The 144,179-nt window shown below is 37.4% G+C and overlaps 5 protein-coding genes, 1 long non-coding RNA gene and 2 pseudogenes across 19 annotated transcripts; 3 read left to right on the top strand and 5 right to left on the bottom strand.

The window, feature by feature from the left end:
- Positions 1-12,866: 12,866 nt before the first annotated feature.
- LOC142616220 (uncharacterized) lies at positions 12,867-16,809 on the bottom strand. Its single transcript, XM_075789105.1, has 6 exons — positions 16,641-16,809; positions 16,551-16,555; positions 16,269-16,337; positions 14,234-15,578; positions 13,464-13,810; positions 12,867-13,346 (listed from the first exon to the last, which is right to left on the bottom strand). Exons 1-6 carry the CDS (start codon positions 16,807-16,809, stop codon positions 12,867-12,869), a joined length of 2,415 nt encoding a protein of 804 aa, XP_075645220.1.
- A 10,352-nt stretch (positions 16,810-27,161) lies between these two features.
- Positions 27,162-112,857, bottom strand: LOC142614908 (putative disease resistance protein At4g11170; annotated as a pseudogene).
- On the bottom strand, positions 29,913-38,757 carry LOC142616221 (TMV resistance protein N-like). The gene is made up of 9 exons (XM_075789106.1): positions 38,004-38,757; positions 36,517-37,657; positions 36,030-36,302; positions 35,108-35,938; positions 34,798-34,991; positions 34,308-34,641; positions 33,738-33,812; positions 32,477-32,742; positions 29,913-30,042 (listed from the first exon to the last, which is right to left on the bottom strand). The coding sequence occupies exons 1-9, from the start codon at positions 38,507-38,509 to the stop codon at positions 29,913-29,915; spliced, it is 3,750 nt and encodes a 1,249-aa protein (XP_075645221.1). The 5' UTR covers positions 38,510-38,757.
- On the top strand, positions 73,637-74,109 carry LOC142616223 (putative pre-mRNA-splicing factor ATP-dependent RNA helicase DEAH3). Its single transcript, XM_075789107.1, has 2 exons — positions 73,637-74,044; positions 74,101-74,109. The coding sequence occupies exons 1-2, from the start codon at positions 73,637-73,639 to the stop codon at positions 74,107-74,109; spliced, it is 417 nt and encodes a 138-aa protein (XP_075645222.1).
- LOC142614906 (putative pre-mRNA-splicing factor ATP-dependent RNA helicase DEAH3) lies at positions 79,329-80,069 on the top strand. The gene has a single exon (XM_075787543.1). The coding sequence runs from the start codon at positions 79,329-79,331 to the stop codon at positions 80,067-80,069; it is 741 nt and encodes a 246-aa protein (XP_075643658.1).
- On the bottom strand, positions 101,775-105,451 carry LOC142616224 (helicase sen1-like). Its single transcript, XM_075789108.1, has 7 exons — positions 104,931-105,451; positions 104,148-104,571; positions 103,377-103,844; positions 103,005-103,284; positions 102,602-102,860; positions 102,293-102,509; positions 101,775-102,107 (listed from the first exon to the last, which is right to left on the bottom strand). Exons 1-7 carry the CDS (start codon positions 105,449-105,451, stop codon positions 102,000-102,002), a joined length of 2,277 nt encoding a protein of 758 aa, XP_075645223.1. The 3' UTR covers positions 101,775-101,999.
- Positions 112,858-118,178: 5,321 nt separating the features above from the next.
- Positions 118,179-120,987, top strand: LOC142616225 (ABC transporter B family member 4-like; annotated as a pseudogene).
- A 5,150-nt stretch (positions 120,988-126,137) lies between these two features.
- Positions 126,138-140,232, bottom strand: LOC142614909 (uncharacterized). Of its 14 annotated transcripts, none has more exons than XR_012840596.1 (12): positions 140,008-140,232; positions 138,883-139,074; positions 137,787-137,913; positions 136,349-136,430; positions 136,096-136,232; positions 135,967-135,979; positions 135,673-135,783; positions 130,027-130,126; positions 129,811-129,897; positions 129,408-129,571; positions 128,665-128,831; positions 126,138-126,735 (listed from the first exon to the last, which is right to left on the bottom strand). It is a non-coding gene; the product is annotated as an uncharacterized LOC142614909 (long non-coding RNA). The 14 variants fall into 14 exon arrangements; XR_012840603.1 differs by lacking the exon at positions 126,138-126,735 and adding an exon at positions 136,910-137,013 and having other exon boundaries at positions 128,434-128,831; positions 136,096-136,227; XR_012840598.1 differs by lacking the exon at positions 126,138-126,735 and adding an exon at positions 136,910-137,013 and having other exon boundaries at positions 128,434-128,831.
- Positions 140,233-144,179: the final 3,947 nt, after the last annotated feature.

The following is a 144,179-nucleotide window of genomic DNA, read 5'->3' on the forward strand; positions in this document are numbered from 1 at the left end:
GAAATTGAGTAGTCTTGTCATATCTTGGTCTTCTTGAGACTCAAGGTATTGAGTAAGACTCACTCTTCCTCTTCTAACTCTTCTTTTCCTCCACCCTTAGGACCTCCCTTAAGAGTTTCCTCATCCACCATATGGATCTTGCATGAAGGTATAATCTCTTTCCCTAATTGTTTTTTTTTTGTGTTGCCATGATGAGAGTTTAAGATTAAAACATGATAATAATCATTTAAATTCCTTTGAATATGTTTGAATGTTCTTAATTGTTCTTATTTGTTCTTCACATGTTTTTGATTGTTCATCACATGTTCATGTATAAAACTAGTTTCAATCTTAAATCCACATAAAAAATATGGAAAATATGTTTGTTTAATAATTCTTTTAAATTCTTGAATTTAGGATATCACCATCCACACACATTCACTAGAATTTATTTTTCAATCTAAATGAAATGCTTAATAAATTGAATTAGGGTTTATCACATGCACACACTTTAAATTCAACATGCAAATTGATTGATAACATATTGGATGATGTGATATGAATGTTGGCCACCATAGTCTAGAAGATTGGTTTTACCAGGCAAGGTGGGTTCCTAACACCTTCCCACCTTGTAACGTAGCCTCCGAACTTAGATCAAGGGTTAGTAGATCAAATGGTTATCCATGTAATTTTCAAATTTTAGATTGTAACTAGGATACAAAACCATGTACTTTATCTTAGATCGTATCTAAGACCAAAGCCATGTAATTTTCCTATGATCAATGTAAATTCAATTAAAAATTAATAAAATGAGGAATTTTTCAATTTTGGTTTTCTTATTTTTCCAATAATTAAATAAGTGGCGACTCCATTGTAAAACCCTTTATTTAAAAGGGGAAAATATAACTAGTCGAATCTCCATTTTGAGAGGCAATAACATGACTCCATCCATTCACGTGGGTTTGGCCCAACACTCTATAAAAAACGGGCCGGGGGCGCGGTCTTTCACAACTACCTCAACCGATAAGGTGATTGTGGAGAGTGCTAGTGGCAGTGATGATTCTTCTGATGATGAAGTATCCAAGAAGTTGACCCTTCAGGAAGCCTATGATAAGCTATGCACTGAATTCATAAAATCTGAAAAGACTTCTTATCTTTGGAGGAAAGAGCTTAATGAGGTAAAAACTGAAAAAGCTGAACTATTAGTCAAACTAGATAAGACTACAAGGTTAGTTGAGACTCTCATTGTGGAAAACACCTCATTAGAAGAGAAGGTTAAGAATCTTGAGGTTAAGCTTAGTCAAGCTAGAACTCAAATAGAGAGGATATCTAGTGCAAAGCTTGATGAGGTCTTGAGTGCTCAAAAACCTAATCTGATAAGACTGGCTTAGGATATGCTGTCTCCTCCAGCCCCTCCTCTTCCACGGCTTATGGATTAAGGACTGTCATTGTTCCTCAATCCAAGAAAGGTAATAAAGGTATGAAATCCAAAACTGTTTTAGCTCATTCTAAATCCTTTGTTAGACCTCATGTTTGTCACCATTGTGGTGTTCCTGGACACATTCGTCCTAATTGCTTTAAGTTGTATCCTCAAAATTAAGTGTCTAAACGGTCACAGGTTTCCTCTCAAGGACCTATACCTTTGTTTGGAGAGTTATTAAAAGCCTTGAGCTTTTTAGCTCAACTTTAGGAGAATTTTAATTCTTCTATGTCCTTTAGTAGACATACTAGGATACGTGCCTTTTCATCTTCACGGCCAAAGACTCATGCTGTGTGGGTGAGAAAGGATCCTAAGACTTAATTGTCTTTTCTGTTTGTCTTTTGCTTTAATTCTTTCTATCTAAAGTAGGACTCTCTTTTCTTGATTTCTTTTCTGTCTTTGGAATCATGCTTTCATGCATCTGCACCTTTCTATCATGTCTTCATGCATTTGCATCTTTCTTTTATGCTTTCATGATTGTTTGTCTGTTTTTGTTTAGTTTTTATTTTATTTTATTTTCAAAATAAAAAAAAATGAAAAATTAGAAAAATACAAAAACAGTATGTGTTTGTGTACATTGGTTCTTGTGAACCTTAAAATGGCCATTGAAATAGAATTTTCTAAACTTTGTATCGCTTGTAGCTTAGATGAACATCTCTATGCACAACTAAGCAAGTGAGCTTTGTGGCTCTTTGTTTGTGATGAGTAAGATTAATTGATTTCTTGTACTTAACACTCATATCACTCTTTTTGACGGGAAGGACTAGAAAATCCTCAGAGAAAGGCATAAAATAACCATCTCACCACTGTTACCCGCCAATCATGAAATGACATCTGTATGCTTCGGCATAGCAAAAGTGCAATGTCAATGACATCTGTATGCTTCAGCATAGCAAAAGTGCAATGTCAAAAAGCTTAACATAATTTGGTGCTTCTTTTCTCTCCTTTATATACTCATGCATGGTTTGCTTAATACAAGAAAATATGCAAAGAAATAAAAGCAAAAAGAACAAAATGCTTTAAAAACATGATTGAAAGCATGTTTTCTAGGAGATGTGGGAGTTATAGGATGTACTTCGAAGGTGATAGTCCTCATCAAACAGTTATGATTGTGTGAGAGTTAAAGTGGTTTTCTCATATCTCAAATCATTATAACATAGAGACACTTATGCAATCTTGCTATGTTTTCACACACAACACGCAATATTCTTTGCTACTTTTGATACATGTGCAGGTACAATGTGATTTGGCCATCATAAGGTTTACATGTGTTGATGTATACTCACTAAACTGTCTTGACTTGTTTTTGAAATATAAAATCGATTAGACTTTTTTAGTGTGTGTGTGTGTGTGTGTGCTTTGGGATCCATGTGCTTAAAATTGTTGTTGAGAGATGATTTTGAGAGTCTAATATGTTGATTGGATCATTGGTTGAGTTACATGCGTGATTGCATTCATGTCTGTATTTTTCCCTTCTCGAAAAACTGTTTTTAAAAGCTGGCTCGACACCTCCTCGATACCTAACTGTCTATTGAGTTTCTTAGCTTTTTCTTATCACAATCTTGACATCTTCTCGACACTTGGTGGATCGATCGAGAAAACTTCTGTCCTCTCGATAGCTTCTTGACACTTGGTGGATCGATCAAGTTTCTGTTCTCATGTCTTTGATTTGTTCCTTGACACCTTCTCGATAGCTCTATCTATTGACGTTGCTTTTCTCGACACATTCCTCGACAGATGACTTGACACCTCTCGATCCATCGAGATCCTCTGCATGCATTGTTTTTCACATGTTTCTCTTATCTTGCCACCCATAGCATCTTGTTTCATTACATTCATGCATTTTTATGGATTCTTTGTGCCCTCTTGATCATTTTTGATAATCTTTATGTTTCTCGAGTGAAGCTTTCTAGTTTCTTGTATCCATTGTCAATCGTGATAAAAAGGGGGAGAAATTGGAGTATTTGTGGTTTCTTTCTTTAAGATTCTACAAGTTAGAGGGAGAAATACATGCCCTTGTAAGGGGGATATGTGTTTCATCTTGTTAGGAGGAGTGTTTACCTCCTTGTTGTTGTAGGAGCTACTTTTAGCTTCTTCTTTTTGTACCTTAGGTCTTGTGACCATTTTTACATACATTGTGCCTATCTTTGATATATATGTGATAATGTATGTTTTCTTCACCTATCTCTACATGTGTTGTTTCTTTTCTCTCTTTATACACATGATTCTTCTACTTGTATGCAATCTATTATTTCTGTTTCACACTAAGATGCCTTGATGAGTTTTGTTTAAAGTGTTTCAGAAATACAGGTTGTCAAAGTCTACTTGCCATAAACTCTCTTCTTGCAAAATTTTTCAAGAGTTCATGTTAGGATAGATTTTATTGTATCCAACAAGTGAATATGAGTTGAGTGATTTATGACTTCTCTCATATGTTCATTTGTTTGTTGTGGTTTTGTCACGAATTGCCAAAGGGGGAGATTGTTAAGACATATGTGTTTCACTTGTTTAGAACATATGTCATTTTTTTTTATGTAATTGGCTAATCCTTTGACAAAACATACTTTACTTGTATTTGGGTAGATCTAGGATGTGCTTAATACTTCAAAGAAAATGTTGTTCAACTCTAGTATTAAAGCCATGAAGATTGGACCAAGAAACAAATGAAGAAAAGTGTTCACTAAAGCTGGACACTTGTGGACAGATGCTCAACACCTTCTCGACACCTTTATCTATCGAGGTTTAATGAAACTCGATAGCTTCTCGATTGATTGAGGTATCTATCGAGGTTACGGGAATTCAGATTTTCATATCTGATTTTTGGGCCAGGTTTTTGTATTTGTGTAAGGTTTCTTTTCTCACAACCCTAGACATATATAAGACTTATTTTAGAGGCCGTCACATGAGAGAATACAAGGAGAACATATGCAAAAGGTGACCGAAGCCATATTCTCTCAAAAAGAAGCTACTACATCTTTGTGCCTTGGGTTTTGTAACCAAGTGCTTCTTGATCTTCATTGTTGATGAAGTGAAGAACTTTGCAACCAACATTCTTCTTTCTTAAGTTGGTGAGTGAGTCAAGTACTAGGATTCGTGCAAAGGAGTTAGTCACGTACTGGGATTCATGCATTAAAGGGTGGCGTTCATATATTGAAGAGTTCAGAGGTTCTGAAGCGATAGAAGGTTTCTGCTGTGAGTTCATCTTCGAGGATTGTAGAGTCTAGGGACAAAGGTTTTGTACTAGATCTGAAACTTCTCTTTACTATAGTGAATTGCTTTTCGGGAAGGTTTCCCCCTAGGTTTTTTATGGTGAAACTAGTTAGTTTCATTGGTTTTTCTGGGTCATCATATCTTGTCTTATTTATTTTTCCGCTACATATTATTTGTGACATAATATTGATGTTTGTTTGTTTTAACAAGTTTATTCATAATAAATCTAATTAACAACTTGGATTTAAAACTTGTTAATTCTATCAACCGGGGTCTAAATTTCCCAACAGGCCTCACCCCAAAAGCACTCAAGAAGAAAGACAGAAATGAGAAGGGTGCGGACAACATCAAGAATGTGACGATGTTTTCATTCTGCACGACCATTTTGTTAACAGGTGTAAGGACAAGATCGCTGAGGAAGGGTACCATGGCTGTCTAAAAAGGATAGGAAAAATTTATCATTATATTCTTAAGCATTATCTAATCGAAAGACTTTGACAGTGCGATTGAACTGTGTTTCAATCATTTTATCAAATGTTTGGTAAATAGACACAAGTTTAGACCTATGGTGAAGCAGATAAATCCAAGTATACTGAGAAAAATCATCCACAAATATGACAAAATATTTTGATCCCCCTTCAGTTGGAAAAGGTGCAGGACCCCAAATATCAGAATGTATAAGATTAAAAGGTGCAGAAGAAAAGGAGTCACTATTATTAAAAGGCAATTTTGTTTGTTTGCCAAAATGACAAGAAGTACAATCAAATTTTTGAAACTGAACTGAACCTAAATGACCTTGAGAAGCTAACAACTAAAGACGAGATAAGGATGGATGACCAAGATGAGCATGCCATAGATCTGGTGAGGGGGTGGCAGTGGTAGCAGCTGCAGAAACAACTTGTGAAGGAATCTTCAAGTCATGAACCTCAAACATGCGACCAACCTTAAGGCCTGTCCCAAGAACTTGACCCATCCTGGGATTCTGTACATCCACACCATGATTAGTAAATAGAAGATATATGCCTAAGTCACAAAGTTGACCAACAGAAAGTAAATTGAGGGATAACTTTGGGATATGAAAAGTGTCACTAAGGGATAAACAAGGAGAAGAGATTGTTCATTTATGACTAATAGGCATATGAGTTCCATCAGCAGTGTAAATGGTGATTGGATGCGTTAAGGGTGCCTTATCAGAAAATTGGGATTCATCAGGAGTCATATACTTACAACATGCAGTATCAAAAAACCAAGGTCGTTTACCTGAGGTGACAGAAAGATCAGTGGAAGTGCGGGACAAAACCTGTTGAACAACTGCCTCAATATCAGCCGTAGTAAGTGAGGAAGCTAAAAATGGACATGTAGGAACTAATGGATCTGAAGGACATATAGCAACCGCCTGAGGAAGAGAAGATTTATTCTACTCTTGCACAAATTTTTTTAGTGAGCTCCTTGACTGCAGCATTAAGAGAAGGAGTAGGAGACCGACTAAACAGAGAAGCCCTAATAGGCTCAAAATCCTCATGTAAACCCATCATGAAGTGCATAAATTTACGGCGATCCCAATATTTGACAAAGAGCTCAATGTCCTTAGAACACACTAGTGGAGAATCTGCAGCAGAAAGTTGTTCCCACATAGTAAAAGTCTAAGAATAATAATCAGAAATAGATTGACCTGTCTCTTGGCACATTTGATAAGGCTTTGATTCAATGTGGAACTCCAAGCTTGAATCATTAGTACAATTATAGCGATCGGCCAGAAATTTCCAAGCAGCCTCAGTAGTCTCAAGACAAGGAAGAAGATTATGAATGGAGGGAATAGAGGTATTGATAAACCAAGATAAGCTCTTACTCTGAATACTCTCTCATTCCTCTAGGCGTTCTTCATAATCATCCGTTGTAACAGCAGTCTTGGAGGCATCTTCATCAGCTGTGGCTTTGGACTTAGGGTTTGGTATTGACTTAGGAATTGAACCAGTCACATATCTCCACAGTTTACGACCCTTGAGGAAGATAGTCATATTCTTAGACCATGCATGATAGCTAGTGGGACCATCCAACATAATGGTGATAGGACGTATGATATATCGATCATTTTGTTGAGCCATAATGAGGAAAATGACCAAAAAATGGGATTTAGAGACCTCAAATGCAAAAACAGAGCCCAAAATCGGAATCTACGTGAAAAATTGAGCAAGACAGGTTCTGTTGAAAATTTTTGACTTTGGTCAAAGTCAACGGTCTGGTCAAAGTCAATGGCTTGTGTGATGACGTGGCAGTGTGACGTCACCCTAGGGCTAACGTGGTAGTTCTTGAAACGGAGCAGGCGCGTGGCTCATGTGAGTGGCTGACGGCGTGTGGCGGCGCGTGGAGCGCATGCTCATGAGGCAGAAACTTCAGCTGGCGCGTGTGGGCGCGTGAGAGGTGGTTTCTGGCTACGCTTTGTTGGGTTTTGCTCAAGATTGGAAGATCTATCAATCTATGCCTTGATTTTGGCAATTTGATCAACAAACTAACGAAATTCGAGTGTTCTAGGGGCTGTGGGCGTGACGGCGGTGACTTGCTTCTGACAGTGACTACTGGATGAAGGTGAAGGCAACCGAAGAGCGCCTGAGATGTCCACAGGAATCAGAAAGTCAGAGGAATGGCTTTGATACCATGTTAACAATATAAGGTGAGAGAGAAAGACTAAATAGTCTGTATATAGATATGTGTATAACAATGTGCAATAGAGAGCCTTATATAGGCTAGGTATGTGTGCAGTACAAGTAATATGAGTGAACTACAAGTACAGTATACTAGGCTAAGCGCAATGGGCTACACTACTCTACGCTATACACTAACACATTTTAACGTTGAGTGGGGAAAAAACTGTTACAGGGATCCACCCAGATGAGAGTTCTTACAGCTTAAGTAGCATAAGTGATGCTATAAAAGGAGCAACTGGGTATGCTCCTGGGATAGAATACAATGTTGATGCATCAGGAAATAGCTAACTTTACTAGATTTATCTTTATGTGGACACTTTACGGTTAAACCTCATCAAATGTCTTGTACTACCAAAAGGGGGACGTGCCTCCAACATTGATTTCCCTACCTTCTAAGTATAATAGTGGAAAAAAGTGGATTGTCTCTCTTAAACATCATTTGTTGACAGTGTATTGGATATTTCGACTGTAGTCCTGCCTAATTACCAATCATTTGTATTCTCCGGTGGCATAATCTAATCTAATGGAAAAATAATCATATCTATTATGTACACCTTTAAATTGAAGAAAAATAAAATTTTCATTATAAAAATGAAGTCTCTGAATCCTGATTCATGTTCTGTGGGTTGATATCAATGATTTTATATTGAGTGAGGTGCCTCACGTTTTTTTTTAAATTTTCTAAGAATCTTTTTTATATAGAAAATCCTAAATGGCCAAGCTTTATTATATCTATGATTATTATCTTCTTTAGAAAGGGCAGAAATTGTAAGATCTTACAATAGCAACAAACTGTGAGTAGTGTGTGCAACACATGTTGATATAATAAAAAGAGTGTCTCTTCCAACCCTTTTTTAGACAATAAGGAGCTTTCTCAATGAAAGTTACACATGGATGAAAAGAAGCCACACGTGGTTCAAAGGAAGATATTTCCAACCTCAATTTTTGGTCTAATGGTTTTTAATGCTTCACAAAATCCATGAAGTTGTGAATTCAAAACTCTTAATTAGCATCTTAAAGTCATTTTTAAGGGATATTTCTCTATAATTTGCTCAACTGGTAAAGTTTCTGATGGTTGAATAAGAGAACTGGAGTTCAATCTGTGCCTATACCAGAAACCGATTGATGTTTTAGTCTAACTCGACAAAAATGGGCAATTAACCATAATCCCTCAACAATATAGTTAGTAGGTACTGTTTGGAAAGTATATATTTTACTAACATCTCGACTCTTAGAGAGTCAATTTTGGGCTTATAAATCGAGTCTCAAAGACTCGGTTTCCATGATCTGATCTGGTCTGATGTGGTGCTTTTCCATGTGGCGTCCACCTAGAAATCGAGTCTTAGAGACTCGATTTATATATCGACCCTTAAATACTCGATTTGTATGTGACGTGTACGACACGTGGAAGCTAGCTGATCTGATCTGTGGGAGCCACCTGGAAACCGAGTCTCTGAGACTCGATTTCTAATAGGGTTTTCTCAAAAATAAACCATCTCTAACGCCTTTCTCACTCTCACACAGACCTCTCATGCCTCTCTCCACACTCTGTCACTCACCCTCTCACTCTCCCTCTCACGCCTCTCTCACACCCTTTCCACCTTCTCACGCTCGCGCCTCTCCACCCTCACACACCCTCTCACACTCGCGCCTCTCTCACTCTCACGCCTCTCTCACTCGCCCTATCCACTCTCAGTCTCCACTCTCAAGCACCCTCTCCACTCTCACTCAGTTCTCTTAAGTATGATTTTCTTAATTGTGTGATTTTTTCATGTGGGTTTGTGGTTTTTGTTCCAAAATTATGATTGATTTAATTGTTTCGTGTGGTACTTTGTTTGGTTCCCAAGAAAATGCGAGAATTTTTTTTTTATTTGTTAATTTAACATGAGGAATTTTCTATTTGTTAATTTTCCATTTGGTACTCTAATTGATTTGATTGTGCTGAGATTGTCGTGTTTGAGAAAATTTAACATGAGAAAACTAAGAGGCCTGAGGAATGAGGAAACTTTGCCACTCATTGAATCCAAATCAGTCTGAGGTATCCAAGTCTGTAATAAGTTAATAACAGTAACAAATAAAAAGAGAAATAAATTTGCCTGTTGATTGGATTAGATCTTATTTTAAAACAAATTTGAACATGCAAATTGTATCACATATCAGTGTGAGATTTTAGCAGTCTCTACTCATATGGTTGGATTTGTAGACAGTTATGTGTGCGTTTGATTATCTGGGTTGTGGACCTATCTGATTTAAGTATTTATGAATATTGAACGGAAAACAAATTATATTGCCTATGCACATGCTTAGTAAGAAATCAGAACACACAAAGGTTTACACTTTTTTTTTTTTTTGAGCTTATTCAAGATCAAATATTTGTTTGAGTAAATTGATGCATTTTAAAATGTGTTACATGCACAAAAACTGCATGAAGTTCATTGTGTCTGCGTGTGTGGATTTGCAATGGCAAGAATGAAGCAATTTGAAAATAGGTAGTAATTACAAATGAATTCCACCAAAAACTAATTTCCAGAAAAAACAAAAGCAATTTCCTGAATAGTCTTAATCACTGAATTCCCTTTCAGCTATTATCCCTCAGTTGCCATTAAGGTCAATGAATCACACAGCTTTAGGAACTTCCAATCACAAAAATCATCAATTTTACCATTAAAAAAAACCAATTAAACTTTTAATTTCAGTTAACCTCCCTAAAGTAGAGACACATAAAAGGACACAAATACATAGACAACCAGACAATAGAGATAAAACACAAATTGACTCATTAATGCAGTAAACAAATAAAATTCAAAAGTAAATTTGTATATTTGTATAAGAATACTAATTAAATTATATAAAAAAGACAGTTTTAGCCCACAACTGTCTTAAGTTCATCTTTTCTAGACGGTGAATGCAAGTGGTTTCACATAGAATAATAAAAGACATGCATAATTGATTCACCAATTCAACAGACCAATGCAATTGAAAGACAATTTGAAAGCAATACCTTCAAATTTCATAGGTACAACAAGTTCAATTTCATAGTTTTGTTAGTTTCAAATACAGTTCCGAACAAAAAAAAAATAAAAAAAAAAAAAAATAAAAACCAGTGTAACTCGAGTATTAAACACTCGATTTCCACTATGGAAAAAAATCCAATAGAACTCGAGTATTAGACACTCGATTTATATTCAGTACTCGAGTTCACTAGTAGCGAGTACGCCAGACAGAGAGTTCAAAAATATTTACAGCCAACTGCCACTGGAAAAATTCCCAGTGGAAATCAAGTCTCTGAAACTCGATTTTCATTTCAACAACTTTTTGGTAAATAAGTCCTGCATAAATCGAGCCTTTGAAACTCTATTTGTACTAGCAGTATTTACGATTATGCCATCCGAATGGAAATCAAGTTTTAGAGACTCGATTTCCACTGGGTTTTTTTTTTTTTTTCTTTTTGTTACCCCCTTCCCCTGCAGCAGTAAACCAGAATTTTTTTTTCTTCCCCTGCAGCTGTAAACCAGATCTAGAACACATCACTATACATCCAATGCAAGAAACTGGATTAAAACAATTACTGTTCATAGGCACTATAGTTGCCCTCTTAGCTACAGACCATACAGATTTAACCACAGTACATCCGGCAGACAATCTGATTACTAGCTATCATTGCTTCAAACAAGTAGCTATGGTTGAACTTGCCAAAGTACTAGCTACTAATGCCAAAGTACTACGGTTGCTGGCATTATAGGCAAAAGCTGCATAACGCAACTAATGTAACGAGTACAATGGATAGCTACTAGTTCAATTACAACAACATTCAGCAAACAAAAAAAAACAACTGAGTCGATACAACATAGTCTACATAGTCACCTAACACTTGTCCATACTGATACAACATGGTCAACATAGTCGCCTAGCACTTGTCCATACCGAAGATAACCACAACTCCCACGTATAATGCCATTCCAAAATCGAGTCTCCGCTCGCTTGGAAAACATTAAAATACGATTGTTAGTTCCTGTTAACAATATAAAGTGAGAGAGAGACTGAATAGTCTGTATATTAATGTGTATATAACAATGTACAATAGAGAGCCTTATATAGGCTAGGTATGTGTGCAGTACAAGTAATATGAGTGAAGTACAAGTAATATGAGTGAACTACAAGTACAGTATACTGGGCTAAGCCCAATGGGCTAAACTAGTCTAAGCTATACACTAACATCCCCCCTCAAACTTGAGGTGGCAAGGAGGAAGCCAACCGGAGTTTGGATATAAGATCTCGAAGACGACTCGGCGGGTGAGTTTTGGTGAAGATATCAGCAGGCTGGTCAGCAGAGGAGATGGAGAACAACTTGAGATTTCCTTTCTTAAGATGCTGGCGAGTGATGTGGCAGTCGATCTCAACGTGCTTGGTGCATTCATGGAAGACATCATTATGAGCAACGTAGATAGCACTACGATTGTCACTATGAAGACATCATTATGAGGAGTGGTAGTGGGCTGTGGAGCACCCATGTCAGCTAAGAGCCAGGAAAACTAGACAAGCTCGCAGGTGGTGTCAGCAAGAGCATGGTACTCAGCCTCAGTACTGGAACGGGAAACCACATCCTGCTTCTTGCTACGCCACGAGACAAGAGAAGTACCCAACAAGAAATAGAAACTTGTGATAGAGCATCGATCAGTTGAATCACCTGCCTAGTCTGCATCTGAATAAGCATGAAGCTCAAGAGAAGATCGAGAGGAGTATTGAAGACCATGATAAAGTGTGCCTTTGACATATCAGAGAATCTGAAGAACGACAGCATAGTGGACAGAACGAGGGGCATCCATGAACTTACTAATTTTATCCACGGTGTGCGAAATATCCGGACGAGTAATAGTGAGATAGATCAGACTACCAACCAACTGACGATAGCGAGTAGCATCTGATATAGGTTCACCATTCAAGGGTGTGAGCTTTGCATTGTATTCCAAGGGAGTGGAAACAGTCTTGTTGTCGGTGATACCGGCTTTAGAGAGAAGATCAGAAGCATATTTTGCTTAGGAAAGATAGTATCCATCAGAGGAGGAGGTAACCTCAAGCCCAAGAAAATAGCTGAGAGTGCCCAAGTCTTTCTTCTTAAAATGATGACTAAGGAAGTGCTGAAGAAAGCGGATACCTGCAGAATCATCTCCAGTAATAATCATATCATCAACATAAAGAAGAATAAGAGTGATACTAGCAGAGGATCTTCAGACAAAGAGAGTAGTGTCATGAGGACTTGAAGTGAAACCCTGCTGTGCAACAACTGAGCTAAACTTTTCAAACCAAGCTCAAGGAGCCTGCTTGAGGCCATAAAGAGCACGACGAAGGCGGCAAACTTAACGGCCTGAGTGTGGATAGCCAGGGGGTGGCTGCATGTACACTTCTTCTTAGAGGTCTCCATTAAGGAAAGCATTCTTCACATCCATTTGATAAAGAGGCCAGCGGTGAACAGCAACCATAGCAATGAGATATCAGACAGATGTAAGGTGAGCAACTGGAGCAAATGTTTCCTCATAGTCAATGCCATACTCCTGAGTAAAGCCCTTGGAAACGAGGCGAGCCTTGTACCATTCAACAAATCCATCAGCCTTGGTCTTGATCTTGTAAGCCCACCTACAACCCACTACAGACTGACCAGGAGGCAAATCAACCATATCCCAAGTGTGATTCTTATGAAGGGCATCTAGTTCTTTGTTCATAGCTTGCTGCCAAAGAGGGTCAATATGGGCCTCACGATAGGTGTGAGGTTTATAGAGGGTGGCAAGAGCAAAAGAGCAGTGATAATCAGTGAGATAAAGGGGAGGAATGCTTACCCGAGTGGAACAACGAAGTTCAAGACCAACAAGAGACTCAAGAGAGGGTGGTGACACAGGATCCAAGACAGGTAGGTCATATGCCGGGGACAGAACCGGAGATGAGTCGTCTGGAGAGGTAGCAGATGTTGAAGAATCCTTCACAGGATCAGTATAGAGAGGAAGGAAAAGATTAGTTAAAATGGGAGACTCTGAAGAAGAGGACGCAGGAAACTACTGAAGACTCGTGAAAGGACGATGTTCCCAAAACTCAACATGACGGGAGACACAAAAGTGATGAGAAATAGGATCATAGTATCGAAACCCCTTTTGAGATACACCATAACCAAGGAAACAACAGAGACGAGCACGAGGCTGGAGCTTTGTTCGTTCAGGAAGAGGAAGAGAGATAAAGCAAGCATAACCAAAAACCTGAAGAGAGGAGTAGTCAAGAGTTTGACCATAGAGAAGCTCGAATGGTGATTTGTTGTGTGTAGTTGGTGAAGGAATACGATTAATGGTGTACACAGCAATGAGTGCGGCCTCACCCCAAAAGCGCTCAGGAAGAGAGGCAGAAATGAGAAGGATGCAGACAACATCAAGAATGTGACAATGTTTTCGTTCTGCACGAACATTTTGTTGAGATGTGTAAGGACAAGATCACTGAGGAAGGGTACCATGACTGTCTAAAAAGGATAGGAAAGATTTATCTTTATATTCTTGAGCATTATCTGATTAAAAGACTTTGACGATGCGATTGAACTGTGTTTCAATCATTTTATGAAATGTTTGGTAAATAGACACAAGTTCAGACCTAGGTGAAGCAAATAAAATCAAGTATATCGAGAAAAATCATCCACAAAATATGACAAAATATTTTGATCCCTCCTTAGTGGGAATAGGTGAAGGACCCCAAATATCAGAATGTAGAAGATCAAAAGGTGCAGAAGAAAAGGAGTCACTATTATTAAAGGGCAATTTTGTTTATTTGCCAAAATGACAAGAAGTACAATCAAATTTTTGAAACTGAACTGAACCTAAATGACCTTGAAAAGCTAACAACTGAAGACGAGACAAGGATGGATGACCAAGACGAGCATGCCATAGATCAGGTGAGGGGGTGGCAGTGGTAGCAGCTACAGAAACAACTTGTGAAGGAATCTTCAAGTTATGAACCTCCAACATGCGACCAACTTTACAGCTTGTCCCAAGCACTTGACTCGTCCGGGGATCTTGCACATCCACACCATGATTAGTTAATAGAAGATTTACGCCTAATTCACAAAGTTGACCAACATAAAGTAAATTGAGGGATGACTTTGGGATATAAAAAGTGTCACTAAGGGATAAACAAGGAGAAACGATTGTTCCTTTATGACTAACAGGCATAGGAGTTCCATCAGTAGTGTAAATGGTGATTGGATGTGCTAAGGGTGCCTTATCAGAAAATTGGGATTCATCAGGAGTCATATGGTTACAACATGCAGTATCAAAAAACCAAGGTTGTTTACCTGAGGTGACAGAAAGAGCAGTGGAAGTGTGGGATAAAACCTGTTGAACAACTGCCTCAATATCAGCCGTAGTAAGTGAGGAAGCTAAAGATGGACCTGTAGGAACTGATGAATCTAAAGGACATACAACAGCTGCCCAAGGAAGAAAAGCTTTATTCTTCTCTTGCACAAATTTCTGCAGTTTGCGATAAACTGAGATGTCATAGCTTTTGGTATGGTAAAACTCACAGTGAGTACCTTTGGAAGACTGAGAGGTGGGACGCCCAGAGTTTATTCGTGGAGGAGCAGTGAATGCAGCAATGGGAGGTTGTGGAGATGGTGTAGCCAATACATGATCAGATGATGACATGTGATGAGTAGGCCGATGGTTCTCCTCAAAAATAAGCTCCTTGACTGTAGCATCAAGAGAAGGAGTAGGAGACCGGCTAAACAGAGAAGCCCTAATAGGCTCAAAATCCTCACATAGACCCATCATGAAGTGCATAAATTTACAGCGATCCCGATATTTGACAAAGAGCTCAATGTCCTTAGAACACACTAGTGGAGGATCTGCAGCAGAAAGTTGTTCCCACATAGTAGAAGTCTGAGAATAATAATCAGAAATAGACTGACCTATCTCTTGGCGCATTTGATAAAGCTTTGATTCAATGTGGAACTCCAAGCTTGAATCATTAGTACAATTATAGCGATCGGTCAAAAATTTCCAAGCAACCTTAGCAGTCTCAAAACGAGGAAGAAGATTATGAATGTAGGGAATAGAGGTATTGATAAACCAATACAAGATCTTACTCTGAATACTCTCCAATTCCTCTAGGCATTCTTCATAATCATTCGTTGTAACAGCAGTCTTAGAGGCATCTTCAGCAGCTGTGGCTTTGGACTAAGGGTTTGGTACTGGCTTAGGAATTGAACCAGTTACATATCTCCACAGTTTACGACCCTTAAGGAAGACAGTCATATTCTAAGACCATGCATGATATCTAGTGGGACCATCCAACATAATGGTGATAAGACGCATGATATCTCGATTATTTTGTTGAGCCATAATGAGAAAAATGACAAAAAAATGGGATTTAGAGACCTCAAATGCAAAAATGGAGCCCAAAATCGGAATCTACGCGAAAAACTGAGCAAGACAGGTCCTGTTGAAAATTTTTTAATTTGGTCAAAGTCAACGGTCAACGGTTAACGATCTGGGCAAAGTCAACGGCTCGTGTGCTGACGTGGCAGTGTGACGTCACCCTAGGGCTGACGTGGCAGTTCGTGAAATGAAGCAGGGGCATGGGGCATATGAAGGCGCGTGACGGCACTGTCATGGCGCGTGAGGCACGTGAGAGTGGTTGACGGCGCATGGAACACGTGACGGCGCGTGGAACGCGTGCTCGTGAGGCAGAAACTTCAGCCGGCGCATATGGGCACGTGGGAGGTGGGAGGTGGTTTCTGGCAACACTTTGTTGGGTTTTTCTCAAGATCAGTAGATCTGTCAATCTATGCCTTGACTTTGGCAGTTTGATCAACAAAGCCGACGAAATCCGAGTGTTCTAGGGGCTGTGGGCGTGACGACAGTGACTTTCTTCTGACAATGACTACTGGATGAAGGTGAGGGCAGCGGAAGAATGCCGGAGATGTCCACAGGAACCTGAAAGTCAGAGGAATGACTCTGATACCATGTTAACAATATAAAGTGAAAGAGAGATTGAATAGTCTGTATATTAATGTGTATATAACAATGTACAATAAAGAGCCTTATATAGGCTAGGTATGTGTGCAGTACAAGTAATATGAGTGAACTACAAGTACAGTATACTGGGCAAAGCCCAATGAGCTAAACTAGTCTAAGCTATACACTAACAGTTCCTAAATGTGAAAAACAAAAACCAAATAAAATTATGAGCATATTATATCAAAACAGCAAAGGCACTTGCCTAGTTTGTAGCACTACTGCCTGTCGAAGCCCCACAAGAACTGCTTGTCAAAGCCCCACGGGAATTGGGACATCTTCTGCGGCTATGCCCCTCTTCATGACACACTCCGCATCGCTGCCTCAGTTGAATCTCCCTCAAGTCCAAATCTGGGTTCCGGCTTCCCCGTTTTCGCCGTACCCCATCCATTTCATTCCTTATTCTTGACTTCACAGGACGACCTTTGGCCCGCAACAGACTTGGATCAGGCACCCACCGTGGTCCACGAACATCCCTCCACAATGACTCTGACTTTGGCACCACAAATTGATGTGAATATGTGTGAATGGCGTTATCCAAACTCTAACATGGGTAAATATAGCTGGTCGCATTGAGATGCAATTGCTACAAAACTTTAATTGCATGTGAACAAGGGATCTTAATTTTTTGCCACTTTCCACAACCACATGTTCTAGCAAATACGCGCACTTCATGACTGTGGTTTCCCCCTCCACCTCTATGGTCGTTGTACTGGGTAACCACTTGATATACACCAGTTTCATGATTAAATTCCCTCACAGTGTGTCTTGAAGTTTTCTACAGATTTTTGGTATAGATCCCCATTGCATAATCACTCCACACCTTACCTTGAGAGCGATCAGAAGTAATTTATTTATGTCAATCATGGAAATATGCAACAAATTTGCACCAAGTGAACTCAACCATTGCAGCAATGGGCAAACCGTGGGCTCCTTTAAGTACCCCATTAAAGCACTTAGAGATATTGGTTGTCCTTGCCCTGTAACGTCTTCCACCTTCCACCATCATGTGATTGGGTCCATTTGTCCACATCCTCACTCATTAGATATGTGTATGGCATATAGCATTCAAGATGGGGATCATCAGGGTCTACACTCCTCAGTGCATTAATCTCGACATCCTTAATGGTTTGCATTATGGACTCAAATTTAGCTTCATAAGTCGCATATCCTGCTTTCAAGGCCAATGCCTTTAGAGTCGGGTCATCAAAGTGTGTGTTGAAGTTGCTAGCAACATGTTGAAGGCAATATCGGTGAAATACTCGTAACCTTCCGTCATCACCTATAGGACTCTCTGCAATGGCGCATTTGTGTCGGTCAGAAATAATGCAAATGCCCTCGTTAGGTATCACATACCCTATCAAACTCCTGAGACACTCTAAAAACCACCCCCAACTAGCCCCTTACTCCTTGTCCACAACAGCAAAGGCGAGAGGCAAAACCTTTTGGTTAGCATCGGTTGTCATTGCAATCATCAACACCCATCGATATTTACCATACAAATGAGTCCCATCAACACTGATCACTAGCCTGCAATATCTGAATGCAGCAATGCATGGAGCGAATGCGCAAAATACATAGCTCAGTAACGTAGTACCATCTATGGGCCTAGGTATGGTCCAATAGGTGTACTGGGTACTCGAATCCTAATCCAAGTATGCCAACAACAACTTTCGCAACCTTTGGTAAGACTCCTCCCAATCCCCAAATATCTTAGCAATTGCCTTTTGTTTTGCGTCTCATACCTTATAGTAAGAAAGCTCATGATTATACTTAGTATGTATGATCCCCCAGAGCTCATCAATACAAGCAGTGTGATTTTGTCGCAATTTTTCCATGATTTCTGATGCAACAGAATTAGAATCCATCATTTTACCATCTTTTCGCAGGCCAAATGGTATACAACTGTGTGGACCCACATAAGACGTGATCATCCACAGACCATTAAGTTTATCCTTCATGAATGCCCCAATGTACCACTTGCAGTTGGTGTCAATGCATGCGGTGCACAATTTAGTTTTGGTCGACCTCCGGATTATAAAATTTCTATTATCCTTTGCTGAGTATATTATCAATGCACGCTTCACCGCCTCTTTATTTGCAAAAGTTAACCCTTTATTAAAATGCATCCCATCTTCCCAAGTAGAAACAAATGGTATCTGAAGACGTGAAGGATCAACTATATTTTCCCAAGTATTTGCGTAGAATGACTCGGCAGGAGGTGTGTAGGCAGTAATCGTATTTGTAACATGCTGGACGCCAATATCATCGTCCACATCACCTTCATCATGGAACTCTATATTTTCCTCTTCAAAAGTGGGAGCAAGTTCATGGTCATCCACATCCCTATCAAAGTCGCCTCACTCAATCCTCTCTTCGTACTCATCTGTATCATCAAGATTTTCATCATTATTCGCAAATTGATCTTTGTCCTCCACCCCTAAATATGTCTCTTGAGGTTGGAGTGTTTCACCAGTATTGGCAGCATAATCTTGAGATGGGAGTGTGTAACCTCCCATTGTAGTGCATCCATCATCAAAGGCTATAAATTGTAAAGATGTAGTTTTTTTGTTGCAACTCCTCAACATCAACTTCTGCAAGCAGCTCGGAACTTACGTACAACTTAGCAGCATTTACTTGGGGCATTTTATGGATCCTATTAAACATGATCTTTACATGTTTATCTTCTTTGATCGCCATATACTTGTAATTTATCCGTTCATGAAGAACTTCTTGTGAGTAACGATAAATAATATTTATGTCATAACAAGTAGGGTTCAAACTCAGTTCTTCCATTATTTTCATCTTCAAATCATTCAATGTCTTCAACTTACGACGTATCATCATGTAATAGCATTCGATACCCAGCCCTTGAAATGGGAATCCGTCAATCTGTTCAGGATTGACAAGGGGTCCACCATAGTATACATTTATGTCAATATTCTTCAGAATTGTGAACCTATTAGAGTCAAGTGTAATATGTTAGTGACATATTTTAACATCAATTACAAAACATTTTTATGTACTCAAAGTACAAAAATTACAACTTCTTACATCAAACACACCCCACATTTGCATATACTCACTCCACATCACATACAAACACACTTAATCATTATCATTTCATACTCAAACAAATAAAAAAACTAAAGACAAAAATCACCCCCACTACAAAATTTCAAATCATTCTAACAAAAAAATAATGAAAAATATTAAACCAAACAACAACAAAAATAGCCATGATAAAAGCTTAACAATACAAATATATCTTAAATATTTTTTACTTTTTATAAAAAAGCCTAGCAAATATATACACTAACTTGTTACATCATATTCATATACAAACCCCACATTTGCATATATACTCAATCATTATCATTTGTTTCTAAAAAAAAAAAACTCATTAATCATACTCAAATAAAAAAATAAAAAAAAAACTAAACACACAAACCTTCAAATCATTCTATCAAAAATATAAAGAAAAATAACAAACCAAACAAAAAAACTCATGATACATACCCATAAAAAAACCTAACATTACATATATGTAACTAACAACTACCCATAAAAAACCCTAACATTACATATATGTAACTAACAACTATTTAGCAAAAAAAAAAAAAAACTAACAACTAGAGAGAGTGTATGCTATAAAAACCTTACCTGACATGAGGATGTGTAAATGGGGGGTGAGTTTGATTTGAAGTTTTGTATGAGAGTGAGAGAGAGAGAGAGAGAGAGAGAGGAAGAGAGAGAGAGAGAGAGGAAGAGAGAGTTGCTGGATTTTTTGGTGTGGGAAACGGCAAACCCCAGAAAAATAGGTAATGTGGACTAAAGAGCAGCTGCCCTAACCACGTGGATTTAACTGGACCACACCTTGCAAATCGAGTCTCAGAGACTCGATTTCACTTTTTAAAAACCAAGTCTCTAAGACTCGATATCTAGCTGGAGTCCACGTGGATGCAAGTGACAACATAAATCGAGTATTTAATTGTTCACATATAAATCGAGTTTCTAAAACTCGATTTCCAGGTGGCTGCCACGTGGAAAAGCGCCACATCAGATCTGGTCAGAACATGGAAATCAAATCTCAAAGACTCGATTTATAGGTTCATAATCGACTCTCTAAGAGTCGAGATGTTAGTAAAATATATACTTTCGCAACAATGCCTACTAGCTATATAGTTGAGGAATTATGGTTAATTGCCCATTTTCGCCGTCTAACTCCAACCAGGAAATCTAACTATAATAGGTGGTTAGCTGAATTTGTGGCTATCCCCAACGTCAAAGGTTCAAAGATTGTAGAATAGAAAAGAAAAAAAAAAGTTTTGACTTCAGAAATCACATCTCCCACAATCATGGAAAAAAATTATTAAAAGCTGGTTGATAAGCATGAATACAGACAAATGCATACTTGGTGAGACTTTTGGATATTCTTTTCCAGTGTAATTCTCAAATAAGACATCAAGACAATTTGTTAGTCTTGGCATTTTAGATAACGGCAAAATGTCCCAAACCTTCAAAATCTGAATGTAATATGAATTCTCCTCGACTATGTCAACCGTCCAAATAAGATTTAGCAACCCATTGACCTTGTATTGCTCTAATAATTGGGAAGAAGTTCCATGATGGTGGAAGAGTTTTTTCATTCTAAGAGGTTGACGCCAACCATTTGCAAGATTTTCAAATAAAGTAAGCACTTCTTTACAAGTCTCAGCATTTTCCACTTTCAACATGAATTTTTTAAAAAAAATCATTGCTGAAAGAGACCTATATTAGTATTAAAAAAAAATTAGTGAGGGTCAATTAATTAATGTTTAAACCTAATGAATTGAGGAATATGGAATTCAAATTCCAAAAGCCTCAGCGTCCTATATTGAATATTATCCATGCTTTGGTTCCTAGCATAAAATTGTAATTAAGAAATAAATGGAAATTAATGAAAATGAACTCACTTGGATATGTAAAATCAATTGTAATATGTTGTTCACCTGATAATATCTATTCAAGGGGAAGAACAAAACTGAGACACAATGATTAAATCTTTTTCCCTTCATTTTTTGAGCAGTTTTATTATATTAAGAACAAAACCATACTAACTTTATGGACAAAATAGAAACTGAGGTAAAAAAATTCTTCATATTGTCTAAAAGAAATTACCATATATGAAATAAAAGAATTTTCCAGCTCATAGTTTTTGATAATAGAAGCATAGAAACTGGAAACAATAGGTGATGTATCATTAAAAATAGTAAAAGGAAAAAAAAATTAATTAGCATACCTTCCATCTGGCTTTTTTGAACAGAAAAGAATCCATGTTGAGTAAAATGTGTATTTGGTTATGTTCAGCCAAGGCAACTGTTATAGCCTGAGCCAAGCTTTTGTCTTTTTGTTTTTTATTTTTTGATAAGTAAGAAAGATGTATATTCAAAAAACTACTTTATACAAAGAAGCACAAAGCATATCAAAGATTACAAAAAAGAGAGAAAAGCAAAAACGGATAAAAGAAACTAATTACAAAGAAAAAGAGAGACAAGGAACAAAGGGAGAGATTCACTAGAGGTGAGTGCCCAAGCCCTAGACCAATCAAATAGGGAACCAGTAAAGGAAGCAAGCAACTGGTCATCAGATCTATCCAAGTCCTCAAAAGTCCGCCGGTTACGTTCCTTCCAAATACACCACATCAAACACAACGAAACTAAATTCCAAATGTTAAATGAGTGCTTCCCCAACTAATTCCACCAGCCAAAAAGGAAGTCTACAACCGATCTTGAGAGAACCCACGGAATCTCAAAAGTTCTAAAGACAAAACTCTACAAAAGATGAGCCTTCCCACAATGTAGCAACAAATGATCTATTGTCTCTCCACAACAACGACACACGATGAGTCAACAAATTCTAAACCCCGACTTCGCAAATTATCACCCGTGAGAATCCTATCCCAGGCAACTGTCCAAACAAAAAAAGAGACACGCCTAGGTGCCTTGACCTTCCAAATACCTTTCCAGAGAAAAGCAACAGAAAAGGAACCATGTAACTTATGATAGAATGAGCGGATATTAAAATCCCCATTGTTCATCAACTTCTATCTCAGACGATCACTTTCATCTACTGAAGGTAAATTGGCAGCCAAGAACCTAAGGAAATCATCCAACATCTCTTTCTCCCAATCATTAGGAACCCGAATAAAACGAACATCCCAACTTCTCTTGCCCCCCACTTCTTGCCTTATTAGCAAAGAATTAATATAGGCAACTCTGTTAGTAGCAAGATTGTATAAGACCAAATAAGCCAAATGAAGAGGAAGATCCCCACTCCACCGATTTGTCCAAAATTTCATTCTATTCCCCACCCCAACCTGAAACTGGATGTGTTTGCTAAAAGCATCCCTTCCCATCCGGATACTTCTCCACAATCCACACCCATGAACACCCCTTCCCAGCTTGGATTTCCAACCCCCCCCCCCCCCCCCCCCCCAAAATTCTTCCCCAAATTTAGAAGTTACAACCCTCCTCCAAAGCCAAGTCTCCTCAATCCCGAAACACCAAAGCCATTTTCCTAATAATGCTTTTACTGAAGGTGGTTAATTTCTTAATTCCTAAGCCACCATTGGCAATAGGCATACACACCTTATCCCATCCTAACAAATGAGTCTTGGAATCACCCATAAGAAATATCTCTGCAACTTCTCAATTTTGTTGGCCACATGAGTAGGGAGCTTTTGCCTTCATCAGAATTGTAGAAACACCCCCGCTTCTTGGCATTGATGACTAAATCCTTCCAAATAGTGCACCTTTTAATTTAAGTTGCCTCATTTCCCAATATCCAAAGACAATGTATTACCTTGCACGGGTTAGTGCCACATTTGCTCTTTGATGATTCTTAAGAAAACCAACTACTCCATTTATATTACATCTGACAGTAGAGACAATTATCACATCTTCCTCACCACCCTGGAACCCATCAACAGAGCGAACACTAATTGAGAAGTCATCATTAGAATCAGCACTGTAGTTTTTCACCTTCTCTCTAATTGCATAGACTTGTGCCTTGAATGGTGAGATGATACCAACTTTAACTTTCTTCTTTGTGCAAACAGATTCTTTAGCAGTGGCAAGAGAAACAAATAAAAAAGAGAGTCATTGTACTCATAAAATGATCTATCATCAAGCTGACCATAATTTAAAAGTCCTAGTCTAACATTTCAGCAAAATTGAGATTAGGATTAGTTCCAAATTTAGACATACCTTTGAAAAGGCTTGCAACTATCTCAGACGCCACAGCAACCTCAACCATATTTTTGAGACTGTGGCTGTTATTGAATTCCTCTTTTCCATGTGCTACATCGAGTAGGAGCCGAACATATTTCCCTGAAGGAAACTCCTTTCATGCCTTCTTTCTTTGACATTGGGGCCATCACAAAATCTGATTTTATGGATGGATGCTTCCTGTGCTGGACATTAAGAAGTTCTTTCTTTGTCCTAGCAATACCAGCCTCTGGAACAAACTTCTTCCAAATTCAGCTTTCTCAGAAACCAAATAATAGCAAATTTTAAGGATACATAAAATCTATTAATAATTCATAAAGACAGAAAGACAGATAAAACTTTAAACCTTGCTTTTAACCATCGCAGGAAGTTGCTGCTCATCCCCAATGAGAATAGTGAGGGGGTGGCCAGGAAGTTGTAAAGGAATGGTGGATTCATATTCCCTAAGCTGAGCAGCTTCATCTATAACCAGTACTTCCTATTGAGTCTTTACTTCATGCAATTTGGCAAAGCTTGATACAGTGCAGAAATATAGACATGAATTTTCTAGGTAGATTTAAATAATAATAATAATAAATAAATAAAACTACAACGAAATTTTGATATTACAACTGAAATTTTTGACACAGAATTTAGCATAAAGGAGTGCCAATGGAATTCTCTGTCATATGCATTGTTGGAACGATTCATATCTTAGTTTTCTGGTACCTATATGACATGGATTACCTACTATTAGTCATTATGATTTTTGTTGCTGTTTTTCCTCGAGAATTATGATCTTCCACTGGGGGGTTTCTTCTAAGATGTTAACAGTGATTCCCCAATGTTTCAAGTAAAAATTATGAAAAACTTGTTATATTTGCCATCAGAATTTTGAGTATTTACTTGTTTCAAAGTTAAATTTAATTTCCTCTCTGATGAAGGATGAAATTTGTTCGATCTCAATGTTCAGAGAGTGAGAGAATGCCTTTGTTGCTGCTGCATAAATGGGAACATCTCTTCACCTAGCATGGGATTATTTAATTTGCTTTCCATTATTTGATGGAATTGGTTATACATTTTTCTCATTTATGATAGTTCAGGATTATATAAAGGAGTTGCAGCTATTTCAGAATATGTCCCTTGTGCATCAATATGGTAATGGTGAATTATGAATTATCTGTAGGAGTTAGAACTATCTCAAGAGATGTCCCTTTTGCATCAATATTACAAACAGACCGTGGCCAAAGCAATGTGGCTCGTTCTTAAAGAATAAAAGAGTCGGATTTTAATGAACTTGAATAAAATCTAACTTTAATTCATTTGTCCAGTTAAGCATTAAAAGTAATTTTATTTTCATATTTACATGGGCCTTTGATAGTTTTGTTCTCTAGTTGTAAAATTCAAGTAATTCAGGTTCAACCTGAAGAAAAAATGGCAGGGGACAGTGATACTACCTAGTTGAAATACTTTCTAATGCTTACGATATTTAAAATATAGAATTACACATAAGGAGATGTCATTGCACACAATTTTGGCCAGTATTATATCAGCCTCATAACTTGTTAGGATTATGCAGAAGATAATCTTGAAAGCTGTTCCAGAATTTGCATTTCTTGTGTCCCATTTCATAGAGTTTTTCATTACTTTGGAAAAATAACTACAATAAGAAATAAGAACAAATGTGCAAAGACTAATTAAGATGTGGATGACATGTATAACTTGTAAGAAGCATTTCGGGTTGGTGATGGTCATAACCTTCCCCTGAGGCATCACTGCCACAAAAAGCCTGCATCCAAATAGAACAAGAAGTGAGAATTATAGATGTCTCCAAGAAAGCTAGAATCTAAGATATTAAAAGTTAACGATTGAAGGCTCTCAACATTTTTAAACTTCATTTTAAATTCCAATATTGATGGAATGATTGATTAGTAAATATCTGTTTAAAGTTAAAGATAGAAGGCTTTTAACATTTTCAAACTACTTTTTTAACTCCAATATAGACAGAATGATTGATTAGTAAATATATGTTAAAAATAAAGAATCGATATTCTATTCCCATGAAGAATGTAAACCTAACTCATTACTCATTAGGCAACTTTCTTAGCCATTTCCTAACAACACTTCTCCCCATAGTGGAGTTATTTTTGAATATCATTGATAGGAGAAATCGTTAGTCCTTCAAACTAGCCTTCAATTAAACATGCATGTCTTGTCTTCATAGGAAGGAAAGTAACAATAAAAATGACACATAAAGTTCTGATTATGCACATTGAAACCTCAAAATATCATTTGCAAAATAAGGTTATAAAGGGAAAAAATTATAATGTTGCACACCAAAGTAGGTTAGTAGTAGTAATAATAATAATCACCGATGATATTTAGATTTGTCACAAATTTGGAATTATAATGATAATGACAAAGCTATTATGAAAAGTATTTAGTGAATCTAATACAGTATAACCTAGGGAATTTCCACTTGGCCAAGTTCCACAAAATAAGTTAAAGGATGTATTTAAACATATGTAAGTCCTCTATAGGGATATCTTCAAACACCAGCATATATATAGTACTGGGAGATTATGGGACAAAAAATAAATCTACAAGCAATTGTTGGTCACAATATTTTCAGTATCAAGATTTTGGCAAGTAGCAGAGCTAGTTGACCTAAAGAAAAACAAAACTTTCTGACTATGTTTCTAATTGACACCTTACTCCAACAGCATGGTGACACCCATTTGATAATCTAATGCATAATCTTTGTTTAAATTTCTTTAAGCTATTCTTAAGAAAAAATGACTAATAAATAATAGTTGAAAATTTGAAATTGTTACTTACATATAAGTTGTAGATGATGATTTTGAATCATCCATCAAACTAAGTGAATCCAATGGTTTTGATAGTGACAGTAGAGGATCAGCTTCAGGACAACTACGTGAGTAAATTAACCATCTCATTGGAACAACTAAACTCCTATAGCAAATAAAATGTTGGGTTACGGTTCCACGATGAACATATTAATATTTAGATACTTCTTTTTTTCCTAGTTTGACGAAGTCCACATAAAAGTTTTCATTTTCCTCTTTCCCACACCCTTCAGGCCCAAGGCACATATTTTGTAACAATGCCTTTGGTTAGATAGTAATTATAAAAATCTCTCAATCTGTCTCTCGTTATATTTGTATGTGCCTATACATATATAAATAGATGAAGACTCTTGAACTGACTTTTAAAAGTATAATTGATAGATTCCTTTAGTTAGGGCAAACTTGATTATACCATGTCGCCTCCAACCAGAAAATCTAACTAGAATAGCATATAAGTGAATGCTTCCACTTTTTACAAATTCTCAATGTCACCTTGGTGGTGAGTTGGATGTGTTGCTTTCCCAAATGTCAAAGATCCAATGGATTATAGATAAGGTGCGAAAAAGTTCACCATTTAGATTCAGAAACAACATTTAATATAAAATAAAATAAAGTTAACTAAAGGCTAATTGACAAATTATGAATTCAGATAAATTCATACCCATTGAGAGATTTGTATTTATATTGATTAATCTTACCCACTGTCTAATTCTCAAATAAGACATCAAGATGATTTGCTACTCTTGGTATTTCAGATAATGGTAGAATATCCCAGACCTTCAAAATTTGAATGTAATATGAATTTTCCTTGAGGACATCTACAGTCCAAACAAGATTCGGCAACCCATTGACCTTGTACTGTTCTAATAATTAGGAAGAAGTTCCCCGTTAAAAAAAGAGGTTTTTTTCTTCCTGTGTGATTGACGCCAACAATTTGCTAGATTTTCCAATAAAGCACTTGTTTACAAGTCTCAGCATTTTTCACTCTCGACATGGATTTCAAAAAATCATTGCTGAAAGAGACCTACAAAAAACAAAAACAAAAATGAAGTATGTGTCACTTGATTAATGTTTGAACCTAATCACAACACTAACATTAATAATCTAGGAATATGAATTCAAATCCTAATATTCAAGAAGTAGATAATAACAAAGACAATGGTTGATGTATCATTAGAAATATGAGGAGAAAACTTTGAATCAGCATACCTTCCATTTGGCCTCTCTGAACAAAAGAAATCCATGTAAAGTAAAATATGTATTTGGTTATGTTCAACCAAGGCAACCGTAATAGCCTAAGCCAAGCTCTTGTCTACATCAGCATTGTAGAAACACCCCCTTTTCTTGGCATCAATGACTAATTCCTTCCAAATAGTGCAACTTTTAGTTAAAGTTGCTTCATTTCCCAATACCCAAAGCCAATGCCTGCAGAGTAAAACCATGCCTATTAATTGCAAAAACTATCAAATCCCCAAAATAAGTTTGAGCTGCCCATAGTCAAGTCTATAATGTGTTACCTTGCACGGGTTAGTGCCACATTTGCTCTTTGACAATTTTCAAGAAAACCAACTGCTTCATTCATATTACATATGATAGTTGAGATAATTATCACATCCTCCTCACCACCCTAGAAACCATCAACAGAGCAAACACTAATTGAGAAGTCATCATTAGAATCAGCACTGTAGTTTTTCACCTTCTCTCCAATTGCATAGACTTGTGCCTTGTATGGTGAGATGATACCAACTTTAAGTTTCTTCTTTATGCAAACGGATTCTTTAGCAGTGGCAAGAGAAACAAATAAAAAAGATAGTTGTTGAACTCATTAAATTATCTATCACCAAGCTAACCATATTTAACATTCCTAGCATAACATTTCAGCAAAATTGAGACTTCGATAAATAGCAAAATTGAGACTTCGATAACTTGTAAATTTAGACATACCTTTCAAAAGGCTTGCAACTATCTCAGACACTACAGCAACCTAAACCATATTTTTGAGACTATGGCTGTAACCAAACAAATTTCTAAGAAGGAAACGCCTTTTATACCTTCTTTCTTTGACATTGGGGCCATCCAAAATCTGATTTTCATAGAACACCCTATTTGGAAATAAGCTTATGGATGGATGCTTCCTATGCTGGACATTAAGAAGGTTTTTATATTTTCCTAGCAATACCAGCCTTTGGAACAAACTTCTTCCAAATTCAGCTTCCTCAGAAACTTATAATAGCAAATTTTAAAGATACATAAACTCGTAATAAATTTGTAAAGACAGAAGAACATCCAGAGAGTGATAATAATAAAACTCAAACCTTGCTTTTAACCATCACAGGAAGTTGCCGCTCATCCCCAATGAGAATAGCAAGGCGGTGGCCAGGAAGTTGTAAAGGAATGGTGGATTCACATTCCTTAATCTGAGCAGCTTCATCTATAACCAGTACTTCCCATTGAGTCTTTACTTCATGCAATTTAGCAGAGCTTGATACAGTACAGAAATATAAACATGAATTTTCTAGGCAAAATTTTTTAATCTCCCACTCATATCTAAAATCTGGAACAGGGAATCCTCTCAGAAAACTAGATTTCATCAAGTGACCAAATCTTTGATCATTTCTTCAAAGACTTGCTCTATTCCTTTGTCAGCAAAAGTAACATTACTCAACAATATTTTTAGAGATGTGAGCAAATCAAGAGCTAACTTCATCTTCTTTACCACTTCTAAAGAAATAAAAGAAGTTGGTAAGTGTGTACACAATTTTACATTACAATACTTCAAACGCTGTAAAATGCAATTGAAACTCCTTTGAACAAATTACTCAAAAGATAAATGACTATCATATTTGTCAACCACCTGTCCTTCACTTTTCTTGTTTTTGTTTTCATTTAAGGCTTTAACAAGAACATTCCTCACATTTTTCTTGCTCTTCTTGTCTTCAATTTTCTCCTACTCATTGTCTATCATGCTTCTGTCATTCAAGTACAAACTTTATTGCCGTCTAGGGTCCTCCAGCAAACATATCATTAATGTTAAACTACCTTTCCAACCAGATGATGAAACGAGGCATTCATGTAGTATGCTAACTCGATTATCAAGGAATATATTGAGGAGGTTATGGTGATCAAGAATCTTCATTCGCTTCCCATTTCCAAATAAAACCACATCTCCAAGCCCATAAGTATCATATTCAAGTGACTCTGTCACATTCTTTAGAAGCCTCTGTGTCACTTCCAAAACAGCAGTATTAGTTGGGGCACATGTAAGTATTTTGCATTTCATTCTAAGCAGAGAGAATAAGAGTAGACCAACTATCTGGGTTTTCCCGATTCCTGGAAGGCCCATATTAGTTTGACTGTATTCTGATGATTGCATTCGCTAGTTACCAAGCAGCTAAGAACTGCATCTTTTTGGGAGGCATATAAATCAGAAGAGCACATTCTGGAACTAATAGCTGCAAAGGCAGCGCTGCAATTTTCTTCAATAAGGAAGGTAGTACAATTTGTAGCATCCTACATAATGTAATTAAAGGGAGCTCAAAAAAAATTTATTGCCAATAAAAATAGCAAGGCCAAAATAACTGTTGTCCCAAAACTTTAATTCATGACCAATTTTAGTCCCTAAAGTTTGAAGTGATCGCTTTTAATCCCAAATAAATTTGAAGTGGTCATTTTTAGTCCTTAACAAACTTAAAGTGACCACTTTTAGTCATAATGGATTGATTCCGTGTTAGTTTTTAATTTGGACACATCATCTAAAGGACTAAAAGTGATCACTTTAAACTTTAGAAATTAAAATTACTCATATGCTAAAGTTTAGGGACCAACAACAACGAATTTAAGCCTAATATTAATATACCATATGAAATAACAAATTACCGAAAATTTTGCCATAGAACTAGATTGCAGCACACTCTGAATGATGTTTAAGTTCCTACCTTCGAACTTAGAGTTCAAGGCCCTCCATATAAGAATATTTGCGGTCATGTTTATTAAGGGAACTACATAAAGAGTCTGTCTCTTCTTGTTCTTGCCATGTTCAAACAAGATAGGCTTTGAGGATAATATTGTTAGAAATCTTTTGTATCTCACGATCAGAACAAAAGCAACAAGATAGGACCTGTTTGGTCATTCTCACACCTGTTATGGCAATGATGTCTCTAACTTCAGGTTCATATCTCACACCACGATTCTCAAAAATTTTCACACTTTCAAGTGTAACATGGTAAAAGAGGTCTTTGGGTGGTTTACATTTCACAGTTTGCCAGACAGAAAATATTCCATGCGTAGGTGCTTGGGATACTGTTGGCATGCTTGACAACAAGTCAGCATGAGTTTCTTCTCAGAAGAAACTCATGCTGACTTGTTGAGGAGAATGAGATCAAGTACTCTGTGGTCGAGTAGAATGTCTTTGGAATCTTTCTCACCTAAGTGAATAATTTTAATCAGAGGAAAGATAAGCACATGTATTAGTGTGATAAACATTACATGATATGAAAATAATTGCAGCACTATATCTCTTTATGAAAATTTACATACAGAATGAATAGGCAACCACATCCAAGAGTTTCAATCAATTTTGTATCATATTAGTAAAACCAAATCATAATAATTCAACTATTTGGTATGGCTAACAGCTAGATGTCATACTATTTTGTCATAGCACGCTCTCCTTCCCTATCATGATTTACTTGACAAGATATAAGGAACTAAATACAAACTTTGAATAAAAATGACCTATCTCACTCTTAGACTTTAGTCCTTCAGCTCCTCAACACCCCCCCCCACCAGACACAAAAAAAAAGAAGAGAAATAAAAAACTTTCAACACTTACATTTCATCTACTAAATCAATTCTTAATATATTATGATTAAATATGATCTGAATACAATATCAAGCGCGTCCTAAACCCACATTGTTTATCTGCATGATTGTGAAACTTCCTATTTCTCTAGAATGGGATTTGGGGAAGGGGGTTGGTATTGGAGTATTTATGTTAGAATACCACACATTTTATGAATCTTGAAAAAAATTTCTATTGCTGAGACAATCAATCTTTCTTTTTTTTCCCAACTTAATTGGAGTATTGGGATGGGTAATAGCAGTTTTCTTATAATCAATCTTTGTTTCTCAATGTTGTGAAGAGTGTTTATGGCCATGTATTTTGTGGCTTGAGAAGTTAAGTGACATATAGTGCCAACCTGAATCACAGCTAAAATTCATTACAAAAACTTGGCTATAGGTAAATTGGAACTTTTGCATTGGATTACAGAAAGTGTACATCGTTTTCTCATCAAATATGCTGTTTATGCAAAAATTTGAATTGAGGCAACTTCTTAAAATGTCTATGGATATTTTTTACCTAAGGACAAGCATGCCAAGAGACAGTTCGTTGAGTACTTGAAAGGTTTGTCATTTCCTCCAACTTGAAGGAGACACGGTGTCCCATCCTGTATTGCTCCACTTAAGAGCTATTTGTAATGCAGGTTAAGCCGAGTCTGGGTCTAAGTGACTTCATCAATGTGCAGAGAAGGAGCTTCAAGTTTTCCTCAGTGTAAGAGCCTTGTAACTAACACTTCCTACTGTTTTCAACAAAGACGGGTCAAATCCCCCCTCCCCCATTTTAGCTATTGAATTATCAAACAATGTACATGGTATAAAATATCCATATGGTGATTCACATCCAATAGTTGGGAATTGTTAAAAATTGAGGCACATATAATTTACTTCATGTATATATGTAACATAAACATAACTACCTATCAAAAAGATGAAAAATTGAAACATAAACATAAAAGGGAAATGAAAGAAGAAATAGACAAACTAGGGGCATAGAAGCTCAACATCTGATTAGCATGGTACCTATACACATGATCAAATCACCAAATTAAGCAACTTTGAGTATTAGATCAAGAAATAAAGAAATGGTCAATGAAAAAAAAAATACCAGGGGATGAAAGTGGCAAACGAAGTGTGATCATCATCAGAGGATTTGATGATATTGTCAGGAATCCTCTTGTTGAGGTCTCTTAGGATCTCAACAAGAGGGCGAGTGATGCAAGATGATTTTGTTGATGTAAATGATTTGTCAAGTGGAACCACAGAATTTGAATTCGGCACTGCACCTCCTCCACTTTTCTTGCTGCTGCTGCTGCTACTTTCATTGCTGCTACTATTGTTGTTAGTAGCACATAAAATTGGTGTTCTCCTCCTCTAACCTCCAATTCCAACAACAACTAAAGAATCATTGCATTTTGAGGTAAAAGACAGAGTTGCTGATTTGGTGAGGAAAGGATTGGTAGACTGCCCATGTCTTCAGGTCATAGTATGCCATGAAGTTTGAGATGCTTATAGCTCATAACCCTCTGCAGAATTCAAAAGTGGGTTGACCTATTAAATGCTGATTTTCATTTTCCAACTATCCTTTCTACTTGCATAAGACTTGACTTGAAATTGGAGCTTTCCAGTTAATGCTTGTCTTATATTCTAATGGCAATATTGTGACTCGGAACTACTTTAAAATTTTAGTTTGACCCTTAGAGAATTGGCTATAAAATATGGACAGAGGATTCTAAATGATAGAAAGATCATTTTAAATGCTAAAACTTAAGGAAGAACAAAGTTATAACAGCCGCTACAGTTGCTATGCCAACAATAATGAAATCATGGCTCTGCAATCCTCACTATATCAAATATTCCTAATTAATAGAGAAAGAACAAAAAATATTAAAGACTTGTGCTTTTAGATTATATCTGTGAAAATTATCTCTTCAACCAATCAAATACGAACTATATTCTTCCAGAGATCCAACCAAAGACTAAGTGCACAACCATTTCAATTTTTGGTTAGCATGTCTTAAATGATTAGCAAACCTAGCAAATTATTATAGACCATTTAAGTGCACTGTTGTAACGCAAATCATTTATGATTTATCTCAAACAATCTTGAACACAGCCAAACAAATTTGATGCGGCTTCTAAAATTCAAAATGATACACATTTTCTACAAAAGTCAGGATTCTATGCGATTGGTATACATAATTTTTTTAAATTAAGAAACTAATTAAGTCCAAACGAATAAATAAAACTAGGGAACAATTGCAAGATTTTTCCTCACCACGACAAGGCCACATCGTTAGCTGAGCAGAAATTATGCATCTCAATTTGACAAATCAGATATAAAAAAAAAAAATCATACAAAAGAAAACAAGACTGAGCTCACATCCAAGGCAAAAGGAAATCTGAGGCCTACCAGTGACTTCAACTACAACCATCCCAGTCAGCTGCAATAACCAAAAAACAAGATCAATTAGCAGAAATAAAATAATAATTTTTAAGTTCAGAAACTTATTCAGCTCCCAATTGTTTTTACAGAAACACAATAAATACTTATAAGTTGATATGATAGCCATTGCCGTTGGGTAAAAGACTCAAATGAAACAGTGCTACCAAAAGGGAAACATACCTTGTCATCAAATGCAAGAAGATAACAGACAGAAACTACAATGAATAGAGACTGAAGTTTACAAAGTCTTGGGCCATTGAAGTGTAAAACAAACAAAACCCACCACTAATGGTTAAGGTCTAAGGGCCTCAGTTCAGTAACCCTTTCAAGAAAAATCTCTGGTGCAGCAAAAGCAAAATAGCTTAAAAAGCTTGGTGGTGGGCCCAACTAGCCAACTCATGCACGACATAGATGTGTCATCATGGACCAAAGGAGACTGATATTCTTCTTTATCATCAGATCCATAAAATGGCAACTCACGCTAGTAATCAACATCATCATCATCATGGACCAGAGGAGATTGATATTCTTCTTTATCATCAGATACATATAATGGCAACTCACGCATGTAATCAACAACATCATCATCATCATGTCCAGCAATTAGAAGGGGCAAGTTAGGTATAGCAGATTCTCGAGGAGGACAGGTGCATTCTACGTGGACCCCCCAACCCAACCTTTTTATACAATCCCACCCATTCATATGGGTACTATATGTAACCTCAACATGATTCTGGTCAGTTGGATTTGATTCATTCAAATGTTCCTGCAGAGACCGTTGAGATGGAGAAAATAACCGTAGATACCATTTTTCTCTACGCCATAGACTACACAGAAATTCACGTTTTTTATAACTATTGATGGAAATGCAAACATGGCCATAAAGGCACTGTCGTTCAGGAACAATAAAGCAGACAGCCAATTTTGGAAATTTGTGACCAACCCAGAAAAATATGGAATTTTAAGCACTTTGATGATTAAACCATTTTGGCATCTCAATTTTGGAATAATGAACTCCCTGATCTTCATATTCAACGCCCTCAGTTTCAGATGGGAAATGATTGGAGAACTGCCGATCCACTGATTTGTCCCCATCTTCAGATTCAGATGGGAAGTAATTGGTGCTTCTTGCACTACCACATACTCTATTTGGTAAAACCCCAATATTTTCTACTACCTGCATGCAATTAGAAAATTCAAGATATTTTCCATTTAGCAAATCTCATAAAGTATTTAGAGAAAGTAACAAAAATTGTTTCTTTATTTATATATATCTTAAAGAAAGAGAGAGACCCGATTCAATAGACTGCTTGCTAATTCAGAATTCAACAACATGCAATTCTCTGCACGAACGGTTGTTATCAATTGGGGAAGTCCTTGAATTTCACGAAGAAGCTTGCAATTCCTAATATCAAGTGATTTTAATTTGGGGAATCTGCTAATGCTTTTAGGGATGGTAACAATATTGGTTTCAAATAGATATAAACTTTCCAATAAGGGGAAGTAATTAGGCTTCGTCATAAGATCTAATTCAATTATGGCTTCATAGCCCTTGGAAGAGCTATCAAAAGAATTGCACGTTTGTCTCAATTTGGTAGTAGAAGTACACAATTCCCGAAGCCGTTGCAATTTACAAATGCTATCTGGAAGATCCCGAAGGTTTTTGCAATTAGCAAGGCTTAATACCTTAAGCTTAGTGAGATGCTCAATTGATGAAGGCACCTCTCTAATACCACTCCCAGTCATATATAAATCCTCTAAACATTCCATTTCTTGATGAAAATCGGGGAGCTTCTCAAGCCTTGAGCAGCCAAAAAGATTAAAAGAATTAAGAGATTTCAACCTGAGTTGGCTTGGAAGAAACTGAAGTTTTTTGCAACCTCTGAGAGACCATATTCTAAGCTTTTCAAGAGATGCAAAGCATTCATCTATCTCAACTAAATTTTCACAAAACCTGAGGTCCAAAAACTCTAAATTTGGGGCCCATAATTTTGGTAATTTAACTAAATTTTTACAATAACCGAGGTTCAAAACCTCTAAATTTGGGGCCCATAATTTAGGTAAAATCCTAATAAATTCACAACCTTTAAAATTGACATCTTTCAAATTTTTTAACCGGCACTCCTGTAAGGGGAAAAAATCAAAAGTTAACTAAAACAAAATTTGAAATAAAAATTTAACAAAAATCACAATTTAAAAATACACGTAATCATACCTGCATGATTAGCTTTGGCAATCTAATGCGACTATGTGGCATCTCAATAGCAACAAGTTGTTCAGGAAAATATTCTAATGGCCAGTGAAAAGGATAATGGGGCCACTTAAGAAGTATTAAATTGTTGGGAACAAATTCAAGTGGTTTACAAATATGTACATTCTCAACTATTAGAAATTTGAGATTTTCCATCTTTCTGAAAGCTTCAGTATGTAGTTGCACCTTTATTGGTTGAGGCGAATGCAACATTATTCCTCGAATTTTTTTTGATCCCTAATTGGAGAAACATCAAGTCAACCATAGAAAATGATAGAATTTTCAAAATGTATAATGATTTTGAAATTTTAAGCAAAAAAAAAAAAATACTGATGAACTAATAATTTATAAAATGTTAAAAAAAATTAAAGAAAAAAATACAATACTTGTAGCTAGTGAAAAAGAAAAAAAATTTTAAAGAGCAAAACAATTGAAGAAAAAGAACTTATACCTTATTTGTAGTTAGTACTTTAAGTGAATCCTTATAACAACATAACCGGCTACGTTTTCTAAGAATGTTTGGTGCTTGTTGTCGAACAACTTCCTTGCCCATTTGTTGTATCAAATCATGCATTGACAATCTACCAAATTCGTCAAGAGTTATGAGACACTTATTAACAAGTCTTGGAATACCAAAGCTAGGACATAATCCACAAGCATTTAATATATTTAGAACATAATCTTTGTACCATCCTTTGAAGAAACATGCAATATCGAGAAAAATATCTTTCTCGGTGTCATGCAATCCATCGTAACTTACTCTAAGAATTTTTTGAATGTCTTTATTGGGGAATTCGTTATACATATCTAATGCACTTTGCCATTCATTTTTAGCTTTTCCACATAAATCACGAGCTATTATTTCTAGAGCTAGTGGAAGGCTTTTGGCAAAATCTACAAATTTAGTTGCATAATTAAAATAATCTTCACCATGAGGTTTGTTTCCCGAAAAGGCATGGTCTTTGAAGAGTTGAAGAGCTTCATGTTTGTTTAATTGCTCGACCTTGAATTCCTTGACCTTGTAAGTTGTACAAAGTTTTTCTTTAAGGGCATCTAACAAGCATCTATCTCTTAATGTTAAAATGACTCTACTTCCGGGAGCAAACCAATTACATTTTCCAAGCAAATTCTCTATTCTTGTCGAATCATCGACATCATCAAGAATTAGAAAAACCTTTTTGCAGTGAAGTCTCTTCTCTATTAAGTTGATTCCTTTAGATATGTTGTCCACTCTACAACTTTCATCCACTAAGATGTCATTAAGAAGTTGCTTTTGTAGTGTGATTATGCCAGATTCTGTTTCCAAATTTTCTCTAACATTCACTAAAAAGCTGCTTCCATCAAAATGTTTAACCATTTTATTATAAACAGCTTTTGCGATTGTAGTCTTTCCTACTCCGTGAAGGCCATGAATACCTAGCATGCAAAATTCATCTAACCCAATATCTAAAAGTGACACTATGGTCTTTACATGAGAATTTATTCCAATTGGGTATTCAGCAACATATAACTGCATCCAATTCAATTTAGTACTTGATATCTTTTCAACAATGTTTTGAATGAAGTGAGATTCAGATTTATATTTAGAGCAGCTGACAATCACATAGCATAAGAAAACATATAATTAGTTAAACTAGAAGATAAACTACGAATTCAAGATATCTAGCTGTAAGTTGAAACACACAGCTGACACATTTTTAAATAAAGTAAATGGAATATAATTCATATATTCGATAACTATCATTGATATTAACATCGTATTAGAAGTATAAATATACATGAGAGAAACTCATAATTGGACCTTTGTAGACTAACTAACTTTGTACTAGATGATATGATCGAAATAGAATATTTTGCATGCAGTGGTTATGACAAACCAAATTAGCCGTATAAAATTAGTAAACTCATGAATTATGATATCAACAATTAGATACATACCCTCTCTTGTAATGCCATCCAGATGCATTAGCTGCTTTTCTTAGAGCATCCCTCCACCTCTGCACCTTATCATTGTTATTCTTGAACTTCATTTCATGTTTAACCAGTGCCATTCCAAAGTTTCCCTTTTGATTTCGTATTTCTGATGGATCAACATTGTAAAAAACTGGACGAATTTGAACCCCCTGGTCCTTTTCTCTACAATCAACAATCTCAGCAAGTTCATCCAAGCACCATTTGGATTCTGCATAGTTTTCAGAGAAGACAATAACCAAAATCGATGAATTTTTGATGGCTTGGATAAGTTCTTCCGAAATTTCTTCTCCCCTCCGTAGTTTATCATCGATGAAGGTGTAAAAGCCTTTGTCGCACAAAGCCTTATATAAATGACTGGTAAAACCTTCACGGGTATCTTCACCTCTAAAGCTCAAGAAGACATCATAGTTCCATTGGTGAGTGGAAGAAAAAGAAGAAGAGGCTCCTTTATTGTTTAGGAAAGCCATCATGGGATCTATAAACAGAAGATTAAGAAATGAGTGAATTGAATCAGAGAAAGAAATAGGAATCAGATCAGTGCATCAGGTAATGCGTTTGAATGCAATCGAAGAGAAGAAAGTATGAGAGTGGGGTGTAGGAAAACAAAAAATGCATATCTTTTTGTGAAAAGAACACTGTAAACATGCGTCTACAAATTTTCTTCCTTTCTTCCAAGAAGGTACCTGGTAAAGGACAACCAGCACTATAAACACGCGTTTTCCACACTAATATCTATTCAAACGTAAGTAAGAAACTTTACCACTGTTTCCACAAATCATGCCTTCTCTCCGAACAAAGCAAATGAAACAATTAAGAACTGAACGCATTGAGAAAGAAGAGTAGTTGGCTGTAAAGTATTGTGTCTGTGACCCACCTCAAAAGAAAAGTTTGTTGAGAAAGAAGAGTAGTTGGTTGTAAAGTTTGTGTCTGTGACCCACCTCAAAAGAAAAGTTTGTGTTTGATACCCTCCCATATATATAAAAGTTGGCAAATCGTTGTGTAATCCACTTATGTGGGTTTGGCGTGGGGTTGCCCCATGGACATGGACGAAAGCAAGAAATACTTTTTTGTGTTTTCCAAAAGTAAAAGCACAACAAGAAAAAATTGCAATCAATTGCATGCAATATAAAAAATAAAATAAAAAAGTAAGTCAAGTCAAGTAAATATTTTGATATTTGATGGAGCTATCTAACTATAAACAAACAAAAACAAAAAAATAAAAATTAAATAATTGATGAAGAAGTTTGTCCACAAATTGAGATGAAAGTCCAAGAACCTTCAAATTAATTGTCATGAAATTTCCCAAGAGTCCATGGTCGTCGGCCAATTATGTCATCCTTTAGATAAACAAAGCCAAGAATTTGAAGTCACTGACAAATAGTTTGGCTCTTTAATTTCTATGTGAGGAGTTATAATTCATAGCTTACTCTTCCACTTTACCAGCCAACCACACATTGTGGCTCCCCTTCAATTATGTTTGTCTTTCCCCGAACTCATCTTTACCTTTCTAAGGGTCCATTTCTTTTCTTTCTATACCTATTTGCTTAGAACAAAGTTTCTCTCCAAACTAGTTTGGAGAGAAACCCTTCAAACTTATCATATATCTTTTTTTTAGGTGTGAATTTTGAAAATCTAACCATTGAATTTCATGTTCTTTATGTTTTTAACATGTATATCAAATTTCGTTCAAATCAAATTTTATTTACTATTTGATCAATGAACTTATTTTTTATACACAATTTTAGATTACAAAAACTTGAAATTTTAACATTTGTTTGATGACATAGCAATTGATTTTTGATTTTCTTGAAATTTTGCAAGCATGAATAATATAATAAGAACATGCAATCCAATGGTTAGATTTTCAAATTTCACACTTAATATAAAAATATTTGATAAGTTTGAAGGGTTTCTCTCCAAACTAGGTTGGAGAGAAACTTTTTCCATTTGCTTATGGATTTTTGTGTTTTTCTGGTCTTGTACCATATATTCTGCTATCCTTTTCTCCTTTTCTCATTTGAATGAAATTCTCCTCCCTTCTCATCATGGCCTTATTATGTTGAATGGTAGCTATGAAGGTTCCAAAGAGTCCAATTGGTGCTTATAAGTCAATTGTCATGAAATTTCCCAAGAGTCCAATATGGTACTTATAAGTCATCATATGTTGACGAACTCCTTCCACATCCACAAAATACCAAATTGAAAAGAAAGTAACTTGCTTTTTCTTTTTGAAAATAAAAGTTTTGATAGGTATTACATAATAGAGCTTATAAGATAACACTTTCACCGCATCCACAAAAATACCAAATTTTGGAGCTTCATTTTTTATAGCTACTTCTATCTCTCTTATTTCCCTGGGTTCATATGCATGGTACATTCTCTTTGCTGTCCTCTATTAAATTTTGATTATTATATATGCCTCCATGTTTATGAATTTTCATAGGGCCAAATTATCATTAAACCCTTTGGTTTACACCCACCAATAAGGACATGCCACATCAGCTTTTTACTTACGACTTATTGTAAAATCAATACATCCTAATACACCTAATAACATCTTAAAAAAAAAAAACTCTATCTCACGTTATCATACTAGATGTGAAAAAGAGTCCCTAAAATCTCATCTCCCTCCTTCTCAGCTCCTCTATCTCCCGCCACAAACCTCGTCGGACCTTCGTTTACCACTGCATACCTCACTGGACCTCCGTCCTATATTTTGAATTGTGATTGGTTTTATTTCACATGAATGTGACAAGTTTTATTTTAGATAAGAAACTTATAGAAGAAAAAAAAATGTGACAAGTTTTATAATTTTTCATTGATTTTTTTAGCAACATAATTTTTCAGTGCTAATACAATGAAAAAAATTTCATTGGTTTTAGTCATTGCTAATTTATCACACAGAGAAATTACTATTGACATGGATCCAGAAGTTTAACACAGAGAAATCACTATTGACTCCACCTATAATAGTATCAAGATTCTCATTCAGTCTGCTGTCCTTAATTGCATTCTTCTTCTTCGAAGTTCAAATTCATTCCATGAACATGCAACAAGAGCAAGGTTCATTTGAACACCCTACTCAACCACTAAAACAAACTTTACTGTTTTGTCTTAGTGATCATGCTTCTCTGCTTGTAGTCTCTCCCTTGTTTGGTTTTGTCTCCTTTGAATCTTGTTCATTAGATTGGCTGGTGAGTTGTAGCAAATGGTGTAATGTCTTGGCTGGTGAGTTGTAGCAAAGAGTTTAATGTCCAGACATGAATCTTTAGACTCCGTGTGTTTTTCATAAAAATACCTGAATACCAAAAAAATGAAAAAAGAATGAGCCACATAATGCTGAGTGGGAAATAACAAATAATGTCTTTATGTTACTTACCATAGAATTTGGGTTTCCAAGGAAAAGAGATGAAATGGAAAATTTTTAGTGAATTTTCAAACTGTGTCAGTTATTAACATATAACTCTATTGCATTTTCTTTACCCACAATAAACATGATGTTATAATTTAAAGAGAGATCATTGCACATGCTAAAAATGCCAGTGCAGCTTTTCAATAAGTTTGTAAAGGGCTTTGACAGAAAGTAAGATTATATGGCCAATCCTTGAACTTTGCATATCATCAGTGGTTACAAGACCAAAGTTGTTCAAAACAATGGCTTTGCCAAACTTCACAATCAACAATGAGCATGAAAAATTATAAGTAAAAGAATAGCCAATTCATTAGGTGTCATCAACCTTTTGCTCGTTGCTTTTCCTTTTTATTTCACTATAAAAAGGAAAAGAGAATCTAATCGAAAACCTAAAGCCTAGGGTTTGTGCTTTGTGGCCTCTTGCGTGGTTGCTTCTATCTCTATATTTTCTACCACTATCGATATAACTACAATTTTGGTGGTCTTTGTTCTTCTTTCTCTTCAATACGGCACTAGTGCGTAGTATTATTAGGCAATTTTATTAATAATAATAATATTGACTTTTAAAACGTGGTTTGGGGGTATGGTTTGTATTTTTCTACGTTTGGGGCCCACTGACTCTAGCTCCTCAACTTGCCACTACCTGCAAGGCCACTTTTAATTTTAAATTCCTTTCTTGACTTTTGCTTTTTGGGAGTCTTGGGAGGTGATGAATTCTACGAAGTTTCTGGCTTTTCCTTTCAATCACATTTTTGCTATTTACCCCTCCCTTTTCTTATGCAATTTTGTGATTTAGTCCCTTTATTTTGCTGTAATTAGTTAGTACCATGAATGATTACAATGAATCGACACAATTGAATGTTTGTTGATGTTCACAACTCTAGTACCATTTTCAAATCTTATCTTATGAAGCTGAACGTAAGAATTAACAGCAAAGGTATCCAGTATGGTGCATGTACCTCCACACCAAAATGTTATGCTGCACTCAACCTAGTCGTTGCTTTTGAATTTTGATTACTCACCTAAAATCCGATCTGTGATAAGTGATCGGTGATCATTACATCATTTAGAAAGCTTTACGAAAATTATTTTGACAAAATAATTTCTTACCCAAATAAATAAGTGAAAAAAATCAGGTATAAATTCTATACTTATTGTATTTTTAGAAATTATTCACTTAGATTGGATGCATTTTATCTTCTCAAAAAAAAGAAAAAGAAAAAGAAAAAGATTGGATCCATTTAACTATATCTTTGACCTCGCATCAAAAAAGAAAAAAAACTATTTATTTGATTGGTAAAGTTAGTTTAACTGGGTGAAGTTTTTAATTGTTAAATAAGATATTTTCAATCTCCGCCTATATCAAAAATTAATTAGTATCTTGGTTTAATGATAAAAAAAACTATCATTAAGAACGGATGTCATAGGTTGAAACTCTCTAAAAAAAAAAAAAAATCCAAGAGCATTAACAAGCACTATTGACTGATATTAAAAAAATTCATGCACTAACCAATAGATCTTTTGACTGATATTAAAATTCCTGCACTATGGTTGTGACATATATATGGGTGAATGGATTCATTATTTCAAAGAACACTAATTCATTCAGGCCAATGTTCAGTCTATCTTTAAATCCAAAAAGTAAGATTTTACCATCCATACTAATATATGCTTCACAAAACTCAAATTGCATTAAATCAAAAGCAATATACACCCAACAAATGAAAAAATTGGAAGAACTCAAATATACCAGTACAACTTTATGAAAATCTATCTACTTCTCTCGTCACGCAACAGAGTAGATACATAAATCTGAATGACAGGATTAAAAGCAAATTTTCAAAATTACATGAAGAGTCAGTATCTCGAAATCTATTTTGGGAAAAAAGAGGAAAAAATTTAGAGAAATAAACCTTGAGATCATGAAACGTAGGATTTGACAACAACTGCGATTGGGACGATGCTGCTGAAACGATTAAGAAATCTCAGCAGTATTCACTTGAGCGAACGATGGGAACGATTGAGAAATCTCGAAATCCATTTTGGGAAAAAGAAGAAATCAAGAAAAATTAAAACTTGAGCAAACTTGCAAAAACGATGAGATTTCTTATTTGAAAAATTAAAACTTCAGCAACGATGCTGGAAACAATGAGATTTCAGATTTTTATTTTATTTTGGATAGGAAATGATGAGATTTGGGCTTCAACTTGTTCTAAAATCAAAGATGTTGATGAAAGTGGAAGTTAATTGAGATGTTATTAGCTAAGGTAGAGTATATTTCTCCTTAAGTAAAAAGTTGATGTGACAATTTATTATTAGATGTGTAAAACAGGAGTTTTACACTCCGTCCTTACCAAATTTGGACTCTAAATAGAGAAGCCAAAACTAAATAGGAGTTGCCTTAAAGATGCCAGCTTACTAGGGATAAATTAGACTACTCTAAATTATTAGTGATTAATTCTATAAAAAAATATTAGTCATTAATTTTTTTTTTTTTTTTTTCTGTTATAGATACGATAGAATTTTAAGATATGATGTTTCATGGTAATTACCTTTCATCAGACTAAGCCACAAATTTGTTTTTAGTGTAGATGGAGTTAGAATCCCAAATTTCTAACAAAAGCCTTAATTTTTTTTATACAAGATATAAATTCTTTCTACTGTAGTATAATCTAAGCGTATATGTGCGTGAAGCTCCTTCCTAGAGACTTGAACCTCGGCTCTTTCCTTCCACACCCCACAAACATTTATACTTGTGGAGTGACCTTCACACTAAGAGTGTGCAGTGATAGCAAAAGCTTTAATCGGTTGAACTAACTGGAACGCACAAATCATTAAAAATTTAAATAAACAGTAATCAACTGGGAGGAGACTGATAAATGCACTAATTTAATGTAAATTTCCAACAAGATTCTGAATCCGTGCTGTCAAGACATCAAAGTACAAAGTAATGAATTTTTATCATCATGTGTGTATACATTCAAAGAAGATCAGTAGGCTAGATGCTTCGGACTTCAAAGGACTATGGGTTCTCTCTGCGGCCTGAAAAAGAAAGAAAAGCGAATCAAAGGCGACCGGGGCTGCCGGCCAAAAATCCTCCGATGGCAAAGTTAGTTTTTTCCTCTGTATTATCTGAGTTCCAACTTCTTTGGAGTAAAAACCGAACATACCTTGGTCTTGTCTGAAGCAGCCTTTATATAGTGTTCTTATAGGCGGTTATCAAAACTGGAACTTCTCCTGGATTCAAGGAGAGGTAGAAATCAAACGTAACTTGCAAAACCGTTTGGAAGTTATGCTCTTGTTTCACAACGAATACATGACGGTTATGCGTGGGATAAGGGATTGTCACATTATGTTCGGAGATTCTTCTAAGTATGATCTCCTCGTCATGGAGTTCCTTCGTTGAGTGTCCCTGAATTCCAAGTGTAGCATACTCGTCCACGAAGTTTTATGTGGACGAGTCCTCTCGGGGCAGGTCGCGCGCATCCCCTGGACGAAGGATGTAGCTTCGCTATCATCCTCTGGACGGCCTTGTCCGTTACTCACGTCCTGAGGATAACTCCTGGACGGCTGCCGAGGTGATGACCTCCAGGGACGGTCTCAGCGTTTTTGTCCCACATCAGTTGCCCCCTCGTCCAGGAGTTATGCAACGTATCGACAATTTTAGGACGAGTTCATCCTCTATTACCCCCTTTTTTTTTCTTTTTTTTTTTGTTATGCGCTGCATGTCGCGCATCCATAGGGGACCAATCACTTGTATTTATTCCTTCGAGGCATGCGCCACGTGTCACCTTTTAGTTGGTTCCGTCGTTGCGGTTACCGAGACTTTTCTACCTATAAATAGTGGTTTCCCTCTCATGCCCCTTTCACTTTTTCGAATTCTCTACTTTGACACTCTCGTCCGTCGCTTCGTCTAAGAAATATTCTCAGCGTCTTTAGTGTCCTTCGTCTAGAGCCAGGTAATCTTTCTATACTTATCTTAGCTTTCCTTTTGAAGTGTTAGGGTGTTTTCAATGGCCTCCTGCTCGTCTAGCAACAGTGTGGCCAAGGCCATAGACGAGTACCATGACGACTCTAGCTATGATACTTCCAGTAATGTCAGTAGTAGTAGTGGTCATACAACCGAGGAATACACATCTGGGGTTCCTGGGATCCTCGTAGAAATCTTCCAAGAGAGTGTTAGGACGAGGACAGCCTCTGGGGCTGACACCTCGACGAGTTCCCCGCCGTCCTCCCCTTTGGACGAACGGGAAACTGTGTATAGTTGTGCTCTAGAGGTTCCTTCTAGGACGGACGAGAGAAGGTTAGATGCCCTTAGGACTTGGTTTCAGATTCCTGATGATCTAAACCCTAGGTTAGCTGTCCGAGGTGAATGGTGTTGCCAGCCTCGTTTTGGGATAGGTGTCTATGAGGCTTATCTGTTAGGGGGGCTTAGACTTCCCTTGAATGCCTTTGCTAGGGAATTGCTCACCAGACTGGGCTTGGGGGTGTGTCAGCTTAACCCTAATGCATGGAGACTGATTGTCTCCATGCAAGTCTTATGGATAGAGGTGTTTGACGGGGACCGTCCTATCACCGTGGACGAGTTCTTGTACTGCTATAAACCCTCCGAGATAAATCAATCTCGAGGCTTCCATCAGTTCACAGCCAAGAGCAATGACTGTAAACTGATTAAGTATTTGCCCTCGTCTGACAGAAACTGGAAAACGGAGTTTTTCTTCGTCTCTGGTTTCTGGGCAGGGCATCCTGTTGAGATTGGTAGAGACTCATTTGCTCCTTATACTGGAGACATAGGGAACCTTCGTCCAGAAGGTATGTTATGTTCTTCTTTTTTGTTTCTTTCTTATTGTACTTTTTCTTTGGACGATGATCTAACATTAACTTCTTTCTCCCTTTCCAGCCGTTGGACGACCTTCTCTGAGCAAATTCCACCGTGATCGCGTCCACAGGGTCCGTCTACACTCTGAACGAGACTTTCACTCGTTAGTGACCCTTAAGCGTCTACACAAGTGGGGACTCGGCCCTGAACCGTCCGTCGACGCCTTAGCACACGAGCTAACCACCCGTAGACGTGAGTGTTGCTCTTTAAGACATGTCTTTTCTAAAAAAAATTTTAAATTTTTTTTTTATTTTTAGGAATGGCAACCATGAAGGGAAACAAGGGAAAGGAAGTCGTCGACGAGGCAGCTAGATCTGAGCCTCAACCCCAACCTCGTCTTGTTTCTGGAGAGAAAAGGAAAAGCTTGTCCAAGCATGTGGACTTGACTAGCCTGCCAAGTCGTCGGGGGAAGAAAGCTAAGTCTGGGTCGTCCAGGCCTGAAACTGCTAGGCCTGAGCTTACTTCCCAACCGCCCGTCCTGGTCCTTGATGTTGACTCGTCCACGCCCCTAAGTGCCACTCCATCCAAGTCTCCTGTTCCTGACTCGTCCCAGCCTCCTCAAGGGATTTCTACTAACTTATTGGGGAACGAGGATCTGGCTTGGGAACGATTTCAAGAAGCTGTGAAAGGCGAGGACGTAGCTGCGTGCTACAACATGTCCTTGAAAGAGTTCGAGCATTCTAGCGTCCACGATCTCTTCAAGGTGACCATCTTTGCCTCGTCTTGATTTGTCCATGTTTGCCCAACATTGTTTCTATCATCTGAACTTCCTTTTCTTTTATGTAGGCAATGTCCAAGTTCATAGCTGTGTCCAGGCAGGCCACTGAGTTGGACAGGACGAGGATCCTTCTAGAGAAAAGAATAGAAGAGATCAAAAACGACTGTAGGACGTGGGCAGAGGTGGCGAACAAGGCCAAGGACGAAGCTGAGGAGTTCAAGGTTTTGGTGGGGGAGCTGAAGTTCGACACTGCCAAGAAGGACGAGCGTCTTGAACTTCTTCAAAAGGAGAACGACGAGTTGAGCCAACTTCTGAAGAAAGCTAAAGACGAGGCGGTGGAGGAGTTCAAGGCGTCCAAGGAGTTTACTGACCTGATGGACACAAACTATGCAGCAGGGTTTGAGGACTTTAGGATGGACGCTATGGACAGCTTTCCTGAAGTTGACTTTAGCGTCATCAAACTCAACCTTGCTACTGCTACAAGTTCTCTCGTCCACACAGGTTCAGACGATGTCAACATTGAGGACGACGCTTCCACCAGACCAGCCCAGGACGACCCTAATGCCGATGCCCCTTCCTCTTGAAGAAGACGTTTTTGCTTTTTAATCGATTGTCACTGTCACTTAGCTTCTCTTTTCTTTTCTTTTTTAAAAAAAAATGTATTTAAGAATTTGATATGTTATTCAAGTACGATTTACTCGTCTAGAGTGTTCTAGACGAGCTTATGAACAAGGTCTTTTACTACTCATTTTATAAGGGTTTTTGGACGGTGGCCGTCTACCCTTTAAGTCAAAGAATATCTTCTTTGTTTGTTGTCATTTATGTCAGTCTTTTAAACAATGCTTTGTTGAATGACCGTCTACAATTTTTTTTATGGACGACCCACTTAGGGCTGATGATGACAGCATTACTTTGGCCTGTCCTTTAGGCAATTATTATTCGCCTTCTCGAAAGCAGTTTACAATGTTTATGTTTGCTCGTCTTGACGAGTGCTCGTCTCTGGAATGTTATACCTTAAGGCTTACTTTTCTTTCTTGGACGAGTGGGCCTTGGCCTTTTTCCCTTTTTTTTTTTTTTTTTTTCGAAGGAAAGCTTTGGACGAGCAGTCCTTGGGCTTCTTTCCCTTGCTTTATCCTTTTTAAAGAAAGCTTTGGACGAGCAGTCCTTAGCATTTTTGCCTCTGCTTTGTCCTCATTTTCTTTTAAAGGAAGCTTGGACGAGCATGCTTTAGCATTTTTTCTTTGCTTTATCCTTATTTAAAGGAAATCTTAGACGAGCTTGCCTTCGTCCCGAGATTTTACTTGTCTAAGGCTTTTGCCTCGTCCGTGGATATTATCAGGGAAACTGGTATTCAAATACATAAGAAATCCAAACCATATTATTACATGAACATTGTTCACAAACTTGGCACGTGCTTATAAGCTAGTGCCTTATTAAGATACTCAAGTACATAGCACCGTCTTTCATAAGCTAGTCTGTAAGTAGTGCAAAAGTTTAAGATCTAGTGCACTTTTATTCATAACACACCATAATAGTAGTAAAAGCAAAAGTAAATATAAGCAAACACGCAAATCACAACTGTAATTTTGCCACTGACTTCCCTCGTCCTGCTAATCACTGATAGTACCTTCACAGATGTTCCACGTTCCAAGGATGCTCTAACTTCCGCCTGTCCAAGGCTTCCAGGTAGTAGGACCCCTGCCTTTTGCAGTTGATTACCCTGTAGGGTCCTTCCCAATTGGGTCCCAGTTTTCCATGAGCTGGGTTCCTGGTCGCCAAGGAGACCCTCTTGAGGACAAGGTCCCCCATACTGAAACGTCTAGGTTTTACCATGGCGTCATGCTGTCTGGCCATGAGATTTTTGTACCTTGCCGTCCTTTGCTCCGCATCTATTCTTACCTCATCAAGAAGATCGAGGTCAAGGCGAAGTTGTTCCCCGTTGTCCTTCTCCTGGTACTCCATCACTCGGTGACTTGCCATATGGACCTCTGCTGGTATGACAGCTTCACTCCCGTATGCTAGTTTAAAAGGGGTCTCTCCTGTCGGAGTTCGTGCAGTCGTCCTATAGGCCCAAAGAACACCTGGCAGCTCGTCTGGCCATATCCCTTTTGCCCCCTCAAGCCGAGTCTTGATGATTTTCAGCAGGGATCGGTTTGCTACTTCTGCTTGTCCGTTTGCCTGTGGATGGGAGGGTGAAGAATAGTGATTCTTGATTCCAAAATGATTGCAAAAGTCCCTGAAGGGTGCGTTGTCAAATTAGCGTCCGTTGTCAGATACTAACACCCTGGGTACTCCGAACCTGCATAGGATATTCTTCCATACGAAGTTTTTCACGTTCTGCTGAGTGATTACTGCAAGAGGCTCGGCTTCTACCCACTTGGTAAAGTAATCTATTCCTACCACCAAAAACTTCATCTGCCGAATTCCTACGGGGAAAGGACCCAGGATATCCAGGCCCCACTGTGCAAAGGGCCATGGGGCCGTCATTGGGGTCTAGTATTCTGACGGCTGTCTAGGCACATTGCTATAACGCTGGCATTGGTCACATACCTTGACATAGGCTTTAGTGTCTGCCTGCATTGTTGGCCAATAGTAGCCGGCACGGACGATCTTATGGACAAGGGACCTTGCCCCTGAATGATTTCCACATGATCCTTCATGAACTTCCCTTAGAACATAGTTTGACTCGTCAGGAGCCAAGCATCTTAAGTAGGGTTGGGAAAAGCCCCGCTTGTACAACACCTCATTAATGAGGACATACTTGGCCGACCTAACCCTTAACTTTCTTGCCTCATCCTTGTCCTCTGGAAGCCTCCCATCCTTGAGGTAAATTATAATCGGACTCATCCAATTCTCTCCTCCTCCTATCTGCTGTATGTCAGGGATGTCTATGCTTGGCATGTACTGGATGTCGCCGAACTCGTCTATGACCGCTGCCGAGGCGGCTTTCGCCAAGGCATCTGCTTCCGCATTCTCCTCCCTGGGAAGTTGAATAAAACTTATGGCTGAAAATTTTCGGGCAAGGCGTTTCACTTTGTTCAGGTACTTCTTCATTCGATCCTCCTTGACATCACACATCCCATTTACTTGGTTAATAACCAGTTGAGAGTCTCCTCTGATCGTTAACGACTCCGCCCCTAAGGACTTGGCCAATTCCAACCCCTTGAGTAGAGCCTCGTACTCAGCCTCGTTGTTGGTAGTTGGATACTGCAGACGGGCCGCATACTCCAGCTTGTCACCCTTAGGGGACTTCAGTATAATTCCAATCCCTCCTGCGTACATTGTGGATGATCCGTCTACATTAACCACCCACATTTCACATCCTTCGTCCTTGTTCAACTCGTCCTGACTGGGGGTAAATTCTGCAATGAAATCTACCAATGCTTGCGCTTTTATTGTGCTCCTCGGGAGGTACCTGACATCAAACTCGCTAAGCTCAACGGCCTACTGTACTAGCCGTCCAGCAGCTTCCAACTTGCTCATGGCCTTTTTTATGGGGTGGTCTGTCAGGACGTTGATGACGTGTGCCTGGAAATAATGTCTCAACTTCCTGGAAGCCGTGATTAATGCGAAGGCTAGTTTCTCCATCATCGGGTATCGTCCTTCTGCCCCTCTCATCGCGTGGCTGGTGTAATAGACCGGCTTCTGGACTTTCCCTTCTTCTCTGACTAGCGCTGAGCTTACTGCGTGTGGGGACACTGCCAAGTACAAGTACAATTCTTCCCCTGGTACAGACGGACTCAATAGTGGTGCCGTCATTAGATACATCTTCAAGTCTTGGAAGGCCTTTTGACACTCGTCCGTCCATTCAAAAGCCTTCCTAAGGACTTTAAAGAATGGTAAACATTTGTCAGTAGCTTTCGATACAAACTTGTTGAGGGCGGCGACTCGTCCGGTGAGAGACTGGACTTCCTTGATATTTTTCGGTGGCTCCATGTTCAGTATCGCCTGGATTTTATCCGGATTCGCCTCAATTCCTCTGTGCGACACCATAAACCCCAAGAATTTACTCGATGAAACCCCGAAAGCACACTTGCCCGGATTTAATTTCATGCGGTACTGTCGCAACGTATCAAAAGTCTCTTGAAGGTCGTCAAGATGTTTACCCTCGTCCTGGCTCTTCACCAGCATGTCGTCCACATAAACCTCCACATTTCGCCCGATTTGAGGACAGAACATATGGTTAACCAGCCTTTGGTAGGTCGTCCCCGCGTTCTTCAAACCGAAGGGCATAACCTTGTAGCAATACAACCCTTGGCTCGTGACGAATGAGGTCTTCTCCTGATCCGCTTCATTCATCTGAATCTGGTTATACCCTGAGAAAGCGTCCATGAAGCTAAGTATCCTGTGACCTGCCGTCGAGTCCACTAACAGGTCAATGCGCGGCAATGGGTAGCTATCCTTGGGGCAAGCTTTGTTTAGATCAGTAAAGTCCACGCACATCCGCTACTTGCCATTGGCTTTCTTGACCATGACTACGTTTGCCAACCAGTCTGGGTAATGAACTTCTCGGATAAACTTCGCGGCGACCAACTTCTGCACCTCTTCCTTAATGGCATTGTCTCGCTCGGGAGCAAAAACTCTTCTCTTCTGACGCACCGGTTTTGAATAGGGAGACACGTTCAGATTATGGGTAATGACGCTCGGATCAATGCCAGGCATGTCCTCATGACTCCATGCAAAGACATCGAGGTTTTTCTTCAGAAACCGAATCAAAGCGTGCTTTGCCCCCTCTTCCATGCTCGCCCCAACTCTGGTGGACTTCTCGGGCTGGTTATCGTCCAAAGGGACGTCCTCTAATGCTTCAGTGGGCTCAGCCACGACCTTTCTTCCGTCTATACTCATCGCTTGCATGTGCTCGTCCATGGCCAGCATAGCTAAGTAGCATTCTCTGGCAGCCAGCTGGTCTCCTTGTACCTGGCCTACTCCATGCTCGGTCGGGAATTTGATGGACAAGTGGTAGGTAGAGGTTACCGCTTTCCAGCTGTTCAAAGTTGGCCTTCCAATGATCGCATTGTATGACGATGCACAATCAACAACAAGGAAATTCACCTCCTTGGTTATCTGCTGCGGATACGTCCCGACGACCACTGGCAACATGACGGTGCCCACAGGTTGTACTTTCATCCCTCCGAATCCTACCAACGGCGAGTTCACTGGCCGAAGCCGATCTCGTCCTAACTTCATTTGTTGGAACGCGGGGTAGTAGAGAATGTCTGCAAAGCTGCCATTATCTATTAATACCTTCCTGGTCGTGTAGTCAGAGATGAGTAGGGTGATGACTATCACGTCATCGTGTGGGTGGTGAATTCGTCCTGCCTCCTCGTCCGTGAAAGTAACAACCTGTTGGTCTACCTCCCTCGTCCTAGGAGGTCGTCCTGACTGTTGGATGTTCTGCACCACCTTCAGGTATGTCTTCCTTGATTTGGACGACTGCGCCGTCGAGCTTCCTTCTATAATTACCCTTATTTCTCCTAGTGGGGGGCGTGATGGTTCTTCCACCTTGGCCTTCATTTTCTCATCTCTCTGGTCTCGTCCAAGGAAGTTCCTCAATTTTCCCTGTTTAATGAGATTTTCTATCTGCTGCTTCAAGTCAAAGCACTCGTCTGTATCATGCCCGTGGTTCCTGTGAAAACGGCAGTACTTGCTCCTATTACGTTTGTTGGGGTCTCCCTTCATTTTGTCCGGCCACTTCAAGGACGGATCATCCTTGATCTGCATAAGAACCTGCTCTAACGGCATAGTCAGGGGCGTGTACTGCTGGTTCCTTGCGGAGGAACTGGCCTTCTTACCATCCTTATCTTTTCTCTCGTCTACCCGAAGTTTCTTTGGACGAGGTCCCTGGTCTGGATAGCGATGGTGGCCCACTTCTGAGCGCTCTGCCCTTTTTCTTTTCTTGGCTATGATGGCGTCTTCAGCATTCATAAAATTCTGGGCCGAATGGACAAGCTCGGCCATAGTTTGTGGTTCCTGCTCGTAGAGCTTATGAATGAACAAGTCAGAATTGACCCCATTGTGGAAAGCGGCCAACAATAGCTTGTCATCCATCTTGTCCACCGTTAAGGCTTCTCTGTTAAACCGGGTGATAAAGGATCGCAAACTCTCATTGTCCCCTTGCTCTATAGTCAGCAGGCTGGAGGAGGAACGTTTGTGACGCTGTCCTCCAATGAAGTTGTTGACAAACAGCTTGCTTAGTTCTTCAAATGACCCCATTGAGTTTGGGGGGATCTTACTAAACCACACTCGCGTTGGTCCCTTGAGCGTGGTGGGAAAAGCTCTGCACATGATCTCGTCGGGGACCCCCTGCAGGTGCATGGTCGTCTTGAAAGTTGCAATGTGATCGCAAGGGTCGCGATTTCCATCATACGAGTCTAAAGAAGGCATTTTGAATTTCGGGGGTAGAGGGTGACTGTTGATGGAAGCTGTGAAAGGGGAGTCCGTTCGGTGGACCATATCATCTACTGGGTTTGCTCGCCTCATGTTTTCCCTCATTTCATCCATGGCTTTTCTCATCTGGTCCATTTCTTTTTCCAAGTGCGGCACCCTTCTTGAAGCGGTACCCCTTGTTTGATCTTCGGACTCTACATTTTCCCCTCCTCCTTCCTGACTTGGGGCCATTCCCTCCATTTGTCCTTGACGCTGCCTCCTGAGGTTGATCTCTTTGTTCAACTCTTGGTTCTGACGTGTCAGTTCTGCCATAGCGGCGGCCATGGATTGTATATGTTGAATAGAAGGCGGTTGCATTACAGGTACTGATCTGCGATCGCGAAGGGGATTGCTGGAAGCATCCCTACTCTCCTGGTGGCCTGGGCTGGTAGCCCTTGATCTTGTTCGAACCATTCAGCCTTTTGTCTGGGATAGAATAACTTGCTTCCCACAGACGGCGCCAACTGATGATACAAAGAAGATCAGTAGGCTGGATGCTTCGGACTTCAAAGGACTACGGGTTCTCTCTGCGGCCTAAAAAAGAAAGAAAAGCGAATCAAAGGCGACCAGGGCTGCCGGCCAAAAATCCTCCGATGGCAAAGTTAGTTTTTTCCTTTGTATTATCTGAGTTCCAACTTCTTTGGAGTAAAAACCGAACATACCTTGGCCTTGTCTGAAGCAGCCTTTATATAGTGTTCTTATAGGCGGTTATCAAAACTGGAACTTCTCCTGGATTCAAGGAGAGGTAGAAATCAAACGTAACTTGCATAACCGTTTGGAAGTTATGCTCTTGTTTCACAACGAATACATGACGGTTATGCGTGGGATAAGGGATTGTCACATTATGTTCGGAGATTCTTCTAAGTATGATCTCCTCGTCCTGGAGTTCCTTCGTTGAGTGTCCCTGAATTCCAAGTGTAGCATACTCGTCCACGAAGTTTTATGTGGACGAGTCCTCTCGGGGCAGGTCGCGCGCATCCCCTGGACGAACGATGTAGCTTCGCTATCATCCTCTGGACGGCCTTGTCCGTTACTCACGTCCTGAGGATAACTCCTGGACAGCTGCCGAGGTGATGACCGTCCAGGGACGGTCTCAGCGTTTTCGTCCCACATCAATAACAACTAGTGACAACATACCACATAAGATTTGTTGTAAAAATGTTGTGGACATATCATTTCTCTAAATAAAAACATTGAATCACAACAAACTATATTGGAGACAAAAATGTTGTACACATTTATAAGATATCAACTTGTTCTTCACTTTACCATTTTAGGTAATTTTTTTTTTTTTCGAATTAGTTGTTACTATTTTTCTGCTGCCCTAATGTGTAATTTCCTTCATAATTAGTGCTGCAATAATTTTTCTTTTCTTTTCCTTTTTGATAAATATATGAATATATGATTTTTGTTCTTCTGGGCTTTGATTTAGCCTGCAGGTGGCAAATATCCATCGAGTCCCACAGTAATTTTATAGAAACGCGTACGTATGTCATACGAACTATTGTGTCTTAATCAATTTATCCAATGAACTATGTTAAAAATTTGTGCATGCAGATCTACATCTGCAATTGGGGCCACTTTTTTTATTGTGGCTGACCATAATCGAGCAACTTCACCTGTCATGCAACATACGTTGCAACCCGGATTGTTCCACAACTAAAAAAGGTCTCATTGGTGGTGCTGCTTTAGTGTCCCTGGATGCATCTCTCTTTTGGCTAGTGCCGATTATGCTTGCACTGAATGCAAAAGAGGATTATTTCGATGATGATACAGAAGAGGTCCCTGTTAAGGGTGGCGATGACCACGCTATCACAATAGAAACTAACAGGATAGATGTCTTAGATGATACGGAAAACTTTAATGGTGAAAACCACCAGACAACTTAATTTTGGATGAAATCAGCCACTCTATCACAACTGAAGAGTGAAACTATCACACTTTTTTTTTTTGTTTGGACTGAAAGAGGTAGAAACTATCACACTTGAAAATAATGCATCAGTGGAATTCATAGATGATGCACAAGAAGATGTTATCAGTCACAGTGGCACAACTGAAACAAACGCAAAAGAAGTTTTCTTGGGTGATACACAATGAATCTGTAAAGACTGAAAACAACCACACCGTTACTGTCAACCAACCTGTGTCTGAGCCTAGTAGACCTGAGAATGTAGGAGAGACAAGAAGAAAAAGTTGGAAGAACTCTAGAATCAAATGAAGGAGCAGGGATAGAATTTGATGTAAAGTCACAAGAAGAAAATGTTGGAAGAATTCCAGAAACAAATATCCCATAAAGATAAATACTAGGATATCAGTATAGGATTCAAATGTATACTAATCATTCTGTAACTACTAAAGCTAACATAGTTATGTTTGAGGGAGCATTTCAATATGCAGAATGCAAATCAAACTAAACTCTCTGGAAAAATCACTGCTATAATAAATGCATGTCCTCCCATTCCTTCTTGCAAGCCAATATATAGTAGTTGCAAGAGTCATCAAGATTGCCCAATGCCATGAGAGCACATTCCACCTGATTGTCAGTTGATGGTTTCAAGTAAAAGTCACATTTGCAACAAATCTAAGTAGTCTAACTCATTGGCTTTATGAAAGAAAGTCCAAAACCTCAGCTGAAATTTTTTTACTACAAAGAGGCAAGTACTTTTAGCTGAAAAAAAGAAAAGAAAATGCAAGTCTCAAACTCTTCCCAAACCTATATATAAAAAAAAGAATTAAAAAAAATGAAAGAAAACATTCATCAAAGTATCCTTCACAGTAAAATATATATTAGAGCCCAAAAGAACTACAAACATCCAAGACAATTAAAACCCAAATACCTTAATCAAAACCAACCCAACCAAAATACCCAAGCCTAAATCATATATAATAATAAAATATAATATAATATAAACCTTTACTGGTAGTGGCAATTTTTTTGGATATGGGTTCTCATTTAAACTCTTTTTTTTTTTTCTAAGAAACTCTTCCTTATCTGTATATATCTAATTATGTTTTCCGGATAAGCAATAAGTAGTTCAAAACTTCATAGCTGTCATGATTTTCATAAGAATAACCCATCAAATTGTTCAAAAAGTTTTTCAAAGGCACAAACCATAACATTTAGTGGCTCTATAAAATTCTTTTATGATTTCTCAGGTTTCTTTCTAGACTGTTCAAACTACCAATCTATAGTAAAATAATTAATACTTAAGCAACCAATAAAATAAATGTATCGATGCAAACTGCTTTCTCACCAAAGCATCTCTAATGATGCCTACACAAAGTGTGCAGAAAATTACGAAAGCAGTAAATGATTATAAACCAAAACACAAAACTCAAACAATATGATCCATACAGACTAAGAACTACAATAATTCTTTACATAGGAATGGTAAAGGTTGAGCATGAGAAAATAAATTCATAGCCATAAATAATTATCGATATAAACACATTCAGAACTTTGTTTAAAAATAATTTAGTCATAGGAAATTACAAGGCTACAGATATAACAAAAATGGGATGATGAAGCTCATTTGACAATCCCAACTCGTTTTTACAAATCAAATAGAAGAAGCAAATAAAGAAGCAAACACTTACAAAAGGACCCAAAATCCTGTTTTGTTGTTGTTGTTGTCCGTGCTATAACTCTCATTTCTGATTCTACACTTGTGCAATTCAAGTCTGGCAGCTTTTCAGCAAAAATTTCATGATGGAGATCTTGTCTTCCAAATCCATTTTTAGGTGTCTAGAACTTTTCTCTACACCTACACACCAATCATTACAATTAAACTATCACTGTTAGCTCTGATGCAAACTGCAGATCACTGATTTTGTTGGTCCATGATTGTAAGAATTTACATATAAAATAAAAACTGAACTTCTAGCTTACTATTGTCATAAGGTAAGGCAGTATTTATAACATTTGAATTAATGTCAATATCAATCGATCATTGTTATTAATAATGTCATAAATGATGACATGGTTTGTCTTTATAAAGGATGGAAGAACATAATTCTTTAGTATGCAGCTCCTAATCTACAATTGAAAATATTATCTGCAAAATAAGATCATTCTTATCTGATTAATATCACTATAGAAGGAAAAAAGAATAATTGTTTATAATATTTTTTTTTTATGCATCAAATAGGGATATAAACACCAAAATGTCAAATTTATTTTAGAAAACAACAAAGCTTTCTGCATCAAATAGGGAAATTAACACCAAACAAAAAATTTATTTTAGAAAACAACAAAAGTAATGTGAAAAATGTTAAGGACATTAATCTATGTTTTTAAAAATTAAAAAAAAAAAAAAAAAAAACTCACATAAACAAAGGGGGAAAGGCTTACCTAACACCAATATGCAGGATTTGTTACAGAAAGAAGACTCTCATTGGAGTTCTCTTCGAGAAATCTTCTCTTAAGGTATTCTTTTACTTGATCTTCAAGATGCAGAACTTACATGAGGTTTATTTGAAGCAGCAACTGTAATAGCAAAATTTCAAAATTGTCTAAATGCTTATATAAGTTAATAAGGATAACAATATGTTTAAATGCTTACGTGCCAAATTGGCATAGCTTGTTTTTCAGCTTTTGGAAAATGGGGTTATTTGAAAAGGCTGTTCCTAAAGAAAAAGTATTCTAAAAAGGTTACCGCACAGGCACATGGCTTAATAATGATAAGCATATATCTAAGCATATCAGAAAGTGGTAGACCCTCTGACCTCATCGATCATTTGAATATCCAATATACATTATATGTTGCTCTCATTTAAATTCACACAATCACCATTGTAGCTTTCTTTGGCTGACTACAAAGGCATGAAAAATTACTTTGATTTAGAATGATTTCATTCAAATTAAAAGATGATCTATATGCTAGCTTAGGGATGTGCAGTAGAATGAACAGAACAAATGAAGCAAGATGAGACGTGGCATACCTCATAGAGTTCATCTAATATAAGTATCAACTGGTGACCAAATGAGATTCTTGAATTATCATCAACAAAATCATCCGTCTTTGGGTTCCCAGCCACGTCCCTGATAAAAATGTTGAAATGCACATCTTTAATTTGAATACAAATAGAAATCTAAAAACATTAAGATTAGAAGATTGCATTTTCCTTTGCCTATTCTGAGACTTAACAGAACAAATAAATTTCTACCACAAACCTTAACAATAAATGTAGAAAGTTTGCAAATTAGTGTATATGTGATTTGATAGACCTACTGCAAGGTATTCATTTAGTTTTCATGTTTTTGTTTCAGGTGCTAATGAAGATGAGTTAAAAAAAGTGAAGCATGTGGTTCAGTATGGAGTTTCATCACGTATTACTTGGCTGTAGAGACTTATTTTATTCAATGAACCACTTTGACTCCAAGAAAAATTATGAAAAGACAGGGTAAAAGTTCTAAAATTTTAAACCTCCCACTCATATCAAACAGATGCTCAGATCAATGACCACTACAATTTTGAATCTTACCCATTATAAATAACCTAAAATTTTCCTTTTTTTTAATAGGTAATCAGAGAACTATTATTAATGAGTAAAAAATGAATAGTACAAGTTGTTCATGAAGATGAACAATAAGAAACAGATGAAACAAACAGCAAAACAAAAGAGAGGGAAATCAGAAAGTTAATCTAAGGGAAAACATAAACACTAAAAGAGACGAAGAATCAGTAAAACCCCAACAACAAGACCACTAAAAAAAACTACGCTGGCATAAAACCTTTAACTCATCCAACATCTTCTCCATGTCCTCAAAGGAGCGACGATTTCATTTCAACCAAACAATCCATATTAAGCACCCTGGAATCAAATTCCAAATATTCGAGTTATGCTTCCCAAGCCACTGATGCCAACAAGATAACAATCCCGCCACTAATCCTTGCATAACCCAATGAATACCAAAAGCCTGAAGCATAAAAGTCCATAAGGTATGTGTAACAAGACAATAAAGAAGAAGATGGTCTACCGACTCCCTATCACAACAACACATACAACACCGATTTACCAAGGGGCGACCCTTAAGCATGAGATTATCCAACGTGAGAATCCGATCGTGAGCAGTTATCCACAAGAAGAAAGCCACTCGCTTAGGAATCTTTGGTTTCCAAACACCCTTCCAAGAAAACAAAAAATTCGAAGTACCCTGAATTGCTTGGTAATAAGATCGGGTGTCAAACTTACCATCACCTTTGAGCCGCCAACAAAGAGTATGCCTCCTTTGCTCCCCTCTCTACCACTGCCTTTCAACCAGCCACCTCCTCCTTTCCCTGGATTCTTTCCATCACCGTTCCCATCATCTTTTGGTTTTTTTCCATTTCACTCTTTTTGTCAACCACATTCTTCTTCTCTGAACACCCCACCTCCATCCAACTTGCCTTTACAACCATCGTTATGGCCTAGACCAACCACTACAATTATCACCCACACCTCTTCCTAACAAATTGCCGCCCCCTAACACAGATCTTAAACCTTCTCCTCAGGGCAAAGGGGGCAGTAAAGGATATTTTTGCATAAATTCCAAAACCTTTTCTTTCTCGTTTGACTGCGGGCGGGCTGACTCTTATGCTATTCACGAAAGTGGTCGGAATATTAAAAGTTCCATTTGGATGGGTCGTAAGGGATTGGAATGGATTCTCTCATGTTTTGCCGATATTTGTGATTGGGTTCCAGGAAAGGATTATTTGTGCAAACGACATAGAGAAGATAATAAATCTTTCGAATTCTGGGGAAGGTCAAATAAGGCTGGTATTTTTGTGGAGATAGCTGTGTATTATGATTGGTGGAGCTCGTCGTGGTTGGGTTATGGTACCTGCGAGCTCAAACCGGTCTGGGTGGTGCTTGTTTACAAAAGAATTAGATAGATTCCTATCAGGCTCAAACACTGTTTGGGTGGAAGGGAGGACTTCTGATGAAGTTGTTGGTGGTGGTCCGACAGACGATGGTGGACATAATGGGAAGAAATCTTTCAAAATCGGTAACCAGCGGAAGTTAAGGAATTTTGAAATTTCTAGAGCTATTTCGAGACATGATATGCTGAAGGGTGATACTGTCGTTACAATTTCTTCAATAAATGGCAGACCCACGCGTAAGTTTACATTTGAGTTAACTTCTGCCAATTTGGCGCTGAGGGTGTTTAAATTAGATGGGGGTAAACGAGTGGTAACTTGGATGAACCCAAATACTCCTCACAAGTCCATTAAAAGTGGGCCTGTTACGTTAAAAATCGTATCTGGGCATGACAAAGCCCATTTAGCTGATCCAAGAGGTAAGGCCCAAGGGGGGTTTCTTATCCTCTTGGTTTGGGCACTAGTTTGCTTTGTAATCAAAGTGAGAGTGTGGTGGGCGAGAGCTCTAAGCCACAGATGGAGTTAACGGTGATATCGGTGATGCCTGAGGCTTCAACAGCAGGTATATCGCCGATATCCAGCCCCAATCAAGCTTCAAAGCTTCTCACCTCCAACCCAACGAGAGTGTTAGGAGATCCAAAGACCGGAAAAGTCTCAGCGTCAAGGAGTAGCTCTGCTGCGGTTGTTCTCGACTCCGTTAAGGCTGTTTCTTCTATGGGCACAGTCTTCAATGCCAAGGTAACTCATGGACTAGACAATCGAGACTCTGGGTTCACCGGTGATATGGTGGTTAGCTCGGTGACGGCAGCAATTGAGGCTTCAATTCTGAAAGTTGTGTCGCTGATCCTTGGTCGGTATCCATGGGTGGTTCAAAATCGATTTTCTCCTCTCTCAGACCTGGGTAATGGGGTAGAAGATGAGTTTGTGGAAGGGGAAGACCATGAAGAAGAACAGAAGAGTAATCACCATGATGATACGACGCTACAAAGGTTAGTGGATTCTGTTGGGGGATTTCAGGTGACAGAGTCCGGGCCACCTTCGAACTGGGTGTCCCAAATGATGAAAATTGTTTGTAACATGGTGGGTTTCCCTATCGTGAAACACGAAGCTCAATGTTTGGCTCTATTTCGCCTTTTGGAATAGGAGTGTCTCAAGGTGATTGATGATGGGGTGCCCAAGCGACCTGTAAATTCAGGGTCACGAGGTCTCAAGTAGCTTAAGGGGCTTATCTCTAATGTTAATAACGATGGTGTCTCTTCTAGGAGTAGGAGCAAAGTCTCTTCGACTGCTATGGGGGTTGTTGGTAGTTGTAAATGACTCTGCAACTACTTTCTTGGAATGTAAGGGGGCTTAACAAACCCCCGGAAGAGAGAGGTTTGTAAGAATCTTCTAAAAGAATGGAAGTGTGATATTGTATGTTTTCAAGAAACGAAAGTTTCTTCTACTAATGTTGTTTTTGTTCGGAGTTTATGGGGTAGTCCTTTCATTGATTAGGCTATTTTGGACATTGTGCAGACTTCGGGAGGGGTCTTGCTGATTTGGGATAAGAGGGTTTTTGAAAAATTGGATGTAATTGCTAGACAGTTTCCTGTCAGTGTCTTATTGAGAGGAGTGGTGGATGACTTTGTTTGGGCTTGTATAGGTGTGTATGGCCCCAATGATGATGGACAACGGGCTACTCTGTGGGAGGAGTTGTCACAAGTGCGTGCCAGATGGCCCATGGCATGGTGCTTAGTAGGTGATTTCAATATCATTAGGTACCCAAGTGAAAGGCTTGGCTGTGAGTCGTTTAGCCCTACTATGTTTGCATTCTCAGACTTTATAAAGAGTAATTCTTTAGTTGATTTACCTTTAGACGGGGCTTCCTTCACTTGGTTTAGAGATTATGGTCTTCCCTCTATGTCAAGAATTGACAAGGCTTTGGTTTCTCTAGATTGGGAGGAACATTTTGAGAATGTATCCCAAAGGGTGCTTCCTCGTGTTATTTTAGACCATTGCCCACTTTTGTTGGAAGCTGGTGTTGTTCGATGTGGTCGAAGTGCCTTTAAATTTGAAAATATGTGGTTAAAAGTTGAGGGTTTTGTTGATAGAGTTCAGCAATGGTGGAATGGGTACAGTTTTGTGGGTTTACCAGGTTTTATTTTGGCTCAAAAATGGCTTTGAAAGCAGATTTAAAAAAGTGGAACAGGGAGGAGTTTGGTGACTTGGCTTTTAAAAAGAAAAATTTGCTGACTGAACTTATGGGTTTAGATGCAAGAGAGGTGTTGCTGGGTCTATTGAATGAGGAACAGATTCGTTGTATTCAACTCAAAGAAGACATAGAACAGTTGGCTTCCCTTAAGGAAATTTCCTTGAGACAAAAATCTCGGGCTTTGTATGTGAAGGAGGGAGATAATAATACTTGTTTCTTTCATAGATTAGCAAACTCACATAGAAATGCTAATCATATTAAGAGGATCAAGGTGGATGGCGTTCTTTATGAGGATGAGTCGGATGTGCGCTCTCAGTTAGTTCTCTTCTATCAGGGGCTGTATGAGGAAACTGAATTGGGGCGCCCTGCTATGGATGGCTATCAAAAAAAAACCTAAAATTTACACATGCAAAAATGTTGCTTTACTATTAGGGGGGAAAAATTAGAGTCAAAGATTATCTGCATAGATAGTGTCTCAAACCCAAAATCAAACTTCAACCTTAATTATTTTTACAGCATACCAAACATGTTTTAAATGTAAGTTTGCATTTGACAGAATTCAAGTAGCTAAAGACATTCATAAAACTAACATCTTGTTATATTATAAGTGTTTCCAATCGTCTTATAAAAAAAAGTTTTTCTAGTCACATTTCTTTAATAATATGCAATCATAATTAAGTTTATGACAATTCCATATTGTGTTTGACTATTAGGTCTAGCAAGAGGAGTGGGATTTTTTGGTCTAACAATTCATCATGAAACAAACTCCGTAGAACTGAAGCCAAAATTTGTGTAAAAAAAGTCATTCCAATTTCCCATAAACTTAAAGTAGAGGAAATGGATTTGAACATCAAATATTGTTCTACTTGCAGAATCCTCACTCTACTTTAATGGTAATATGAAACTCACAAATTTTTCCATATGTGCAAGCATAAAATCATACCTAGATATGCAAAATTTTTCCATCTCGATCAATGGATCATTTTCTTTCTTTTTTTAAGAGGACGCAATGGATCATTTAAAACTTGATATGCTTCACCTAATACTACAAACATAAAAAATAATGAATGAACTTGCATAAATATAAAGAATAAAAGGCATGGTTTATCATTGTCAACTAAGTTCTAAGGGAAAAAGTACTGAGAAAGGGGCAAAAAAAGTTTTTTTTTTCTAATTCATTTAAAATGAGGTATGTGCGTAGGAAAATCAACAAAGAGAGATTATGTTTTGCTCACTATAATAATTTCACACAGCAATAGATAACAGATGACAAAGTAAAACACCTTGCATCAAACAACTAAACTTATAATTTTACTTTAAATGTCGTCTAAATTTTAAAGCAAATTTAGTATAATTTATGCCAAGGGCCGTTCATCTCTTGAAGAATACATGAAATTAAAACCCATAATAAGAAAATGAAAATAAGAAACTTTATATCCAACTAAACCGAAAATCCTCAAAGAATACAAAATTAAAACCCATAGGAAAAATATCAAAATTCTAGGGAATACCTCCATAAATTTTTCTTTGCCTTTTGGTTTCTTAAACTGCTTCAACATTAATGTCGACAATGAAAAAGAATACTGAATACACTAGATTATGCAATTCCACAAAAACCAATTCTAAACAGAATAGAAGAAGAAGATTAAGAAAGAAAATCTCAAGCACATTAGTAAAGAGAAACTGCCTAAACTTTAATAAATAAATATATATATATATATATAGATATATATGTTTTAAAAGAAAGGAAAGAAACAATGGTAATTTATGAATAGCATACTTACTTGGTTATGGACTCTTATTGCAGAAAAGAATCAGTAAAATTGAAAGAACAAATAAAAAAGTCAATTTTACAAACAGATGAATACAGTAAGGAGATATATCTAGGTTTGATTGAATTGTAGGGTCTTACCCATAGTAATTCCACTGTCTAACGGTGGCTGTAGGCTGGTGGAGACAGCCCTCTGTTCTGTCTCTCCACGCTTTACAAAACCCAACCCTAATAACAACTTAGGTGGTAGTATTTCAACTTCTAGGGTACTTCCTTGACTTCAACCAAAAAAACGGAGAGGAAAAAGGGTTAGGAATCAAAATCCCGAAATTGACAGCAAACCTAATTATGGACAATAGGAAAAGGAATAAGTCATAGATTAATTAAAAATTACCAATAGAGAATGGTTTGATACCGAGGTTGGGTCGGAGATGGCAGACATGGTCAAGCCCTTGCAGGGTATTACTGTGTTGGGTCTGCGTATGAGAGTGACAGTGGGAAGAAAGACGGATAAGAGAGGGGATAGGTTATGCACAACGTATGAATAAATGCAAATCATCAAAGGTTGGTTTTAAAATGAAAATGTAAAAAAAAAAAAAAAAAATACTATATAATAAAAATGGAAAAATACTATTGCACGATTGTGTGTGTGAGATAACTAATAACCATTGCCCTAATCAAAATACAATAAAAAACTACAAATAAATAACTGAACATTCACACTAGAGTTTTGAAAAAATTTGGCTACATATTTGTCTGAATCTTTGAGAGAGATTAAGAATGTTATCTTTAAAGAAGTTTTTTATAAGCCAAAGATTAAAAAGGATCAATTGAACCACAAATATCAAATAAAAGGGAACAATGAGAGACATAGATATCAAAAACTCAGTGATCAATAAACTGTGAATTACTCAAAAACTCCTCATAAAATAAAGAGGAAGAAGTTACTTTCCCACCAACAATGAAAACCTAACAGGAACTCAATATGCCACAGAAAAAAAATAAAAAATAACAAAGAATCTTTATAGCTATCAATGATGAAACAGAATAAAAACAGAGCAAAACCACAACAGCATTAAAACATTTTGTGTGCCTAATACATTATTCAGGATAGTCAACTTCATTTGCATCCTTCCTGGTATGCAGAAATTCCCATTCTCACAAGTGGGCAAATATGGCCTTAGCTTCTTCAACAACTGGTGTTTTTGTTGATGAACTTTCTGAACCAATCTGCTGAGCATTAATAACCACACTTGAATCACCCTAAAAATATTCCTCCAAATTACCGCTTCCAAGGAAAATTGGTTAAAATTTTAACTAAACCATTACCCCACCATAATTCACAAAAACAAAGACTCAATTAAAATTAGAAGAGAAAGTTTCGTGTACCTAGCATAGGTCTTCTCGGCTGCCTCTTGCTTTGCACATCCTTCTCAAATCACGCTCTAACTTAAAACACCTAAGCAATACCAATCAAAACCAAAATATTTCCCATTGAAAACTTGTAAAAGACAAACTTCGCACACATACATACACATGTACATAGAGAAGGAGAGCAACTTTGTAGTCAGAACTGAAAGGAGTGGTGCATAGGTTTGAAATAGGTGGACAACTTAGGTGTAAAATACCGCTAATTTTGTTGGGATTTTGTTGGCAGGAAGCGAAGTAATAGAGGAGGCAGACTACAATAGGTTTGAGGAAAAGATGAAAGAGAACAGAGACTTGCAAGAGGTAAAGAAGAAGGGTTTATTGGGAGGAAGCAAAATTACAAAACCTGAACCTAAAATTAATTACATTATTAATGTAGAGACCTAAATTAATTGAGAATAACCTAGAGAGATGTCGAGGCCAGGTCAGAGATCAAGAACAATGGCAACCATGTTTTTCTCTTTTCCTCTATATTTTTCTTAATTGATTCCCTGGAAATTCTGCAGACTACCAGCAAAATTGTTCCCTCAATATGAGCTGTTATCTGAGTAAGAGTTAACTGAAGAATTATCTTAAACATACTAAACAATTAGAAAGCATCAAACACACCAAATTTTAATCAACTCATCATAATTATTCTTTTCTTTCTCAACTAAGAGTCATATCAACAACTAAGTTTGCTTTCATAGCATCCAATGCATTCTTAATTAATTTTATTTGTAGGTATTGATCAGAATATATGGGGTAGACTCCAGAAATAAGAATGATAGAGCAAACCTACTAAATGGTTGATTTGCACTAGTGTAAAAAAAATCTAGTTTTTAAGAATTAGCCAACATAATAACAATTTTAATCAACCAAAAATCACAGCTTTAATTAACAAACAAAAAAGGCACATGAAGCCAAATAAAAAATCACAAAATTTAGTCCAAAAAATAAGAAAAAACCTAAAAACATAAACCATTGTCTCATAATGTTAACTCTAAATATTAGTAGAAATTTTTTTTTTACGACTATTACTATAATGTATGTAATTCGTAAAACCTAACAAAATCCACATGACTATTGTTTCTTCTTACAAAAACCATAATCTTATCGTATTTTGTGACGTTTTCCTCTTACTAAGGCATATTCAGAAACAATAAAAACTTAAAAAGGGAGAAGGCAATGAAGATTCAGGTTCAAACAAATTTGACCATGGTTGCGAGGTATATCTAAGGCATAGGAAGATTGCTATTTCATGCAATTCATGCAAATCTGACCATTTGAAAAAACTTACCATTATAATAGAGCATTCTTCTGCATCCCTCTGCTTTTCTAGTTAAATCAATAGACTCAATCTCTATTTCATGCAATTCAGCCTCAACATTGCAAGAAAAGGTGTTGCCCACCCTAAGAAGATATTTTTGCAGGAGCAAGGGAATCAATTGAGATAGACGGTTCAATTGCACACATCCACACATACTACCATCTCTACATATTTGTAAATGTGATTTGCAGATATATAAATGTTCAACTTGTAGTATATTTATAATTATTCTGCATGTTAATCTTTCTCAACAAAATATAAAAGCAAGTGATGGTTCAATATTAATGGTTTGAAAGTATATTTACATTTTTGGTGGGCTAACAATAAAAAAGTAGATAAAGGAAATCACATGTCACATACCGATCTCTAGCATGCCAATATAGGCTCCAATAGCAAAGCTTCTTGAATGGCAAATTGTCCACTTTGTAAAGGATCAAAATCTGGCTTTGCAAAATAACCCACAATTCAACCAACCTGTAAAAACAACTATAATACAAAACTCACAACCCAAATCCATTACCCAAAAGTTTGATTTTTAGGGACCGTGAGAAGTGCTATAGTAGTGAAGAGAGACAAATCTAAATTAGACAAAAGAAAGAGTGGGGAGGAAGTGTTTTATCAACTATGAATTATATTAACAAACAAACGCAATCTAATTTACAAATTTTTTGGGTGCATATCGCACTCTTTAAATCCAAATTGACTTTAGAAACCAATAATACTCAAACTAAAAGTCAATTGACAACAGTTAATAAATTAAAAAATTGAAACTAAAACTAAACTGAATAAAAGTTAAAACGATTTACAAATATCTAATGCGTTGAACCTGTCGTGTTGTTCTAGCCTTGCAATTGCCATTATTTTTTTTTCCAAACAGAGGGCAATGCATTGAATAATTGAATTATTAAAAACCACTCTACCTCATTTAACCCTGCTAATTATTCAAAATAAAAGCACCCCCAAACATGACCCTAAATCAAAATCAAGCCAATTGAAATGCTGAAAGCCTAAATCATATTTAACAGGCAAGAAAAAAAAAAAAAAAAAAAAAAAACAAACAAAACAAAAACAAAATTGGAAACTTTACCAGCAAAGCTTTTGGAGAAAGACCAGTCTAATCACGGCAAACATGTTCTTGATGTCAAAATGTAAGGCAGTGACTTCAAAAAGACGATAGTAGGACGCTATACAATGGGAGGAAGTAGGCCTAATGGTGAACTACAGTTCAAAGAGCAAAGAGGAAAGCTCTTTATGAGAAGTTGGCCTGATTTTAAGGGACCTAAGAAGACATAGATGCACCAGTTCAACAAAAATGAGCTAAGATAGTGCTATGATTAGCAGACTTGATCACTTTCATTAGCCATTACCAACAAAATATTGGGCAAGTCAACATGATTACAAAACTTTTGTAAAAAACCATACTGACCAATCAAAAATTTCATTAGACTTCTAATACTTGTTTGGGCAAGAAAATAAACAAATAAGGAGGAAAACCAAGGCTTAAATCCTCCCCTCATTGGCCTTCTCAACCAAAATTCCCAGAAAAGAAACAGTACTCAAGGCAGTTTCATACCCCTTAAACACTTCTACCTTCTGCATGACATTGATTTTTTTTTTTTTTTTTGCTACTAAGCATGGTGCTCAAAAACTTTCAAAAACTACAACATGGCCGTACAAATGAACGGCAAGCAGTAGGAAGGGGCAATCATAAATTTAAAAATAGTTGATTTCTAAGGACCATGCTATCAACAACTTATCAAGCTTAGCTTTTCTTCCAATTAAACACTAACAATCTATTATTAACCCAATAAGTAAGCATTTCATGCACATACTAATTTGATTTCAAAAAAAGTTCTAGAGAATTACTACAATAAGTAAACCATTTAGCAAAACATTCCACATAATATAGTTTTTCGAGGCATTTTATCAAACACACATCATGCATTATTGTTGCAACCACTGCCGCATATAATCTTATCAAAGAACTACCCACAAATACACTCAACTCAAAACCCAGCAACAAAATCCTTTGATAGACTAAGGTCTCCAAACTCTTTAACAATACCCAACTTCGAAATTTTCCTAGAAACGGCATTAGCTTAGCTTAGCTCTTCCCATATTCTAATCACAAGTAAATCAATGCCTACTTCATGATTATTTCCTAAGTTATGCATGTTTCATATATGATTCCCTAAGTGAGCGCACACGCTTACATGCATCATATTGCACATCAATAGCTATAAAAAAATGTCTCTTCATTGCCGTAGAGGACACAGTCGCAATATTAGGAGAGGAGAGGAAGGAAGTGAGAATTGGTGAGAGACGTTTGTGGGTCAAAGTGATGACTGAAGGCAGTAAGAGGGGAGGGTTGGTGGAAACGATGGAGACTGGATAAATATTGAGGATCCAAGGTTGAGAAAAGGAGAAAAAAAATGAAATTTCAAATGTTTGTCCTATGCCTCCCATCAATTTTGCTAGGTAATAAAAACATTTATTTGGGGTTATGCTTTGGCTTGAATTATTTAATTCATCAACCAAGGCATGAAAGTTTTTGAAGCACAATCACCGAATGATTAATTAGAATATAACTTGGTGATCTGAACTTAATAAAGCAAATCTAATACAAAACATTAAACCCGAATTCATCAACAAAACTAAATGGCCATATATGTAAACACCATAAGCTTTCAGTATTCTATTCTATGCTCTAATGAAATCATATAGGAATATATTGATGCATCTATAAGGAAGGCTTTGTCACGATTGCATTAGAAGTTCAAGTGAATGTTCCAAAACATGTTTGATAAAGTAGTCCTTATGACAGTTTTGCCTGCTACACATGTATCAAATGTGAATATCATAGAGCACTAACTGTCTTTTTTCTTTTTCTTTTTTCGGATCAGACACTAACTGTCTTTAAAGGGAAGTGAAGAGGCGCAAGTTTAGGGTTTTTGTGTTTTAGATTTGAGAAATGATATGTCCATAATATTTTCACAATATTTTTAAAACAAATCCTAAGTGACAGATTGTTACTGGTTGTTGTTATTGTTAGGGCAAAAAAAGAATCTTAGTGTTAGGTTCAAATTTGAACTAATAACAACTAATCACCTATAATTTGTTGTAAAAATGTTGTAAAAATGTTATGAACGTAACATTTCTCTTTAGATTTACCAAATGAAGTTTGCAACGTGTTCTTGTTTTTTTAATTATTATTTTTAAAGAAGTGTTTTTTTTATATAACTACTTTTTGTGAACATGTGTGTGCGGGACTCTAAAATAACTGATTTGACTTATTTGCTAATTTCTCAAATGAAAAGGCACCTTTTTTGGGGGAGTTTTTAAATGTTAATGTGACAGTAGCTTATGTAGCCATATGGCATAAGAAGGAGTGGTCAACAAAAAGTCAAATATTTTGACTTTAAGTTACTACTAGTGTTATAATTATGCGATGCACGGTTTAGTAGAAAAGTATATGTAAATTGAACAATTTATTTCAATAATATAATTAAATTACTTATCTAAAAAAATTAAATTAAAAATTTTGAACTTATTAAGGATATTTTAACTCTTTGATAGTAATACTACACAAAATTAAGGACAAATTTAATACATCGAGATGATGATTATATGAGAATAAAAATGATTACTTTAAGAGAGACAAAAGGTTAGAATGGAATAACTAATCATATAGTGAATATATGACAATTTTAATTAAAGAAAAAATTATTTAAAAAAATTATAAGGAGAGTTAATAGAGAAAAACAATTATTTAAATGGGAATTGAATGGTTGTCCTTAAGAGTGAGAATTATATCTAAATTTACCTTATTTTTCCAAGAGGGTAATTGGAAGTTTAGAATAAAAAAAATAACCAAAAAAAAAAAGAAAAAGAAAAGAGTCTAGCAACATACATAACATTTAGAAAAACAAAAGGAAAATAAGCACGATTAAAACTAACTCCTGAAAGTCAATAGTAGCTTTAGCCTGAGATTTATTCCTTGTACTCTAAATCTCCTCCTAGCTAATGTTAAAAAAAATAGCATCATAAACACATAAGCTCTTGTTGTGTTTATTGCATGATTGCACATCTTGTAAAGTTGCTTGATTGCATCCTGTGAAGTTATTTATTTTTAATTATCTCATATATATATATATATAGTAGATAAATATACAGTATAGATTACCCATTTACGCTAATTAGGAATTACTATTATACTATAACTCATTCCCAATGAAGATCGGTTTTATCTCAATAATCAAATAGATATAAATATATAACTCTCCAACTCATGCACATGCCTAACTCTTCCTAACTATGCACATTGGTTTTTTTTTTTTTTTTTCTTTGAATTTTCGTGAGATAGCATTAGCAAGTATCTAAACAATTGTTGTTATTTTTATTTAAAAAATTAGTGATAAAGCAATAGTTGATAAGAACAAATAAGAAGTTGTTTTTATCTATAAATGTGTGTAAGTGTGAAGCTAAAATCTAAATCTAAAAAATAAGTAGCATGTGAAGAGGAAATCCAAAAAAAAAAAGAAGGAAAAAAGCAACCTTTTTTGAAGAGGGAATCCGAGATAAATAAATAAAAAGTGACTTTGCTGTTTATTTTTACGTGTAGTAATATAATTTAAGTAAAAAAAACTAAAAAATATATTTATAATAAAAGATTAGAATTCTAAATTCGTATGACAGTTTTAAATTTTCATTTCTATAATATCATCAACGTTGTAACATTTGACTTGTTTTGTCTGTAGCTTAATAAGATTGCCATCTTTTTTAATAGTACAATAAGTATATATCTATTAGGAACATTATATATAGCGTTTAGGTTCATAGAGCTATAGAAGTCTAATGTTATAAGAAATATTCGTTAAAAAAAAAAAAAAAAGATTAATAAATTAAGTAAAAAAATAGTAAAAAATAAATTCATAATAAAAGGATTAGAATTTGGATTATAATCCAATTAAAAATTTCATTAACTTAGAAATTATAAGAGAAGAAGATAAGAACAAAACAAATATATATATATATATTTTTTAATCTAAAAAATTTTCTACAGTTTGGCAAAGTCACTTGGCGTAACCACGGCTTCTAAGCTTAACTTTTATTATATAGTATATGATACGATATGATATATAGATATAGATTTAGATATAGATAAGACAATGTATCATCAATTATGTTTGTTAACCATTTTATAAACGTGTTGTTTCCATTGAATCTATATGTTATAATTTTTTTTTGTTAATCCATATGTTATAATTGAAGTGTTTTATATGTTGTGGTTTATATGAAGATATACCAAGATTGAAATCCTTTAATGAAATTTATTCTTAATGGAATTAGGATTTTGTTTTCAAGGGTTTCTAGCATTATTAGGATTCTGGAACTTAGGGTCCGTTTGGATAAAACTTATTGTTGAAAACTGAAAACACTGTAATAAAATAATTTTTAAATGTGTGAATAGTACCGTAGGACCTATTTTTAATAAAAAAATTCTGAAAAGTGAAGTTTGTGGGTCCCATGAACAGTACACGAGACCCACAGATATGTTGAAAATGGCTGAAAAGTCAACAAAATGCGGCTATTGTTCATGAACAGTAGCATTTGTCCCTCCTGACCCGTGCAGCAACAGAAGAAGAAAAAAAAACGCAAAACACTCAAAACACTGGATGCTTTCAGCTATCCAAACTCAGAGTTTAAATCTTCTGTTCCACTTTTCCTGCTCCACTTTATACTCTATCAATAAAAACTTGTCATGTGTTTACTTAATTAATTAAATACTACTATTAATTAATAACGATAGCATTAATAAGTCAATAATGATAGTATTTAATTAATTAGGTGAACACATGACAAATTTTTATTGGCGGAATATAGTGTGGAACAGGAAAAGTGGGAAAAAAGATTTGAACTCCCAAACTCACCCTTTAATCTTGAAACCCTTGATGTTTAATTTATAAATTTTAATTTATTAAATCAAAAGGTATTTTTTATGGAAAATAATAAATTATTGTTATTATTAAAATCCTGTTTATCCACGTAGAAAAAGGAATCCCAATATGATTTGGATTGGAAGTTAATTAGTGGATTGAACCGTACGGTCATGTTTTTATTTTTTGAGCAAAGAACGATTAAGTCGGTTACTCTATCTCTCACCCTAAGTCGATCATGTTCTTATATATACCACAAGGCGAAGTTGTGAAATAGAAGTAGATACATACTTTCATTCCTATAGGATAACTCTCTCTCACTCTCACCCTAAGTTCTCTCGCTCTAAAATCTCATAGCTAGGGTTTTTTTTTTGGCTTCGAATTCGAATCGGAGCAATAGAGTTCTGTGTGGTTCGTACTGTTAGGATTAGTGTTTATTGATGGGAATGGAGAGGAAGAGGAAGGTGAGCTTGTTGGACGTGGTGGACAAGTCGAAGATCACCAAAATAAACAGCGGCGGCTTCTCGTCCTCTGTGGCAAGTGGTAGTATTATCGAACAGTTGTGCAAATTCATACGAGGGAAACTCCTGGAGATGTACTTATGTTCCTCACTGGCGAGGAGGAGATAGAAGATGCATGTCGAAAAATAACGAAAAAAGTAGCAAAGATGGGTGACAAGGTGGGACCTGTGAAAGTAGTGCCTTTATTTTTTTCTCTTTCTCCGGCTATGCAGCAGAAGATATTTGAACCGGCTCCGCCTCCTGTGAAAGAGGGTGGTCCTGCTGGAAGGAAGATTGTGGTGTCAACAAACATTGCCGAAACTTCTTTGACCATTGATGGTATAGTGTATGTAGTTGACCCTGGGTTTGCAAAACAAAAAGTTTATAACCCACGAGTGCGTGTAGAATCGTTGTTGGTATCTCCAATCTCTAAGGCTAGTGCACACCAGAGATCAGGGCGTGCTGGAAGAACTCAGCCTGGAAAATGCTTTAGACTTTACACCGAGAAAAGTTTCCAGAATGATCTTCAACCACAGACCTATCCAGAAATGTTGAGATCAAACCTTGCAAATACGGTTCTTACTTTGAAGAAAATGGGGATAAATGATCTAGTGCATTTTGATTTTGTTAGAAATACTGAATTGAATAGTATTGTATTTCACGAGTAAAATAATATACATGAGTGCCTTTATATAGGAGGCATATGAGTGCTGTACAAGTAAATATGAGTGCAGTACAAGTAGTACAGTGTGCAGTACAAGTAAGTGATCTAAATGGGCCAAGCCCATATATGAGTGTACGTTAACAGCCCCCCTCAAACTCAAGGTGGATGTGAGACCAACTTGAGGTTGTCAACCAAATCACGAAGGCGTCCCTTAGGATGGGACTTGGTGAAGATATCTGCAAGTTGATCTTTGGAGGAGACAGAGAAGAGCTTGAGAGCACCATGAACAAGATGATAACGGATAAAATGACAATAAATCTCAATATGTTTAGTCCGTTCATAGAAGACATCATTATGAGCAATGTGAATGGCACTCTGATTATCACAATAAAGAGGTGTAGCAGAGGACGTAGACACACCTAAGTCTGTAAGAAGCCATCGTAACCAAAGAAGCTTAGATGTGGTATCAGCAAGAGCACGATATTCCGCTTAGATCTTGGAGCGGGCCACAAAGGTTTGTTTCTTACTTCGCCAAGAAATCAAGGAAGAGCCAAGTAGAAAACAATAGCCAGTGGTGGACCGACGATCAGTGGGATCTCCTGCCCAATCAGCATCAGAGAATGCACGAAGTACAAGAGGAGATTGAGCTGAGTAGAAAAGGCCATGGAAAAGAGTGCCCTTCAAGTAACGGAGAATGCGCAGAACAGCAGCGTAGTGAGTCGACCGTGGAGCAGACAAATGCGGCCGACCCGATGAACGGCATAAGAAATGTCCGGACGAGTAACCGTGAGATAAACTAGGCTGCCAACTAATTGTACGTAAAGAGAAGGATTAGACAATGGTTTCCCCCCGAGGGAGTCAGATGCGCATTAAGCTCAACCTGGGTGTCAACGGTTTCTTGCCTCGGTGAGTCCGGCACGAGACAAAAGATCGAAGCATACTTGGCTTGAGTAATATAAAGACCATCCGAGGAACGAGTGATTTCAAGCCCCAAGAAATAGCTAAGATGTCCAAGATCTTTCATCTCAAACTCGCCGACTAAGAAAATCCTTGAGGTCTTGTATGCCACTTAGGTCATCACCAGTTATGATCATATCATCCACATAGAGGAGAAGTAGAATGGTGCCTTTATCGGTACGACGAAGAAATAAGGCGGCATCATAAGGATTGGCAGTGTAACCCAAGCGAGAAATAGTAGAGCTAAATTTTGCAAACCAGGCTCGAGGAGCTTGTTTAAGACTATACAATGCTCGGCGAAGGCAACAAACCTTGTTGGAGTCAATGGAGAGACTTGGAGGAGGTTGCATGTAAACTTCTTCACTCAAGTCCCCATTAAGGAATGCATTTTTAACATCCATCTGAAAAAGATCCCATTTTCTAGCGGCAGCAACAGCCAGGAGGGCACGAACAGATGAGATGCGGGCAACTGGTGCAAAGGTCTCTTCATAGTCAATCCCATACTCCTGTGTAAAACCTTTTGCAACAAGGCGAGCCTTATAGCGCTCAATGGACCCATCTGAGCGAGTCTTAATCTTGTAGATCCACTTACAACCAACCACAGACTGTCCAGGAGGGAGAGGAACTAAGTCCTAAGTATGGTTTTTGGTTAATGCATCAATTTCCTCTTTCATTGCAACCTGCCATAAAGGGTCAGTGGAGGCCTCACGATAGGTTTGAGGCTCATGGAGTGTAGCAAGTGCAGTGTAACAATGGTAATCAAGTAAATGTGTAGGAATGGATCTTACCCGGGTTGAGTGACGAGGTGGAATGTCTTGTGGAGGTGGAAGGTCTTGTGGAGGATCTTCAGGCGGAGCAGGAGCGGGGGACCTAGGCTCGAGTTGGGATAGCTCGTCATCAATCTGCTCATCTTCGACCTGGCCAGAAGAGACATTGAAAGGATCGGGTGTTTGTATAGAAAAGTCTAAAGGAGGATCAATAAGAGTTGGAGAGGGAACATGAGACTCCTCTGGAAAGACTTCAAGTACAGATGAGGTAGTGAGAGAAGAACGAAAATGAGAGAGTTCAACAAACAAGCGGTGTTCCCAGAAGACAACATTACGAGAAACACGAAGGCGATGAGAGATAGGATCATAACAGCGATACCCTTTTTTTGTTTCGCCATAACCAAGGAAACAGCAAAGTCTAGATCGAGGCTTAAGTTTGTTGTGCTCATGAGACTGAAGAAGAACGAAACAAGCAGATCCAAAAGAGCGAAGGTGATGATAGTCAGGGGGTGACCCAAAGAGGCGCTCATACGGAGTTTGATTATGGATGACAGTGCTTGGAATGCGGTTAATGGTGTGAACAGCATGAAGAGCAGCTTCACCCCAGAATGGAGGAGGAACCTTGGCAGAAAGAAGAAGAGTACGAACGAGTGTCAAGAATATGACGAAGTTTACGTTCGGCTCGACCATTTTGCCGAGAGGTACTGGACAAGTTAGATGATGTACGGTGCCATAGGAGTGTAACGAGCTTGAAAAGCATATTGAGTGTATTCAAGAGCATTATCAGAACGAAATATTTTAATTCTTTTGGAGAATTGGGTTTCAACCATTTTTGCAAAGTTACTGTATATTGGCAAAATTTCAGAACGAGATTTCATAGGAAATATCCAACTATAACGAGAATAATCATCGATGAAAACAACAAAATATCGAGATCCACCAATACTAGCAACAGGAGAAGGTCCCCAAACATCAGAATGAATTAACTCAAAGATACTATTAGAAATAGAATCACTATTATTAAAAGGTAAAGCTGACTGTTTTCCTAACTGGCATGAAGTACAATCAAAATTGTCTTTGGACACAGAACCTAACAGACCCTTAGAAGCTAACTGTTGTACCCGAGAAGAGGGTGCATGACCAAGACGAGAGTGCCAAAGTGAGAGAGAAGGTAGGGAAGACACCGCAGCAGCAGCAGCAGCAACAGACACCGGAGCAACAGGTGGAAGATGAAGATTATCCACTGGAAACATACGCCCAACTCTAGGGCCGGTCCCAAGCTCTTGCCCCGTCCTCGGATCCTGCACAATACACCCAGAATAGTCAAAAATAAGGCGATAACCTAGTTCGGCTAATTGTCCCACAGAACACAAATTATAGGATAGGTCAGGAACATGGTAGACCCCAGGAACAGAGAGGTTGGAGGTTGAAACAAAACCAAGACTATTCCCATGCATGGTGGAACCATCAGCTATGTGAATATTGAGGGGATGTGGAGCAGGATTAAGTTTGGAGAATAAGGACGAGTGAGGTGTCATGTGATTGCAACAGTCAGAGTCAAAAAGACAAGTTTGAGACTTACCGGGTAAACCGAGAGAGCGGTGGAAAGAGATGCATTACCGGCCATACGAACATCTTGTGCTATGATATCCTGTAGGTCAGTATGTGAGAGGTTGATTTTGGATCTAGAAGGCGGGACTCGAGTGAAATGGGAGGCATTGGCGGAGTAGACTCGGTGTTAGCAACTGGCGACGATAGATTTGTTGCGGCGGTAACAAGTCTCAATAGTGTGGCCAGGGCGCTTGCAATAGTTGCAGAACTTTTTATTGGTGCGTTCGCGACGATTGCCGGAGCGAAGAATTACCCGAGTGCCGAGGTTGCTCTACGGAAGGAGTAAGGCCCAGACCATTAAACTTATCCTGGGCTCGAAGAGTTGCAAGGCGAGCTTCTTCTCGACTAACTCATTCACGGCGGTATCAAGAGAGGGAGGAGGACAACGATTCGAAGCCGACCTCGAATGGGCTCATAGTCCTTGTGGAGTGACATCGGGAACTCATAGAGACGAAATTCATCTCTAATAGCAAGATATTGTTGGGCATCTTTTGAGCATGCCCAAGTTGGATCGAAAGGTCAATTTGGTCCCAAATGAAGCGAAGCCGATCATAGTAGTCATTGATGGACCGCCCGGTTCTTGCTCGAGTTGATGCAATTCAACCACTAACCGATATTTCATGGATCCGTGAGTGGTAGAGTATCTTTTGGCCAACATATCCCATGCCGATTTTGCATCATCAAAGCCGCTCAAAGAAATTGGAGATGGAGGGGATGAAAGTATTTCAAATCCATGTGAAGATCATGTGATTGTGACTATCCCATTCAATCATGCGATTGAGAAAAGCAGCATCTTCTTCACTTGCCCCCTTCACAGGAATAGTGATTGCACCAGTGCAATAATGCCAGAGCATGCGACCCTTAAGGAAACTGCGCATAGCTTGAGACCAAGATAAGTAATTCCTAGTCCCCTCCAATACAGTATTGATGGGACGAGGAAGAAAAACATCCTTTTATCCATTTAGAGACACAATATGCAAAAACAGACTACAAAAATGAAATCTACGTGAAAAACTGAGTAAGGAGAACCTGGCCCGAAAAAGTCAACTCCAGAAAAGTCAACGGTCAAAGTCAACGGTCAACGGTCCAAGTCAACGGTCAACGGTCAAAGGTGACGTCAGCAGCGCGCTGGAAGGTGACGTCAGCGATGACGTGGCAAGCTGACGTGGTAAGCTGACGTGGCAGGCTGACGTGTCTAGGGCTGACGTGGCAGGATGACGTGGCAGGTGACGTGTCTAGGGATGACGTCAGCAGGATGATCCTGGCGCGTGACGGCGCGTGGCGGCTCAGATCGGCGCGTGGAGGCGCGTGGGCGCGTGACCTTTAGGGCAGAACCTTTGGGCGGCGCGTGAGGGCGCGTGGAAGCTCCGATGACTGTAAGGTTTTCACGAGCAGGCAGATCGGAGCAAGACGATCTTCGTGGTACCTTCAGAAAATTTTTCGGAGCAATATTCACGGCGGTGCCGAAAAGGCAGTGGTCTTTGCAGTGTTCGGACTCCTCAACGGCGGCTGCTGCAGGTCCGGAACCTGAGGACGATGTCTGGAAGACTCGAAGGTTCAACGGCGAAAGGCTGCAGCAGTTGTCGTGACAGCGGAAGCAATATTGAGAACAGAGTTACACCAATAAAGACAAGACTGCTAAGAAAAGGTCAGAGCAGTGGCTCTGATACCATGTTAGAAATACTGAATTGAATAGTATTGTATTTCATGAGTAAAATAATATACATGAGTGCCTTTATATAGGAGACATATGAGTGCTGTACAAGTAAATATGAGTGCAGTATAAGTAGTACAGTGTGCAGTACAAGTAAGTGATCTAAATGGGCCAAGCCCACATATGAGTGTACGTTAACAGATTTTATGGATGCCCCTACTCCAGAGACATTGATGCGGGCTTTAGAGGCTTTGAATTACCTGGGAGCGATAGATGATGATGGAAATCTGACAAAGCTTGGCGAAATTATGAGTGAATTTCCATTGGATCCTCAGATGTCAAAGATGCTCGTAGTTAGCCCTGAGTTCAACTGTTCAAATGAAATTCTATCAATTTCTGCCATGCTTTCAGTACCCAATTGCTTTGTCAGGCCTAGGGAGGCTCAGAAAGCTGCTGATGAAGCAAAAGCTAGGTTTGGGCACATCGATGGAGATCACCTCACGCTGTTGAATGTATACCATGCATACAAGCAAAACAACAAGGACCCATTATGGTGCTATGAGAACTTCATCAACCAAAGAGTGTTGAAGGCTGCTAATAATGTTAGACAACAGCTCATGCGTATCATGGCCAGGTTTAACCTCAGGTTGTGCAGCACTGATTTCAACAGCCGTGATTACTGCATCAACATAAGGAAGGCTATGGTAGTAGGATATTTCATGCAGGTAGCTCACCTGGAACGTACTGGACACTACTTGACAGTGAAGGACAACCAAGTGGTGCACTTGCATCCATCGAATTGCTTGGATCACAAGCCGGAGTGGGTCATTTATAATGAAGATGTTCAAACAAATAGTAATTTCATTTGGACGGTGACATATATTCGTGGTGAATGGATAATTGATATAGCACCACATTATTATGACCTGACAAACTTCCTCGTGTGAGGCTAAGCGTGTTCTTGCGAAGCTTTACAAGAAGCGGAAGAAGGAGAGTAGGAACTGTTGAAAGAAAATATGAAGCAAAGATCACGGCAAGGTTTTATTGTTGGAAAGTGCAATGAAGAGGCAAGCATTGATGCTGCAACTAGGAAATGCAGTGAGCAAGTAAACATGATAGAAACAGCCTTGGCAAGTGCAGAATTGTAAGAAGTAATTCCATGAACAATTCATACACTGACTTGGAGTTTTGTTGGCAGGTGGATTAGAATTAGAGATTAGTTATAGCTTTAAGTCCAAGTGTGTTAATTGAGTAGGATTAGTTTCTTATAACAGATTTTCCCTCCAAAACAGGGGGTTAGTTACATAATTTTTTTTGCTTACATCATGTATATATATTAGCCAATTCTTTATTTATATTAGCCATTGTGTAACTCTCAGGAGGGCCAGCTTGGCAGTGAAATTGGTGGAAATTTGGCAATGTATCATAAAATAGTGCTAGTTTTAGTGAACTATAATTTTCTATAGTTTTAGTGATACTACCTAATTGAAATACTTTCTAATGCTTACAATATTTAAAATATAGAATTGCAGCATAGGGAAGATGCCATTGCACACAATTTTGGCCAGTATTATATCAACCTCTTAACTTGTTAGGATTATGCACAAGACAATCTTGAAAGCTGTTCCAGAATTTGCATTTCTTGTGCCCCATTTCTTAGAGTTTTCATTATTTCAGAAAAAAAAAAATGAGAATAAGAAATAGGAACAAATGTGCATAGACTGTAGTTAAGATCTGCATGAAATGTATAACTTGTAAGAAGCATTTCAGGCTGGTGATGGTTATTGTAAGTGCACTATTGTACCCGAACCCAAAAACGAACATTGGGATCAAGCCCAATGAGCCTTATACAATAAAATTTGTAGAGTATGGGTTTGAAATCTAGGTTCGGGATGTTGAAAGTTCGACTAACAAGTTGGAATGTTACAATTCGTACAAATGATGAATGAATATAACAAATAGATCTCCTCGGACATAAGTCGAGGATGGTTTGTATAAATATTCTCTTTCTAGGTTAAAGTTTACAATCCTTAGTTCCTATTTTTGTTTTGCAGAAGAAAAATGCCGATCCCTTTCTCTCTCTCTCTCTCTTGCCTCCTTATTTGCTTCTCCTACACTGGCTCCTCCACGTGTCATACAAATCTTCCCCTTAGATACTTGTCCCATCCGCCACCTTCTTAAAGTCTTCGAACCATAGCCAGAGACCTGAATTCTACTGTTTAGGGGTCATTTTCTCATTAATGCGGCCAGTAAGGTAGATGCAGAATGTGGAGGTCTCAGGCTTTTCCTTAGATATTTATCTTATAGCCTCGTATCTTAGAGGGTGCTTGGATCACCCTCTTACCCATAAGTTTTTCCAGGATTCTGTCCATAACCTTCTTGGCAAATCCCAGGGTCTTTGGCGGCCCTGTCTGAGGAGGCCTTCATCCTCGGACAACTCCTCGGACCTCTGTAGTATAAGCTGACTTGTGGGCTTAGGAGCCTAATGACAAAAACAAACTGGTACCAATTGATCAAGCCCAAAGCCCATTTGTTTGTTTAATAACTCTTACCCCCCACAATAGCCCCTCAAAACTTTATTTTTTCCTCCCATCCGAGGAGAAAGATAGAGTTTTGAACCAAACAATACACATTCCGCATGCTCCGTAGACCGCCACATGTGTGGGGATCCTTTCGTTTCCCTGAAAATGCAGTCTAACGCTTCGAAGCCCGGAATGCGCGCATTTATGATCGCTTGTTACATCCTGTTCCCCATGTTCAATGGTGAGATGAACATCCAACAGTCCAGGTCACCCCCTGAAAATTTGAGAGGGATAGGTCTAATTTCGAGGCCACCTCCTTCATGTCAAAATGCTTGGAAACCCGCGCCTTCATTCATTTCCTCAGAATTCAATCACATCAAAGTATTCATCGTCGCTTTTTCTCTCCAGAAATTCGTGAAGACTCGCATAACCAACTCTTGTAAGTTCTTATTTTCTTTGCTCCTTCTTTCTCGGATTCTATACTCAGCACCTCTCTAAACTTCTATTCTTCTTTAAACTCGCATTCTCGCTTCTCCTAGATGGGTAGATTTAAGTGCTTGGTTGATACCGACACCGTTATGGAAGGGTATAGGGCTAAGTACCATATTCCCAATGACGTAGGTCTAAAATATTGCCCAGTAGAAGCCATAGGTAGTGCTAGGAAGACGGGAGAAGTCATCATTCCAATGATTGCCTTCATAGAAGGTGGAATGACTCTCCCTATGAGAAATGTGACCAGGGAATACCTTCGCAACCATAGGTTGTGCCTAGACCAGTGCGCATCTAATGTGTTTAGGGTCTTAGGTAATGTCAACGCTCTGAATGAGCAAATGGGCTTAAACCTCACATGGCACAACGTTGCCTTTATGTATGAGTGCCACAAACTTAAAAACGTAGGGTATTACATCAAGTCACGGTCCAGCATAGTCAGACTGATCTCCTGTCTGCCTAAATCCAACAAAGGCATGAAGGATGACTACCTCATCCCCTCAGGGAACTGGCATGACGGCCCTCACTGCCCAGTCGTATGGGGAGATCCAGGTGTGACTCCTTAGGAGTTAGATTTACTAACCCGTAATTCAATCCTGCTACCTTCTACTGCTTTAATCCTCATTTCTCACTATTACTTTTAATTTTTATGTTTAATACTAATCTGACTGTGTTTGTCTTCTCGGATGTTTCTTCTCATAGATAAACAGCTTGTACGCCCACACCTGAGCTTTTGCAACGTTGCCGACTTAAATCGCGTTCTTTGCTCAGAAGTCTTCGTGAGTGAAGATCTACAAGTGAGGGCAACACATTTGATATTAGGATACGATCCTATATCCTCAGACCTCCAAGAGATAGAAAACGCTATCATTGCTGGGGATAAGCGTCGTAGAAGGATAAATGTTGCAAGGCCAGGCTTCCTTTCCAACGACGATCTTCCTGACCACCCCACCATCATCCTATACACACGCCCTATTGCGGCAGTTGCCCTCTCGGGGCACTCCCAGATAGCTGTCGTCCCAGAAGAGCAAGCGTCCTCGCCGCACTCGTTGGACGAGGAGATAGACCAGTTTCATCTCGAGGATATCGAAAGGCCTCGAGGAAACCCGTTTGTCGTTCTCTTGGACGAGGAGGACGAGCCCGCCAAGACTTCGAGGATACAAGGCTTGGTAGTTGCCCGCCCTGACTCCAGCTCCGAGGAGGAAGAAATGGACGTCCTAAAGGGATTGATGCACAAGAGGGGCGAAAGGGTCTCCAAGAAGGGAGCAAGTGGGTCACAAGTCCCCCCGTCCTTGCCCCCACCCCCTCCTCCGTCCGATCCTAAGCCTCCCGTAGCGGAGCCTAAAAAGAAGAGGAAGGGTGAGGCCGAGAAGGCTAATGGGGAGAGGCAGAAGAAGCAGAAACAACAACAACAACAACAACAACCCCCGCAGCAAAGACCTGACAATGGCAAGGGGCATGCCTCGTCAGTGGAAAGCGGGGAGATTAGGGATCTTACCGAAATGCGTCGTGCACCGGCTAACTGGTCTCCCGAGCTCATGCTGGACGGGGCACCAATCTCTTTCCAGTCCAACATTAGGATGTTCCAACATGGCCATGCCCTCCACCTGGCCGAGGCCTTGGAACGTCCTCTCCTGCTGCCTAGGGACATGGAGTCCCTAAACAAGATGACTCAGTCCCAGCTGTTCCTTTCGCTAAAAAGGGACTTGGGCTTGGTAAGTATTTAAATCTTATCTTCATCCTTTTTTTTTTTTAACTCATCGTAGGAGACCTCTTTATACGTTTGATACTCTGATATCTTGTCACAGGCCGTCCAGCAAGTCTTTGCTGCCGAGAAGTGGGTGGAGGATCTCGGAAGAAGGCTGGGCTTAAACTAGAGTTTCGGCTGGAGACCGAGAAGTCCTTGGGTCAGGCCCTTGTACAAAATAAGAAGCTCACCACACAGTTGGCGGAGCTAAAAAGGGAAAGGGACAGTGCTGAGACCAGCTTAAAAACGATGAAGACCTAGGTGGAGGGGCAACGCAAGCTTCTTCGTCAGAAGGATGAAGAGTTATCCCAAGCTTAGCAAGAGCACTTTGACTTGAAAAAGGAGCTTGCCAAATTGAAGGACGAGGCCCGCACCTTCAAGGGCTCGCTGGAGGCCGCGAAGAAGGCTGCTTATAGGGAAGGGGTAGCGGCGACAGAAAAGCAGCTGACAGAGGAGTTCGCCGCGCTGTGCCGGGAATACTGCCAGCAAGTTTAGGGTGAAGCCTTAAATGTAGTAGGGGTTCCTCCAGCTTCCGAGCTGAGGAAGTCAGAGAACATTTGGCTTCCCCTAGACATACAGGAGATAGAAGAGCTTCCTCCTGTCACCCCTGCCCCTAAGACAACTCCTCCTATGCCCCCTCCTATGATCCCAGAGCCCATTCCTGCTCCTACAGAACCTTCAAGTTCCAATAAAGAGAAGGAACAGGGTGAAGGTGTCGAGAAGGCAGCAAGCCAAAGTGCCGAGGCTAACGTTCCTCCACCAGTAGCGGCTAACAAGGGAAAACAGGTCCAATCCTCCTTTGAGATGGAGCCAAAAGGCACCGAAGCTAGCAGTAATTCTAAGCAAGACCCTCCTTCCAAAGTTTAGGCCGAGCCTAGGATTCCTTTTTTGTAATTAAGACTTTCTTTGTAATAGATATTAAAAAGCAGTTAATGAAAGTCTGTCTTGTTTGATCTTCATTTGACTTGTACTCTTTTTTTTTTTTTTGCTATAAGATTTCACATCAGCACAAAAAAAAAAAGAATGAGGGGAACAACCAACTATACTTTCCATAGTTGAACTATCATAACTTTAAACAACAGTACACATGTTTAGCTTGTACTTTACAAATTATGCCTTAAGAGTATAACATGTGTGACACAATGATGAACGCCTAACAAGCTAGCTTAGAATTCAATTTGAGACATAAAGTGATCAAAAATACTTCATCAAAATCTTAACATTAACATGACATGGATTTACGCTAGTAATCCTAAAGTAAAGTATTCAAGGACCTGACATGAACAAACTTTGCCTTAATGATAAGTACGATATCAATTTATACAAGGTACATGGGCCGAGAACCATGAATACCTAAAGTTCCGTTTAACGAATGATAAGACATCAATTTTCACAAGGCATGTGGTCCAAGGACCATACACGTCCAAGTTTTTGTTTGACACTTAATAATAGTAACTCAAGATGTTAATTTCCCCAAAGTAGAAGGTCTGTGGACCCGACATAACTAAGGTTTTGTTTAACAAATGACAAAACATCAATTTCCACAAGGCATGTGGTCTGAGGACCATTCACGTCCAAGTTTTTGTTTGATACTTAGTAATAGTAATTCAAGATGTTAATTTTCCTAAAGTAGAAGGTTTGTGGACCCGGCATAACTAAGGTTCTGTTTAACAAATGATAAGACATCAATTTCCACAAGGCATGTGGTCCGAGGACCATACACGTCCAAGTTTCTGTTTGATACTTAGTAATAGTAACTCAAGATGTTAATTTCCCCAAAGTAGAAGGTCCGTGGACCCGGCATAACTAAGGTTTTGTTTAACAAATGATAAGACATCAATTTTCACAAGGCATGTGGTCCAAGGACCATACACGTCCAAGTTTCTGTTTGATACTTAGTAATAGTAACTCAAGATGTTAATTTCCCCAAAGTAGAAGGTTTGTGGACCCGGCATAACTAAGGTTCTGTTTAACAAATGATAAGACATCAATTTGCACAAGGCATGTGGTTCGAGGACCATACACGTCCAAGTTTCTGTTTGATACTTAGTAATAGTAACTCAAGATGTTAATTTTCCCAGAGTAGAAGGTCTGTGGACACGGCATAACTAAGGTTCTGTTTAACAAATGATAAGACATAAATTTCCACAAGGCATATGGTCCGAGGACCATACACGACCAAGTTTCTGTTTGATACTTAATAATAGTAACAGATAAACCCAAATAGATATTCACAATTTGAAAAATGAACGATAAAAGTGATTTTTATTAGTAATAATACCTTCGAAGGTTGTTTACATTCCATGGGCGTTGTATAATTTTTTCATCTAGATCAACTAATCGATATGACCCTATGCCTGCTACAGAAATGATCCAATATGGTCCTTCCCAATTTGGTCCCAGCTTTCCCTAAGCCGGGTTTTTGGCAGTACCCACAACTTTTCTTAACACCAGATCCCCGGGCGCTAATGGCCTCAGCTTCACATGGGCATCATACCCTCGTTTAAGCTTCTACTGATAATAAGCCATTTGGACCATAGCAGCCTCTCGCCGTTCCTCAACCAAATCCAGGATTTTCTCCAAGAGACTGTCGTTATTTTCTTGACTAAAAGAACTCGTCCTTAGCGTTGGAAAACCAGATTCTAAAGGTATTACTGCCTCGGCCCCATAAGTTATAGAGAACGGTGTCTCTCCAGTAGATCTACACGGCGTAGTTCAATACGTCCATAAAACATGTGGTAGCTCCTCTACCCATCTGCCCTTCGCGTCATCCAACATCTTCTTAAGTCCACTGACTATGACCTTCTTAACGGCCTCGGCCTGCCCATTTCCCTAAGGATAGGCTGGGGTGGAGTACCTGTTTATGATGCCCATGTCACTGCAATACTTCCTGAAAGCTCTGCTATCAAATTGAACGCCATTATCTGAAATAAGCGTGTGGGGCACCCCAAATCTAGTGATAATATTCTTCCAAATAAACTTCTTGGAGACGATATCCCTAATATTCGCTAAAGGCTCAGTTTCGACCCACTTGGTGAAGTAGTCGGTCCCCACAAGCAGCCACCTTTTGTTTCCCACAGCCTTCGAAAAAGGCCCTACTATGTCCAATCCCCATTGAGCGAAAGGCCAAGGACTGGACATAGGATTAAGGACTCCCCCAGGCTGATGAATTTTGGGAGTGAACCTTTGGCACTGGTCACACTTTTTTGCGTAGTCCTGAGCTTCCCTCTGCATGTTGGGCCACCAATATCCCTGAGTCAAAACCCTATGGGCCAAGGACCTCCCCCTAGTATAGCTTCCGCAGATTCCCTCATGCAATTCTTCTAAAAGTGCCTCTGTTGACTCAGGGTGTACACATAACAAGTATGGTCCAAAGAAGGAATGTTTATACAATTTCTGATCCTTAGACAGCCAGAAACGAGGCGCCTTTCGACTAATCTTATCTGCCTCAGACTTGTCCTCAGGAAGAGTGTCTCTCTTCAGAAAAGATACCACAGGGTCAATCCAACTGGGTCCAGGCCTTATCAGGTGGATACAGGCGGCACTTGCAGTGGCAGAGTTGGCTGTAACAAGTCTTCAATGAGGATAATCCTAGGCCAACACTGAGCCGAGGACGTCGCCAAGGTGGCCAACGAATCTGCATGTGTGTTTCCACTTCTAGAAACGTGAGAAAGGATAAAGGAATCAAACTCAGATTGTAAACGTTTGACCTGGGTCAGGTACTCTTGCATTCGTGGATCCTTAGCCTCCATAGTCCCCATGACTTGTCCGACCACTAACTGAGAATCCGAGAACATACGAACCTCCCTTCCTCCCATGCTACGCACCATGTTCATACCAACTAAGACTGCTTCGTACTCGGCCTCGTTATTAGTCGCTAAGAACGCTAATCTCAAATATTTTTCAAAGACAATTCCCTCTGGGGATACCAAAACAAGTCCGACACCAGATCCCCTCTAGTTAGCAGCCCCATCAACGGACACTTTCCAAATCGGTGGTCCTTTGTCCATGATCATGCCCACTGCTTTTTCATCCATGTGTGATTCCTTCTCTGTTTCTTCCAACAATGGTTCAGTAAACTCCGCCACCAAATCTGCGAGAATCTGGCCCTTCACCGAGGTGCGCGGCATGTATTTGATATCAAAAGTTCCCAAAATATTTCCTCACTTAGCTACCCTTCCGGAGTAGTCAGCACTGCGTAATACTGACTTGAAAGGCAGTTGGGTCAAAACCACGACGGTGTGGGATTGAAAATAGTGAGGATGCTTTCGTGTAGCATGGACTACGGCTAGAAGTGCCTTCTCCAAGGGTAAATAACGCACCTCAGCTTCATTCAAGGACTTGCTGACATAATAGACCGGTCTTTGCACCCCGCCGTCGTCCCTTATGAGGACCAGGCTGACTGCATGGACGACGATAGCTAGGTACGCAAACAAGATTTCATCAACCTCCGGCCGAGACATAATGGGTGGCCGGGAAAGATATTCCTTAAGTTGCTGGAAAGCTAAAACGCACTCCTTGGACCATTGGAATCATTTCCATTTATTCAACAGTTGGAAGAAAGGCTTGCACCTGTCAGCTGACCGAGAGATAAATCTGCTGAGAGCAGCGATCATTCCAGTCAACTTCTGAACTTCCTTTGGATTCCGAGGTGGCTGTAAACCTTGGATGGCTCTGACCTGCGTCGGATTCACCTCTATTCCTCTATGAGTCACCATGTAGCCTAGAAACTTTCCTGCACCTACCCTAAAAGAACACTTTGAGGCGTTAGGCGCAGCTTGTACTTTTTAAGTATTTGAAAGGTGTTGTCCAGATCTTTCACGTGCGTGGGTATTTTCTTACTCTTCACTACCATATCGTCCACATATACCTCAATGGTTTTTCCAAGTTGTCACTCAAACATTCGGGTCATCATCCTTTGATAAGTAGCCCCTGCATTTTTCAATCCGAACGGCATCACTTTATAGTGATAGTTCCCTGTTAGAGTAATGAAGGTAGTCTTCTCCTGATCATCCACCGCCAACGGAATTTGGTGATAGCCCTGGAAGGCATCTAAGAAACTCATCCGAGGATGTCCGACCGTGGCATCCACAAGCTGATCGTGGCATCGGGAACAAGTCCTTCGGGAAGGCTTTTGTTTAAATCTGTAAAGTCCATGCATACTCTCCAATTCCCATTCTTCTTTTTCACCACAACTGTATACGCCAACCACTCCGGGTAAAAAACTTCTTTAATAGCCTTAGCCCTCTTGAGCTTGAGCACTTCTTCTTTAACAGCCTCGGAATGCTCTTTGGAGGCACGCCGAGGTGGCTGCCTTCTAGGAACAATAGCAGGGTTGACGTTCAAATGATGGCAAATGAAGCTTGGGTCAACCCCCGGAGCCTCATAGGGGTCCCAGGCAAAAACATCGATGTTGTCCTTTAAAAACTCCACCAATTCCATTTTCTCTTGGTGTGGTAAACGTACCCCAACTTGGAAGAACCTTTCGGAATCATCAGCTATCAAAAACTTCTCCAAATCTTCACACATGGTGTCCTTTGACGTCGCCGCTTCAGGCGCATCCGGAGTCGTTAATTGCTATAAGTCCTCTCCGGCCGAGGACTGATGCAGTACTGCAGCAGATATGCATTGCCTTGCCACTGATTGGCTACCAAAAATTTCTTCAATGAATTCCTCCGAAGGGAACTTTACCTTAACATGCAAGGTGGAGGAAACAGCACCCAAAGCGTGCAACCAAGGCCTAGCGAGGATGGCCGTGTATGGGGAATACGCATCAACCACGATAAAATCCACCTCGACCGTTTCCAAGCTAGACTGTACAGGCAATCGAATCTATCCCTTTGGTATAACAGCTTTGCCTTCAAAGCTTATCAATGGCGAGTCATAAGGAGTGAGATTCTCTAGTTTCAACCTCAGCCCCTTGAATAAGTCAGGGTACATGATATCCGCGCCGCTGCCTTGATCGATCATCACCCTTTTTACATCATAATTTCCTATCCTCAAAGTGACCACCAGGGCGTCATCATGGGGTTAGATGGTCCCCACCTTATCCTTCTCTGAGAACCCTAGGACTGGCACATTCCCTTTAATCCTTTTCGGCTTCGAGCCCGACTCCTCAGCTTAGGAGTGTGAAACTGCCATCACCCTGGTAGGACAAGAACCGGTCCTGCCGAGTGCGGCGAAGATAACGTTAATCATTCCCAAGGACGGCCGAGATAAGTTATTCTTCTGATTATTCGAGCCAGACTGACTGCCTTGCCCGTTAGGCTGGTACAGATGCTGTTTCAATTTCCCCTCGCCAACAAGCTGCTTCAGATGGTTCCAGAGGGTCCGACAGTTCTCCATAGTATGACCCACATCCTGATGGTATTAACAAAAAAAGCTTTTGATTTCGCTTTGTAGGGTCCCCCGCCATCTTACTAGGCCATCTAAAGTAGGGTTCCTTATGAATTTTTTCCAGTAGTTGGTGCATTGGCTCTTGGAATACCGTATTAACTATTTGAGGAGTAGCTAAGCCAGACTGCCCAATATAATCTCTCCTCGGCTTATTGTTGTGATACTTGTCTGACCTGAAATCCCTTCTCTCTTGAGGGATAACCTTCGCCTTACCTTTACCCTGCTGTTGATCTTCCTCAACCCTTTTGTACTCATCTATACGGTCCATGAGGTGACGTACACTCCGTACGGGCGTTTTGGTCAAAGATTTCCTCAAGTTATGATCAGTGGGAAGGCCCACCTTAAAAGTATTGATCGCCACCTCGTCAAAATCTCCATCTATCTTGTTAAACATCTCCCAATATCTATCGGAGTATGCTTTCAGCGTCTTCCCCTCCTTCATGGCCATAAACAACAGCGAGTCTAACGGTCGAGAAACTCTGCTGCATGTAATGAACCGAGACGCGAATGCCCTAGTAAGTTCCCCGAACGAACCGACAGAACTCGACTTTAGCCCATTGAACCATCTCATAGCGATAGGTCCTAGGCTAGAAGGGAAGACTTTACACATCAAGGTTTCGTTGTGAGAATGCACCGCCATCCTCTGATTAAAGTGGCTCACGTGCTCTACCGGGTCTGTGCGGCCATTATAAATGGTGAAGGTGGGCCTGGGGAGCCTTCCATTCTCAATCCTGCGTGAGAATGGCAACTTGGAGAGTTGGTGCAACGCTCGGCTCATAGCATCGTTCCCCAAGCCCCTAGAGGGGAGCTTTCTACGCCTACGATCCGGTAGGTCATCCTCTTCGCAAGAGGAGGCTTTGCTGGGGGACGTCTAGGATCTTGAACTGCAACTGCTTCCCTGGGATTCATCTGAAGAAGGATTGGATGGAGGTGAAGTCCGCCTTCGTCTGACACGGCGCAGCTTTTTTTTGAGGTGATTAATCTCCCTCTGCATGGCCTTGGCATCATCCTTATGGGTGGGACTACCTCCGCCGCACATGTGACTTGCGCCATGGTATACAGTTTGAACACTTCCCTCTCGATCCCTCCAGCGCTCAAAAAGATCTTCTAGCTATAAACCCTGAGATTCTGCATGGTGTGAACCTAAACCTGCCATGATATTCCAACTCTTTCAACGCTGGATTTCCCACAGACGGCGCCAATTGTAAGTGCACAATTGTACCCGAACCCAAAAACGAATGTTGGGCTCAAGCTCAATGAGCCTTATACAATTAAATTTGTAAAGTATGAGTTTGAAATCTAGGTTCGGGATGTTGGAAGTTCGACTAACAGGTTGGAATGTTACAATTCGTACAAATGATGAATGAATATAACAAATAAATCTCCTCGGACGTAAACCGAGGATGGTTTGTATAAATATTCTCTTTCTAGGTTAAAGTTTACAATCCTTAGTTCCTATTTTTGTTTAGCAGAAGAAAAATGCCGATCCCTTTCTCTCTCTCTCTTGCCTCCTTATATGCTTCTCCTACACTGGCTCCTCCACGTGTCATACAAATCTTCGCCTTAGATACTTGTCCCATCCGCCACCTTCTTACAGTCTTCGGACCATAGCTAGAGAGCTGAATTCTACTGTTCAGGGGTCATTTTCCCATTAATGCGGCCAGTAAGGTAGATGTAGAGTCTTTAATGTGGAGGTCCCAGGCTTTTCCTTAGATATTTATCTTATATCCTCGCATCTTAGAGGGTGCTTGGATCACCCTCTTACCCATCAATTTTTCTAGGATTCTGTCCATAACCTTCTTGGTAAATCCCAGGGTCTTTGGCGAACCTGTCCGAGGAGACCTTCATCCTCGGACAACTCCTCGGACCTCTGCAGTATAGGCTGACTCGTGGGCTTAGGGGCCCAATGACAAAAACAAACTGGTACCAATTGATCAAGCCCAAAGCCCATTTGTTTATTTAATAACTCTTACCCCCCACAGTTATAACCTTCCTTTGAGGCATCACTGCTGCCACAAGCCTGCATCCAAATAGAACAAGAAGTGAGAATTATAGATGTCTCCAAGAAAGCTAGAATCCAAGATATTAAAAGTTAAAGATTGAAGGCTCTCATTCTCAAAATTTCAAACTTCATTTTAAATTCCAATATTGACGGAATGATTGATTAGTAAATATCTGTTTAAGGTTAAAGATAGAAGGCTCTTACATTTTCAAACTACTTTTTTAATTCCAATATTGACAGAATGATTAATTAGTAAATATATGTCAAAAATAAAGAATGTAAACCTACCTCATTACTCATTAGGCAACTTTCTTTGCCATTTCCTGACAACACCTCTCCCCATAGGGGACTTATTTCTGAATATCATTCATAGGAGAAACCGTTAGTCCTTCAAACTAGCCTTCAATTAAATATGCATATCTTGTCTTCATAGGAAGGAAAGTAACAAAAAAATGACACAAAGTTCTGATTATGTATATTGAAACCTCAAAATATCATTTGCAAAATAGGAATAGGGAAAAAAATTATAATGCTGCACACCAAAGTAGTAGTAGTAATAATAACAATAATAATCATTGATGATATTTAAATTTGTCACAAATTTGGAATTATATTGATAATGACAAAGCTATTAAGAAAAGTATTTAGTGAATCTAATACTGTTATCGAATTCCTCAACAATTAAACACCTCAACAATTATCCACCCAAAAAAAAAAAATCACTGCAATAGAGAAACCACAATGCAGCAAACTTCTAAGAGGATCTCAAACACACACACACATACATGTAAAATTTAATAATATGTTATAGACAAGAAAACAAGTAGAATCGAAAAATTTAAGAGAACATAGAATAACCTGCTTGCTATTGATGACATAGGTCTCTTGGATCATTTGGTTAACAACAGAAGGATCCTCATAGGTTATGAAACCGAATCCCCTTGGTCGATGTGTGTGCCGGTCTTTCATGATAACAGAATCTGTTATCTTTCCATACTTCTCAAAGTAACTCACAAAGGTTTCTGAACTCAGTCATATACCAACAAGAACTACATCATATATATAATATATCACACATTCAAATAATACCCATCAACAGAAACAAATACACAAAAACAGTAACTTTTCACACACAACAACAATAGCAAACCCCCCATTACAGATTCAAAAACACCCATCAAGAGTAACACAGTACCCATCAAGAGAATCATAGAAAAGAATAGAATGTTCTCTCTTACCGTAGGTGGTGTCCTTGGCTAAGCCTCCAATGAAGATTTTACAGCACCAAAAAACAAACATAAAAGAGAAAAAAAAAATCAAAACCCAGAAAAACCCATTAACCATAGGCCTAGCTCATAGACATTTATAGCACAAAGAGAGAGAGAGAGAGAGAGAGAGAGAGAGAGAGAGAGAAAGAGAAAAAGAGAACGAACCCAGGACTGGCACCATCGCCATAGTGTGGGTTGTCGTTCCTCCTGGAACCCATGGGAGTGGTGCTGTTAAAGTTCGAGATTGGATGTGCGTGTGCGTGTGCGTGAGAGAGAGAGAGAGAGAGAGAGAAAGAGAGAGAAGTATGAGGTCGAGATTTGAGAAATCAGAAAGAGGGCTTTAATGGAGTTGAATGAACTGGCCCTATATAAAAGAATCTAGTTTAGTTAGAAAAGGAAGGCCCAACTACTAGGCCTTTTTTATCATCCCATATGTGTACGAATAGTTACTTTTCCATGTGGGCTTGGGTCACATACCCATCAAGGCCCACAATAGTACAACCAAAGATTGTGATTTGACCAATCTCGATCAAGGGTTAAGGATTAGGTTCAGTGTTCAATTGCATTAAATCCATCCAGATGATGCCATGTATTCATTTTTGGACATGTACCATCATCTAAATGGGACTAGTTCAAATCCAAGTTTGCCAACAAGCCCCCCAAGTTCTTGTCACAATTCTTTTTTGAAGATTATTATCATGCATATGGTGATATGGAAAAGGAACTATACTTGATGATCATACAACCATAAATCTTGATCAATTGCTTATATAAGATAGACCAATTCTTTGAATGAGTCTATTATTAAATGAAAAAAAAAAGGTTAGGTTTGATAAGATGAAACTCATAGACAAGGGTGACTCAACCTTTTAGTCATTTAGCCTCAAGCCCATTGCTCAGTCTAATACAAGAATGGAGGTTAATGGTACATTGTGGAAAAAAAAAAATGCTTACAGTCCATTTGGTTGAGTCGAAAACTAGGAGAGGGAAAAAATGGGAGAGAGGAGTGTTTAGATGAGAAGGGAAAAGGAGGGATAAAATGGCGAGGCCCAGTGATTTTCTCTTTGGGCCCACCAAATTTCAACCCCCAAAAAATAGGAGAGAAAGGAGAGGGCAAATGGTAAATACTAAATACCATTCTGCCCTACACTCCTTTCCCCACTGTTTTCCACATTTTTTTTTCTTTTTTTCCCCACTTTTAAGTTAACATTTGGCATGCATTTTTTTTATACATAAACTCCAATTTAACAATATTTTCTATCCTCTTTTTTTTTTTTTCAACCAAATAAAAAAGTTTAACATCCCTTCACTTTTCCACCCCAAATCAAACATCACAAGATAAAACTAAAATCTTTTCTATCCCTTCACTTTTCTATCATTTCTCTATTTTCAATCCTCCCACTTTTCTATCTCCCCAACCAAACGAACCCTTAAAGACACTAACTCACAAAAGGAAAATATTAACACAGATGATCCTTTTCTCATTTATGCTTATAATATAGCAGAATGAGGAAAAAGAAGGAATTGGAGAGAGAGAGGTGTCTGCAGTACCACATCCACAAGAGCTCCTGTTGGATCTGTTGTTTCTTAAATCAAAAGTTTGGACTCAAGGATAAGTGTAGTTATGTGAGGTAAGTGGTCTGATTAATGCATGGCTTAAAACCATGTTTTATATAGGTTTAGGATATGCCTAATGTCCATCCTTAAACAAGGTGTGTGGGCCTTTTTTGCTAATACTGGGCTAGGTCGTCTGCCACAACGCTAGGCCCCGAATATTTCTGGATTAGGGAGCTAGGACTGGCCCAAAAATAACCCTGCTTGGTCCGGGTTGTGCATGAACAATGCCACGGTAGGTCAGACTTTAATCACATGCTCATAGCAGGCAGAACTGTTATATTAGTTACAACAGGCAAATGAAAATAAAGATAATAATAGAGATTCCTTTAAGATTCGGGGAGAGTAAGTAATGGGCTCTTGAGGGTGCCCGTTTTACCTAACAACAATAGCAGTGTAAGCATTAAATAAACAACAGTAAGCTTGTTAAAGGGAAATGTTATCGGTCTGCCACGTTAAATCAAACTATTGGGTCTGAGTCAAAAAGGGGAATCACTTCTTCAACGCGACTAATCTCTCTGAATGGAAAATTAGTTTCTTTAAAGAGGCGGACCTAAATGACTCGTGCTTTCACAGGATCTTTCTCCGTTACCAGAAAGCATGGGTTGGAGGGGGAAAGGGAGATTGACCCATTTGGTGCATACCTACTGCTCAATCCTCTCTGTTTTTCTTTTTATTTCTTACTCTCCATTCCTTAATTCTTTCTTTTCATTTTTCTTACTCTTCTTTCTACTCTCCTTTAATTCCTTCTCTCTTCTTTTTCTTTTAGTTCTCACTTTCTTTTTTAGTGATTGTTCTCCTAGAGCTCACTCCCCTCTGTCTTCCCCTTTTTCGTGCACAATGGAGCCCTTTATATAGCGCTAGCTGTGCTTAAGTTTTACTATTTTAGCCCTTAACTGCTTTTGTCTGGTGTGGGTGTCCTGACCGACCATTACTGACTGGTCAGTCACCCAGCCAGCGCCACTTGCCTGCATTGGCCACGCCTCTCCACTACACCAAACAAAGAGGGCTCTTTTGTTTGTTTGCTTGCTGTGGCATTCTGGACTGTCATGGTGTAAGTACTTTCCTTCTCTCCGTCCCTCATGGCATGCACCTAGTGGTTCCAGCTCAGTATTGCCTCTTTTGGGTGGCATGTCATCCCAACAGGACATTGTCTCCAAAAAAGCTTGAACCGGAACTACAAAAATGAGTTAATCCCCCTCCCTACCGCCAAACCATACCCCCTCACCTCTGACCCATGACCTCACCATTTCCTGTATTGGCTGGGTACAAGTTGGTAGCCACTCGGTCTTGCGCGTGCTCTACCTCTATGCTTGTCCAAATTCTGTCTGCTGCTCATGTGTCTACTGTGGCGTGAAGATTAATTTACCCAGTCCGCCGCTCTTTTTTTTTTATTTCTTGTGGCGTGGGTTGTTTCCCTTGACTACTTTTTCTATGGCTTGCTTTTCTTTTGGGCTAGGCCTTGCTCAATCAGGGGCCACTCCATACTTTTGATCCCAACCCTTGTCACTTGTTTTTCTGCAGTAATATTTTGTCATTCCTGCCGTGAGGTTTTCCTGACCCAAGGGCTGCTGGGCCTTTTTGGGTTTCACTGTTTATTTCTTTTTCTGATGGCCTAGTAATTACATTATGCCTTTTACCACTTGCGGGCTCTCTTGTACTACCTACTTTCCCTTTGGGCATCCTTGACCCGTTTACTCTCCTTGTGGCATCCTCGGCCCTTTCTAACTCTATGCTTCCCATAGGCTCCTACTAATTCCTTGGGCTTCCTTGGCTCAAGTACTCCATTTCTCATCTTTGGGGCTTATGAATTCTTCATTACCCCCTTACTTTCTTTGCTTACATTGTTTTGGGTCTGCTGTAACAGCTGTGGCCCATTCTTACTTTTCTATGTCTATACTGCCCATAGGTTTGCTATTTCTTTCTTCTGGGCCATATCAGGCCCATTTACTTCTCAAAGGTCCATTTACTTGCTCCACGGACCCATGCTCCATTATTCCTACCACTTAGGCCTTAATGGTGCTTTCTATCCTTCTCTTATTCTGCCCATGCCTTTTGGGCTTTTCCTCTTGCTGGGCTTTTAACAAAATGAGCATCTACACAAGGATTCAAGCTTTTGGTTGTTGTATATTTCAAAAAATGGCAACCTTGAGTTTTGTTGTTATTTGAATATTAGAACCATTTTGTTTAGTAACTATTTTGGCTAATATGTTGACCAAACCAGCTTTGTTATGCTCTCTTAAGAAAAAATGACCCCTAAAAAGGGGATTTGGTCAGTTAGCATTAAGCGAGGTCATATTACTTTTTCATAGTGGAGGAAATTAGTTCAAGATTTTGAGCAAATATATAAGAGATCAGTCAAGGTGTGTTTTTCTGTTTTTGCCAGCACATGGGCTTGCTCATGGACACATAGACTATGCAAGTACTTCTAGCTTACTTGGCAATCTCTATCTGTTTATCAAAAAAAAAAAAAAAAATCTCAATCTTTTGGGTCCATGTGTACTACTAGTTCTCTCAAGAGATTCACATCTTAAATTGCTACACTCAACTAGGAATCTTCACAAGTTTCTAAAACAACACCATGTTTATGTCTTTCCACAATTGGTAAAAAGTCAACATGTAAATACATAAATAATTAGTATTGTCTCCAGCTCTTGGCCTCCTGCCTGGGCCTTCATTAGGTTTCGGAGAGGGAGCAACAACACTTATCAGGGGCAAGCGCGGGTCCTTCGCCTTGATCACGTTCTTCGGCGCTTGAAAGTTGGACGAGAGGGGCTTGTAACCGAGGACAAGGTGGGCTGCCCTCAATTGATCATCGTTGTGAACGAAGACCTTGGCCTTGAGTATCTTGTCTAAGTCTGACTGGTTAACAAGATTTAAGTTAGGAATAGCGACGTGCTTATCTGCAAAGCCATTCAAAAAGAAACTATCAAAAAAATGACATGATTCAAAGAAAAATCCAAATTGCACACATAAATAAAAAGAAATGAATGCAGAGAACATCAGAGAGAAAAGGGGGTGACATCAGAGTAATAGACCTAGACCTAAGAACCTCACCTGGTATCCCATCTCTCGTTAGGTAGTGAAGGCCATCGTGCCACTCCCTTGAAATGATTAGGAAATCTTTGTTCATGCCTTTGTTAGAATCAAGGAGGCATGAAATTAGCCTAACCTCAGGAACCTTAGTCTTTAAATAATACCCCTGCCATTTTAAGAGGTGGATTTTATAGAACACCCTATTATGGATGGATGCTTCCGGTGCTGGACATTAAGAAGTTCTTTCTTTTGTCCTAGCAATACCAGCCTCTGGAACAAACTTCTTCCAAATTCAGCTTTCTCAGAAACCAAATAATAGCAAATTTTAAGGATACATAAAATCTATTAATAATTCACAAAGACAGAAAGACAGATAAAACTTTAAACCTTGCTTTTAACCATCACAGGAAGTTGCTGCTCATCCCCAATGAGAATAGTGAGGGGGTGGCTAGGAAGTTGTAAAGGAATGGTGGATTCACATTCCTTAAGCTAAGCAGCTTCATCTATAACCAGTACTTCCTATTGAGTCTTTACTTCATGCAATTTAGTAGAGCTTGATACAGTGTAGAAATATAGACATGAGTTTTCTAAGTAGATTTTTTTTATAAATAAATAAATAAATAAAACTACAACGAAATTTTGATATTACAACTGAAATTTTTGACACAGAATTTAGCATAAAGGAGTGCCAATGGAATTCTCTTTGTCATATGCATTGTTGGAACGATTCATATCTTAGTTTTCTGGTACCTATATGACATGGATTACCTACTACTAGTCAGTATGATTTTTGTTGCTGTTTTTCCCCCAAAAATTATGATCTTCCACTTGGGGATTTCTTCTAAGATGTTAACAATGATTCCCCAATGTTTCAAGTAAAAGCTTGTTATATTTGCTATCAGAATTTTGAGTATTTACCTGTTTCAAAGTTAAATTTCATTTCCTCTCTAATGAAGGATGAAATTTGTTCGATTTCAATGTTCAGAGAGTGAGAGAATGCCTTTGTTGCTGCTGCATAAATGGGAACATCTCTTCACCCTGCATGGGATTATTTAATTTGCTTTCCATTATTTGATGGAATTGGTTATACATTTTTCTCATTTATGATAGTTCAGGATTATGTAAAGGAGTTGCAGCTATTTCAGAATATGTCCCTTGTGCATCAATATGATAATGGTGAATTATGAATTATCTATAGGAGTTAGAACTATCTCAGGAGATGTCCCTTTTGCATCAATATTACAAATAGACCGTGGCCAAAGCAATGTGGCTCATTCTTAAAGAATAAAAGAGTCGGATTTTAATGAACTTGAATAAAATCTAACTTTAATTCATTTGTCCAGTTAAGCATTGAAAGTAATTTTATTTTCATATTTACATGGGCCTTCGATAGTTTTGTTCTCTAGTTGTAAAATTCAAGTAATTCAGGTTGAACTTGAAGAAAAAATGGCAGAGGACAGTGATACTACCTAATTGAAATACTTTCTGATGCTTACGATATTTAAAAAAATAGAATTACACATAAGTAAGATGTCATTGCACACAATTTTGGCCAGTATTATATCAGCCTCATAACTTGTTAGGATTATGCAGAGGATAATCTTGAAAGCTGTTCCAGAATTTGCATTTCTTGTGTCCCATTTCATAGAGTTTTTTCATTACTTCGGAAAAATAACGACAATAAGAAATAAGAACAAATGTGCAAAGACTAATTAAGATGTGGATAACATGTATAACTTGAAAGAAGCATTTCGGGCTGGTGATGGTCATAACCTTCCCCTGAGGCATCACTGCCACAAAAAGCCTGCATCCAAATAGAACAAGAAGTGAGAATTATAGATGTCTCCAAGAAAGCTAGAATCTAAGATATTAAAAGTTAATGATTGAAGGCTCTCAACATTTTTAAACTTCATTTTAAATTCCAATATTGATGGAATGATTGATTAGTAAATATCTGTTTTAAGTAAAGTATAGAAGGCTCTTAACATTTTCAATCTACTTTTTTAATTCCAATATAGACAGAATGATTGATTAGTAAATATATGTTAAAAATAAAGAATCGATATTCTATTCCCATGAAGAATGTAAACCTACCTCATTACTCATTAGGCAACTTTCTTAGCCATTTCCTAACAACACTTCTCCCCATAGTGGAGTTATATCTGAATATCATTGATAGGAGAAATCGTTAGTCCCTCAAACTAGCCTTCAATTAAACATGCATGTCTTGTCTTCATAGGAAGGAAAGTAAAAAAAAAAAAATGACACATAAAGTTCTGATTATGCACATTGAAACCTCAAAATATCATTTGCAAAACAAGGTTATAAAGGGAAAAAATTATAATGTTGCACACCAAAGTAGGTAGTAGTAGTAATAATACTACTAATAATAATAATAATAATCACCGATGATATTTAGATTTGTCACAAATTTGGAATTATAATGATAATGACAAAGCTATTATGAAAAGTATTTAATGAATCTAATACAGTACAACCTAGGGAATTTCCACTTGGCCAAGTTCCACAAAAAAAAGTTAAAGGAAAGAAAACCCCTAGTATTTAAACATAAGTCCTCTATAGGGATATCTTCAAACACCAGCATATTTACAGTATTGGGAGATTATGGGACAAAAAATAAATCTACAAGCAATTGTTGGTCATAATATTTTTAGTATCAAGATTCTGGCAAGTAGCAGAGCTAGTTCACCTAAAGCAAAACAGAACTTTCTGACTATGTTTCTAATTGACACCTTACTCCAATAGCATGGTAATCTAATGCATACTCTTTGTTTAAATTTCTTTAAGCTATTCTTAAGAAAAAATGACTACTAAATAATAGTTCAAAATTTGAAATTGTTACTTACATATAAGTTGTAGATGATGATTTTGAATCATCCCTTAGACTAAGTGAAGCCAATGGTTTTGATAGTGACAGCAGAGGATTAGCTTCAGGACAACTATGCGAGTAAATTAACCATCTCATTGGAACAACTAAACTCCTATAGCAAATAAAATGTTGAGTTAGGGTTCCACGATGAACATGTTAATATTTAGCTACTTCTTTTTTTCCTAGTTTGACGAAGTCCACATAGAAGTTTTCATTTTCTTCTTTCCCACACCCTTCAGGCCCAAGGCACATATTTTGTAACAATGCATTGGTTAGATAGTAATAATAAAAATCTCTCAATCTCTCTCTCATTATATTTGTATGTGCCTGTACATATATAAATAGATGAAGACTCTTGAACTGCATTTTAAAAGTATAATTGATAGATTCCTTTAGTTAGGGCAAACTTGATTATACCATGTTGCCTCCAACCAGAAAATCTAACTAGAATAGCATATAAGTGAATGCTTCCACTTTTTACAAGTCCTCTATGTCGCCTTGGTGGTGAGTTGGATGTGTTGCTTTCCCGAATGTCAAAGATCCAATGGATTATAGATAAGGTGGGAATATGTTCGCCATTTAGATTCAGAAACAACATTTAATATAAAATAAAATAAAGTTGACTAAAAGCTAATTGAGAAATTATGAATTCAGATAAATTCATACCCATTGAGAGTTTTGTATTTGTATTGATTCATCTTACTCACTGTATAATTCTCAAATAAGACATCAAGATGATTTGCTACTCTTGGTATTTCAGATAATGGCAGAATATCCCAGACCTTCAAAATTTGAATGTAATATGAATTTTCCTTGAGGATGTCTACAGTCCAAACAAGATTCGGCAACCCATTGGTTCTAATAATTGGGAAGAAGTTCCTCGATAAAAGAAGAGGTTTTTCTCCCTGTGTAATTAATGCCAACCACTTGCTAGATTTTCCAATAAAGTAAGCACTTGTTTACAAGTCTCGGCGTTTTTCACTCTCAACATGGATTTCAAAAAATCATTACTGAAAGAGACCTACAAAAAACAAAAACAAAAATGAAGTATGTGTCAATTGATTAATGTTTGAACCTAATCACAACACTAACATTAATAATCTAGGAATATGGATTCAAATCCTAATATTAAAGAAGCAGATAATAACAAAGACAACGGTTGATGTATCATTAGAAATATGAGGAGAAAACTTTGAATCAGCACACCTTCCATTTGGCCTCTTTGAACAGAAAGGAATCCATGTAAAGTAAAATGTGTATTTGGTTATGCTCAACTGAGGCAATCGTAATAGCCTGAGCCAAGCTCTTGTCTACATCAGCATTGTAGAAACGCCCCCTTTTCTTGGCATCAATGACTAATTCCTTCCAAATAGTGCAACTTTTAGTTAAAGTTGCTTCATTTCCCAATACCCAAAGGCAATGCCTGCAGAGTAAAACCATGCCTATTAATTGCAAAAACTATCAAAGCCCCAAAATAAGTTTGAGCTGCCCATAGACAAGTCTATAATGTGTTACCTTGCACGGGTTAGTGCCACATTTGCTCTTTGACAATTTTCAAGAAAACCAACTGCTCCATTCATATTACATATGACAGTTGAGATAATTATCACATCCTCCTCACCACCCTGGAAACCATCAACAGAGCGAACACTAATGGAGAAGTCATCATTAGAATCAGCACTGTCGTTTTTCACCTTCTCCCCAATTGCATAGACCTGTGCCTTGTATGGTGAGATGATACCAACTTTAACTTTCTTCTTTGTGCGAACGGATTCTTTAGCAGTGGCAAGAGAAACAAATAAAAAAGATAGTTGTTGAACTCATTAAATTATCTATCACCAAGCTAACCATAATTAACATTCCTAGCATAACATTTCAGCAAAATTGAGACTTCGACAAGTTGTAAATTCAGACATACCTTTGAAAAGGCTTGGAACTATCTCAGACACTACAGCAACCTCAACCATATTTTTGAGACTATGGCTGTAACCAAACAAATTTCCTTGAAGGAAACGCCTCTCATACCTTCTTTCTTTGATATTGGGGCCATACAAAATCTGATTTTCATAGAACACCCTATTTGGAAATAAGCTTATGGATGGATGCATCCTATGCTGGACATAAAGAAGGTTTTTATATTTTCCTAGCAATACCAGCCTTTGGAACAAACTTCTTCCAAATTCAGCTTCCTCAGAAACCTAATAATAGTAAATATTAAAGATACATAAACTCATAATAAATTTGTAAAGACAGACGAACATCCAGAGAGTGATAATAATAAAACTCAAACCTTGCTTTTAACCATCACAGGAAGTGGTCGCTCATCCCCAATGAGAATAGCGAGGCGGTGGCTGGGAAGTTGTAAAGGAATGGTGGATTCACATTCCTTAATCTGAGCAGCTTCATCTATAACCAGTACTTCCAATTGAGTCTTTACTTCATGCAATTTAGCAAAGCTTGATACAGTGCAGAAATATAGACATGAATTTTCTAGGCAGAATTTTTTAATCTCCCACTCATATCTAAAATCTGGAACAGGGAATCCTCTCAGAAAACTAGATTTCATCAAGTGACCAAATCTTTGATTATTTTCTTCAGAGACTTGCTCTATTCCTTTGTCAGCAACAGTAACATTACAAAACAATTTTTCTAGAGATGTGAGCAAATCAAGAGCTAACTTCATCTTCTTTACCACTTCTAATGAAATAAAAGAAGTTGGTAAGTGTGTACACAAATTTACATTACGATACTTCAAACGCTGTAAAATGCAATTGAAACTCCTTTGAACAAATTACTCAAATGATAAATGACTATCATATTTGTCAACCACTTGTCCTTCATTTTTCTTGTGTTTGTTTTCATTTAAGGCTTTAACAAGAACATTCCTCACATTTTTCTTGCTCTTCTTGTCTTCAGTTTTCTCCTACTCATTGTCTATCATGCTTCTGTCATTCAAGTACAAACTTTATTGCCGTCTAGGGTCCTCTAGCAAACATATCATTAATGTTAAACTACCTTTCCAACTAGATGATGAAACAAGGCATTCATGTAGTATGCTAACTCGATTATCAAGGAATATATTGAGGAGATTATAGTGATCAAGAATCTTCATTCGCTTCCCATTTCCAAATAAAACCACATCTCCAAGACCATAAGTATCATATTCAAGTGACTCTGTCACATTCTTTAGAAGCCTGTGTGTCACTTCCAAAACAGCAGTTTTAGTTGGGGCACATGTAAGTGTTTTGCATTTCATTCTAAGCAGAGAGAATAAGAGCACACCAACTGTCTGGGTTTTCCCAGTTCCTGGAGGGCCCCATATTAGTTTGACTGTATTCTGATGATTGCATTCGCTAGTTACCAAACAGCAAAGAATTGCATCCATTTGGGAGGCATAAATCAGAAGAGCAGATTCTGGAACTAATAGCTGCAAAGGCAGCGCTGCAATTTTCTTCAATAAGGAAGGTAGTACAATTTGTAGCATCCTACATTATGTAATTTAAAGGGAGCTCAAAAAAAATTTATTGCCAATAAAAATAGCAAGGCCAAAATAACTGTTGTCCCAAAACTTTAATTCATGACAAATTTTAGTCCCTAAAGTTTAAAGTGATTGCTTTTAATCCCAAATAAATTTGAAGTGGTCATTTTTAGTCCTTAACAAACTTAAAGTGACCACTATTAGTCATAATGGATTGATTCCGTGTTAGTTTTTAATTTGGAAATATCATCTAAAGGACTAAAAGTGATCACTTTAAACTTTAGAAATTAAAATTACTCATATGCCAAAGTTTAGGGACCAACAAAATCGAATTTAAGCCTAATATTAATATTAATATTAATATACCATATGAAATAAGAAATTACCAAAATTTTTACCATAGAACTAGATTGCAGCACACTCTGAATGATGTTTAAGTTCCCACCTTCCAACTTAGAGTTCAAGGCCCTCCATATAAGAATATTTGTGGTCATGTTTATTAAGGGAACTGCATAAAGAGTCTGTCTCTTCTTGTTCTTGCCATGTTCAAACAAGATAGGCTTTGAGGATAATATTGTCAGAAATCTTTTGTATCTCACGCTCAGAACAAAAGCAACAAGATAGGGCCTGTTTGGTCTTTCTAAATCAGCAATGCATTTTGGTCTTAAACCTGTTATGGCAATGATGTCTCTGACTTCAGGTTCATATCTCACACCATGATTCTCAAATTTTTTCACACTTTCAAGTGTAACATGGAAAAAGAGGTCTTTGGGTGGTATACATTTCACAGTTTGCCTGACAGAAAATATTGCATGTGTAGGTGCTTGGGATACTGTTGGCATGCTTGACAACAAGTCAGCATGAGTTTCTTCTGATAAGAAATTCATGCTGACTCGTTGAGGAGAATGAGGTCAAGTACTCTGTGGTCGAGTAGAATGTCTCTGGGATCTTTGTCACCTAAGTGAATAATTTTAATCAGAGGAAAGATAAGCACATGTATTAGTGTGATAAACATTACATGATATGAAAATAATTGCAGCACTATATCTCTTTATGAAAATTTACATACAGAATGAATAGGTAACCACATCCAAGAGTTTCAATCAATTTTGTATCATATTGGTAAAACCAAATCATAATAATTCAACTATTTGGTATCGCTAACAGCTAGATGTCATACTATTTAGTCATAGCACGCTCTCCTTCCCTATCATGATTTACTTGACAAGATATAAGGAACTAAATACAAACTTTGAATAAAAATGACCTATCTCACTCTTAGACTTTAGTCCTTCAGCTCCTCAACACCCCCCCCCCCCCCCCCCCCCCAAACACACACACACAAAACAAAAAGAGAAATAAAAAGCTTTCAACAATTACTTTTCATCTACTAAATCAATTCTTAATATATTATGATTAAACATGATTTGAATACAATATCAAGTGTGTCCTGAACCCACATTGTTTATCTACATGATTATGAAACCTCCCATTTCTCTAGCATGGGATTTGGGGAGGGGGTTGGTATTGGAGTATTTATGTTAGAATACCACACATTTTATGAATCTTGAACAGAATTTCTATTGCTGAGACAATCAATCTTTTTTTTCCCAACTTAATTAGAGTATTGGGATGGGTAATAGCAGTTTTCTTATAATCAATCTTTGTTTCTCAATGTTGTGAAGAGTGTTTAAGGCCATGTATTTTAGGGCTTGAGAAGTTAAGTGACATATAGTGCCAACCTGAATCACAGCTAAAATTCATAACAAAAACCTGGCTATAGGTAAATTGGAACTTTTGCATTGGATTACAGAAAGTGTACATCGTTTTCTCATCAAATATGTTGTTTATGCAGAATGTTGAATTGAGGCAAGTTCTTAAAATGTCTATGGATATTATTTACCTAAGGACTAGCATGCCACGAGACAGCTCGTTGAGTACTTGAAAGGTTTGTCATTTCCTCCAACTTGACAGAGACACGGTGTCTCATCCTGTATTGCTCCACTTAAGAGCTATTTGTAATGCAGGTAAAGCCGAGTCTAGGTCTAAGTGACTTCATCAATGTGCAGAGAAGGAGCTTCAAGTTTACCTCAGTGTAGAGGGCCCATCATAGTATTTTTTTTAAAGGTTTCACAATAGATTTGCTAGACTGCCCTTGTCTTTAGTTCACCGTATGCCATGAAGTTTGAGATGCTTATAGCTCATAACCTTCTGCAGAATTCAGAAGTGGGTTGACCTATTAAATGCTGATTTTCATTTTCCAACTATCCTTTCTACTTGCATAAGACTTGACTTGAAATTGGAGCTTTCCAGTTAATGCTTGTCTTATATTCTAATAGCAATATTGTGACTCGGAACTACTTTGAAAATTTAGTTTGACCCTTAGAGAATTGGCTATAAAATATGGACAGAGGATCCTAAAGGATAGAAAGATCATTTTAAACGCAAAAACTTAAGGAAGAACAAATTTATAACAGCCGTTACAGCTGCTATGCCAACAATAATGAAATCATGGCTCTGCAATCCTCACTATATCAAATATTCCTAATTAATAGAGAAAGAACAAAAATTATTAAAGACCTGTGCTTTTAGATTATATCTGTGAAAATCATCTCTTCAACCAATCAAATACGAACTATATTCTTCCAGAGATCCAACCAAAGACAATAAAATTCATAACCATTTCAATTTTTGGTTAGCATGTCTTAAATGATTAGCTAACCTAGCAAATTATTATAGACCATTTAAGTGCGCTGCTGTAACGCAAATCATTTCTGATTTATCTCAAACAGTCTTGTACACACCCAAACAAATTTGATGTAGCTTCTAAAATTCAAAATGATACACATTTTCTACAAAAGTCAAGATTCTATGCAATTGGTATACATAATTTTTTAAAATTAAGAAACCAATTAAGTCCAAACAAATAAATAGAACTAGGAAACAATTGCAAGATTTTTCCCCACCACGATAAGGCCACATAGTAAGCTAAGCAGAAATTATGCATTTCAATTTGACAAATCAGATATAAAAAAACAAAATCATACAAAAGAAAACAAGACTGAGCTCACATCCAAGGCAGAAGGAAATCCGGGGCCTACCAGTGACTTCAACTGCACCATCCCAGTCTACTGCATTAACCAAAAAATAGATCAATTAGCAGAAATAAAATAATAATTTTTAAGTTCAGAAACTTATTCAGCTCCCAATTGTTTTTACAGAAACCCAATAAATACTTATAAGTTGATATGATATCCATTGCCGTTGGGTAAAAGACTCAAATGAAACAGTGCTACCAAAAGGGAAACATACCTTGTCATCAGATGCAAGAAGAAAACAGACAAAAACCACGATGAATAGAGACTGAAGTTTACAAAGTCTTGGGCCATTGAAGTGCAAAACAAACAAAACCCACCACTAATGGTTAAGGTCTAAGGGCCTCAGTTCAGTAACCCTTTCAAGAAAAATCTCTGGTGCAGCAAAAGCAAAATAGCTTAAAAAGCTTGGTGGTGGGCCCAACTAGCCAACTCATGCACGACATAGATGTGTCATCATGGACCAGAGGAGACTGGTATTCTTCTTTATCATCAGATCCATAAAATGGCAACTCACGCCAGTAATCAACATCATCATCATCATGGACCAGAGGAGACTGATATTCTTCTTTATCATCAGATACATAAAATGGCAACTCACGCCAGTAATCGACAACATGATCATCATCATGTCCATCAGTTAGAAGGGGCAAGTTAGGTATAGCAGATTCTTGAGGAGGACAGGTGCATTCTACGTGGACCCCCCAACCCAACCTTTTTATACAATCCCACCCATTAATACGGGTACTATATGTAACCTCAACATGATTCTGGTCAGTTGGATTTGATTCATTCAAATGTTCCTGCAGAGACTGTTGAGATGGAGAAAATAACCATAGCTTCCATTTTTCTCCACCCCGTAGATTACACTTAAATTCACGTTTTTTATAACTATTGATGGAAATGCAAACATGGCCATAAAGGTCCTGTCGTTCAGAAACAATAAAGCAGACAGCCAATTTTGGAAATTTGCGACCAACCTAGAAAAATATGGAATTTTCAACACTTTGATGATTAAACCATTTTGGCATCTCAATTTCGGAAAAATCAACGTACTGATCAGTTTCAGAAGGGAAATGATTGGAGAACTGCCGATCCACTGATTTGTCCCCATCTTCAGATTCAGATGGGAAGTAATTGGTGCTTCTTGCACTACCACATACTCTATTTGGTAAAATCCCAATATTTTCTACTACCTGCATGCAATTAGAAAATTGAAGACATTTTCCATTTAGCAAATCTCATAAAGTATTTAGAGAAAGTAACAAAAATTGTTTCTTTATTTATATATATCTTAAAGAAAGAGAGAGACCTGATTCAATAGCCCGCTTGGTGATTCAGAATCCAACGACATGCAATTCTCTACATAAACGGTTGTTATCGATTGGGGAAGTCCTTGAATTTCACAAAGAAGCTTGCAATTCCTAATATGAAGTGATTTTAATTTGGGAAATCTGCTAATGCTTTCAGGGATGGTAACAATATTGGTTTCAGATAAACTTAAAGTTTCCAATAAGGGGAAGTAATCAGGCTTCGTCATAAGATCTAATTCAATTATGGCTTCATAGCCCTTGGAAGAGCTATCAAAAGAATTGCACGTTTGTCTCAATTTGGTAGTAGAAGTATCCAATTCCCGAAGCCGTTGCAATTTACAAATGCTATCTGGAAGATCCCGAAGGTTTTTGCAATTAGCAAGGCTTAATGCCTCAAGCTTAGTGAGATGCTCAATTGATGAAGGCACCTCTTTAATACCACTCCCAATTATATATAAATACTCTAAACATTCCATTTCTTGATGAAAATCGGGGAGCTTCTGAAGCCTTGAGCAGCCACTAAGATCAAAAGAATAAAGAGATTTCAACCTGAGTTGGCTTGGAAGAAACTGAAGTTTTATGCAACCATAGAGATACCATACTCTAAGCTTTTCAAGAGATGCAAAGCATTCATCTATCTCAACTAAATTTTCACAACGAGTGAGGTCCAGAAGCTCTAAATTTGGGGCCCATAATTTTGGTAATTTAACTAAATTTTCACAAAATTGGAGCATCAAAATCTCTAAATTTGGGGCCCATAATTTTGGTAATTTAACTAAATTTTTACAATGAGTGAGGTTCAAATTCTCTAAATTTGGGGCCCATAATTTAGGTAAAATCCTAATAAATTCACATTCTGCAAAATTGATGTCTTTCAAATATTTTAACCGGCACTCCTGTAAGGGGAAAAAATCAGAAGTTAACTAAAACAAAATTTGAAATAAAAATTTAACAAAAATCACAATTTAAAAATACACATAATCATACCTGCATGATTAGCTTTGGCAATCTAATGCAACTATGTGGCATCTCAATAGCAACAAGTTGTTCAGGAAAATATTCTAATGGCCAGTGAAAAGGATAATGAGGCCACTTAAGAAGTATTAAATTGTTGGGAAGAAATTCAAGTGGTCTACAAATATGTACATTCTCAACTATTAGAAATTTGAGATTTTCCATCTTTCTAAAAGCTTCAGTATGTAATTGCACCTCTATTGGTTGAGGCGAATGCAGCATTATGCCTCGAATTTTTTTTGATCCCTAATTGGAGAAACATCAAGTCAACCATAGAAAATGATAGAATTTTCAAAATGTATAATGATTTTGAAATTTTAAGCAAAAAAAAAAAAATCTGATGAACTAATAATTTATAAAATGTTAAAAAAAATTAAAGAAAAAATACAATACTTGTAGCTAGTGAAAAAGAAAAAAAAAAATTAAAGAGCAAAACAATTGAAGAAAAAAAACTTATACCTTATTTGTAGTTAGTACTTTAAGTGAATCCTTATAACAACATAACCGGCTACGTTTTCTAAGAATGTTTGGTGCTTGTTGTCGAACAACTTCCTTGCCCATTTGTTGTATCAAATCATGCATTGACAATCTACCAACTTTGTCAACAGTTATGAGACACTTATTAACAAGTCTCGGAATACCAAAGCTAGGACATAATCCACAAGCATTTAATATCTTTACAACATAATTTATGTTCCATCCTTTGAAGAAGCATGCAATATCGAGAAAAATATCTTTCTCGGTGTCATGCAATCCATCATAACTCACTCTAAGTATTTTTTGAATGTCTTTATTGGGGATTTTGTTATACATATCTAATGCACTTTCCCATTCACCTTTAGCTTTTCCACACAAATCACGAGCTATTATTTCTAGAGCTAGTGGAAGGCCTTTGGCAAAATCTACGAATTTAGTTGCATAATTAGAATAATCTTCATCATGAGGTTTGTTTCCCGAAAAGGCATGGTCTTTGAAGAGTTGAAGAGCTTCATGTTTGTTTAATTTCTCGACCTTGAATTCCTTGACCTTGTAAGTTGTACAAAGTTTTTCTTTAAAGACAGCTAACAAGCATCTATCTCTTAATGTTAAAATGACTCTACTTCCGGGAGCAAACCAATTACATTTTCCAAGCAAATTCTCTATTCTTGTCGAATCATCGACATCATCAAGAATTAGAAAAACCTTTTTGCAGCGAAGTCTCTTCTCTATCAAGTTGATTCCTTTATATATGTTGCCCACTCTCCAATTTCCATCCCCTAAGATGTCCTTAAGAAGTTGCTCTTGTAGTGTGATTATGCCAGCATCTGTCCCCAAATTTTCTCTAACATTTTCTAAAAAGCTTCTTCCATCAAAATGTTTAGCAATTTTATTATAAACAGCTTTTGCGATTGTAGTCTTTCCTACTCCGGGAAGGCCATGAATCCCTACCATGGAAAATTCATTTGACCCAATATCTAAAAGTGACACTATGGCCTCTGCACGAGAATTTATTCCAACTGGGTGTTCAGCAACATATAACGGCGTCCAATATAATTTAGCACTTGATATCTCTTCAACAATGCTTTGAATGAAGTGAGATTCAGATTTATATGTAGAGTAGCTGACAATCACATAGCACAAGAAAGCATATAATTAGTTAAACTAGAAGATAAACTATGAATTCAAGTATCTAGTTGTAAGTTATAACACACATGTTAAGGAAAGTATCTCCATTCATGATAGTGCTGATCTTGTGGGCAAGACAGCAAACTCATTTCCTAATGTAATCCCAACAGCCATTGCAAAAACAAAGTCAACAAGCACCTCTGTTTTGGAAAGTTTAAACAGAGGAGTTTAAACAGAGGAAATCAATCAAAGTAGCGTGACCCACGTGCAGACGAATTCCACTAATTTGTCACTGCCTTTCCTGTGCTAATATATTCCCTAATATATGTATATTCCTTGTATATGCTTTGTAGTATATATATTCTGGTTGTATCTCATATTTTCACTATAGAGAAATAATTACCTCTTGTATCTTTGAGCCTTTTACAACACAGCTGTCACATTTTTTTAAAAAGTAAATGGAATATAATTCATATCTTTGATAACTGTCATTGATATTAACATCATATTAGAAGTATAAAAATACATGAGAGAAACTCATAATTGGACCTTGTTAGACTAACTAACTTTGTACTAGATGATATGATCGAAATAGAATACTTTTGCATGCAGTGGTTATGACAAACCAGATTAGCCATATAAAATTAGTAAACTCATGAATCATGATATCAACAATTAGATACATACCCTTTCTTGTAATGCCATCCAGATGCATTAGCTACTTTTCTTAGAGCATCCCTCCACCTCTGCACCTTATCATTGTTATTCTTGAATTGCATTTCATGTTTAACCAGTGCCATTCCAAAGTTTCCCTTTTGATTTCGTATTTCTGATGGATCAATATTGTAAAAAACTGGACGAATTTGAACCTCCTGGTCCTTTTCTCTACAGTCAACAATCTCAGTAAGTTCATCCAAGCACCATTTGGACTCTGCATACTTTTCAGAGAAGACAATAACCAAAATCGATGATTTTTTAATGGTTTGGATAAGTTCATCTGAAATCTCTTCTCCCCTCGGAAGTTTATCATCGATGAAGGTATAAAAGCCTTTGTCGCATAAAGCCTTACATAAATGACTGGTAAAACCTTCGCGGGTACCTTCACCTCTAAAGCTCAAGAAGACATCATAGTTCCATCGGCGAGTGGAAGAAAAAGAAGAAGAGGCTCCTTTATTGTTCAAGAAAGACATCAGGGGATCTATAAACAGAAGATTAAGAAGGGAGTGAATTGAATCAGAGAAAGAAAAAGGAATCAGATCAGTGCATCAGGTAGCGTTTGAATGTAATCGAAGAGAAGAAAGTATGAGAGTGGGGTGTAGGAAAACAAAAAATGCATATCTTTTTGTAAAAAGAACACTGTAAACACGCGTCTACAATTTTCTTCCTTTCTTCCAAGAAGGTACCTGGTAAAAGACTACCAGCACTGTAAACACTAGTTTTAAGTACAGTAACACTTTAACACGCGTTTTCCACACTATTCATTCCAACGTACGAAAGAAACTTTACCACTCTTTCCACAAAGTATGCCTTCTCTTTTGGACTGAGAATTAGGACCGTCCAAACAAAGCAAATGAAACAATTAAGAACTGAACGCATTAAAAAAGAAGAGTAGTGGGTTGTAAAGTTTGTGTCTGTGACCCACCTCAAAAGAAAAAGTTTGTGTCTGATACCCTCCCATATATATAAAAGTTGGGCAAATCTTATGTGGGTTTGGCGTGGGGTTGCCCCATGGACATGGCCGAAAGCAAGAAATACTTTTTTGTGTTTTCCAAAAGTAAAAGCACAACAAGAAAAAATTGCAAACAATTGCATGCAATTAAAAAAAAAAAAAAGTAAGTCAAGTCAAGTAAATATTTTGATATTAGATTTCTATTTGTTGGAGCTATCTAACTATAAACAAACAAAACAAAAACTAAAAATTAAATAATTGATGAAGAAGTTTGTCCACAAATTAAAAAAAAACTCCAAGAACCTTCAAGTTAATTGTCAAGAAATTTCCCAGGAGTCCATGGTCGTCGGCCTCGGCCAATTATGTCATCCTTTAGATTAACAAAGCCAAGAATTTGAAGTCACTGACAAATGGTTTGGCTCTTTTTATGTGAGGAGTTATAATTCATAGCTTACTCTTCCACTTTACCAGCCAACCGCACATTGTGGCACCCCTTCAATTATGTTTGTCTTTCCCCGAACTCATCTTTACCTTTCTAAGGGTCCATTTCTTTTCTTTCTATACCTATTTGCTTATGGATTTTTGTGTTTTTGTGTTTTTCTGGTCTTGTACCATATATTCCTCTATCCTTTTCTCCTTTTCTCATTTGAATGAAATTCCTCTCCCTTCTCATCATGGCCTTATTATGTTGAATGGTAGCTGTGAAGTTTCCAAAGAGTCCCATTGGTGCTTATAAGTCAATAGTCATGAAATTTTCCAAGAGTCCAATATGGTACTTAGAGCATTCACATCAGCTCCTTTATTTTACACATCCACTTTTACACTAAAAACTAACTTTTTTTTATTTTACACATTTAATTTTACAAAAACCCCCACATCAGTTCATCTATTCTACCACCCTTTTTAATTACCCTTTTTAATTAAATAATTAATTTTCTTTAATATTTTATTATTTTCCCAACTATCTCTTAAATTACCGCGCTCTCTCTCTCCCAACTCTTTTCTGACTTTTGCTGTCTCTCTCTAAACCCATCTCTCAGACTCTCCCTCTCCCTCTGCCACTCGATCAACTCTCCCTCTCCCTCTCCATCAACTCCCTCTCCGATCACGAGCTCAGATCACCATCCGCGAGTTCGATCGGCGAGCTCAGATCACCATCCGTGAGCTCCGATCGCAATCTGCGAGCTCCGATCGCGATCCGCGAGCTCCGATCGGCAATCCGTGAGCTTCGATCGGCGATCCGCGAGCTCCGATCGGCGATCCGCGAGCTCCGATCGCGATCCGCGAGCTCTGATCAGCGATCTGCGAGCTCCGATCGGCAATCCGCGAGCTCCGATCGCGATCCACCAGCTCCGATCCAGCGTCTGCGAGCTCCGATCCACGACAAGACCCACGAGCTCCGACCAGTCAAGCACATATCTGTGTTTGTTTGTGTATGTTTGTGTTTTTTTTTTTTTTTAGCAAAGTATATCTTTGTATATTCTGTGTTGAGAAAAAGATGAGAGAATGGAGTCTGTTGAGAACGGATCAAAGAGAGAAAAAAAGGAGTGAAGGAGAAATGATAAAATATTGTATAAACGAGTTACAGTAACCGTGTAAATATACACGGTACTATAGCTCGAGGATGGTTTTACACTATTTTACCCAGTTTTAGCTCCACTGATGTAGCTCAAAATGTGTAAAATTGAGAAATTTTTGCATTATATATGATTATCCACCAACTGATATGGATGCTCTTATAAGTCATCATATGTTGACCAACCCCTTGAAAATCCACAAAATACCAAATTGAAAAGAAAGTAACTTGCTTTTACTTTTTGAAAATAAAAGTTTTGATAGGTATTACATAATAGAGCTTATAAGATAACACTTTCACCGCATCCATACAAAAATACCAAATTTTGGAGCTTCATATTTTATAGCTACTTCTGTCTCTCTTAATTCCCTGGGTTCATATGCATGGTACATTCTCTTTGCCATCCTCAATTAAATCTTGATTATTATATATGCCTTTATGTCTATGAGTTTTTGTAGAGCCAAATTATCATTGACGATAGGTGTGGACATTGCATTTCATTCTGACTGATTCCCAAACCCTCGGTACCAATGACAAGAAATCAATTTGTTACCAAAATTATCAGCATCATGCATTGAGCCTGATGAGATGATTAACCTGAAAGTAGCCTAATTTGGTTGAGGCTTACAAAAGGTGCATATGTCGTACACCCCCAATCTATGGCGTACGCACCTTCTGAAATATTTATGATCTACCAGAAAATATCTCTTATAATAGAATTACCAAAACAACTATGTTTTAATTTCACTGCCAACTCTTGTAGAGCGAGCTAGTAACAATTCTTAAAGGGAATACTTTTACTTTCGGTCTTTTCTTTATGTTCATAGCATGGGACCTGAAAGTAAATTTTTTTTTCCCCTTTAATAAAGTAATTTCTTTCTTAAATAATTGAATTATTTCCAAAATTGGAAAATGAGAATTTGAATTTTGATTCTTTTTATAAAGAAATCAGTAAATAGCACTAAACTATAAAGCTCTTGTGGCAACTAAAAAATAAATTATTAATGTGACATAAATCAATATAATTTATGCCAATGAATACATTTTTTCATAATAAATCACTTGCAATGAGTGATGAATTTGTTTTATATCAATAGTTATCAACCAAGTGAATCTTTAAATTCTAATTGAGTTTTTTTTTTTTTTTTTTTTTTTTTTTTTTTTTTCAGTTCAAGCGGCTCTTATGATCTACCTGCCAACAAATAGTACTCAAATTTATACTTTTTTATATTATATTGAAATTAATAAGCTCATATCTAAACTAAATACTTAAAACCTCAATAAGTTGGTATAATGGTTCTAAAAATGTCACGAAATCCATGAGGTGTTGGGTTCAAAACCCCTAACCCCATCTTCTAAGGGATTCCTCCCATTAAAAAAGCTAATTTATTCTAATTTACGTTGGGATAAGAATAAGATCCCCTCCTATTTAAATATTCAACTTTCTTTCAATTTTTATCAATCATACAAAATTAAATATATATCAAGTGTCTGGCATTTGACTAAAAATTTGAGGAAATTGAAGGATTTAATGGGTGAGAATCTTATCCCAACATAATTTTTTAAAAAGAATTTATAAACTTATTATCATTTATTCAAATACAAATTTCATTGAAAAAATTAGTAATAATACAATATTCTGTTGTACCTTTTCAATGGATTTTTATAAAGGAATCAATTTTAGTAACTTTTTAATATATATATATATATATATATATATATATATATATATATATATATAAAATTTTGGTGGTCTTTGTTCTTCTTTCTCTTTAATACGGCACTAGTGCGTAGTATTATTAGGCAATTTTATTAACAATAATAATATTGACTTTTAAAACGTGGTTTGGGGGTATGGTGTGTATTTTTCTACGTCTGGGGCCCACTGACTCTAGCTCCTCAGGGGAAAATGGGTCATTAGCCATAGTTACTAGAGAATATAGTTAGTAGGCACTGTTTCGGGATTATTCAGAATACTAACATCTCGACTCTTAGAGAGTCGATTTTAAACCTATAAATTGAGTCTTAAAGACTCGATTTCCATGTTCTGATGAAATTTGATGTGGCCCTTTTCCACGTGGCGGCCACCTGAAAATCGAGCCTCTAAGACTCGATTTACGTGTGAAGAATTAAATACTGTATTTGTGACTCCAGGTAGATATTGAGTCTTTTAGAGTCGGTTTTTAAAAATGGAAATCGAGTCTCAGAGACTCGATTTGTAATGGTTGGTCCAGTTTAATCCATGTGGTTAGGGCAGCTGATTTTTATCACACAATACCTATTTTCTGAGGTCTGCCGTTTGCCACACCAAAAAATCCAGCAGCTCTCTCTTCCTCTTTCACTCTCTCTCTCTCACTCTCATACAAAACTTCAAATCAAACTCACCCTCCATTTACACATTCTCATGTCAAGTAAGGTTTTTATACACTCTCTCTAGTTCTTAGTTTTTTTCTTTTTTGAATAGTTGTTAGTTACATATATGTAATGTTAGGGTTTTTTTTATGGGTAGATGTTAGTTACATAAATGTAATGTTAGGTTTTTTATGGGTATGTATCATGAGTTTTTTTGTTTGGTTTGTTATTTTTCTTTCTATTTTTGATAGAATGATTTGAAGATTTGTGGGTATAGTTTTTTTTTTTTTGTTTAGAAACAAATGGTAATGATTGAGTATATGCATAATGTGGGGTTTGTACATGCATATGATGTAACAAGTTAGTGTATATATGCTAGACTTTTTTTTTTTTTTTTTTATAAGAAGTAAAAAATATTTAAGATATATTTGTATTGTTAGGCTTTTATCATGGCTATTTTTGTTGTTGTTTGGTTTAATATTTTTCATTATTTTTTTGTTAGAATGATTTGAAATTTTGTAGTGGGGGTAAGTGTTGTCTTTAGTTTTTTTATTTGTTTGAGTATGAAATGATAATGATTAAGTGTGTTTGTATGTGATATGGAGTGAGTATATGCAAATGTGGGGTGTGTTTGATGTAAGAAGTTGTAATTTTTGTACTTTGAGTACATAAAAATGTTTTGTAATTGTGTTAAAATATGTCACTAACATATTACCCTTGACTCTAATAGGTTCACAATCTCTGAAGAATATTGAAATAAATGTATACTACAGTGGACCCCTTTTCAATCCTGAACAGATTGACGGATTTCCATTTCAAGGGCCGAGTATCGAATGCTATTACATGATGATACATCGTAAGTTGAAGACATTGAATAATTTGAAGGTGAAAATAATAAAAGAATTGAGTTTGAGCCCTACTTGTTATGACATAAATATTATTTATTGTTACCCACAAGAAGTCCTTCATGAACGGATAAATTACAAGTACATGGCGATCAAAGAAGATAAACATGTAAAGGTCATGTTTAATAGGATCCATAAAATGCCCCAAGTAAATGCTGCTGAGTTGTATGTAAGTTCCGAGCCGCTAGCAGAAGTTGATGTCGAGGAGTTGCAACAAATAACTACATCTTTGCAATTTACAGCCTTAGACGATGGATGCACTACAATGGGAGGTTACACATTCCCATCTCAAGATTATGCTGCCAATACTGGTGAAACACTTCAACCTCAAAAGACATATTTAGGGGTGAAGGACGAAGATCATTTTGCGAATAATGATGAAAATCTCGATGATATGGATGAGTACGAAGAGAGGATTGAGCGAGGCAACTTTGAGAAGGATGTGGATGACCATGAACTTGCTTCCAATTTTGAAGAGGAAAATATGGAGTGTCATGATGAAGGTAATGCGGACGATGATATTGGCGTCTAGAATGTTACAAATACGACCACTGCCTACACACCTCCTGCCGAGTCATTCTCCGTAAATACTTGAAAAAATATGGTTGATCCTTCACGTCTTTAGATACAATTTGTTTCTACTTGGGAAGATGGGATGCATTTTAATAAAGGGTTGACTTTTGCAAATAAAGAGGCGGTAAAGCGTGCATTGATAATATACGCAGCAAAGGATAATAGAAATTTTATAATCCGGAGGTCGACCAAAACTAAATTGTGCGCCGCATGCATTGACACCAACTGCAAGTGGTACGTTGTGGCAAAATTAAATGGTCTGTGGATGGTCATGTCTTATGTGGGTCCACACAGTTGTATACCCTTTGGCCTGCAAAGAGATGATAAAATGATAGATTTGAATTTTGTTGCATCAGAAATTGTGGAAAAATTGCGACAAAATCACACTGCTTGTATTGATGAGAGGAGGCCTTAATCACGTCTTAAGTGAAAGGCCTTAATTTAGGAATCAGAGAGGAGACCTTTCTCTAAACTCTATTTATTTCATTCATTTTGCTATCATGTGGATGTTTCAGGTCCCTAGGCGAAGCATCTCCCTGCATGAGTGCCTTCGTTGCTGGTAAAGCTGCAGCTTATAAGATGTTTGAGACTATCGAGAGGAGGCCAGAGATAGATGCTTATAACTCAAAGGGAAAAACTTTGGATGACATTCATGGGGATATAGAGTTTAGAGATGTTATTTCAGTTATCCAGCTAGAACGGATGAGCCAATATTCAGTGGATTCTCTCTTTATATCCCTAGTGGCACAACTACAGCTTTGGTTGGACAAAGTGGAAGTGGAAAATCAACAGTGATTAGTCTAATTGAGAGATTCTATGACCCACATGCTGGTGAAGTTCTCATAGATGGCATTAACTTGAAAGACTTCCAGCTTAAATGGATTAGGGAGAAAATTGGTCTTGTTAGCCAAGAACCTGTCTTGTTTTCATCCAGCATCAAGGATAATATTGCATATGGAAAAGATAAAGCAACGTATGAAGAGATCAGAACTGCATCTGAACTCGCAAATGCTTTTAAATTTATTGATAAATTGCCTCAGGTGTTGTCTTATTGTCTATTCATTGGAATATACGAGGTTATTTTCTCCTATACCACCTTAAATTTTTTTAATTTACTTTCTAATTTGAATTTGACTTCCAGGGACTAGATACCCTGGTTGGTAAGCACGAAACACAGCTGTCTGGTGGTCAGAAGCAAAGAGTTGCCATTGCAAGAGCAATTCTAAAAGACCCAAGAATCTTACTTCTCGATGAAGCTACAAGTGCACTTGATGCAGAGTCTGAGAGGGTAGTGCAGGAGGCATTGGACAGGATTATGCTCAACCGGACAACTGTCATTGTTGCCCACCGTTTGATCACGGTGAGGAATGCTGATACAATTGAAGTCATTCACATGGGAAAGGTGGTTGAGAAAGGTATCTTAAAGTATTGCTATTTGACTCTTTTCTTCATAGCCTAACTCTGTTATTTTTGCAAATTGTCCCCCAATATGTGGACAGTTAAATCAAAAATTTTCATTAAGCATATACATTACTGTGCATAATCTCAGCAACTTTTCGATTTACTGTTTTATATTTTGGATGTTAAATGAAATTACAATTTGCAAAAGGAAAAAGATATTGCCTTTTGATTGAATTTCAGATCAACTTTCAAACCTTGGATTAATCCAGAAAGGGAGATGCATATCAACTAAAAATTTATCTGTCAATCTATCAGGCTCACACTCTGAACTAATCAAGGATCCTAATGGAGCATACTCTCAGCTTATACGCTTGCAAGAGGTAAACAAGGAGTCAGAAGAAAATGCAGAAGATCAAAACAGATCAGAAACTTCTGCTGAATCTTTTAGACAGTCAAGTCTTAGACATAGTCAAAGAATATCATTAGTACAAAGCTTAAGTTGTGCATCATCAATAGGAAGCAGCCGTCGTTCTTTCACAGTCACAGCATTTGGTTTGCCAACAGAAGTTACCCTCCCTGAAGAACGACTGGCAGAAATAGAAGAAAATTATCCCAAGGTCCCAATCAGCCGCATTGCCTACCTCAACAAGCCAGAGATTCAAGTACTTCTTCTTGGGACTATAGCTGCAATTATCGATGGCATAATCCTTCCTATATTTGGTGTGCTGCTTTCTAGGGTAATCAAATCATTTTATGAACCACCTCCTAAACTGAAAAAGAATTCAAAATTTTGGTCACTAATGTTTGTGGCCCTTGGTATGGTATCGTTTTTGGCAAATTCAGCAAGAGGATACCTCTTTGCTGTAGTTGGGTGTAAGTTAATAGCACGTATTCGATTCTTTGGGACAAAGAACTTGTGAGGGAAAATACTTTTTTAGTAATGAATTTTGTGCTTCTGAATACGTAAGAATTTACAGATTTTGTTTCTATACCTTCTAAATATTTCAAAACCCAATTCTTAAAGTCCATGGTCAACAATTTCAACCCTGACATTATCACTAATATTTCATCCAAATACCTAACCACATACATCTTCACTGACTTATAAAATAGGCTAGACATCCAAACAAGCTGCTCCGATTTAAACTTTGGATTCTCTTGATTTTTCAATCGACGCATATCTTGAATTTCTTTATCAAACCCATTAAAGTAAATATTAATCAAAATCAAACACAATCCTCTTTCTTGAGGAAACCCCCTTCCTAAGTAACAACCACCCAATTCAATTCCCACCGCCTCACACTCAAACAACCTCTTTATTAAACCAATCAAAGAAGCATCTTTTATTTTCTCTTCAATAAACAAACACAACTTATTTACATGCCTATCATCAAACCTTTCTCTATCAAACGTGACACTAAATAAAATCAATCATAATTTTCGAAACAGAGTACCACACGAAACAATCAGTTGTACAGATAAAACAGAGTACCACACCAAACAATCAAATCAATCATAATTTTCGAACAAAAACCACAAACCCACATGAAAAAATCACACAATTAAGAAAATCATACCTGAGAACTGAGTGAGAGTGGAGAGGGTGCTTGAGAGTGGAGACTAAGTGAGTGAGTGACAGCTTAGGGGGCGAGTGAGAGAGGCGCGAGCGTGAGAGGGTGTGGGAGGGTGCAGAGGCGAGAGCGTGAGAGGGTGGAGAGGCGAGAGCGTGAGAGGGTGGAGAGGTGCGAGCGTGAGAAGGTGGAGAGGTTGTGCGAGAGGCGTAAGAGGGAGAGTGAGAGGGTGAGTGACAAAGAGCGGAGAGAGGCGCGAGAGGTGTGAGAGTGAAAGGGTGAGTGACAGAGAGTGGAGAGAGGCGCGAGAGGTCGGTGCGAGAGTGAGAGAGGCTAGAGTTGGTTTATTTTTGAAAAAAACCCTATTAGAAATCGAGTCTCAAATACTCGATTTCCAGGTGGATCAACTCGGATCAGCTAGCTTCCACGTGTTGTACATGTCACATATAAATCGAGTATTTAAGAGTCGATATATAAATTGACTCTTAGAAACTCGATTTCCAGGTGGCCGCCACGTGGAAAAGCGCCACATCAGATGTGATCAGAACATGAAAATCGAGTATTTAAGAGTCGATTTATAGGCTCAAAATTGACTCTCTAAGATTCGAGATGTTACTATTATATTTACTTTCAAAACAGTACCTACTAACTATATTCTTGAGCAATTATGGCTAATTGCCCATTTTGGCCAGCTCCTCAACTTGCCACTACCTGCAAGGCCACTTTTAATTTTAAATTCCTTTCTTGACTTTTGCTTTTTGGGAGTTTTGGGAGGTGATGAATTCTACGACGTTTCTGGCTTTTCCTTTCAATCACATTTTTGCTATTTACCCCTCCCTTTTCTTATGCAATTTTGTGATTTAGTCCCTTTATTTTGTTGTAATTAGTTAGTACCATGAATGATTACAATGAATCGACACAATTGAATGTTTGTTGATGTTCACAACTCTAGTACCATTTTCAAATCTCATCTTATGAAGCTGAACGTAAGAATTAACAGCAAAGGTATCCAGTATGGTGCATGTGCCTCCACACCAAAATGTTATGCTGCGCTCAACCTAGTCGTTGCTTTTGAGTTTTGATTACTCGCCTAAAATCCGATTTGTGATAAGTGATCGGTGATCATTACATCATTTAGAAAGCTTTACGAAAATTATTTTGACAAAATAATTTCTTACCCAAATAAATAAGTGAAAAAAATCAGGTATAAATTCTCTACTTATTGTATTTTTAGAAATTATTCACTTAGATTGGATGCATTTTATCTTCTCAAAAAAAAAAAAAAAGATTGGATCCATTTAACTATTTCTTTGACCTCGCATCAAAAAAGAAAAAAACTATTTATTTGATTGGTAAAGTTAGTTTAACTGGGTAAAGTTTTTAATTGTTAAATAAGATATTTTCAATCCCCGCTTATACCAAAAACTAATTTGTGTCTTGGTTTAATGATAAAAAACTATTATTAAGAACGGATATCATAGGTTGAAACTCTCTAAAAAAAAAAAAAAAAATCCAAGAGCATTAAGAAGCACTATTGACTGATATTAAAAAAATTCATGCACTAACCAACAGATCTTTTGACTGATATTAAAATTCCTGCACTATGGGTGTGACATATATACGGGTAAATGGGTTCATTATTTCAAAGAACACTAATTCATTCAGGCCAATGTTCAGTCTATCTTTAAATCCAAAAAGTAAGATTTTATCATCCATACTAATATATGCTTCACAAAACTCAAATTGCATTAAATCAAAAGCAATATACACCCAACAAATGAAAAAATTGGAAGAACTCAAATAAACCAATACAACTTTATGAAAATCTATCTACTTCTCTCATCACGCAACAGAGTAGATACATAAATCTGAATGATAAGGTTAAAAGAAAATTTTCAAAAGTACGTGAAGAGTCAGTATCTCGAAATCCATTTTGGGAAAAAAGAAAAAAAATTAAGAGAAATAAACCTTTAGATCACGAAACATAGGATATGACAATGATTGCAATTCGGATGATGCTACTGAAACAATTAAGAAATCTCAGCAGTATTCACTTGTGCGAACAATGGGAACGATTGAGAAATCTTGAAATCCATTTTGGGAAAAAGAAGAAATCAAGAAAAATTAAAACTTGAGCAAACCTGCAAAAACGATGAGATTTCATATTTGAAAAATCAAAACTTTAGCAACAATGCTGGAAACAATGAGATTTCAGATTTTTGTTTAATTTTGGATAGGAAAGGATGAGATTTGGGCTTTAGTTTGTTCTGAAATAAAAGATGTTGATGGAAGTGGAAGTTAATTGGGATGTCATTAGCTGTGGTATAGTGTATTTCTCGTTAAGTAAAAAGTTAATGTGACAATCTATTATTGGATGCGTAAAACAGGGGTTTTGCACCCGTCCTTACCAAATTTGGACTCTAAATAGAAAAGCCAAAACTAAATAGGAGCTGCCTCAAAGATTCCAACTTACTTGCTAGATAAATTAGACTACTCTAAATTATTAGTGATTAATTCTATAAAAAAAAATTAGTCATTAATTTTTTTTTTCTGTTACAGATACGATAAAATCTTAAGATATGATGTTTCATGGTGATTACCTTTTATTATCAGGCTAAAGCACAAATTTGTTTTTAGTGTAGATGGAGTTTGAATCCCAAATTTCTAACAAAAGCCTTAATTTTTTTTTTATATAAGATAGAAATTCTTTCTACTGTAGTATACTCTAAGTGTATATGTGTGTAAAACTCCCTCTTGGAAACTTGAACCTCGGCTCTTTCCATCCACACCACAAACATTTATATTTGTGAAGTGACTTTCACACTAAGGGTGTGCAGTGATAGCAAAAGCTTTAATCGGTTGAACTAACTGGAACGCGCAAATCATTAAACATTTAAATAAACAGTAATCAACTGGGAGGAGACAGATAAATGCACTTATTTAACATAAATTTCCAACAAGATTCTGAATCCGTGCTATCAAGACATCAAAGTACGAAGTAATGAATTTTTATCATCATGTGTGTATATATTCTATTATTTTCCTTATTTATAATCAAACAAATCTCAGTTTTCGTTTCTCAAAAAAAAAAAAAAAAAAATTTCTTAGTTTTCCAGAGGCCCGTAGGACGAAGGCAATGGTTAATTTCTTTTCGATTTTCTCTTCTTCTTTTTTTTTAATCTCTTGAAGGGTAGGTGTAGTTTATTTTTTTATTTTTTCTTTCTTTCTTTGTTTTCCTCCTTTTGTGAATACATATAAATATTTTTTTGAAGTTTCTTCATCGTATATTACTCATTATGCATGCCTCAAATTCATTTTCTTGCCTTTCCTTTCTTAATTCTTCAAGTTGCTATACTTTTCATTGATTTTCACCCTGATCCTCTTTGGCGACAGTCACAAGTGGTGCACATTGTGAAGCAACATGTCAGTGATGTAACCCAAATTAAAATATTAAATAAAAGAGAGATGCTACGTTCACAACATTTTTACAACATTTTCATAACAAATCATAAGTGGTTAGTTGTTATTGGTTCAAATTTAAACCTAACACTAAGATTACTTTTTTACCCTAATAATAATAACCAATGACAACATACCACATAGGATTTGTTGTAAAAATATTGTGAAAATGTTGTGGACATATTATTTCTCTAAATAAAAACATTGAATCACAACAAACTATATTGGAGACAAAAATGTTGTACACATTTATAAGATATCAACTTGTTCTTCACTTTACCATTTTAGGTAATTTATTTTTTTTTCGAATTAGTTGTTACTATTTTTCTGCTGCCCTAATGTGTAATTTCCTTCATAATTAGTGCTGCAATAATTTTTCTTTTCTTTTCCTTTTTGATAAATATATGAATTGATTTTTGTTCTTCTGGGCTTTGATTTAGCCTGCAGGTGGCAAATATCCATCGAGTCCCACAGTAATTTTATAGAAACGCGTACGTATGTCATACGAACTATTGTGTCTTAATCAATTTATCCAATGAACTATGTTAAAAAATTGTGCATGCAGATCTACATCTGCAATTGGGGCCACTTTTTTATTGTGGCTGACCATAATCGAGCAACTTCACCTGTCATGCAACATACGTCGCAACCCGGATTGTTCCACAGCTAAAAAAGGTCTCATTGGTGGTGCTGCTTTAGTGTCCCTGGATGCATCTCTCTTTTGGCTAGTGCCGATTATGCTTGCACTGAATGCAAAAGAGGATTATTTCGATGATGATACAGAAGAGGTCCCTGTTAAGGGTGGCGATGACCACGCTATCACAATAGAAACTAAGAGCATCCACATCTCTTCAGCTAAAATTTTGTAAAATGAAAAAAAGTACAACTTTTACATATTTTTTGCAAAAAATCACCCACATCAGTGGGTGTATAAAAGTGCAAAAACGTGGAAACCCTTAAACGAGCTACAGTACCGTGTAAATATACACGAGTACTGTAGCTCGTGTATAGATTATTTTAATCCTTTTTTTTTCGCTCCATTTTTCCTCTCTCTACTCCGTTCTCAACGAACTCAACAAACTCAATATCAACACAGAGAAATTAACACAGAACAGATCCTCAGTAACAAACTCAGACATACATTTGCTCCAAAAAAAAAAAACACACAGATACACAAACTTTGGTCGGCGGAGCTGCGGATCGGAGCTGGGATTGGTGGTGCTGGGGATCGGAGATCGGAGCTGGGATCGGTGGTGCGTGGATCGGAGATCACGGCTGGGCTCGGCGTGGATCGGAGATCGCGTTGGGCTCGGCGGTGCGAGGATCGGAGATCGCGCTGGGCTCGGCGGTGTGTGGATCGGAGATCGCGTTGGGCTCGGCATGGATCGGAGATCGCGCTGGGCTCGGCGTGGATCGGAGATCGCGCTGGGCTCGGCGTGGATTGGAGATCGCCGCTGGGCTTGGCGGTGCGAGGATCGGAGATCGCGCTGGGCTCGGCGTGGATCGGAGATCGCGCTGGGCTCGGCGTGGATCGGAGATCGCGCTGGGCTCGGCGGTGCGAGGATCGGAGATCGCGCTGGGCTCGGCGTGGATCGGAGATCGCCGCTGGGCTCGGCGGTGCGAGATCGGAGATCGGAGCTGGAAAATGGGTAGAGAGAGAGAGAGAGAAATGAAGAGAAGGAGAGAGAGAGAGAGAGATGAATCAGAAATGAAGAGAAGGATTACCAAAAAAATAAACAGTAGGCGCGCGCGTGTTAGTTGAGAGATATAATTAAAAAAAGTGAGAAAATTATTATTTAATTAATAGAGGTAGTAGGATAGATGAACTGATGTGGGTGATTTGTAAAAATAAATGTGTAAAATTTTAGAAGGAGGTTTTTTGTGTAAAATAGATGAAATTTTTAGCTGGTCTGGTGTGGTTGCTCTAACAAGATAGATGTCTTAGATGATACGGAAAACTTTAATGGTGAAAACCACCAGACAACTTAATTTTGGATGAAATCAGCCACTCTATCACAACTGAAGAGTGAAACTATCACACTTTTTTTTTTTTTTTTTTGGACTGAAAGAGGTAGAAACTATCACACTTGAAAATAATGCATCAGTGGAATTCATAGATGATGCACAAGAAGATGTTATCAGTCACAGTGGCACAACTGAAACAAATGCAAAAGAAGTTTTCTTGGGTGATACACAATGAATCTGCAAAGACTGAAAACGACCAAACTGTTACTGTCAACCAACCTGTGTCTGAGCCTAGTAGACCTGAGAATGAAGGAGAGACAAGAAGAAAAAGTTGGAAGAATTCTAGAATCAAATGAAGGACCTGAAGGGATAGAATTTCATGTAAGGTCACAAGAAGAAAATGTTGGAAGAATTCCAGAAACAAATATGCCATAAAGATAAATACTAGGATATCAGTATAGGATTCAAATGTATACTAATCATTCTGTAACTACTAAAGCTAACATGGTTATGTTTGAGGGAGTATTTCAATATGCAGAATGCAAATCAAACTAAACTCTCTGGAAAAATCACTGCTATAATTAATGCATGTCCTCCCATTCCTTCTTGCAAGCCAATATATAGTAGTTGCAAGAGTCATCAAGATTGCCCAATGCCATGAGAGCACATTCCACCTGATTGTCAGTTGATGGTTTCAAGTAAAAGTCACATTTGCAACAAATCTAAGCAGTCTAACTCACTGGCTTTATGAAAGAAAGTCCAAAACCTCAGCTGAAATTTTTTTACTACAAAGACGCAAGTACTTTTAGCTGAAAAAAAGAAAAGAAAATGCAAGTCTCAAACTCTTCCTAAACCTATAATAAAAAAAAGAATTAAAATAAAATGAAAGAAAACAATCATCAAAGTATCCTTCACAGTAAAATATATATTAGAGCCCAACTACAAACATCCAAGACAATTAAAACCCAAATACCTTAATCAAAACCAACCCAACCAAAATACCCAAGCCTAAATCATATATAATAAAAAATATATATATAATATAAACCTTTACCGGTAGTGGCAAATTTTTTGGATATGGGTTCTCATTTAAACTCTTTTTTTTTTTTTTTCCTAAGAAACTCTTCCTTATCTGTATATATCTAATTATGTTTTCCGCATAAGCAATAAGTAGTTCAAAACTTCATAGTTGTCATGCTTTTCATAAGAATAACCCACCAAATTGTTCAAAAAGTTTTTCAAAGGCACAAACCATAACATTTAGTAGCTCTATAATGATGCCAACACAGTGTGCAGAAAATTACAAAAGCAGTAAATGATTATAAACCAAAACACAAAACTCAAACAATATGATCCATACAAACTAAGAACTACAAGAATTCTTTACATAGGAATGGTAAAGGTTAAGCATGAGAAAATAAATTCATAGCTATAAATAATTATTGATATAAACACATTCAGAACTTTGTTTAAAAATAATTCAGTCATAGGAAATTACAAGGCTACAGATATAACAAAAATGGGATGATGAAGCTCATTTGACAATCCCAACTCGTTTTTACAAATCAAATAGAAGAAGCAAATAAGGAAGCAAACACTTACAGAAGGACCCAAAATCCTGTTTTCTACTTGTTGTTGTCCGTGCTATAACTCTCATTGCTGATTCTACACTTGTGCAATTCAAGTCTGGCAGCTTTTCAGCAGAAATTTCATGATGGAGATCTTGTCTACCAAATCCATTTTTAGGTGTCTAGAACTTTTCTCTACACCTACACACCAATCATAACGATTAAACTATCACTGCTAGCTCTGACGCAAACTGCAGATCACTGATTTTGTTGGTCCATGATTGTAAGAATTTACATATAAAATAAAAAACTGAACTTCTAGCTTACTATTGTCATAAGGTAAGGCAGTATTTATAACATTTGAATTAATGTCAATATCAATCGATCATTGTTTTTAATGTCATAAACGATGACATGGTTTGTCTTTATAAAGGATGGAAGAACATAATTCTTTAGTATGCAGCTCCTAATCTACAATTGAAAATATTATCTGCAAAATAAGATCATTCTTATCTGATTAATATCACTATAGAAGGAAAAAAGAATAATTGTTTATAATATTTTGTTTTCTGCATCAAATAGGGAAATAAACACCAAACGTCAAATTTATTTTAGAAAACAACAAAGCTTTCTGCATCAAATAGGGAAATTATCACCAAACAAAAAATTTATTTTAGAAAACAACAAAAGTAATGTGAAAAATGTTAAGGACATTTATATATGTGATTAAAAAAATTTTAAAAAAAAACTCACATAAACAAAGGGGGAAAGGCTTACCTAACACCAATATGCAGGATTTGTTACAGAAAGAAGACTCTCATTGGAGTTCTCTTCGAGAAATCTTCTCTTAAGGTATTCTTTTACTTGATCTACGAGATGCAGTATTCTTGTACTTGATCTTCGAGATGCAGAACTTGCATGAGGTTTATTTGAAGTAGCAACTGCAATAGCAAAATTTCAAAAATGTCTAAATGCTTATATAACTTAATAAGGATAACAATATGTTTAAATGCTTACGTGCCAGATTGGTATAGCTTATTTTTCAGCTTTTGGAAAATGGGGTTATTTGAAAAGGCTGTTCCTAAAGAAAAAGTATTCTGAAAAGGTTACCGCACAGGCACATAGCTTAATAATGATAAGAATATATCTAAGCATATCAGAAAGTGGTAGACCCTCTGACCTCATCGATCACTTGAATATCCAATATACATTACATGTTGCTCTCATTTAAATTCACACAATCTCCATTGTAGCTTTCTTTGGCTGACTACAAAGGCATGAAACATTACATTGATTTAGAATGATTTAATTCAAATTAAAAGATGATCTATATGCTAGCTTAGGTATGTGCAGTAGAATGAACAGAACAAATGAAGCAAGATGAGATGTGGCATACCTCATAGAGTTCATCTAATATAAGTATCAACTGGTGACCAAATAAGATTATTGAATTATCATCAACAAAATCATCCATCTTTGGGTTCCTAGGCACGTCCCTGATAAAAATGTTGAAATGCACATCTTTAATTTGAATTCAAATAGAAATCTAAAAAGATTAAGATTAGAAGATTGCATTTTCCTTTGCGTATTCTGAGACTTAACAGAACAAATAAATTTCTACCACAAACCTTAACAATAAATGTAGAAAGTTTGCAAATTAGTGTATATGTGATTTGATAGACCTACTACAAGGTATTCATTTAGTTTTCATGTTTTTGTTTCAAGTGCTAAGGAAGATGAGTTAAAAAAAGTGAAGCATGTGGTTCAGTATGGAGTTTCATCACATATTACTTGGCTGTAGAGACTTATTTTCTTCAATGAACCACTTTGACTCCAAGAAAAATTATGAAAAGACCAAGGTAAAAGTTCTAAAATTTTAAACCTCCCACTCATATCAAACGGATGCTCAGATCAATGACCAGTACAATTTTGAATCTTACCCATTATAAATAACCTAAAATTTTCCCTGTTTTTTTTAATAGATAATCAGAGAACTATTATTAATGAGTAAAAAATGAATAGTACAAGTTGTTCATGAAGATGAACAATAAGAAACAGATGAAACAAATAGCAAAACAAAAGAGAGGGAAATCAGAAAGTTAATCTAAGAGAAAACATAAACACTGAAAGAGACGAAGAATCAGTAAAACCCTAACAACAAGACCACTCAAAAAAACTACGCTGGTATAAAACCTTTAACTCATCCAACATCTTCTCCATGTCCTCAAAGGAGCGATGATTTCATTTTAACCAAATAATCCACATTAAGCACCCTGGAATCAAATTCCAAATATTCGAGTTATGCTTCCCAAGCCACTGATGCCAACAAGATAACAATCCCGCCATTGATCCTAGCATAACCCAATGAATACCAAAAGCCTGAAGCATAAAAGTCCATAAGGTATGTGTAACAGGACAATGAAGAAGAACATGGTCTACCGATTCCCTATCACAACAACACATACAACACCGATTTACCAAAGGGCGACCCCTAAGCATGAGATTATCCAACATGAGAATCCGATCGTGAGCAGTTATCCACAAGAAGAAAGCCACTCACTTAGGAATCTTTGGTTTCCAAACACCCTTCCAAGAAAACATAAAATTCGGAGTACCCTGAATTGCTTTGTAATAAGATCGGGTGTCAAACTCACCATCACCTTTGAGCTGCCAACAAAGAGTATACCTCCTCTGCTCCCCTCTCTACCACTGCCTTTCAACCAGCCACCTCCTCCTTTTCCTGGATTCTTTCCATCACCGTTCCCATCATCTTTCAGTTTTTTTCCATTTCACTCTATTTGTCCACCACATTCTTCTTCTATGAACACCCCACCTCCATCCGACCTGCCTTTACAACCATCGTTATGGCCTAGACCAACCACTACAATATCACCCACACCTCTTCCTAACAAATTGCCGCCCCCTAACACAGATCTTAAACCTTCTCCTCAGGGCAAAGGGGGCAATAAAGGATATTTTCACATAAATTCCAAAACCTTTTCTTTCTCGTTTGACTACGGGCGGGCTGATTCTTATGCTATTCACGAAAGTCGTCGGAATATTAAAAGTTCCATTTGGATGGGTCGTAAGGGATTGGAATGGATTCTCTCATGTTTTGCCGATATTTGTGATTGGGTTCCAGCAAAGGATTATTTGTGCAAATGACATAGAGAAAATAATAAGTTTTTCGAATTCTGGGGAAGGTCGAATAAGGCTAGTATTTTTGTGGAGATAACTGTGTATTATGATTGGTGGAGCTCGTCTTGGTTGGGTTATAGTACCTGCAAGCTCAAACCGGTCTGGGTGGTGCTTATTTACAAAAGAATTAGATAGATTCCTATCAGGCTCAAACACTGATTGGGTGGAAGGGAGGACTTCTGATGAAGTTGTTGGTGGTGGTCCGACAGACGATGGTGGACATAATGGGAAGAAATCTTTCAAAATCTGTAACCAGCGGAAGTTAAGGAATTTTGAAATTTCTAGAGCTATTTCGAGACATAACATGCAGAAGGGTGATACTGTCGTTACAATTTCTTCTATACATGGCAGACCCACACGTAAGTTTACGTTTAAGTTGACTTCTGCCAATTTGGCGCTGAGGGTGTCTAAATTAGATGCGGGTAAACGAGTGGTAACTTGGATGAACCCAAATACTCCTCACAAGTCCATTAAAAGTGGCCTGTTATGTTAAAAATCGTATCTGGGCATGACAAAGCCCATTTAGCTGATCCAAGAGGTAAGGCCCAAGGGGAAGTTTCTTATCCTCTTGGTTTGGGCGCCAGTTTGCTTTGTAATCAGAGTGAGAGTGTGGTGGGCGAGAGCTCTAAGCCACAGATGGAGTTAACAGTGATATCGGTGATGCCTGAGGCTTCGACGACAGGTATATCGTCGATATCTAGCCCCAATCAAGCTTCGGAGCTTCTCGCCTCCAACCCGACGAGAGTGTTAGGAGATCCAAAGACGGGAAAAGTCTCAGCGTCAAGGAGTAGCTCCGCCGTGGTTGTTCTCGACTCCGTTAAGGCTGTTTCTTCTATGGGCACAGTCTTCAATGCCAAGGTAACTCATGGACTAGACAATCAAGACTCTGGGTTCACCGGTGATATGGTGGTTAGCTCGGCGGCGATGGCAGCGATTGAGGCTTCGATTCTGAAAGTTGTGTCGCTGATCCTTGGTCGGTATCCATGGGTGGTTCAAAATCGATTTTCTCCTCTCTCAGACCTAGGTAATGGGGTAGAAGATGAGTTTGTGGAAGGGGAAGATCATGAAAGAGAACAAAAGAGTAATCACCATGATGATATGATGCTACAAAGATCAGTGGATTCTATTGGGGGATTTCAGGCGACGGGGTCCGGGCCACCTTCGAACTGGGTGTCCCAAATGATGAAAATTTTTTGTAACATGGTGGGTCTCCCTATCGTGAAACACGAAGCTCAATGTTTGGCTCTGTTTCGCCTTTTGGAATAGGAGTGTCTCAAGGTGATTGATGATGGGGTGCCCAAGCGACCTGTAAATTCAGGGTCACGAGGTCTCAAGTAGCTTAAGGGGCTTATCTCTAATGTTAATAACGATGGTGTCTCTTCTAGGAGTAGGAGCAAAGTCACTTCGACTGCTATGGGGGTTGTTGGTAGTTGTAAATGACTCTGTAACTACTTTCTTGGAATGTAAGGGGGCTTAACAATCCCCGGAAGAGAGAGGTTTGTAAGAATATTCTAAAAAAATGGAAGTGTGATATTGTATGTTTTCAAGAAACGAAAGTTTCTTCTACTAATGTTGTTTTTGTTCGGAGTTTATGGGGTAGTCCTTTCATTGATTAGGCTATTTTGGACGTTGTGCAGACTTCGAGAGGGGTCTTGCTGATTTGGGATAAGAGGGTTTTTGAAAAATTAGATGTAATTGCTGGACAGTGTCTTATTGAGAGGAGTGGTGGATGACTTTGTTTGGGCTTGTACAGGTGTGTATGGCCCCAATGTTGATGAACAGCGGGCTACTTTATGGGAGGAGTTGTCACAGGTGCGTGCCAGATGGCCCATGGCATGGTGCTTAGTAGGTGATTTCAATATCATTAGGTACCCAAGTGAAAGGCTTAGCTGTGAGTCGTTTAGCCCTACTATGTTTGCATTCTCAGACTTTATAGAGAGTAATTCTTTAGTTGATTTACCTTTAGAGGGGGCTTCCTTCACTTGGTTTAGAAATTATGGTCTTCCCTCTATGTCAAAAATTGACAGGGCTTTGGTTCCTCTAGATTGGGAGGAACATTTTGAGAATGTATCCCAAAGGGTTCTTCCTCGTGTTATTTCAAACCATTGCCCACTTTTGTTGGAAGCTGGTGTTGTTTGACGTGGTCGAAGTGCCTTTAAATTTGAAAATATGTGGTTAAAAGTTGAGGGTTTTGTTGATAGAGTTCAGCAATGGTGGAATGGGTACAGTTTTGTGGGTTTACCAGGTTTTATTTTGGCTCAAAAATGGCTTTGAAAGCAGATTTTAAAAAGTGGAACAGGGAGGAGTTTGGTGACTTGGCTTTTAAAAAGAAAAATTTGCTGACTGAACTTATGGGTTTAGATGCAAGAGAGGAGTTGCTGAACTTATGGGTTTAGATGCAAGAGGGGTGTTGTTGGGTCTATTGAATGAGGGACAGATTCGTTGTATTCAACTCAAAGGAGACAGAACAATTGGCTTCCCTTGAGGAAATTTCCTGGAGACAAAAATCTCGAGCTTTGTATGTGAAGGAGGGAGATAATAATACTCGTTTCTTTCATAGATTAGCAAACTCACATAGAAATGCTAATCATATTAAGAGGATCAAGGTGGATGGTGTTCTTTATGAGGATGAGTCGGATGTGCGCTCTCAGTTAGTTCTCTTCTATCAAGGGCTATAGGAGGAAACTGAATTGGGGCGCCCTGCTATGGATGTCTATCCAAAAAAAAAACCTAAAATTTACACATGCAAAAATGTTGCTTTATTATTAGGGGGGAAAAATTAGAGTCAAAGATTATCTGCATAGATAGTGTCTCAAACCCAAAATCAAACTTCAACCTTAATTATTTTACAGCATACCAAGCATGTTTTAAATGTAAGTTTGCATTTGACAGAATTCAAGTAGCTAAAGACATTCATAATACTAACATCTTGTTATATTATAAGTTTTTCCAATCGTCTTATAAAAAAAAGTTTTTCTAGTCACATTTCTTTAATAATATGCAATCATAATTAAGTTTATGACAATTCCATATTGTGTTTGACTATTAGGTCTAGCAAGAGGAGTGGGATTTTTTGGTCTAACAATTCATCATGAAACAAACTCCGTAGAACTGAAGCCAAAATTTGTGTAAAAAAAGTCATTCCAATTTCCCATAAACCTAAAGTAGAGGAAATGGATTGAACTTCAAATATTGTTCTACTTGCAGAATCCTAACTCTACTTTAATGGTAATATGAAACTCACAATTTTTCCATATGTGCAAGCATAAAATCATACCTAGATATGCAAAATTTTTCCATCTCGATCAATGGATCATTTTCTTTCTTTTTTTAAGAAGATACAGTGGATCATTTAAAACTTGATATGCTTCACCTAATACTACAAACATAAAAAATAATGAATGAACTTGCATAAATATAAAGAATAAAAGGCATGGTTTATCATTGTCAACTAAGTTCTAAAGGAAAAAGTACTGAGAAAGGGGCAAATTTTTTTTTTTTTTCTAATTCATTTAAAATGAGGTATGTGCGTAGGAAAATCAACGAAGAGAGATTATGTTTTGCTCACTATAATAATTTCACACAGCAATAGATAACAGATGACAAAGTAAAACACCTTGCATCAAACAACTGAACTTATAATTCTACTTTAAATGTCGTCTAAATTTTTAAGCAAATTTAGTATAATTTATGCCAAGGGCCATTCATCTCTTGAAGAATACATGAAATTAAAACCCATAATAAGAAAATAAAAATAAGAAACTTTATATCCAACTAAACTGAAAGTCCTCAAAGAATACAAAATTAAAACCCATAGGAAAAATATCAAAATTCTAGGGAATACCTCCATAAATTTTTCTTTGCCTTTTGGTTTCTTAAACTGCTTCAACATTAATGTCGGCAATGGAAAAGAATACTGAATACACCAGATTATGCAATTCCACAAAAACCAATTCTAAATAGAATAGAAGAAGAAGATTATGAAAGAAAATCTCAAGCACATAGGTAAAGAGAAACTGCCTAAACTTTAATAAATATATATATAATATATATACATATATATATATATATGTGTGTGTGTGTGTGTGTTTTAAAAGAAAGGAAAGAAACAATGGTAATTTATGAATAGCATACTTACTTGGTTATGAACTCTTATTGCAGAAAAGAATCAGTAAAATTGAAAGAACAAATAAAAAAAGTCAATTTTACAAACAGATGAATACAGTAAGGAGATATATCTAGGTTTGATTGAATTGTAGGGTCTTACCCATAGTAGTTCCACTGTCTAACGGTGGCTGTAGGCTGGTGGAGACAGCCCTTTGTTCTGTCTCTCCACGCTTTACAAAACCCAACCCTAATAACAACTCAGGTGGTAGTATTTCAACTTCTAGGGTACTTCCTTTACTTCAACCAAAAAAAAGGAGAGGAAAAAGGGTTAGGAATCAAAATCCCGAAATTGACAGCAAACCTAATTATGGACAATAGGAAAAGGAATTAGTCATAGATTAATTAAAAATTACCAATAGAGAATGGTTTGATACTGAGGTTGGGTCGGAGATGGTAGACATTGTCAAGCCCTTGCAGGGTATTACTGTGTTGGGTCTGCGTATGAGAGTAACAGTGAGAAGAAAGACGGATAAGAGAGGGGATAGGTTATGCGCAGTGTATGAATAAATGCAAATCATGAAAGGTTGGTTTTAAAATGAAAATGTAAAAAAAAATATATATATATATATATATATACTATATAATAAAAATGGAAAAATACTATTGCACGATTGTGTGTGTGAGATTAGAGAACGAGAGCGACTTTGTAGTCAGAACTGAAAGGAGTGGTGCATAGGTCTGAAATAGGTGGACAACTTAGGTGCAAAATACCACTAATTTTGTTGGGATTTTGTTGGCAGGAAGCGAAGTAACAGAGGAGGCAGACTACAATAGGTGTGAGGAAAAGAAGAAAGAGAACAGAGACTTGCAAGAGGTAAAGAAGAAGGGTTTATCGGGAGGAAGAAAAATTACAAAACCTGAACCTAAAATTAATTACATTATGAATGTAGAGAACTAAATTAATTGAGAATAACCTAGAGAGATTTCGAGGACAGCTCAGAGATCAAGAACAATGGCAACCATGTTTGTCTCTTTTCCTCTATATTTTTCTTACTTGATTCCCCGAAAATTCTGCAGACTACCAGTAAAATTGTTCCCTCAATATGAGCTGTTATCTGAGTAAGAGTTAACTGAAGAATTATCTTAAACATACTAAACAATTAGAAAGCATCAAACACACCAAATTTTAATCAACTCATCATAATTTTTCTTTTCTTTCTCAACTAAGAGTCATATCAACAACTAAATTTGCTTTCATAGCATCCAATGCATTCTTAATTAATTTTATTTGTAGGTATTGATCAGAATATATGGGGTAGACTCCAGAAATAAGAATGATAGAGCAAACCTACTAAATGGTTAATTTGCACTAGTGTAAAAAAATCAAGTTTTTTAAGAATTAGCCCACATAATAACAATTTTAATCAACCAAAAATCACAGCTTTAATTAACAAAACAAAAAAGGCACATGAAGCCAAATAAAAAATCACAAAATTTAGACCAAAAAATAAGAAAAAACCTAAAAACATAAACCATTGTCTCATAATGTTAACTCTAAATATTAGTAGAACTTTTTTTTTTACGACTATTACTATAATGTATGTAATTCGTAAAACCTAACAAAATCCACATGACTATTGTTTCTTCTTACAAAAACCATAATCTTATCGTATTTTGTGATGTTTTCCTCTTACTAAGGCATATTCAGAAACAATAAAAACTTAAAAAGGGAGAAGGCAATGAAGATTCAGGTTCAAACAAATCTGACCATGGTTGTGAGGTATATCTAAGGCATAGGAAGATCGCTATTTCATGCAATTCGTGCAAATCTGACCATTTGAAAAAACTTACCATTATAATAGAGCATTCTTCTGCATCCCTCTGCTTTTCTAGTTAAATCAATAGACTCAATCTCTATTTCATGCAATTCAGCCTCAACATTGCAAGTAAAGGTGTTGCCCACCCTAAGAAGATATTTCTGCAGGAGCAAGGGAATCGATTGAGATAGACGGTTCAATTGCACACATCCACACATACTACCATCTCTGCATATTTGTAAATGTGATTTGTAGATATATAAATGTTCAACTTGTAGTATATTTACAACTATTCTGCATTTTAATCTTTCTCAACAAAATATAAAAGCAAGTGATGGTTCAATATTAATGGTTTGAAAGTATATTTACGTTTTTGGTGGGCTAACAATAAAAAAGTAGACAACAGAAATCACATGTCACATTCCGATCTCTAGCATGACAATATAGGCTCCAGTAGCGAAGCTTCTTGAATGGCAAATTATCCCCTTTGTAATGGATCAAATTCTGGCTTTGCAAACTAACTCACAATTCAACCAGCTTGTAAAAACAACTATAATACAAAACTCACAACCCAAATCCAGTACCCAAAATTTTGATTTTTAGGGACCGTGAGAAGTGCTATAGCAGTGAAGAGAGACAAATCTAAATTAGACAAAAGAAAGAGTGGGGAGGAAGTGTTTTATCAACTATGAATTATATTAACAAACAAATGCAATCTAATTTACAAATTTTTTGGGTGCATATCGCACTTTAGAAACCAATAATACTCAAACTAAAAGTCAATTGACAACAGTTAATAAATTAAAAAATTGAAACTAAAACTAAACTGAATAAAAGTTAAGACGATTTACAAATATCTAATGCGTTGAACCTGTCGTGTTGTTCTAGCCTTGCAATTGCCATTATTTTTTTTTTCAAACAGAGGGCAATGCGCTAAATAATTGAATTATCAAAAACCACTCTACCTCATTTAACCCTGCTAATTATTCAAAATAAAAGCACCCCCAAACGTGACCCTAAATCAAAATCAAGCCAATTGAAATGCTGAAAGCCTAAATCATATTTAACAGGCAAGTAAAACAAAAAAAAAAAAAACAAAAACAAAACAAAAACAAAATTGGAAACTTTACCAGCAAAGCTTTTGGAGAAAGACCGGTCTGATCACGACAAACATGTTCTTGATGTCAAAATGTAAGGCAGTGACTTCGAAAAGACGGTAGTAGGACGCTATACAATGGGAGGAAGTAGGCCTAATGGTGAACTACAGTCCAAAGAGCAAAGAGGAAAGCTCTTTATGAGAAGTCGGCCTGATTTTAAGGGACCTAAGAAGACATAGATGCACCAGTTCAACAAAAATGAGCTAAGATAGTGCTTTGATTAGCAGACTTGATCACTTTCATTAGCGATTACCAACACAATATTGGGCAAGTTAACATGATTACAAAACTTTTGTAAAAAACCATACTGACCAATCAAAAATTTCATTACACTTCTAATACTGGTTTGAACAAAAAACTAAACACATAAGGAGGAAAACCAAGGTTTAAATCCTCCTATCATTGGCCTTCTCAACCAAAATTCCCAAAAAAGAAACAGTACTCATGGCAGTTTCATACCCCTTAAACACTTCTACCTTCTGCATAACATTGATATTTTTTTTTTATTTGCTATTAAGCATGGTGCTCAAAAACATTCAAAAACTACAACATCGCCGTAAAAATGAACTGCAAGCAGTAGGAAGGGGCAATCACAAATTTAAAAATAGTTGATTTCTAAGGACCATGCCATCAACAACTTATCAAGCTTAGCTTTTCTTTCAATTAAACACTAACAATCTATTATTAACCCAATAAGTAAGCATTTCATGCACATACTAATTTGATTTCAAAAAAAGTTCTAGAGAATTACTACAACAAGTAAACCATTTAGCAAGATATTCCACATAATATAATTTTTCTAGGCATTTTATCAAACACACATCATGCATTATTGTTGCAACCACTGCCGCATATAATCTTATCAAAGAACTACCCACAAATACACTCAACTCAAAACCCAGCAACAAAATCCTTTGATAGACTAAGTTCTCCAAACTCTTTAACAATACCCAACTCCGAAATTTTCCTAGAAACAGCGTTAGCTCAGCTCATCTCTTCCCATATTCTAATCACAAGTGAATCAGCGCCCACTTCATGATTATGTCCTAAGTTATGCATGTTTCATATATGATTCCCTAAGTGAGCGCACACACTTACATGCATCATATTGCACATCAATAGCTAAACAAATTTCTCTTCATTGGCGTAGAGGACACAGTCGCAATATAAGGAGAGGAGAGGAAGGAAATGAGAATTGGTGAGAGACGTTTGTGGGTCAAAGTGATGACTGAAGGCAGTAACAGGGGAGGGTTGGTGGAAACGATGGAGACTGGATAAATATTGGGGATCCAAGGTTGAGAAAAGGAGAAAAAAAAAATGTTATTGAAAGAGAGCCTAGAAAAACAGTAATAATTAAAACCATCCCTCAAACAATAATTTATGGCTGTAGTTATTAAAATTTGTCAAATAATTTTACATATAGTAAAAAATTAATTAAATAAATTTAGATATTAAAACTTTTGAAGGGCTAAAAAATTATAAAATTCACTTCCTTGTAGATTATTGAAATAAAACAATATATATATACGACTACACAATAGATAAATATAAGAGAAAAATTGATTATCTTCAAAAGAATAATTTATGGTATGATCATTGAAATCTATCAAACATGTTCAAATATTGCAACAAAAAAAAAATCTAAAATGCCATATATATATATATATATATATATATATATATAATTAAAGAATTAGAAGATCTAGGCTTAAAAGTTAATGAAACAATTCAAAAATATATATATAACTATTCAAAAGAGAAATACATGATCCCATAAAAAGAAATAAGTTTTAATGGGTCTAAACTTTAAACAATGAAAAAACTGGAATCATAAACAATTATAGGCATAGGGTTTGGTGATTCATAGTTGTATAGAAGGCTGTATCAAGATCACTTTTTAAAAAGTACATGAAAAATCATAAAATAAATTTTTTTTTCTCACTTGTTAGGTTGTGTTTTTAGCAACCCTACAAAAAAAAAAAAAAAAAACCATGGAAAACAATTAACAAACATTTTTTATGGGTCTAAACTTTAAACAATTAACAAAAATAGGTGTAGGATTTGTAGTCGTTGTATATTTATAAAGCAAATTAATTATAAAACCATTAACAAAGATCAATGATTGTAAAACGCAATCTTTGGTATCGTGTTTAAATGGAATTTCAGATGGTTGTCCTATTCCTCCCATCAATTTTGCTAGGTAATAAAAACATTTATTTGGGGTTATGCTTTGGCTTGAATTATTTAATTCATCAACCAAGGCATGAAAGTTTTTGAAGCACAATCACCGAATGATTAATTAGAATATAACTTGGTGATCTGAACTTAATAAAGCAAATCTAATACAAAACATTAAACCCGAATTCATTAACAAAACTAAATGGCCATATATGTAAGCACCATAAGCTTTCAGTATTCTATTCTATGCTCTAATGAATCATATAGGAACATATTGATGCATCTATAAGGAAGGCTTTGTCGCGATTGCATTAGAAGTTCAAGGGAATGTTCCAAAACATGTTTGATAAAGTAGTCCTTATGATAGTTTTGCCTGCTACACATGTATCAAATGTGAATATCATAGAGCACTAACTGTCTTTTTTCTTTTTCTTTTTTCAGATCAGATACTAACTATCTTTAAAGGGAAGTGAAGAGGCGCAAGTTTAGGGTTTTTGTGTTTTAGATTTGAGAAATGATATGTCCACAATATTTTCACAATATTTTTACAACAAATCCTAAGTGACAGATTGTTACTGGTTGTTATTGTTAGGACAAAAAATGAATCTTAGTGTTAGGTTCAAATTTGAACGAATAACAACTAATCACCTATAATTTGTTGTGAAAATGTTGTAAAAATGTTATGTACGTAACATCTCTCTTTAGATTTACCAAATGAAGTTTGCAATGTGTTCTTGTTTTTTTAATTATTATTTTTAAAGAAGTGTTTTTTTTTATATAACTACTTTTTGTGAACATGTGTGTGCGGGACTCTAAAATAACTGATTTGACTTATTTGCTAATTTCTCAAATGAAAAGGCACCTTTTTTGGGGGAGTTTTTAAATGTTAATGTGACAGTAGCTTATGTGGCCATATGACACAATAATGAGTGGTTAACAAAAAGTCAAATATTTTGACTTTAAGTTACTACTAGTTCTATAACTATGCGATGCACGGTTTAATAGAAAAGTACATGTAAATTGAACAATTTATTTCAATAATATAATTAAATTACTTATCTTAAAAAATTAAATTAAAAATTTTGAACTTATAAAGGATATTTTAACTCCCTGATAGTAATACTACACAAAATTAAGGACAAATTTAATGCATCGAGATGATGATTATATGAGAATAAAAATGATTACTTTAAGAGAGACAAAAGGTTAGAATGGAATAACTAATCATATAGTGAATATATGACAATTTTAATTAAAGAAAAAATTATTTAAAAAATTATAAGGAGAGTTAATAGAGAAAAAAAGTTATTTAAATGGGAATTGAATGGTTGTCCTTAAGAGTGAGAATTATATCTAAATTTCCCTTATTTTTCCAAGAGGGTAATTGGAAGTTTAGAATAAAAAAAAACCAAAAAAAAAAAAAAAAGAGTCTAGCAACATACATAACATTTAGAAAAAGAAAAGGAAAATAAGCACGATTGAAACTAACTCCTGAAAGTCAATGGTGGCTTTGGCCTGAGATTTATTCCTTGTACTCTAAATCTCCTCCTAGCTAATGTTAAACAAAATAGCATCATAAACACATAAGCTCTTGTTGTGTTTATTGCATGATTGCACATCTTGTAAAGTTGCTTGATTGCATCCTGTGAAGTTATTTATTTTTTATTATCTCATATATATATATATATATAGTAGATAAATATACATTATAGATTACCCATTTACGCTAATTAGGAATTACTATTATACTATAACTCATTCACAATGAAGATTGGTTTTATCTCAATAATCAAATAGATATAAATATTTAACTCTCCAACTCATGCACATGCCTAACTCTTCCTAACTATGCACATTGGTTTTTTTTTTTTTCTTTGAATTTTCGTGAGATAGCATTAGCAAGTATCTAAACAATTGTTGTTATTTTTATTTAAAAAATTAGTTGATGATGCAGTTCAATCAGTAGGCTGGATGATCCGGATTTGAAAGGACAACTCGCTCTCCAATGGCCTGAAAAACAGAGTAAAAGAATCAAATGTGACCGGAATCGCCGGCCAAGAACCCTCCGATGGTAAAGTCAGTTTTCCCTATATTCTTGGAGTTCCAATCTTTTGGGAAAAAATGTTCAACGTACCTTTCATTGGTCCGGAAAAGTGCTTATATAGTGTCTTAGGAGCGGTTACTTGGGATTATAACCTCTCCTGAATTTGAGGAAACCGGGGGTTCGTGGATAACTCCTACAACCCTTTAGGAGTTAATATTCTCTCATATAACGGTCGCCTGAGGTTAGACGTGAATTACGGGTGGTAAAATGTGCTTGATAATTCAAAGTGTAACATCCTCGTCCATGAGTCTTTATGTGGACGACTCCTCTCGAGACAGGCTGTGCGCATCCCATGGACGAGGGATGTAGCTTCGCTATCACCTCAGGACGGCCTTGTCCGTTACCCTCGTCATGAGGATAACTCCTGGACGGCTGCCGAGGTGATGACCATCCAGGGACGGTCTAAGCGTCTTCATCCCACATCAGTTGCCCCTCGTCCAGGAGTTATGCAACGTATCGATAGATTTTAGGATGAGTCTATCTCTTTTCTTTTCTTCTTCTTTTTTTTTTTTTTAAACGTACGACGTGTCACACATCCATAGGGGGTTAGTCAAGTAGTTTTACTCCTTCGAGGCATGCACCATGTGTCGCCTTCTGATCGGTTCCGTCGTTGCGGTTACCAAGACTTTTCTGCCTATAAATAGTGGTTTCCCTCTCATGCCCCTTTTACTTTTTCAAATTTTCTGCTTTGACACTCTCATCCGTCGCTTCGTCTAAGAATATCCTCAGCGTCCTTAGTGTCCCTCGTCTAGAGCCAGGTAATCTCTCTACCCTTATTCTAGCTTTCCTTTTTAAGTGTTAGGACATTTTCAATGGCCTCCTGTTCGTCTAGCGACAGTGTGGTCAAGGCCATAGACGAGTATCACGATGACTCTAGTTATAACACCTCCAGTAATGTCAGTAGTAGTAGTGGTCACACAACTGAGGAATTCACATCTGGTGTTCCTAGAGTTCCTGTAGAAACCTTTCAAGAGAGTATTAGGACGAG

This window comes from Castanea sativa, chromosome 11 (assembly GCF_040712315.1).
Source record: "Castanea sativa cultivar Marrone di Chiusa Pesio chromosome 11, ASM4071231v1".
Lineage (NCBI taxonomy): Eukaryota > Viridiplantae > Streptophyta > Magnoliopsida > Fagales > Fagaceae > Castanea > Castanea sativa.

Bases quoted from the DNA above. Each gene is read 5' to 3' on its own strand.
- LOC142616220 (XM_075789105.1), bottom strand. From the start codon at position 16,809: ATGGATGGGGTACGGCGAAAACGGGGAAGCCGGAACCCAGATTTGGAC. The intron at 15,579-16,268 runs GTCACTGTCGTC...CCAAACCCTTAG, and splicing joins GTAGTCATTGTCAGAAGAAA to TCCAAAGCCACAGCTGCTGA. The intron at 13,347-13,463 runs GTTGAGTTTTGG...GATCCTGTGAAG, and splicing joins ACTTTTGTGTCTCCCGTCAT to GATTCTTCAACATCTGCTAC.
- LOC142616221 (XM_075789106.1), bottom strand. From the start codon at position 38,509: ATGATGGCTTTCCTAAACAATAAAGGAGCCTCTTCTTCTTTTTCTTCC. The intron at 34,992-35,107 runs GTCTCTCTCTTT...AATTGCATGCAG, and splicing joins CAAGCAGTCTATTGAATCGG to GTAGTAGAAAATATTGGGGT. The intron at 34,642-34,797 runs GTTTAATCATCA...ATTTCTGTGTAG, and splicing joins AAAATTGAGATGCCAAAATG to TCTATGGCGTAGAGAAAAAT.
- LOC142616223 (XM_075789107.1), top strand. From the start codon at position 73,637: ATGGGTGACAAGGTGGGACCTGTGAAAGTAGTGCCTTTATTTTTTTCT.
- LOC142614906 (XM_075787543.1), top strand. From the start codon at position 79,329: ATGGATGCCCCTACTCCAGAGACATTGATGCGGGCTTTAGAGGCTTTG.
- LOC142616224 (XM_075789108.1), bottom strand. From the start codon at position 105,451: ATGAATTTCTTATCAGAAGAAACTCATGCTGACTTGTTGTCAAGCATG. The intron at 102,510-102,601 runs GTAACACATTAT...TTTACTCTGCAG, and splicing joins GTGGCACTAACCCGTGCAAG to GCATTGCCTTTGGGTATTGG. The intron at 102,108-102,292 runs GTGTGCTGATTC...TGTTTTTTGTAG, and splicing joins TCAAAGAGGCCAAATGGAAG to GTCTCTTTCAGTAATGATTT.